At 40.5% G+C, this 137923-nt stretch overlaps 8 protein-coding genes and 5 non-coding genes across 17 annotated transcripts; 3 read left to right on the forward strand and 10 right to left on the reverse strand.

Annotated features, from left to right (window-relative positions):
* Nucleotides 1-23658: 23658 nt before the first annotated feature.
* rpl13a (ribosomal protein L13a) lies at nucleotides 23659-27636 on the reverse strand. The gene is made up of 8 exons (XM_049596935.1): nucleotides 27620-27636; nucleotides 27089-27185; nucleotides 26317-26389; nucleotides 25965-26030; nucleotides 25645-25746; nucleotides 24541-24626; nucleotides 24293-24352; nucleotides 23659-23913 (listed from the first exon to the last, which is right to left on the reverse strand). Exons 1-8 carry the CDS (start codon nucleotides 27634-27636, stop codon nucleotides 23704-23706), a joined length of 711 nt encoding a protein of 236 aa, XP_049452892.1. The 3' UTR covers nucleotides 23659-23703.
* LOC125901492 (small nucleolar RNA SNORD50) lies at nucleotides 24065-24140 on the reverse strand. Its single transcript, XR_007450986.1, has one exon. It is a non-coding gene; the product is annotated as a small nucleolar RNA SNORD50 (small nucleolar RNA).
* LOC125901490 (small nucleolar RNA SNORD34) lies at nucleotides 24416-24494 on the reverse strand. Its single transcript, XR_007450984.1, has one exon. It is a non-coding gene; the product is annotated as a small nucleolar RNA SNORD34 (small nucleolar RNA).
* Nucleotides 24841-24916, reverse strand: LOC125901491 (small nucleolar RNA SNORD50). Its single transcript, XR_007450985.1, has one exon. It is a non-coding gene; the product is annotated as a small nucleolar RNA SNORD50 (small nucleolar RNA).
* Nucleotides 25839-25918, reverse strand: LOC125901488 (small nucleolar RNA Z195/SNORD33/SNORD32 family). The gene has a single exon (XR_007450982.1). It is a non-coding gene; the product is annotated as a small nucleolar RNA Z195/SNORD33/SNORD32 family (small nucleolar RNA).
* LOC125901487 (small nucleolar RNA Z195/SNORD33/SNORD32 family) lies at nucleotides 26100-26183 on the reverse strand. Its single transcript, XR_007450981.1, has one exon. It is a non-coding gene; the product is annotated as a small nucleolar RNA Z195/SNORD33/SNORD32 family (small nucleolar RNA).
* A 1323-nt stretch (nucleotides 27637-28959) lies between the features above and the next one.
* Nucleotides 28960-30423, reverse strand: atp5if1b (ATP synthase inhibitory factor subunit 1b). Its single transcript, XM_049595444.1, has 3 exons — nucleotides 30270-30423; nucleotides 29611-29723; nucleotides 28960-29474 (listed from the first exon to the last, which is right to left on the reverse strand). Exons 1-3 carry the CDS (start codon nucleotides 30336-30338, stop codon nucleotides 29333-29335), a joined length of 324 nt encoding a protein of 107 aa, XP_049451401.1. The 5' UTR covers nucleotides 30339-30423; the 3' UTR covers nucleotides 28960-29332.
* A 1386-nt stretch (nucleotides 30424-31809) lies between these two features.
* zmpste24 (zinc metallopeptidase, STE24 homolog) lies at nucleotides 31810-39612 on the reverse strand. Its single transcript, XM_049595421.1, has 9 exons — nucleotides 39166-39612; nucleotides 37476-37622; nucleotides 37171-37374; nucleotides 36526-36678; nucleotides 35722-35863; nucleotides 35349-35524; nucleotides 33510-33614; nucleotides 33235-33378; nucleotides 31810-33145 (listed from the first exon to the last, which is right to left on the reverse strand). Exons 1-9 carry the CDS (start codon nucleotides 39271-39273, stop codon nucleotides 32921-32923), a joined length of 1404 nt encoding a protein of 467 aa, XP_049451378.1. The 5' UTR covers nucleotides 39274-39612; the 3' UTR covers nucleotides 31810-32920.
* Nucleotides 39613-41705: 2093 nt separating this feature from the next.
* rlf (RLF zinc finger) lies at nucleotides 41706-59967 on the reverse strand. The gene is made up of 9 exons (XM_049596936.1): nucleotides 59935-59967; nucleotides 59585-59809; nucleotides 57527-57681; nucleotides 55640-55721; nucleotides 52614-52749; nucleotides 52274-52476; nucleotides 47875-48011; nucleotides 47530-47671; nucleotides 41706-46804 (listed from the first exon to the last, which is right to left on the reverse strand). The coding sequence occupies exons 1-9, from the start codon at nucleotides 59965-59967 to the stop codon at nucleotides 42194-42196; spliced, it is 5724 nt and encodes a 1907-aa protein (XP_049452893.1). The 3' UTR covers nucleotides 41706-42193.
* A 1587-nt stretch (nucleotides 59968-61554) lies between these two features.
* znf593 (zinc finger protein 593) lies at nucleotides 61555-65437 on the forward strand. The gene is made up of 4 exons (XM_049595443.1): nucleotides 61555-61605; nucleotides 61945-62152; nucleotides 64871-64933; nucleotides 65030-65437. The coding sequence occupies exons 2-4, from the start codon at nucleotides 61953-61955 to the stop codon at nucleotides 65154-65156; spliced, it is 390 nt and encodes a 129-aa protein (XP_049451400.1). The 5' UTR covers nucleotides 61555-61605; nucleotides 61945-61952; the 3' UTR covers nucleotides 65157-65437.
* A 1809-nt stretch (nucleotides 65438-67246) lies between these two features.
* On the forward strand, nucleotides 67247-76597 carry selenon (selenoprotein N). Its single transcript, XM_049595623.1, has 12 exons — nucleotides 67247-67698; nucleotides 68419-68536; nucleotides 68638-68768; nucleotides 69140-69352; nucleotides 69443-69567; nucleotides 70177-70314; nucleotides 70401-70482; nucleotides 70867-71055; nucleotides 71149-71254; nucleotides 72312-72424; nucleotides 72530-72631; nucleotides 73946-76597. The coding sequence occupies exons 1-12, from the start codon at nucleotides 67510-67512 to the stop codon at nucleotides 74111-74113; spliced, it is 1674 nt and encodes a 557-aa protein (XP_049451580.1). The 5' UTR covers nucleotides 67247-67509; the 3' UTR covers nucleotides 74114-76597.
* A 585-nt stretch (nucleotides 76598-77182) lies between these two features.
* si:ch211-15d5.11 (nuclear receptor coactivator 7) lies at nucleotides 77183-100993 on the reverse strand. 4 transcript variants are annotated; one of them, XM_049595620.1, is made up of 16 exons: nucleotides 100882-100993; nucleotides 99972-100193; nucleotides 94904-95100; nucleotides 94585-94664; nucleotides 90627-90767; nucleotides 89984-90154; nucleotides 86009-86140; nucleotides 85738-85922; nucleotides 85272-85651; nucleotides 85032-85191; nucleotides 82087-82285; nucleotides 81755-81871; nucleotides 80936-81088; nucleotides 80737-80832; nucleotides 79968-80041; nucleotides 77183-77500 (listed from the first exon to the last, which is right to left on the reverse strand). In XM_049595620.1, the coding sequence occupies exons 2-16, from the start codon at nucleotides 100070-100072 to the stop codon at nucleotides 77365-77367; spliced, it is 2322 nt and encodes a 773-aa protein (XP_049451577.1). In that variant the 5' UTR covers nucleotides 100073-100193; nucleotides 100882-100993; the 3' UTR covers nucleotides 77183-77364. The 4 variants fall into 4 exon arrangements, with proteins under 4 accessions (XP_049451577.1, XP_049451576.1, XP_049451578.1 ...); XM_049595619.1 differs by having other exon boundaries at nucleotides 89984-90157; XM_049595621.1 differs by lacking the exon at nucleotides 99972-100193 and having other exon boundaries at nucleotides 89984-90157; nucleotides 100882-100987.
* A 2222-nt stretch (nucleotides 100994-103215) lies between these two features.
* mtfr1l (mitochondrial fission regulator 1-like) lies at nucleotides 103216-110886 on the forward strand. Of its 2 annotated transcripts, none has more exons than XM_049596509.1 (8): nucleotides 103216-103362; nucleotides 104443-104599; nucleotides 104754-104861; nucleotides 104974-105083; nucleotides 105547-105758; nucleotides 107501-107885; nucleotides 108590-108751; nucleotides 108924-110886. In XM_049596509.1, the coding sequence occupies exons 2-7, from the start codon at nucleotides 104585-104587 to the stop codon at nucleotides 108705-108707; spliced, it is 948 nt and encodes a 315-aa protein (XP_049452466.1). In that variant the 5' UTR covers nucleotides 103216-103362; nucleotides 104443-104584; the 3' UTR covers nucleotides 108708-108751; nucleotides 108924-110886. The 2 variants fall into 2 exon arrangements, with proteins under 2 accessions (XP_049452466.1, XP_049452467.1); XM_049596510.1 differs by having other exon boundaries at nucleotides 104775-104861.
* The last annotated feature ends 27037 nt before the right edge of the window (nucleotides 110887-137923 follow it).

Below are 137923 nucleotides of genomic sequence, written 5' to 3' on the forward strand. Positions count from 1 at the left end.
CTTTAGATAAGAAGTTCAGTACCACTCTCACATCTGTACGGTAGCTAAATATGAATCTGGAGCCAGCAACTAGTTAGCTTAGCTTACCATAAAGACTGGAAATGGCTCTTAAATTACACAAAATACAAAGTGTACAAACTACAGTTCAATTTTTTATGGGGATAAATGCTGGACTATTTCTTGACCAGGATGCAAGCAACCAGCAGAGACTCCAAGAAATATTCTGGCATATAAACCCCTGTAAAACACAGAATCATTGTTTTTTTCTATTTCAGTGCAGGAGTTTTGCTTTAAATGGAGTATCTACATCTGAACGTTTCCTCCACCTCTGTCAGGAATGCCCCCTTTCATGTGATACTCAGAATAAAACAGCCTGTGTGTCTTATCCCAGGCTACTATTTGTTCTTTTTCTTTCACCAGAATGCTCTACATCAAGAATATATGTCCATTACTCAAAGAGAAGTTAATCATCATCTACCTGCTAATGCACCACTGAGCAAACGCATTGTGCTCTTGAGTTTGATAACTAATTCCACCTCCGAGGGCAATGAGTTCCCTCATTTTCTCTCTGCTGCCCTTTCTCTCTTTTTCTCTGTGAGCTCGTCCTACTCTGAGGGAAAACTCTGGAGAAATGAAGGGGGACAGGGGCCAGAGGAGAAAGGTTTCTGGGAAAGAAGTGATTTATTCCCAGGCATTTCCAGGGGAGCATCATGAATAAATTCAGAGTTAGGTAAGCACTCACACATGTCTCTCTGATTGTTTCATCTTGTCCCTGTGGTAAAAAAAGGGGAGGGTGCCACTATTCACTGTATGTGCATGATTTTCTATTGGAGCTTCTCAGGGAGATAATTCAGCTTGTATTTTACAGTATATCTGTCACAAAATGCACATCATATACTGATCATTACAGGTTTATTTTTGATCATTTTAGCGAGGTTGATGCAGGGGCATTGCACCATCGTTGCACCATTGTTCAAAATCTGTCCTACATTTATGTATCAAAGAGGTAAGAGGTAAATTAACAATGAGATCAAAGGATCAAGGGACCTCTACGTAGGGCTGCACAATTAATCGAATTATGATCGATATTGCAATATGGCCAAGTGCTATATCAAAATGACAAAAGCTGCAAATAAGCATACCATCATAAATGAACCATATAGAGAGTCCTCAGCCTACAAATCATATTCCAGAATTAGGGGAACATATGTGTTCCAATCAAAAAACACATCATAATCATGTTAATCAGCGTAGGTACAATCAGGAAGACTTTCTTTATGCTATATCCATTCACAGTTCTCTCTCTATTCCACTCCCACCAATCAGCTGACCATGGGTGTTCCCCTTCCTGATTAGCCAATCAAACTTTGCCACGATCTCCTTCAGCTATTCATGTTGTTGCTGCCAAACTTTAAATCTCTTCTCCTCTCTGCTCATGTCAGCTGTTGTTTTAGGTGGAATTGTCGCACCCTCCTCCATCCCATTCACACAGTCACCACAAGCTCATCAAAAGCCAGATCCTCAGCTCCCTCTTCATCACATCTCATCTCATCTCATCACCACCATTACCACCACCACCATCTGGTCTCCATAGAGGGGTATCCCCAATCTACTACATCTTTTCCACCCTCCTGGGGTAGATTACATCACAATGGGGTCTTATCGCCAAAGACTTTTTACATGTACGTATGTGTACATATAAATAAATATTCTTTCCTCTCAGAATGAGTCTCTCCTGATTGAAATACTGTGATTGCAATATCTGTCAAGTAAGACTCTCCTGCCAGGAAATTCTGAAGATGGTGTCATATAAACGGCTGGGTTGACTGAATATAATTCGAAGATCAAAACTGAATGTATGGTACAAGAGAAAGTCGTCTGCATACAGTGATACCTCCAACAATTACTTCCCTCAAGTTAAACCTTCAAATGCACAGCTCTGTCACAAAGAAATAGCACGTGGTTCAATAACCAGCTCAAATTGTAAAGGGGAAAGATGGCAGTTCTGTCTTGGCCTTCTCTGAAAGGGGGGAATATCTGAATTGTACAATGCATCTCAAATATATGAAAAGAATCTGTATAAAATGCGTTAAACACATTTTAAGCAAACAAACTCAAGAGTTTTAAAAAGGATGGAAGGATACTGAAGGTCGGTGTAAATGTGTGTTATGTTAAAAAGTTTCAGCGTAGTTTAGAACAAGTGCCTTCCTTGAACAGATTCAATTTGATCAGAGGATAGAAGGCCTGGTCATACTATTTCTACAGTTTGCTGTTTTTTGTTATCTTTGTCTTTTTAAAATCAGGTAGGAGACATTTTCTCCTTTTTGTGTCATAAATTATCCTGTTTCTTGAACTGCTGCGCAGAATGTGTTGCATTGTGACACCTTTCAAAGGCAAGTCGGGAAATGTGAAAATGAGGATGCATTTTGGGTGTGAAAATCATTAGCATACATTTGTTCACTAAAAGGTTTAGCTCATAAAAACACAAACATTCAAGCATTTAGCACTGTGATAAAGGGACAGACGACTTTTAATTTAAGTAAACACACAGGATGAACACCACAGAAAAAAGACCACAGAAAAGATGTCCAGTTTCGAGGCATTTCATAATGGAGATGATTCAAACAAAAGCATGGCCAACAGATGCCAGCAACAGGTGGACTTTTTAACCCTCGACCATCACCATTACAGCCTGAGTTCATACTTAAGTTCAAACTGACCTTCACTGACCTTGACTCAAAGTAATATTCAGGTCTTTATTAATGCATTGGGCAAACTACATTTGTCAAACAAGAATATAGGAAAAACAATGTGCTCGCGCCATTCACAGAACATGGGGTTACCAGAGGTCATTGCAATAATGGAAAGAGTTTTTTTTTTCTTTTGATTTTAACATTATTATTTAAAGTCTCTTAAGCTGTCAGTAGAACATAAGCTTGTATATTGTGGTAAAGGTAAAAGAGGACATCAGAATCTCCGACTTTGAGGTGTGTCTTCCTCAATCTCAGGTCCTCTACCAGAGGCCTGGGAGTTTGAGGGTTCTGTGCAGTATCTTAGCTGTTCCTAGGGCTGCACTCTTCTGGACTGAGACCTCAGATGTTGTACCTGGAATCTGCTGGACCAATAGCCTTGAGTGCTGTAATTACCACTGACACCACTGTTGCCTTTACTCCCCACATCTTTTCTATCTCCTCTTTCAGCCCTTGGTATTTTTCTCGTCTCATCTTCTCGTGTTCCTTCTTCCTGATGTCGCTCGAGATTGCTACATCCATCACCACTGCCTTCCTCCCTTGTTTGACAATCAACACGATGTCCGTTGGTTAGCCATCACCAGCCAGTCTGGATCTGGAGGTCCCACAGGATCTTAGCTTTGTCATTCCCTGATGTTCCTGTACATTACGCCAGTCACTTAGTTATGGCGTCCCATGTTCACTGTTCCTGTCTGCATCTTACACCCTGCAATTATGTGCTGAACTGTCTCAGGATCATCTTTGCACAGCTTGCACCTGGGGTCCTGTCTGGTGTGGTAGACCCCTGATTCTACTGATCTTGTACTAATTGCCTGTTCCTGTGCTGCCACGATTAGTGTTCCTGTGCTGTCTTTCATTCCAACCTTTTCCAGCCACTGGTTGGATTTCTTGATGTTGGCCACTTCTGCAATCTTTTGGTGGTACATGCCAAGCAGGGGCTTGTCCTTCCATGATTGTTCATCCTCCTCCTCTGCATTCTTGAATTTCTGCTGCCTGAGGTATTCACTTAGCAGCTCATCTTTGGGTGCCATCTTCTTGATGGATTCTTGCATTTTGGTTGTTTGGTCACAGACAGTGCCTCTGACACTCACCAATCCTCGCCCCTCCTCGCTACATGTAGTACAGTCTCAGGGTGCTGGACTTGGGATGAAATCCTCCATGCATTTTGAGAAGCTTCCTTGCCTTGATATCAGTGGCCTCTATCTCCTCCTTTGGCCAGCTTATTATACCAGCAGGGTATCTGATCCATGGCAGGGTGTACGTGTTGATGGCTCAGACCTTGTTCTTTCCATTCAGCAGACTTTTCAGGATCTGCCTTACTCTGTGTAGGTATTTGGCTGTGGCTGACATCCTTGTGGCCTCCTCATGGTTCTCACTTGCCTGCAGGACCCCAAGGTATTTTTAGCTGTCCTGAACATCTGCAATGCTGCCTTTTGGTAGTAGTGATCAGATCATTTTCCCTCCCTTTGACACCATCCGACCACACTTATCTAGTCCAAATGACATTCCATCTGATGCCATTGCTTATACCCCCCCACCCCCACACACACACACACACACACATATATATATATATATATATATATATATATATATATCCACTGAACATTTCCCTCTTGATGGTAAAAGTGAAAGTCAGTATTTCCACTCAGAGAAAAGGCAAACACCGTTAAACGATTTGATGTGGGGAGGTAATTGGCTCCTTCAATAATTCACTCACTCTCTCACTCACACAGTAGTCCCAATTGCTTTGGGATGAAAATTTAAAATATCTCTTTGTCTTTCTTTTGTGCTCATATTCTCTGTTTCTGTACAAAAAAAGGGCAAAGACAGAGCAATGTTGCTCCTCCGCAAATATATAATACTGGGGTTTTAACGAGGTTTGAAGCAAGGAGGAGAACAATTTAATCATCATCATCATCAAACAATAAAGGAGAGAGAAAAGAAGTAAGAAACAAAACTGAGAGGAACCATATTAGGTTTACTGTTTTTTTTTTCTGCTCGCTGAATCGGCTTGTTCCCTGTCAGAGATTATGGGTGGTCAAAGCAGCATCTGCTGCACCACTTTCCTATGCCATGGCACGTTATTAAAGCCGACAGAAAGTTTTGAAATAAGTTTCAAAATGACGGTTTCCTTTTTACAAGCGTACCTCCTAGCTGCACTCACTGGCCTCCACATATCAAGCACACACTGGTTTAGAGAGCGCTGGATGGCCAGCAGTGCAGCTTCCCTCGGGCTGTTTAGGGTTCAGCGTCTCACTTCAGAGCATTTCAGCTGTGAAGTGAGACGATACCACCCACAGAGTAGACCTTAATGTCAGTGACAGAATCCTGCAGTTTTTACTTCTATTTCAAATTGGTGTCAAACAAAAACAACAGAATGATCATTAAAAATTGGGATAGTGTTTCTAAGTTTTGGGAAAAGACTTTGGCTTCATAAAGGCCAGTGCATAACAGGGTAAGTAATGCTGCTGAGAGCAACCTGGCTACCCAAATGCTGTTCTTATTTTTAAGCGCTAACAACTCCACCAATGTTGAAATGAAACCATTTGTATAACCTACATGTATAAACCTCATAGAAAGGGCTTTATTCAGAAATCAAACTAAATTTACCTCCCATTCCTTTTTAAACCTACTAAATTATCAAAAAAACATGTGCTTAATTGTACTACAGTATGATATGTATTTATGCATTAGCCAGAGGATCATTCATTAAAGAGCAGCCTTTAGTGCTCTTCGTGTTAATCCACCAGTACAAATGAATACAAGGACAACTTCAGTCCATACTGAATCATCCTCAGGTCAGTATAAGTGGCCACACTGTCCTTGCTTTAACAGTGAATGATCAAAACAGTTATACAGATCCACTGCAACATTGTGAGCTCTGCCTGTGCTTTTTCTAGCCCAGTGTCAGAGGGTGCACTTTTTTCTCAAAGTTTAATCATTAAAAAGAAGTTAAAGTGAGGAAAAGAACATCGGAAATGACTATGAAAACAGAAATATAGGATAAAAGGTGCAAAGAGAACTGAAGCGAGGGGGAAAGTAGCAGGTCTTGAAGGCTGTTGCAAGACAAGCCACGCTCTTATTAGAGAATTGATTAATGGAGGTCTAGCCAGAGCATAGAAACAGCAGAGGGTCCCCTGTGACTGTACTGCAGTACACACCAGTGATCGAGACACTATTCGCTCGGACAACCATAACCCTCAAGGAGTGGCGTAAATATTACTGGATACGACTCTGTACATCGAGTTACAGGAGAGAAAATCAATAGTGAATGTACAACGCAGTGAGTGCCATTACTGATTATCATGATCAATCTATGGCTCCCGCAGCGCTCCTTTGCTCCTCCTTATCTGTGCTCATGGATATCATGTTCCCATTTGTTCTAAACGAGGAAAAATAAACTGGAAAACGCACTTTGAAAATGATTTTTGCCAGCTTGCAGGAGGATATGTGGGAGTACAGCGTCTTGCTCCTCGCACAAGGATACACCGCTTCTCTCGAACACAGCCTCATTAGAGATGTTCATCACAGTGTGGGTTTCTGTATGCAAACGTCTCTCTCTGCCTCTGTATGTGTCATCTAAGAATCCCTGACAAGTTTTATCCAGTGAACAGAAATAAAAACCCAGTTTGTCTGCAGCTTGAAGTCAGTTAAACTCTTCTCATTAAACTGCAAAAGCCCTGCGAAAGCTCTCGCTGCTATATTTGGTTTGTTAATGAAATGTGCCTCTTCTCCTTTGGTGCCTCAGCATCTAATCTAATTAAAACCCCATACAGGTTTTGGATACAGATACAGTTCACTGTCTACTGGGATTTTTAATGCCTTGAAGTCGCAGTTAAACAGCAGTTAGAACATCTTTAGCTTTGGTAATGTGACGTTTTGGAAACGGAAAAGAGAAGTTATGACGTCACGTCCTCTGGCTTCAACTCAGTGCAATCTTTCATTCAGCATTTCCTTTTATCGGACCGTCTAAATAAATTAGCTGTGTTCCTGGTGTTTACTTTCCATATTCGAAGATAAATCAGCATCCACTACAGCACATGGTATTAGAAATTGAAACCATTGTGGTTTTAACAAAGTTAAACAACTGTAACCCTACTTGTTTGTTCTGTAGTGTTCTCCTGTCCTTCTGGCTTGTGGGTAATAAGCAAGCTACAATTTCTCTTATTACACCTCCTTTAATTCACACCAACATACAAGACAGCGAGACAGCGTACATTCAGCTTCACTTGAACTGAGCTGCAGCACATGTTAACCAGCGTTTGTAACACTAACACCTGTCCCGAGAAAAACAACGTCAGGTAGGAACTATAGTTACTCTTTCTCTCACTTGAGGCTAAGGCAGCGGTCCTCAAATGGTGTGATGCAGCACGCTGGTGTGCCGTGATGCCAATCCATGGGATTTTGTGATAACCAAACATTGTTATGGCATCATTCAACTGGGCCTATAGAAAAAGTTATGGATGGATTTTAATTGACTGTATCAGTATGTTGTGTGCACTCTAATAGAAAGGCAAACTTGAGCTAAAAAATTTACTTTAATTTAATTTAAAAAAAAAAAAAAACCTTCACAAGGAACTATTTGTGCGTTGGAATTGTAAGTGTGTGACACATCAAAAGCCCTGATTTGCAGCCAGTGTGAGGGATGATAACATTTAAAACTGAGTGCAGCAATGAATCACTTTATTGTACGTAGCAAATTATAACAAAGCACCAGTGATGAAGATGACCTACCACTGAAAGAAAAGAGAAAAAAAAACTGGTAGTAGACAGTATCATGAAAGCTACCTGTCTGCTTTTTCCCTATTTTATTGTCTTACGTCGTGATAAGAGTGATAACACACGTTAAAGAAGCTATTGTGCATAGATTTACAGGTGTGTCTTGAGATTTTGGCTTGCCCTTTGGTGTGCCTTGGGCACAAAAAGTTTGAAAACCACTGATCTAAGGGGACATAAAATAGCAACTTAAGGTACACATGAAAATATATAAATATATATGATATGAAATATAAAAAAAAAATGTTGCCATTAAGGATAAAGGAATAATTTCTGCATGTAGTAATACAATTCATTCTCTGAGTCCAAAATGAAAATGTGGAATTATTCCTGTCAAACATTCATCTTTCCACAATATTCTGTGACAAAATAAATTTGTATGGTGACTTAGTATATAAAATAACCCAAAATTATAATGTGTACAGTAACTATGGTTATACAATGATTATGTTGTAAAAGCATAAATATCTACAGGAAAAACTACAAAAAGTGATAGCACGAGTACTAGCTACTTGTAATTTTTCCATGTTTTTACTTGTAATCTCTGTTGTTTAAAAACTTTTACAACATTCAGTCAGTCCTCTCTGTCTAAGTGACCCCTCAACTTGATCATAGACTCGTCTCAACGGAGCCTTGACCTATAGCCCATGAAGGTCTCAGACTGGGAAAGTGTATTTGTTAAAGGCTTCTTAAACATATGAACTAATCAGCAGTATCAGTAGAGCTGCAACGATTAGTTAAATAATTAATTTGTCAGTTGACAGAGAATTAATTGGCAACTATTTTGGTGAATGCATAATTGCTTTGGTATTTTTTTTTAAACAATTTGCCGCTAAACATTTGCTGGTTTCATATTTCTTAAAAGTGAGAATTTGATGCTTTTCTTTTTCATACATAATAATAAGCATACCATTTGAAGACGTCATCTTTGGCTCTGGCAAATTACATAGGGCATATTCTGTCCCCCCTGTCAATTTCGTTGACAAAAACTATGATGAAAGTTTACGTCAACAACCTTTTTCCATGATGAAAACAAGATGATGACAAACTAAAATAGATCTTGATAATAAAAAACTAAGACGAAATGTATGTTTCATTTTCACTGGCGAGACGTGACGAAAATACTGTGGTAGACTATCATTGAAAGCCGAGAACGGCCATGCTAGTCATTATCTTCAAATGCCGCATGAGAGACAGGCTGGAACACAAACACTCACAGCGGAGCAGCGTCAGCCACAGGTGAAAGTTGTGATCTATAATTCGGCAGTAATTAAGCAGTTGTGTGTCTCTGACTGTGGATGGTGGAGCTGCTGAACAAATTTGTGGAGTTCATTAGTTGCAGCCGCGGCTGTTAGCAGTTAGCTTCACCTGTTAGCCGCTGAATGGCAGCAGAGCAAGCAGCCACTGGCCACCAGACTTCACAGCTGATCCCCACTGTTTAAATAAATTTTGCAGTGTTCAGTCAGTCCTTTCTATCTGAGTGACCCCTCAACCTGATCATGGACTCGTCTCGTCTGTTGAGCGGTGACATTTAGCCCAGGAAGGTCTGATGGGAAAGCGGTAAGGACGGGGGCACGGACAATCATGTATAGATGGCCACAACACAGGACTGTTAAATCCTCTACCTGCAGAGGGGGCAGGAGGGGAATGGACGGGGGCATGGACAATTGTGAATTCTAAGTCATAACACAGGACTATTAAATCCTCTACCTGCACTTTACAAATCTTTATACAGATATGTTTTTATTACTTATTTATTTATTTATTTATGGTGCTTGTTTTTTATTGTGTCTGTATGAATGTTTTTGTGAGTGAATGTATATATAGCGGACTCCCTGAATTTGGAATTTAATGGATTTTAATTTATAAATATAAATATAATTTAGCTTCAGTCTGCTGAGACTGAACTTCTTTCAACCCCAGCTTTCAAAAGAAGTCTCATCTGAAGAACATCTGAAGCCCCCATTCATCCAGTGGACACAGATATGAGCAGCTCGAGCAGAAAACAGATGGCTGGAAGTTATGAAGAAGATCATTATGTTTTCCGTGGCTTATTATGACCTCAGTGAACAGGGAGTGTATTAAAAGAGCTGGTGCAGGATTCGTCTGCACTCCAGCGCACTCAGATAACCAGCACACTCTGGGGGGTTTCTCACATTGGCAGATTTCTTGAGCGCAATTTCATATCTTGCTCATATTCCCAAGTGTGTGCATGTATGTTGAGTAGCTGGAGAGTAGGAAGTGATGAATGCATATTTGTGCTTGTTGTTTATCCTATAAATCTCTCAAGACTGTTTGTATGTGGCGCGCACACAGTATGTATCACCTGAAAATACTGTATGTGCAGAAATCTTACTTGTGTTTTCACTTTCCTCACTTTGCAACTCTGTACAAAATTTCCCCTGAACAGTGATGGTTTTTCGGTGAGTTAAGGACAAACTGGTGTGAAATTTGTCCTCACTCAACATCTGTTGAGCAAACAAACAGCCTCCTCAAAGCTGCAACAACAGAGCAAAATATTTATTATTGTACAGTTCACATTGCAGGGCTCAGATTGATTCATTAGAGATGGGATTTGTTCTGGATGAGCTCCATCAGTCTGGGTGGTTCATGTGTGTGTGTGCTGGGAGGTGGATGGCTGCATCTGAAGCCTTAATGTCTTACGTGCTGTGTTGCTGAGGGGTCTGCTGTGCGGCAGGACAGACACATACCTAAGCACTTGTACAAATGCCAGTTTGAAAGCCTCGTTCGTGCTGATAGAGACTGAAATAGGCAGCAGGAAAGCCTTCCACATTCCTCTGGAATAAGGCATTAACTCCACGTGAAATACATTTGTTTCACATAGCTCCGGGGTAAATGCCTTCTCATTTTAAGATCACCATTCAAGGCGCTGTTTCACAGCATATAGCGGAATATTTATTTAGGGAAACCCATTCAATGTGTCTTCTTTTAGATGCAAGATCACCTATATTGCCTCAGTGATTGCAGCTATATACAAATGCCCAGCCACGAATCAATACACAGCAATTGTTTATTGTTCTGCAGAGACTAATATTGAAAATAGCTTCTGTCCGTCAACTCTGATAATGCTGCACAGTTACTGCTCTTTACCCTCCTGTGGAAAATCAGGCTGCATAATCAGTGGAGCTGCAGAGCAACTTGTGAAAAATCAATGATGCCAAATGATGAGGGAATAATGCAGAAACAATTCAGCCCTCTCTCTCCTTTTGTAACTTGTAATGATAGTGCAGAACTGACAAAGGCATGCCTTCATCCTATTGTATTCTCATTTATTTTGCTCTCATTAATGATCTTATCTCGTCTCTCTTCTCCCGTCCTCACCATGCTCTCACAATCCAAAAATTGAGCTGTATTAGTTGAGAGTTGTTTTGGTTCTTGCCTCTGAATCAATCTTGATATGATGTTGGCTGAAAATTGGGATCATTCAGCAGCCATTTTATAGTGGATTTATTTCCACTGTTCTTTGCCACATATGTAAGACACATTGTTTTGCATATCTGCCTGTTGCAGCTCTTTAATTTGTGATAGAGAAGGTTAGAGCAGCCCTCAAGGCTTCTTGTGATATATATTCTTTCCGAGGTTGTAACCCCCATTGCTTATGAATAGAAGGTTAAGAAATAGATCTATTCAAGAGGATAATGTGTGAATTATTAATCATGTTCCTAAAAGGTCAAATCCTTGGTTCAAACTGCAAGAAATATGTAATGAACGTCTGCAAAGCTCCAATTCTAATATTTTTGTTCTAACTTGAATTTGATGATTAAATGTCTGTTACAATTACAATGTTTTTCAAAAATGATAGCTGAAAATAAAATCTCAGTTACTAAAAAAAAAAGCTGACATATAGCAAATATTGCAACTTAACAGAGGCTTTCATCACAAAAAAAGGTGTGTAAAAAAGCTACAACCAACAAGGCAGTTACACAAGTTCAGCATCAGATAGCAACATGTCTGACAGTCACTGTATTTGCAGTATGAGACACCCCGAGGCTATATAGTCAGCCCTCAAATTGGGGTTGCAACACTGACAAAGCTGCTGAATTGCCTTGAAAAAAGACTAGATTTAATGATGAGGAAGGAACTTGCATCAAGTAGGTGAAAGCTCACAATACACAACGCGACAGTGGATAAATAGCACTAAAGACGTCAGAGATTACCAACAAACTGAATCAATATATCCGTGAAAAACACTGCACATTGTAAACTTCACAAAGCCGCTATTTGTGTGAGGTGTACATTCTCACAACCTAAGAATAAGCAGAAACCTTGAGCCTTGAGCAATGGAAAAAAGTAATATAGTGAATTAACTCATATTTCCACAATCATTATGGGTTTACATTCAAAGAATGCCCTCGAGCTGTTGGAGGAAACAATCACGCAGGAGTCATTCAGTGCGATCACGCCAGTGTTCAGACTACGAGGCTATTTTACAGGACAAGGTGCACTCAGATATTATGCAAACACCGTTTCTCTTGTGATGTTCCCATATTCCAAGATGATAATGTGCTTCACATTTCAGAGATGTTTCATGCCCAGCGGGATGAAGTCAAGAGTCAATCACCACATCTAAACAAACCAAAATTAGCTTGTATGTGCAGGTTTTTTTAACATGGAAAAACCTGATAAATAGACGAGCATGCCTTTATTTTTTTTTCTTGTGTGCCAAGTTTAACGGAACAAACACACTGGAAAACAGGGTTAAGCTGGCGATATATTTGATTTTAACTACGTGTTTGTGTGCACATTACGGCTGCCTCAAGTATCTTGCCTCTGTTTGGAACATTGGTTCTGCACATCCTCAGAAATTAATGCTATGCATCCACAAAATGCAATACAGTCATGTACGGTGGGGGCAGTGTAGGATTTTGCCCACATGACTGTACTCTCTGCACAATGACAAATCTATGATCTACGATGGTGCCACTGTCGCTTTTTCTGCTGTGATCTCAGAATTAATAATTTAATAACCTCCTTGGGTGACAGAGTGTTTTTACGTCATGCAAATCCAGAAGTTCGAAACAGTCTGAGTTTTCTGATGTGCCCTCCAGAATCAGAAGTATATCTCCAACCTAAGGAACAGTAGAAATTGTTTCAGTGGTTATTTTAAAAAATATTTGTTACTTATTCAGTGTTCCTTTTCAACACGTGCAAACTATTTGGAACAATGTTTGACGCTCTGCTTGGACAAAGACAGACAAATTATGTGGCTGAGATGACAAAGAGTAGCAGAAGTTACCAACAGAGGCACCAGAAAAGGGGCAAAAAGTAACGTGTCCACCCAGGTGTAATGTTTGCATCACTGCAGATCAGAGCTGGAGCCGATTAATATGTGATTTTTTCTGAGTGATTTGTCCCAGGAATAAAAGCTGATTGTAACCTCTCACGTTAAAGACAAAGCCAGATGTTAGTGGGAGTTAGAGGGTTTTTGTCTCGTAGTAAAGAAACCTTTATAGAAGAAATAGTGTGGTGTAATGTAATCAGTTTGTCATTTTAACTGTGATTATGCCACAAAGCAGGCTCAGTTTGGTTCCGGGTTACAAGCTTGAGAGTTAGCCAGGAGATGACTAAGAGTCATACATTGTATGTGTTTGTTGTCTGCTAGTTGCTTGAATAAATGTTCTGAATGCTAAACTCAAAGTGGTCATTACTGTCTGAGAAAGAACCCAACACAACATGGTATCAGAAGCAGAGCTGCTTTGAGTGACAGACCACAAGGAAGTTGGCACTAGGCAGTATTTTCCTTCACAGAGAATTGGAGACTATTTCACTTTACACAATCCGAAATTTATAAGCTCCTCTGATGCACCTTGATCACTACCAAATATTATTTTTATATTCTATGGCAACTAAAAAGATTAGATCGTAGACTGTAAAACTAATGGACATAGCTACCGTGACATTACCCATTGCTTTGTGGACTTTGAAGCCTTGAGTTTGGCATTATGACTAGAGTTGTACCAATACCGATACCAGTATCGGAAATGCCTCTGATACTGCCTAAAATGCGTTATCAGGTATCGGCGAGTACAGCCTATGACCAATCTGATACCACGTAATTCCTCACGTCATTACACATACGCACGATTCAGGCAAACGAAATGGAAAAGGAGCAGAGTTTAAAAAGCATTCTACTGTAGCCTTTAAAATGTCTTTTTTATCAAATTGTGTGGCTGCACTTCAACCTGTGTCTTGATCTGTGTCAACACTGGATAATAATAATAAAAAAAGGTTTATGGCATTCATTTTACTATTATGTATTTATTTAATAATATTTTACATAGAGTTTTAGGAGTGGAGACATACAACAATTCATATCCCATCGGATCGGTACTCGGTATCGGCAGATACCTGAGGTTCAGGGATCAGAATCGGTATCGGGAAGGAAAAAGTGGTATCGGTACATCTCTAATTATGACTATCGCCATCTTGGGTTTTTTTGGAGCCGGAAGTGACCATAATTTAGGCAAGATGCTGGAGCTGGGGAGGAGCAAGGGGTTGATCTGACTGAGAAGCTTAGCACACTATCTGCAGATAGCGTGTCACTCAAAGCAGCCCGCCCTAAATTAATAACTTCAAGCTTTAATAAAATGTAAACAGGTGAATTATATGAAAATTCACAACCCATACAAATGTCATGAAGGGGGAAATTAGCTAAACAGACCAAAACCGTTTTTTGCACAAGGCTGTAAACATGTTTATTTCTGCTGTAACACTGGGCATTGTAACATGGGGGTCTATGGGAATTGACTAGCTTCTGCAGCCAGCCTCATTTTTCAGCATCAGAGGGTGCCACTTTGATTAAATAGACAAAGTCACGTGCAATTGTCTTATATCATCAATAAAACTAAACTTACGTTTAAATAAAAGAAACAGTGAACATTTTAAGGGTACCAAATCATGGATATGAGATTCAGGAATACAAAACATGATCAGTTAATTGAGATTGAAAACATATTTTTGACCTTAGAAGCAACTGTTGTTTTCAAGGTCCAGAGAAGACTTTCAGTCTCTTAAACTTGTAGCCTTCTTCACGCAGTCTTCTGTCACCATCACCTGTAATGCTCACCAGAGACACTCCATCTGCCCTCCAGATCATACTCCATCCACATGTGCTTTTCCATGCAGAATTCACTGAATGTGTATAAATAATTTAAGCACATTGCAAACAATATATGAGGCCACATCCCCCCAACAGTGTCGGGCTGTTGACACTGGTACATCTAGTCATCACTGTAAGGACTCACTGCTTCATGCTCAAGGCAGCATCATGTTAATTTACATGCAGCACAGAGGAAGTGATAGCGTCGCGCACACAGTGCAGTTAGAGAATTGTTTTCTTCATGCTGTCTCATGAGACACTTGTGAATGTCTGTTTAACCAGGAGAAGTGCTGGTTTCGACCATCTGCAGCTGCATGAGGGTTTAATTTTGCTCAAGGACATTTTGTTGTGCGCACACATTGGCTGCCACCTTTCACAAAGTCTCCCTTGACTCTGTGTTATGGGCTTGTGTGAACATTTGTATTGTGTGTGCATGCGTCAGAGGTGCTTCATTACAATGAACTTGATAAAGGTTTCTGTGATTGGTCGTTCTCTCTGAATCCAATTTGTGACTCTGTGGGTCCAATAGCAATCTCTCACTGCTGCACTGTCGCTCTTGTCTTTATTTTACAGCTGCTCTTGTCTGTAAATGGACATAATGACTTCAACATGACTGAATGACTCAAGTTGCACTACTGTCAATCTAAATCATTTCAATTACGCACAGAGGTCAGCGAATAAAAACATGCCCTACGCCATCTCATGTTTATTAAAATGCATCACAGCGCTGCACACCGAGTGCATGCATCACGTAAAAAGGTTTTCTGAGAGGTACTGATGACCCGCCATCAGCCTCTCTGTGTGGGCTGAAAAATGTGTGTTTGTCTGTATCGCGCTGATAAGCAAGCTCCGACATGGGTGCAGATCTGATGACAAGTCTGGGGGGGACACAATCAGTTGTGATTTTTTTTTAATTGCACGCATGCAAATCATGCCCACAGAGCGCTTGAGATGGCCAGCATATTTCACGATTTCATAGAGGCTCATCACCATCACCAAGTCATTCAAAAAGCACTACAAAGAGAATCATATGCTTACCTTTACTGTTTATTTCTCTTAAACAGCCAGTAGTACATGGAACCAGCCATCACCTTCCTTTTCACTGCTTCGCTGTTAGTTAATGCTACTTCTAGTTTCAGGGTCTCAGGCATGTTATGTCCACTCACGTTCTCATCTCTCGCCTCTCACGGATTCCCATTTCTCCTCATCATCTTCCCTTTCTCCCAGTATATAGGACTACTGTATACATTTGTTCAATTTCAATCATTTAAGCTATTTAGAATTGGGGGGGGCAATTTGTGTTTTTCAGAATTTGGGGGGGACATGTCCCCCCCGTCCCCCCGGGATCTGCACCCATGATATGTATGTGCATATGTTTGTGTGTGCATTATTCAACAGCGATTCCCAGCAAGGGAACACTTCTAGAGGCCCTTAGGTTAAACATGTCGACTCTTTTGCTCCCCACAACACCACAACATATCTCTGCACATAGGCTGCTAAGCCAAGCCTTGCCACTACAGTTCACTCAATTCATACTTCATCACATCTGTCATATAACACAAACATCTTATGTCACACTTCAAAATTCCAGCACAACTGCAAGCACTACCACCAACACAACAGACCATACCTGCACTGGAGGCACGAATGCTCCAGCATAATAATGCCATAATACGTTGCATTAATATTAAACACTGACTTACCCTCAGAAGTGTCTACGCCTGGTTTCCTTGGCAGCATAATTCCTGATTAATGAAGTCCAGTACCCAAAGAATGTCACTTTCAATGGACATTAGTGGCTCAGTCTCTCCTGGTGGTGTCTCCTGGCGCTCCGACAGCTTCTCTGGTTTGACAAGTCCCCGGGCCTACTCCTGTCGGCAAGTACAAACACTGTCATCTGTGAAATCTCTTCATTTACCATGGTCAGTGCTGTATGGATCGTCTGGTCTGGTGCTGACAGCAGCTGCGGTGCATTAACATTACCCTCAGTGTCATCTCTGGCAGTCTCTCCACTTTGCAAGTGTGGGGTCAGAGGCTGCCTGTTTGGTGTCTTCAGCAGCCGTGACCTTGCTGTAAATGTATTCGTCAGTTGTTTTGTTCTAGTTTTGTACTTTGGTGATTGTACATCATTGTTAGCTGTTTTCCAAAGGGCCCTAGTTAAGCTAACGTTAACTTCTGTAGCTTAGCTTCATTAACTTATCTGTAATCGCAGAGATAACAAAGGTTGGCAAACGTTATGCTGAATGATTGAGTGTAAATACTGTAGCACCAAACTAACAGAGAGACACTCTTGGTAAAGATGGTAAAAAGGCCATTATCTTTTTCTCTTATTCTGAGCCAAAAACCTGAACTTCAGTTAACTTGTTGTCTTTGATGGCGACGGCAACTAGATGCGGTTCACAAGCGTACACTGTGACCTGTACATTTTTTCTTGTAATTTAAGCTTTTCATCGACCTTCTCAACAATAAAATGATGAATATTTCTCCAATACGTAGTTTAGGCCCTTTTGGTTACTTCTCAATGACATCTGATCATTATGTCCCCAAAAATCATCAATTGCCTCCTGCAAAATGCCGTGTACTGTGACACCACCAGGTCACTAAATGTTGATAGTTTGGGGGGCGTGGCTTAGCCATAGGTCAATTCCCAATGGCTGGCCTGGGTAGTAGAAGGCTGCAAATAAACCTGATAAAACCAAACTAAACGGGGACAGTGCAACTGTATGAAAAAATGTATTACCTAACTGTAAACTTACACATACAGAGCCCTGGTGTACGCTGGTTAGCGGTTATAAGGCACACCACTGGACCTACAAAAACGCCAAAGGAATCTAATTTAGGGAGCTTTGCTACTTTTTCCAGTTCATTTCTCTTGTCCTTTCTTACTGCCACTTTACTGTTTAAAAGACGTGACTGCTCACTGGGGTTGTAGATGTGCTCAGCTTGTCAGTCTTGACAGATTTTGTGCCTAAACTAGCTACCGAATTGTATCGTCATGTCACATGATCAAATAGAAACTTGACATTAGGTGACGTCAACACCCGTTACCCAACAATCATCATTGCATACCTGTATATGACAAAAATATCAATAAAAAAAAAATATTGAATACTTTTCTCAATAGTTTATTCATAGTTTTTATAGTTTACGTAGAATAAGCCTATCATTTGTTATAGATTGCAACTGACTATTTTAATCAGAAAAGAAAAGAAAATCATAACAGAGATGGGTATATATTTTTGGGGACAATTGCCTGTAACACATGGCACCATTTTTAATTTAATATGAGCTCTTTTTTCAAATACAAGTGCGATTCCGAGGTGGCAATCTGAATCATTCACAAGGGCCCCACACACACCCACAGGTTTGTAGTCTGTAAGCAGAAGGAAGATTATTTCTCTAGGGTGATGTGTTATTTGTGAAGAGTTTAGGTCAGTGCAACATTACAAGAAGGAAATATAATAGACACAGAAGACATCATGTTTCATCAGCATCACATCAGGGCTAAAGATGAGAAAATGACTAAGGATCGTACCTCAGTGACCCGTGAAGGCAGTTCTCTGTCTCTGCCCTGTGTGGTACAGCAGAACAGGGCACTCATGGTGCATCAGTAGCATGGACAAATTGTATAGATTTTCAGAACACAGCTCTGAGGAGAAGGGTGAAAACTCTTAATCTAAGTGTAGCGGCAGGTCCATCTGTGGACAAATAACAGGACTTAAATTTGATTCTTGTGGCAGTTGGGTTGTGTTAAAGCTGCTGATTTATGGATGCCTGCATTTTACCTCTCATTCAGGTTTTTCTGATTTCTCTCTGAGATATACATTTGTCCAAACTCCAACTCCATCTTTTACTCTGGCTCTTTATCTTTTCCTTACTTTCTCAAAGCCAGCCTGTGAGACTTAGAATAAATTTATTCCCATTCAAGGGTGACACCAGCAGAGATGGAAAAACTTTAACTATTCAAAGAGGGAGTCAGCTCGTCTGTGGCACTTCTGTACAGACCCACACACCAAAATTTAGTGTTTTCATCAGGAATAAATTAGACATGTTATTCAGCCTGTGCACCCTGACATGCTCCTCTTTGCTAATCTGATTTTAAAGCTATCTTTGGTTCAATAATGACTCAACAGCATAAGCTTGAGACAGACTCAGTAGAAATGAGACATTACTGAAACATCAAATAAAGGCTTAAAAAACTAATCAGCTCATGCAGGCATGTAAGAAAGCCTTTTTATCGTTCTCATTACTCACACGCTGTGTGTTTTGAATGCGCTGTGGTAAAACATCGGCTGCATCATGACTGTGGTGTAATCTTTCAGGTGTGTCACTGCAGCCACATGAAGGTTAAAGCTTTGAAGTCAAACTGGAGTTGCTGGGAAACCAGTATATATTTTTGGTGTTGTGGTGTGTAGGCTAATAATGATTACCAAAAAGAACAAATTTCAGTTTAATTGACCTTTCTGCTCGCCCATATGAGGCTTTGACTCCGCACATTAGTCACTTCACGTCGTGATTCGAATCACAGAGCAGCATCCATTCACAAGACTCCATGTTACATCTCCCACACACATGAGCGCTCCCATTCTGAAACTGAACACCAAACACTAGTCAGTGGAAGGAGGAGGAGGATGTCTATAATTGCTGGAGCCCATAATGGGCTGGGCCTGCAGGAGCCGTTTCAGACAATCATGGGCTTTTCAATCTGTCTCAGATTGTGTGATTAAAGAGCGATCTACCGCAGGCAACATCATCCAAAAATCTCATTTTTGGAGCCGTCACAGTGATTTCACCATCTGCTTGCTGTACACACGACGTCCCTCCTTAACGCAGGTAGACAGGCGTTGGATTGGCCTCCCACCTGATCCTCGGCGGTCCTGCTTATAGGGAGGCCATGTGTGTTTATAGTATATGTACATCTATGAGACAGAGAGAGATGAGGCAAACATAGAAAGGATGGGATGTCTTGCCAGGTAATACAAGAAACCAGCGTTCGCCTCAGTCGGAGTCACTCAACATGAGAAATGCCATATGACACAAATACAATGCCCACACACGCGCAACTAATCACTTTAAGACATTGCAAGATGCTGGGAGCCAGTGCCGAGGCAGGCGCATGGCCTTCAAGCATTCGTCTCAGCGTCAGAATCCAGCCTCAGCAAATAGACTGGATCAACGTGGCGGCTCTAAGGCTGTCATGTTCTGGTATATTTTTTAAAAAAAATCTCCACCACACATGTTCCATTATGCTAAAATGAGATTAAGAGGGAAGAGTGAAAAGGGAAAGTGAGGAGGCGATCTCAGAATACAGATTATCAACTTAAAAAGAAGTCAGAGCTAATTGGGACAACTTATTGTGAGAGGGGTTTATAAGACTCAGCAGATATGGAGATTAACAGTCAACAGTCAAATTATCTCAGAAAGTTTTTTTTTTTTTTTTTTTTTTAACACATCAGGACAACAAGAGATTAAGTTCTTTGAGCTGTATTTTCATCCTGTGCCACTAATCATGTTCTGACCCTTTGGAGAGGTCTCGATGCTCAGGTTGGGAACCACTGTCAAAGACACTTAAACATAAAATGAAACATCAGGTAACACTCCTATTGGACCTTTCAAATGATAAAATACTGGAATAGTTTACTTCTTAAAGGGACAGTTCACCCTAAAATCAAAAATACATATATTGTCTCTTATCTGTAGTGCTATTTATCCATCTAGATTGTTTTGGTGTGAGTTGCTGTGTGTTGGAGATATCGGCCGTAGAGATGTCTGCCTTCTCTTGGATATAATGGAACTAGATGGCACTCGGCTTGTGGTGCTCAAAGGGTAAAAAAAAAAACATTTGAAAAACTCAACAGCAATGTCTCTTTCCAGAAATCATGACCTGGTTACTCAAGATAATCCACAGACCTTGTTGCAGGCAGTTTCATGTAGGAACTATTTTCTTTCAACCAAACTACACCTACCAACCATATCACTGCGCAGACAAAAGCATGCATCTAGCACCACCGTGCTAGCTAACATTACAGCTCTGCTGAGGAGGATGCCCATACATTTATAATCATAACTAGATACCGAACTCCAAGATGGCGCCCATTCAGTCCTATGGAACTGCTCTCCTGGCACATATGCTAAAAAGTTTCTGGCTTCCAGGTTTACTTCTGCAGGATGGCCAAGTTTTTCCTGCTCATGGACTTTCCATTGTTCCATTAAAGATTTTCTTTTTGGCTTTTTGCCTCTATTAGAAAGGACAGTCTAAGTGTGAGGGGGGATAGAGGGAGGGATGGCATGCAGCAAGGGCCTGTAGGCTGGAATCAAACCTGCAGCCACTACGGCAAAGTCCTTGCCTTTGTGTATCGGATGCCCGCTCTACCCACTAAGCCACCCAGCACCCCAATGTCACAAATTTTTAAATCCGTTTTCTTGGCTCGAGAAACATTTTATAATCTCCTCCATGGATAAAAAATTCATAATAGAAAGAAATGTAATCAACTTTTTTTGTAGTCCAAAGTGTCCTGTCAACAGCTTTAGAGGTGTCTCTTTCACAAAGGTGGTCTATGGGAAAAGCTTTTTGGGTGGCAGGGCTTCTTGCCACTGCAACACTGTGAGAAATTGAAAGCAAGGACACTCATGCTATCATAAGCAAGAGCCTCTCATCCATGAGTAGATGCACACTTCCTTCTGCACTGTAAAATGGTTGGTGGGTATAGTTCAGTAGGAAGAAAGTGCTCACAACAAGGTCTGTGGATTATCTTGAATAACCGGGTCATGATTTCTGGAAAGAGACCTTGCTGTTGAGCAAATGTATATTATTTGGTGCTTTGAGCACCACAAGCTGAGTGCCTTATGGTTTCATTATATTCAAGAGAAGGCAGACATCTCTACTGCCGATATATCCAACACTCAGCAACACACACCAAAACAATCTGGATTGATAAACAGCCCTGCAGATAAGAGGACAAATATGTGTTTTTGATTTGGGGATAAACAGTTCCTTTACAATCTAAATGTCCTTCAGATTAAAAAGTGAGAAAAAGAAAAATCACTTGGCTTACAAGGCAGAAAGGTTGTGAATCTGTGCCCTTCACAATTCATGAAAACCTGCTGCTACTGTAGTTACTGTAGGGTTAGTGGGTCGTCAGAGTCAAAACAGTAAACATATGTTCAGTAAATGCTGTCATCATGTGAAAGCACACAGGTCAGTGCTGATGTGATTAAGTAGATCCATATGACTGATGCTCAATAACATTCATTATCTACTTATTGTGTCAGTCATCTCTTACTGCAGCTCCGTTTGGAGCACCAGTAAAAACAGGGAATGACCTCGGAGTGTGTCCTATTTTAAGTGGAGGAGGTACGGATATCTGGGCAATTCCCATTCCTTCCCAGGAGATTCAGTTGTTCCACTGGACGAAAAAAAGCAGCTAAATTGCTTTGGTTATTTTGGGCTACCAATTGTTCTTGAAGAAATCCAATAACCTTTACAGTGAGTGGGATTACCTCCTAAGGAGAATTAGCTGGAATCAACTGTATTTTCTGGAGGGTAATCCTTTAAAACCATATTACTGTACATGTAGTTTAACATCTATGATGTCCATTTCATCAGGACTGTGTTTTTATTATTTTACCCATATTCATTTTAAGCAGGTTCTCAAAGGATTGCTTCATATGTTATGTATTAAGAAAGTACACACTATTGCCTGAACTCCTTGGTGCAGGAGAACAGCGGTAATACCTGTATTATTTTCTTTGATTTCGCTCTTTCGTAATCAAACTCTAAAATCCCTGATTCACTCAAGACTTAGTTCAATTTCATCTTTTATTTATTTCATTTATTTATTTTTAAGGAATACTTTGCAGTGTTTGGTATTTCTACAACCGATCCCACGTGAATTTTAGTAAAACACTGCCATCTGCTGGTAAAAAGGCCCAACTGCAGTGGAAACAACACTGCATTACATTTTGCCAAAACTCTAGTTCCCCTGAAAAGATTAGACTGTGACATAAGAGAAATTAGTGAACATAACATTGGTGTCAGTATAACACTGTCCACTGTCTTTACATGTCTTCTCGTCTGTGATTTGTAAAATAAAACAGGTAGTAAAACACATTTCTCATAATCTTATTCTCAGGTTTCACTACAGCTGTAGCAGATGGTGAAACAAATGGGAAGCTGAATGACCCGGATGGTAAAATGTTGAGATAAAAAAGGTAATAATGCTCTCTAACCTCTCTGTCTTCAGTTATTTCAAGATACTACTTGATGAATAAAATTTCACCTCATACTTTCTTACTATTTCAAATCAGACAATTACATCCATTAGTGTTAATCCTTTCAGAGACCTTTGAGTCGGTCATGACGTGTAATATTTCTAAAATGGCAGCTTTCAGTTTAGAATTATTAGTTCCTTATAAATATAGGTATTTGCAGACATCCAAATTCATCATAATCTGGTATTCTTTAATTGTCTGATGCATTAAAGTCATATTTTTCACACTAATTTTCTCCTTCCACACTATTCATGTTCTATTTCAGCAAGTGAGAGAAATGCCCCTGGCTTATACAATATAAACCAATTCTCTAGTTTGCCCAGAGAGCAGGAATTTAACATTTTGTTCAGCAGTTTTTCTGTAAGAGGCTGTATGCAGTTTTTCCAATTACATGCAAGATAGGTTATAGAACAGTGGCTGAGGTGCTGCAGGGTCTCAAAGTAATGATGTACATTACCGACACTGTCAAAAACCTGTCATGGGATTATTATATGCTGTACATATTGATTGCATGACAACTTCCCAACTATAATGCAAGCATATCTAAACTGTCTGCAACCACAATGTGAAAACTAGGCCCAGGTCGCATGCGAATTGCAGCTGCTTATACTGTAGTGTCCCCATTCTTAGATCTGATTTATATCCAACATTACAGCTAGTATCATATTAGTACAATAATTCACTTTATTTCCAATTAAGTGCAATTTCCAGTCTTGAGGAATGAAAAAGTCAATACACTTTCTATAAACATGTATTTATCTTTATTGGCTAGAGACAACCAGCTCAGACAAGGACTCCATATTGTTTCAGAACGTCTGTGTATTTTGCAATTTTGCCCTCGACGTTCTTCTCTGCCTGCTTGGTAAGCTTGACCAGTGTCTTTTTCTTGCCGTAGCGGAGCTTAGCCTTCTCTTTTCTCTTCTCCTCCAGGGTGGCTGTGATTGCCTGGTACTTCCAGCCGACCTCGTGTGCCAGACGCCCGAGGAGGGCGAACTGAGCGGGAAAGAAAAGTCCAAGTCAGTACGTTTCACAGTGTATCAGACATCATTCTTAAAAATTGAGAAAAGTGGGCACCCCTGTAGCTTTAAACAAAGTGCAAGTTTCCATGTTTTAAGCTTCAATTTGAGGTACAACTCTTCAACTCAACTCAGTAATCAGATCCGAAAAGTTTGACTCATCAAGAGATGATCAGCTTCGGGATAAATTTCTCATCACCGTCAAGTTAGAACTGTTGTTGCAGGTAAACTGAAGCACTTCAATTTGATTTTGTCCATGTTTGTAAATTTCAAAGCCAACTAAGTTCTACAATGTAAGTCAGAAATGTGACACTGAAATCTAATTTCGTCAGCTCTTAATCAAATTTGAGGCTCACCTTGCGAGTGGGCTTCAGACGCACAATCTTGAGAGCAGCTGGAACAACCATGCGCTTCCTCTGTGGAACAAAAGCCAAAATCAGACAAAGACGACCACAGTAAATCTGAACACTGATAGAAAAGCATGTCTCAGACAGATTTTTTTTTTCAGAGTCACTACTCAAACAAGGTAGGTAAGGGATTAATGACATCACAGACAGCAGAGGTAAAGCCACATGTTTGGGCCACGTTAACTGAGATTCATCACCTTGTCATAGGGCGGGGGGATACCGTCGAACACCTTCAGCCTCTCCAGAGCAGCCTGTCCTCTCTTGGTTTTGTGGGGCAGCATGCCTGGATAGCAGAGAATACTAGTAAGTAAAAATGGCTCTTCTTGTTATTTGTTGAACTGTGTATTGTTTTGTACAGTCAATGTAATGTCCATATCACTTGTCAGTATGAGTTGATTTGACCTATTTGAGCTAAACCATTATACGGTTTCATTAACAATTGAAGCTGTATCCAAAGATATTTTTGTCCAAGCACAAATAAATATACATCCCTACTCAACTCAGCAATCAGATCCGAAAAGTTGGGCTCATCAAGAGATGATCAGCTTCGGGATAAAGTGCTCATCATGGTCAAGTAAGGAACAACTTGTGCCTGGTCAAATTAAGGTTAAGGTCACGCTTCACAAGATTCAACTCACAGGACTCAGAATTATATTTCAGTCTAACAGTGGATCTTCAAAGGGTTCTTATGAATCATAGTTTAAAGCTCCAGTTGGTAACTTCTATGAAAATAAATATAATATTTGCTAAAACTTTCACTGTATTCTGAAAGTACATGTGACAGATAATCTGAAAAAGCATCATGTCCTTCCTCCTCTTCTGACTACCTCTACTGGCATTAGGTAGAATCGACTGCAGCGCACCAAAAAACTTTCAGTCCTGGAATCTCTAGTGCAACAATAATCATATCAATCAAATGTTTAATATGGCGGACGAGTCACAAGCTCGTTTTACTGCTTAACAGTACGCTAAATGTGTATGAAAACATTCAAGGCAAGAAATGGGAAATACAGTCACAAAATCTTGCTTCATACTTGATCAGCACTGCCAAGGTTTGACCCAAGAGCAGTGAGACAGTTTTATTAGAGACTCCTCTGCTCTGACTGTTTTCGTTTCAATGCGGCAGTGCCCAGTCTACCAACTTAAGTGATAATAAACTCCTCAATTACATATCAATTTCTTACAGTAAATGCTGTGATATTCTTGCTACATCCTCAGTGCAAGTATCTTTCATCAGCACTGAACTAATTTCATATTCTGGTGAGGAAGTTTCTGTGTACTGAGTAGTGTTGCGTTCTCACCTCTAACAGTCCTCCAGAAGATCCTGCTTGGAGCTCTAAAGTGGTACGGTCCACGAGAGGGGTTGGTGTTCATCCTCTTACGTAGGAAAGCCAGGTACTTCACTATAGAGGGGTATACAATACAGACATCATTCGGACTGTGTTTCAAACAGTTCAAGGTACTAAGCAGTTGCATTACTTTAGTATGTAACGCTGATGTCTCAGATGGTAGTGCATGTAAGTGATCTCATGGTCATTGAAACTCGAATAATATGGGTAAAACATCATAGACAACAAGCATATCAAAGAAGTTCAACTGAGCAGAGATGTATCCTACTTACGCTTGTTACGGTAGAAGTTGCCGGAGATGTTGATGCCTTCGCATCTCACCACCACTACTTTGTGTCCTGAAAAGAAACAGGCAAGAGTTTAAAATTTGGACATTTAAGAAAAAAAAAATGTAGTTAACAATCCGTCTTGTCTCAGATGGTAGTGCATGTGAGTTTTCTCATGGTCGTTAAACTCAAGCAAATGAGGTAAAGGTCATCATCATTGACAGGCTGAAGCAATACAGCAGCTTCTCATTCAAAGGGCTGCTCAAATTTTGAATGTAGTGTTTGTGTGCTTCTACATATGGCTTTAGCACAAACAGTTCTCACATTTTACACAAAAATGTATTTCAGAAACACTTACCTAGCAGAACCTGTTTAGCCACAAGGGCAGCAAGGCGGCCGAGTAGATGGCCCCTGCCATCAAGCAGCAGAACCTGCAGGATTCAAAAAGACAGAGACAAGGTATTTAAAGTTACACCTAAAAATCAGACCAGCGTTGGCTCTCATCAACTAGCATGGTAATGTAAAGCAGATGGATGCTTCACTTTAACGTTAATACCGGCCTGATGCTGTTTACATTTTATATTATAGTTAGTATAGTAGAAGCTGCAAGTATTGAACATGTAAAACAATCATCGCTAATTAAAAACGTTTAAGAACTCTGAGAACCATTTTCGCCTCATTGAGCCTTGTAATAACCTGCCACATGTAACTTGCCGACTGCCTTTAGCTTAGCATTAACGTCAAAGCATGACATCTTAACTAACGTTGTAATTTAGCCTCAGCTAACATGGATGACCATAAATGTTGACACCCTAGTGTAATAATCTATTAAGTTACTAAATTTCCGCGTACGTTACCCAAACTTGCACATAATCATGACACTGGTTTAAGCTAGCAAGCTAACGGCGTTGACTCGTCAGGGAAGCTGCCATGATGAAGGCATGTCCACTCAGCTACCGCTCACTGCCTCAAACATGTTTTAAAAACAAGTCTTAACAGTAACACCTGACAAAACAACGACAACACCAAGGAGTCCCATACATATCGCCTTCATGTTAACTATAAAATACCGGAATTAACTTCCACTAAACAGCAAAAAAAGACATTATAATTCCGCAGCGGTTGCCCACCTTATTGAACCGGTCCGCCATGATGAGCGAAAAGAAAGACGCACGGGGCTGCTCGTGGTAAAAGGCAGGGGCAGGCGGAAGTGACGTTTTTATATTTCTTTCTCGTGGGAAGTGTGTTCAAATGTTCCAGCGACGCTGTTGCATGGAGGGAGAAATTTAGTTCATTGTTGCTAAAACTACAACAGATTTTTTAATTATTATTTCTAATAAATTAATACTTTTTTTAAATACTTTTTTTACTTTCCTCCTCTGAAAGTTGTGTTGTCAGATTTAAATCTAAATCTTTAATTAAAGCTCAGTCTTCTGCTTGCTATTATTGGAGAATATTAATACATATGTTCACCTAACTGCAACATCTTGCTGTTTTATGCTTTCAAGGGACAGCACTCTACTGATAAGGGGTGCAACTTTGTATTATGTTTGTTTTTTGCATCTCGACCCTCCTTGAAGCTACAAATATTTTTCCTGGAGCCTTCCTGGGTGACCTGTGGAAAATGCATGACCCTCCCTCCACAATAAATAGGCCCTAACCCTTTGATGGCCGACATATAAAAACTGAAAGCAAATTCCTAGGATTGAAATGAATAAGTTTTTCATTATTTACATGCATGCAAGAGCACAGAATTTTTTTTATTATTTTTCTTTAACAGGGTCAGTGCAAACTTTTTATTTTTGGCAAATTGTAAAGGAGATGTAGAATGAAGTGATTCTGATTAAAGCGACACTTACCTTTATGGAAATTTTATGCTTTTCTTTGTTTAGGTTAAAATGCAATAAATAAGCTGATGGCACACTAAAATGTGAGTGAATTCCACCAGAGATAAAAACTCATAACTGTACCATTTTCATATGGTTCTAAGAAAACTCTGACCGATCATTGCATTCAGCCCGAGCCGAAGAGTTGCAGGAGGAGGGGGATGGGACTTTGGAGAGAGGTGGGAGTTGTGGATGTTCAAATTTTTTCTAAATGCTGTGTGAAATGCAAGAAAGGTAAGAGTTGCTTTAAATAACATGATTTTAAGCTTAGATTTGGTTGTGTTTCCTGCTATTGGCTGAGCATGATGTGTTCAAGAAGCATCAGAAATTCTAAAAGCCAGAGATAATTTCTGTTTTTACAGTTTCTGACTATGAGAAATGCTGTGATATGGGCTTTTTCAAATGGGGCTGAGGTGGTATTTAAAATAATTAATAATTTATAATAATAATAAAATAAATAATAATCTAAAATAAAAACTAAATTCCCTACCAAGTGCTTTAAAAAAACATTTAACATGCCTCCAATTATGCACCACCATTCCTTCTCATAAGTAACGAACAGTCCCTAATCACCTAGTCATTTTTAAGCAATTTTAACTCTTATGTTGAATTGAGGGAAAGCTATGTTGGTGTGTACAATGTCACTCTGTGCTCATGTATTTAGAGGTAACGCCCACTAGAGTTGTCTGATTTGTTTTAGTTTGGAAATCCACTTGTTTGGGGATATGCACCACGAAAACACATCAACTGAACTGATGAGGGCCTTAAAGAGCAACTTGACACACAATCACAAAATATATTTAAACCCAGTGCTGTGTCAAAATTTGGTGCATATTCCTCATATTTCTAATGTCAATGCTTTCTTTTTTTTTTTTTTACAATAATTCGAATCACATTGATGATGGAAGTGCTTTCTCAGGTAATATTTTTACTTTTTCATATCAAAGATGCTTGCTTTCTCTGACAAACAGTCCAAAAATATAAAGGTATGAAATGTGCCTTAACATGAAACTGTAAAAAGCAGCAAATCCTCACATGTGAGAAGCTGACATTTGAGAATGTTTGGTAGGTTTCCATAATAAATTACTAAAAAGACTAAAAGATAGAGCTACTGGTGCCATTTACAAAACAAATTTATTTAAACATCACACAGGAAGAAAAATAGGTGGTGTTACGTGAAGCAGCGTTAAAGATATCTAGGTTTCTCCACTTTGGCCGTTTGCCTGCACATAGAGCACAGTGACTGACTACAAAAAAGGGGAGAGGGTTGAAAAAAGTTGTACAACTTGTGTCACAGCATGCCATGGAAACAATCATCATTTTCAAAGCTTTAAGTTTTAATAACCTTTGTGCATTTACAGAACAATCACGCACACATTCAAGACTGGCCTGCTGACACAGTGCATGCAGCAATCTGAGTGATTAGTGAAGCTGTCGGGCTGGGATGGTGAGAAAACTGGAACTTTTTTATTTATTGGAAAGTTTGGCTCAGTCGTCGTGCTTCAGCTTCCTGATCTTTCCCTTGTGGCGGTCGATCTCGCGCTGCAGACGCTCAATCTCCTTTTTGTGATGTTCGATTTCCTCTTGGTGATGCTGCCTCAGTGCAGCCAGCTGCTCCTGCTCCTTACGCCTTGTGTGCAGATGGACAGATAAGGTGGTGGGTGAACAAACAGAAAGAAATTAGGACTGTATGGCAGCATCATTGTGAAAGACATAGTACAGCTAACTGTCCACATGTGGTTGCTGTAAAGGGAAAAAATGCACACCTGAAGTACAGCTCCTCCTCAGCAGCCTGCCTCTTCCCCAGTGCACCACCTGCCTCTCTGATGGACCCTCCACCGCCACCACCTTTTCCTGCACCTTTACCCAGCTCGCCCAGCTAAGGTAGGGTATGGAGATAAATGATTAGTGCAAACATTCAAAGACAAATACAAGCATTGTTATTGCTTTGTGTGCAGACATTCCTTTAAGAGACAGTGGCTTCAAATTACAGTTTCAAAGTTAATTCCTCCCTTGGGTTTCACTATCAAGTCTTATCTGTGTGGTGTTAAGCACCCTGTGAAATTCACCCTATTCTGAAGGTCAGGTGTTTCAGGAAGGAGTGCAACAGAACTCCTTGTTTGCAGTGTTACAATCGTGTTTTGGGGAAAAGACCAGAAACTGTTTGTGCAACAAATTATTTAGAGGCTTGATATGATTTAAGTGAAACATAAAGTGCTGCATTGCTGTTAATATGTCCCTAAAATGGATTTGGTGCAAAGTTCCTCTGACCTGTAATCATGTGGCCAACAACCGTTGACCTACTAATTGTCAGACAAGCTTTCAGTTAGCCAAAATTATTAAGCTAATTAATTTACACACAGCGGTGTAACAATCACAAAAACAGTGTGTTAATGGAGTAACGTGTTTCCAGGACGCATTTTACCTGGTCGGATGACATTCGCAGCTGTGAGGTGACAAAAGTCCTGATGCTAGGCCTCAGCAATCTCGCCATAGTTGATTCTCACATGTGAAAACAACACTGACAGCAATACGTGCCCTTGTCCTCAAAATACGCCACTGGACGGCGCCATTATTGGCCAGACAGGGGGTGAATAATGTCGCCACGTCACGTTAGTTTAATGAGGAACACATAGAAATAACAACTCATTTATTAATATACAGTACGATAGCTATTGTGTTTTTAATACACGACACAAGTGATTAAATATAGCGTGTAGGAAAAAAAAATACCGTCTGCCATTTTAGAAATGGTTTGGTCTCGAATGTGGCCAGCGTGATATCACCGCACGTTCACTACGTGACTGCTGATATTATGATGACATCTGATATGTTTGATTTTTTGATTTATTACCGACGAGATTTTGTATATTTAAGTTTTCTTAAAAGAATTCAAGGTAAATGTTAAATCTATTTAATCGTGTTAAAAAAAATAAGTCTATAACACTCAATTCGTTCATTTTAATTTAAATAATTTGCTCCTTGTTCCTTATTTTATACCTAATATTTATAATTGTGATTTTTGTTTAGTCATTTTATTAGCTTTTATTGTATATTACAGAATTGTTCGATTTCATTATCTATGGATATATTGCTGCTTGTTTTTTCAAGGTGTCCTTGAGTTGTGAATGGTGCCTATAAATAAAATGCGTTATTATAATTATTATTATTATTAAACTTATCTTTGTCTACTATACCCCCTTGCTGCTGCTCCTTTTTTCTACATTATTTAAATAGCTATCATGGACTATTTACTTTTATTTTTTTATTTTGTTTGTCCTTTACATATATATTTTTTAAATTTATAATTTTATTTTTTTATTCATTTTTAAAATAACATATAAACATATAAAGTTAAAATAATAATTTAAATCATTTGTCAGTATAGTATGTTGAAAAAAGTCATAGTATAGTATGTCGATAAAGGTGCTAAAAATGTCATAGTATACATTCATTTTAAATAATTAAATTTTCAAATAAAGTTAAAAAGTAATTTAAAAAAAAGTTAGAGAAACCTTTCCAGATTAAAAAAAATTCTTTAGCTTAAATTGCAAAAAATTAAACATGAAAAAGCTACAATGGATTAATTGAAAATTTAAATGTATAGTTGTAAGATAGTCCTCAGGAAACTCTTACAACATGTATACACAAAAATGAGTTATCAAATACAAAAAGAAAGAACTAAGACTAACCATGACATATTACTGAAAGCTGTTAAGATCTAAGTAATGATTTTCGGGGAGTTTTTCCTTATCCGCTGCGAGGGTCCAAAGGACAGAGGGATGTCGTATGCTGTAAAGCCCTGTGAGGCAAATTGTGATTTGTGATTTTGGGCTTTATAAATAAAATTGATTGATTGATTGATGGAATAAAAGATGCAACTATACTTTGTCAAACACAATCTTACTTTTTACTCGTCATTTTTTATCTTTATTTAACTAAACAAAACCATGAAACATATGGAATGCTTTGAAGGATTTTATTCAATGCAGCAAAAAGAAAGTACACAGTCCCCTCGCTGAACAAACCAAACACTGGCTTATGTGGTGAAAGAGACCTTGTAGACCCCCTTCCCCAAGTCCCCCTATAAATACTCTGCTTGCCAGGCAACTCTGGGCTCACTCCGTCCCAAAACCAAGAGAAGAAACTAAGAAACACAGCATCAACTTAAAATTTCAAACCACATTCAACATTTTTTTTCACAATTCACATCATACGCCATTACTCTACTCATTAAAGTTACATATGTACAGGTATGGTTGGAACCTCGTCGACAAGCAAGTGCTTTAGAAAAAAATAAAACAAGACCCCCCCCAGTACGTGTAAAAAAAAAAAAAAAATCGAACCTAATTTTAAATGAAATTTTCTGCACTGGTTTGTTCATAATGTGTCCATTATGGGAACAAAACCAGAGATAATTAGAGGCACTCACACTTTGTCACTGCGATAAAGCATCTACATAGCTCCTCTTGCAAAAAACTGAGAATTTGAGCTGATGACTAGATTGTTTTCACTCTTGAGCTGGCCTGGAGATCATTTCTAAAGAAGCAAAAGTTGCACTTGAGAGACAAATCTAATTCTGGCCTGTGTATCTGCAAAAAGCACTGTAAAGCCGGTAATCAGGTTTCAAAATCACACGGTTTTAATACTTTTGTTCTTTATAGTCAAAAAGGAAAATAATCCGATTGTACAGAAATAAAATAAGTTCAAAACTATACCTCGAGGTCAATCTGTAAATGTGATCTGTGCTCTGACAACAGCTTTTGCTAAACACACATTGCCCAGATGTATTGCTCTCTACAAGTGCATATTAGGTGTCTCTAGAGAAACAGCGGAGACTTCAGTTCAGGCTTTTTTAGGCTGGCTTGTGCTGATATGTTTTGGTTCTGTTTAAAACAAAGTTTCAAAGGGAAAAAATAGAAAGTATGTCAAGGAGAGGAATGACTAAAAGAAAATAAAACAAGATGAAAGGGGGGCGGACAGGTAGAAAAAGGCCAGGGTGCATCACAGGGCCAGGAGCGGTTTGCGGAGGCCCTTCGGAGGAGGCAGCGGTCGCGCCTCCCCCCTCCAGCCCCGTCAGTCCTGCTTGATGCTGCCCAGTGCTCTGAGGCGCTCCAGGAGGGGAGGGTGGGAATAGTGCCACATGGAGAACAACCAGTCAGCCACGGGGAAGCCCAGGTTGTCCTTGTTGAGCTTGATGAGGGCGGAGTAGAGCTCAGAGGCTTTGCCCATGCCGCGTGCAAAAGCATCTGCTTGGAACTCAAACCTGCGACTCAGGACCGTCAGACAGAAGGACAGCAGCTGCGAAGACAAAATATATATCAGTTGGAATTGTGGGAACGCCTGGAGCAAAATAACAAACAATAAATAACAACCGATCACATACTCACCTCATTGTACGGGGAGAAGATGAACTGGAAGATAATCATCAAGCCTATTAATGTGGGCTGGCTGTCATTGAAGCCAAAAGCTACAAACAGCTCCTTGCGTCCAATCAGAACAGCAAACAGGGAGAAGCACAGGAAGGAGTTCATCTGCAGAGAGAACAGATGTTATTTGCATATCAACTTGCATCTGAACATTTGCATCTGACTATGTGTGATCAGGCCAACTTTGTTCTGGTGTTTTGAACATTGAGTGAAGACTCGAGGAGAGACTGTATCACCTGACTGATGACGATATTCTTGACAGTGTGGCCAAGCTTCCAGTGGCCAAGCTCATGACCCAGGACTGCAAGGATCTCTGGGTTGTTACATCCTTGTTTCTTGTTCTGTAAGAGAGAACAACATCGTTGAATTTCACAAAGAGACAATACAAAAACAATCGTATAACAGCCAGGTCACAGGGATCACCACAACAGCCAGAACATTAACCGTTGTGTGTGCTGTTGACTCTCAAGCCTTCCCTGCTCACTCACTACAAGTTTGATAGAAATATTGCTCGATGATCAATAATGTCCTCCTGGGCTAGAGCTTCTGGCCCTTGAGGTGAACAGATTATATGAGTGCTAATTCTATTTATGAATTTATCACTATTGCATTTCCAGGTTCTGACATGTGAAAGTTCCTCTCCTAGCATTGATTAAACCCCTAAAAATCATCTCTGTATTTCAAAGTTTTTTTCCCATAAAAAAATCTCTCCATGCCAAAAATGGCTTAAATGTAACTCTACATGTTTGCCTCATTTAGCATGCATGAATCGATGAATAGCCCGAGTCTCTTGCCTGCAGTTTGAGAATACCTGCTGACCTTCCACTCTGCTCATTGCTTTCTACAACTTTAGAAAGTTGTAAGAAACGTTAAGCTTGGCTAAGTTATTGTTAACTTTGTTTGCAATACTAATATGCAGCTACACATGGCTACTCCTCTGATACCCTTCACTTCCTCTCATAGCGTTATGCTGACGATATAGAAAGCCCCTCCCTGCTAGCTGACAGGATTGGTTTCTTATGTTTGTGTGAGGTTTAAAAACCCTAGAAGTCAGAATCCATGTTTTTGAGTCTGTCAGTGGTACGCTGCAGATCCAAGGCAGAAATGCTCAGCCATGGCACTGACTGCTTATTTCGCTCATGTCTTGTAGCAAATGAAAAACACCATATGGACAAGTTAACAAAGTTTAAAAACTTGATTTTCATTGGAAGGGATCTTTAAATTACTTTAAATTCAAGGAATTATGATGAGGCTAAAATGTGTGAAATCTGGTGAAAAATGTGGTCAATACTATTGGAGGTTACAGAGGGCACTTTCACTTAAAATACAGTCAAGTCAGTGATGATTTTTGGATGGAGAAGTCCAAAGACATGATGCATGTTGATTCATTTGAGCGCTGTTTTGCAAAGTCAACTACTGTCAAGGAAAACCTGCGATGCATTTAAGTCAAAGAGCCACACAAACCTTTTCAAGGCCAGTAAGGGGTCGAACATAATGCTGTGTTTGTTGCGCCCTCAAATCCATTGATTTCGATGTAGACGCACAGCATGCACGCTCAAACACCAGAGCAAAGTGCACAATCCCAAGCGCCTATTTTTCAAAGTGCAGCGGCTGCACTCGGAGATAAAGTGAGTTAAACTTTTGGAACGCAGCAGTGCACACCATGTCATGTGACAGGGAATAACCAATCACAGCTGACAGATACCTCTCCCTCCTTCCATAAATATCAGTCTGTGATAAATATGGAGAAATCGTTGATCATTTTAGTGCAGAGCTATCAGAGCTTTACATCTGTCACACGGACAATATTTTAGGCCTACACACTTAAAAAGATCAGCTCCGCACTCAGGATTTCATGTAAGAAGGCTATGATGCGGTGCTTGTTATGTTTGCCTGGCAACTTCAGACCCAGTGTTTCTCTGCGCTCTTGAAAGTTGGCACAGAAAAAGCACACTGCGTCCAAACTCCTATTTTCCAGGTGGTTAGAGACATGGCATGTGTACAGCCCCTACGGAGCCCTGGGTAGTAATGAGTGCAATCAAGACTTTTCTGAATAAAGTTTATGGCTTTGTGACCTTTGGCTTGGCTTTTGATTCACCGGCTGTGTCATCGCTCTCTGGCTGCTCGGGCTGCGGCTCTCCAGACTTGTTCAGGGGAGAGTAGTCCTCCAGCAGAGTGTCGAACAGCACGATGCGTTTGTTCTTGAAGAACCCATAGAAGTAGGCGTTGCTGTGTGACGAACGCTTGGAGCCTGTAAGTATGGAGAACATTCAAGACAGTTTAAGAGCAGTGAATCTACAACCAACATGTAGAAATATTCAACATATCTCTAAAACTTAGATACATAATATGACAATGACAAGATGCCAAACAAGAACATGAAACTGATGATTTAGCAGGCATATGGCTCCAGTTGTGAGCACTCTGGATTAAGTAGTATAAGCTTACCTTCAACAACATAAACCTTGGTGAGGGGGAAGCTTATACTCTTAGCCATGGCCTCAATGTCCGACTTCAGCTCTCCTTCAGGCAACGGGGTGAACTTGTCAAACAGGGGAGCAATGTAGTCAGCATAGATCGTTACCAGTACCTGAAAACACAGGAGGAGAGGAGATGAATTATGATGAATAAACAACCAGTCGAAGTGTAACTACAGAGAATAGACTGTATATAAAGATGGACAACCCTCTTCCACTTCCTTCCACAGTATAGTAGCGAGTTCCCGCCCATACACCGGTCCAACCAATTGCGAGCAGAACCACTGATCGGCACATGAGCACAGTGATGGACACACACAGCTGTCAATCATGAAGTAAACCTCCTTCTTATAGCATCAAATAACTAGTTATAGCCAAACTTATTAGAATAAGGAACACTTGGATATACAGCGGTGTTATAAGAACTACCTAAAATGACAAAAACTGTCATAGGGAAAATTTACTTGACGTGTACTTATTTTTTAGCTCAGCCTGTGGCTCATTTGCTAACATGGAGGGAGTGGGGTTTAAAACCTATACTGCAGCCATCCACCAGGGGGCGATCAAGATGTTCTGGCTTCACTTTTGAGAAGCTGTCATGTCATCCATCTTTATATACAGTCCTACAGAGTGACTACGTGCTGCTTTTGAGTTACCTCCTATTTACCAGACTAACTACACATCCCTTTATTATGCAAAGAGGCCTTTTCTCTACTTTTCTTCTTCTTCTTCTTCTTCACTTATTAACAGCTGACAGGGTGAATGCAGCACTGACCAGAGAAACAGCCAGGGTGAAGAGCCAGGCGTAGATGAAAAAGTAGTCTCCACCAATCTTGATGATGTACAGGAGCAGCGAGGTGACAGGCAGGAGGATACACTGGGTCACGATAAATTTCTTCACGGCATCCTTAAGGAAGAACCCCAACGTCTGAGAGGAAGACAGGACATTAATAAGACAATGGTGGATGACAGAAAAAAAATGTGTGGAAGTGGCTTGGGTCTTAAACTGGTGCTCTTTTAAATATCAAATAATCACACTAGACTTCGGATGTGGCCGTAGAAAGTTTGTAGTTCAGTTTACAGATAAAGCTGCTGTGGTCTGCTTGAATTCATATCAGCTGCAACAGATTCTAATGGTGACAAATATTCACAGTGAAAAATGATAACGCCCCATAGTATAATTTAATCTTTGTCCATCTGCATGCTTTTTATGTTCGTAATAGTTGCAAAATACAGCTAAATACAGAACTTCCACTGCAGCTTCTGAGCTTATAAGAGGGTGATAGTTTGAAAAGTCATTGTAACAGTCATGAAATCAAGCTGATCATAGCTGCTGCTCTTCCTGAGGAAGGAAACTACTAACATTTAAAACGGCTACATTTCAGGTCTGCAGAGTTTGAGTGCTGTTCAGTCAGTGTACCTGCTGGTTAAATCCATGCTTCTCCTCAATGACAAATGTGTTGTACACACTCCAGGGAAGTCCAGTGAAGGCGCTGAACAGCGTCGCAAGCATCAGAAACGCAAGCGACTGGGTGATCTCGTACTCTGAATCAAATCCGAAGCGAGCTGTCACAGAACCAGCGACGCCCCACAGGAATGGGATTCCACCCAGGAGCAGGATCAACTGAAAAGTTGTGAACATAACACAAACATCCTCAGTAACTAGACTGATTGTAAACACACAAGTCTAGCAATCTATGGCTTTTCATTTACTAGTTGTCTTACCGTCCCTTCAGTCTCAGAATAGAGTCCAGACCAAAAGCTAAAGTTGCTTTTATCCAGCTGATAAAGACGAGACTTCTCAAATGTTTCAGAATCCATGATCTTCCCAAGTTCCTGTGGCACATGTGTTGTTGTTCTGTATATCCTCCTCTGTGGAGGGGAAGTTCATTATAATGTTAGCACATGCTACAAATTAATATCAGATTTTATTTTTAATCTTTTGTGTTTTTTTGTCCAGATGTATGCTCCAGAAAGCACACATTTAATCTATTTGTGTATACATTTCCAAGATCTAGCTCCCACTTACCAACACTAACAGGTAAGTTAGTAAGTTGGTAAGTTACTAACTTACCAACACATACAATTATGTTTTGAATTGCTTACTTTCTTTGATGGTTTGTTTGTTTTAGGGTTTACAGCAATCAGCTACAACATTAAAACCACCAACAAGTGAATAATGCTGATCATGTTGTTACAATGCAGTGTTTTGCTGAGAAACCTTGGGTCTTGGCATTCATGTGGATGCCACTTGACACGCACCATCCACCCTAGATTGAGTATACCCCCTCATGGCAGGTACTCCCCTTCAGCAGGAAAATGCACCATGGCAAAAACTGCTCAGGAATGGCCCGAGGAACGTGACAAGGATCTTAAGGAGTCAACCTGGCCTTCAAAATTCCAAGGCACCGATCCCAGTGAGAATCAGTGTGGCATCAGGGGATGGGGTGGTATAGAGTAGTGCTGTTGCCATGAGGAGGTGTACTTTGTCTGCAGCTGTGTTTTGGTAGGTGGTGTGTGTCAGGTGGCATTCATATGAATACCAAGAGAACCAGAGGTTTCCAAGCAGAACATTGCATTGTAACAAGGAGATTAAATGACTTCTCCTGTCAGTGGTTTTAATGTTGTAGCTGATAAATGTATTTCCCTCTAAAATGACTTATCAACACAGTAGCAACTTTTAAAACACACTCAATTAAGCATAATACAAATATATAATAATGCCTTTTTCACTTTATCAAACTGTACTCGTTCTGCTTCTCTGTTTATGCTGTCAAATGAAACTACATTGTTAACACACTCATTTACATTCTTGATCAGCCTGAATCACGTTTTTGCCACAATATCCTGTTTTAAGGGGAAGTACAACAACTCAGCAAACTGCTCCATCAGATGCCATTTCACTGAGACTTTATATATGTGCTTAGATGTTACACTAATCACAAAGTATGGGGCTTTATGCTTGTTTTAATAGTTATTGTATTATAAGCATAGATGTCTGCCAGCATCTTTCAACTGACTCCCAACACAAATTTGATATAAAGTGAGGTGAAAAATAGCCAAACTTGTTTTTTTTTTAAGAACTTCGTGAAGATGAAGTGTTATTCGGGTTTCATAGTTCCACTAAGTGAAAGCATCGAACAGTAAATACATCAATAACAGCCTGAAAATGTACACATTTAGCTTGTATACACAGTGTGTACATTTGTACAGGTTCATGAGTACATGTAAATAATGTCACACCTGGAGGGTATAAAACTAATACATTGACTCTTCAGTTTGCAAGAAAATAAAACAAAAATTTACATTATTTCAGTCACCACACGTTACTAGCTTCGTTAATGACTCAAGTCGATTTTCCCTCATTAAACATATTTAGCAACAAAGCAGGAACTTTGACAAAAGCTGAACTTACCTGTCTGTAAGAAAGATATGCCTCCCATAGATATACCGTCCACGAAAACCCCAACACAGCATAAAATATCTGCTTCTCCACCGGGAGGTCAAATATACTTTCAACCATCTTTGCTCTGTTTTGGTCTATGTTGTCGGAGCAGTGCTCACTAGCTCGCAGGCTAGCGGTAATGTTAACGTTACCTAGCCTGACTGGTAGTTTTAGGCTAGCGGCTCCTTAGCTTCCACTCAACACACAAACAGACAACACTTTAAAGTTGAATAAAAGGAACAACGTCCCCACGTTAAATCTACGGATACCGACTAAAAAATGTCAACTCGAAAGGCTCTGAGTCCAGTTTCCATTCCTACGTCCAGGCTTTTACAGCTAATATCTTTCCATTCATGCGAGATGCGATTCCAACGGCTGGGTGTTGCAACAAATTCTGCCCCCGTCGAAACAACGGCTGCGGTAACTTCAGTTCCGCGGCTGATTTATTTCAGTTGGGAGGAACTTCTTGAAGTCAACGACTAATTTGTAAGTTAAACACGTCTTAATACACACTCCTACGAGCATATACCACAAATATGATTTAGTTTGAAGCATGGCATGGCTTTTACTCTCCGTTTGTCTTAATCCAAACGTTATCAGTCGCTAAATGGTCGAAAATTAAATGGAGTCTGGTTGAGTGAGTAAGAGCAGTGTTTAAGATCATGCCATGTCAGTGTACTTTAAAGTGGCAGTCCCTGTATTTCTCCAATGCTTCTTTAAAGTTTATCATTCCCAGAAAATAGTATTTGCAAAAGACAGATGCTGCTACTCAGGGAAAAATTCACCCTGTGAGGGGCGCTAGGGTCCTCACACCTCTGGAGAAGCTGTGCCACACCCAGTGTATGTACAATACCTGTGAAAAAATGTACAGTGAAGTGATGTGCAAAAGGTTACCTAGTGTACATCTCTAAAAGGAGAGCCACTTTAAACATATGTGATAGACACAGACATTAACATCTTTCACCTGGTGTTAAACAATGCAGATTAGAGCTGCACAGTGATTTACACTATTATCAAAATCGCAATGGGGCTAAGTGCAGTATCCAAATTGCAGGAGATGCACAAAATGCCATTATAAATTAAGTACTGAGGCTCCACAGGGATGCCCTGACCTACAAGTCATATTCCAGATGTCAGGGAATGTGTTCCTCAGATACAGAGCCCAGCAAAAATCACATAATCATTTTTAGATTTCTTCTTTTTTTAAATGAAAATCACAGTATCTGTCAAAACAATCCCAACATGATTTTTGTCTGCATATTTTGCAGCTGTACTGCAGATGATGTGAAATCAATCTGACCACAATCATGACCAGCTGAAGATGTCTGGAGGCCCCAGGGGGAAAAAAGCAGCTGGTTCTTCCCACTCTTAGCACAGTGTCTGCAGTATTCTTATGCTGTAATATTGCATGGCTCCAGGTTTTATGTCATTTTAACTCATCACAGTTGTTGGAGAATGTGCACCACAGTCATGTCAAATAATTAAGGTATTAAAAGCTAGATCGTGAAGGCTGCTACCATTCCAGTTTTATGTTCTTTTAGTTGCAGATATTCCTAAAGAAAGTTGAGATTGAAACTTTGCCAGTTTTGTTCAGTTAATAATGCAGCCTTGGCTTAAAAAAAAAAAGCGAATTCCCACAAGAGTAAAATGCCTGCTTTTGGGATAAAAGACTGCAATCGGAGACAATAAAATATAACCAAGGAATACTTGAATAACAGAAAGGATTGTCACTTGAAGAGATGTTTTTAAAGTCATGAGGAAACCAGGGAGTCTACAGGTTTCACACACTTGAATTCAATGCCTCTTAACACATTTTAAATCTAGTTATTTTAAACCAAATTTAAGACATAATACTGGACAAATCATCTTCTTTTTAATTCAAGCATTGCAGGTAAGTATAAAGGTAAGTAGTATATATGTGGTCCCGTGCAAAGGTAGGTTTTAAACAGGAATACAATTACTGGAGTGAGTTTAATTAATCCACTACAGAGTAAGAAGACAGTATTAAGTACAGTGGTAGTTCTAAAAAAAAATATAAGAAATGTGAACTCACTTTGACAAAATAATAATAAATTCAAAGATGGATCAATAAAATTAGATAAAATGCAGCAATTAAGACCAATTCAATTGCAATTCAAGACTATGACTTTTAAGGCCTGATGTTTACATGATTTAATTTATAATTTATATTTTAAGAACTTTTAAGGACCTTCAGACACCCTGGAAAACTGCATTTTTGAGAATAGTGCCCCATTATGCACCATTAATCTTAAATACTATACTCTATGTAGTGTAATTACATGGATACAACTCATGATTTTAAATTAGTAAATAGGTGTATTTTCAATTTAGCAAACAGCTGCTGAGATGAGATTTCACTCTGACTTTGTATAAAAAGAAAAAGAATTCACTTACACAATTCAGAAAGTAAAGGGCTTTATATTCGTTTCCACATTTATTTCTTTAGAAAGTGTTACATACATGTCTGCCAACATCTGTCCACTGCATCCCAACACTGATTTATTATAAACTGAGGTGAAAAATAACCAAACATATTCCTCAAGAACTTTGTAGTGGGGAAATGTTGTTGTTGTTTTTTTTTTTTTTCAGTCACATTTTCACACAACTGCGAAGGCCTTGCAATACGCTACTGACCATTTCTAACAATCTGAAAATCTGTACATTTATCTTGGAGAACTACAGTATATACACTTGACATGTGATCATGAGTTAACATAACAGGTGTTATCTGAATGCTTTTATAATAAATGTCTAAAAAACAACCCCTTTGAGTCTGATGTGCACTGCTTAAGCTTGTTTTTATCTTAACGCTAATTTCATTTCTACAATTCTTCATTTTGGCAACTTCAAAAACAAACGATGAAAAAAAAAAACATAATACTATAATTTTGGGAGAAAGAAAAAAAAAAATACTGGTATAGCTTGTGAAAATACAAAGTAATTTGCCAAAGCTATGCTAAAAAGGTGCTCAGTTAAACTAACTTCCAAGAAGCAGTTTGCTGTTGTTGGTGTCTGTTGGGAAGAGGTCAGGCAGCGTGGTGGTGCACACCGGTCTCCCCAGGACCACCACAGGTCTGAGGTACTGAAGCTGCTTAATAGCCAGGTCCCCACACCCAGCCAGGGCTTTGTCCAAGATGGACTTCAAGTTTTGGACTGATGTGAAGTCTCCAGTCATAGCATGGGGCTTCAGCAGTGGGGAATGAGTGCGTCTGCTGCGGGTGTGCGAGATTCCCAGCTGGTTGTTCTCCTTAACCGAACAACTGCGTTTGAAAGAATCTCGCCGTTTCACCGGGACCTCGTTTTTGTCTTTCGGTGTCGTCTCTTGTATGAACCTCAGGAATGAGGATTCAAAGCCCATGGGCTTATAGGTAGCGAAGTCAAAAGGGCGAGGAGAAGGGCTGCGAGGCTGAGTGTCTTTCAAGTTTGAAGGCGGTTCAGACAATTCGTTTTTCCGTTTTAGCGGCTGGCGGACAGGAGGAGCGGGCAACGGCGCTGACCCATTCAACAATTTAACACTGTCCTTGGTGCCTGACACATCCTGAAAGCCCTGTTCGGAAGTAAAGCGCAGTGAGCATGGTGGCGAGAGGTCAACAGTGAGGGGGCGAAGAAGAGGTCTGATTTGATCCAAGCTTAATCTCTCCTCCTGTTTCTGACTGTTTTGTGTTGCTGCAGCCGAGTCTTCAGTGTGCCCGCCGGTGCTCGGCTCACCATACAGCACCTCATCTGCGCCAACGAGGACGCCATTTCTCTCAACAGGTGGTGGCTCCTCCTCTTCCTCCTCTGGGAATACCAGTGGATCATGATTATCGTCCTCCTGCACCTCTGCCTTGATGGAGTGTAAGCTCATGGGTGCAGGCTGCCCCCCTGTGTTTTCAGGCTCTGTTTGATACTCCATTTTGCGAACCCCATTGGGGGAACACGCTCCTGTGACTGTTGGCCTGGCCGACCTCTGAATCAGTTCCTCCAGCTGCTCGGCAGTATAAACCAGCTTATCTTCATTCTTAACAAAATCTTTCTGACGCATGCGGTGAACCCTCAGGTAGTGACGGTGCAAGCTCTGCATGTACGTGACGACAGAATCACAGTCCTGGACCATGCATGGGTAGGCCACGCGCAGGCAGCGGTCTTGGCACATCTGTAGTGCTTCTTCGTGAGACCTGAAGACGTAACGGCTGAAAGAATTTCTCTTATCCCTCTTTTGTTCTGACTCTTTTGTTTCCACAGCAGCCTCCTCCCCAGTGTCCTCTGACTGGTCCTCGGTAACTTCAGGGTTTGGACTCGAGCTCTCAGCCTCTGTGGTGGGGGCTGAACCAGGTTCTTCCTTCTGAGGATCCTGTTGTGCGACAATAAGCTTCTTTTGGCATCCAGTAATTGACTTTTTGTGAGTGCTCTGCAGACGTACCACCAGTGAATCGTAGTATTCACAGTGACTGTAAAGTGTATGTTTTTTAAGGGCATCATCGTGGCTGAACACCCGCGTGCAGCCTTCAAACTTGCACCTTATTAGCTCTGGTGGTTGTGAGTGGACATCACGAGTGTGACGCACTAGGCTGCTTTTAAGGTGGTAGGAAGCCTGACAGTTGGCAAAGTGACACTTGTATTGGGGCTGGGGTTCATCCGAGTTTGGGAGAGGCCTTTTCTTAGCGGGCTCTTTTCTGACTTCTGGACTGTGATGAGCATCAAAGTCTTTTTCCAACAGCAGCTGAGAGCGATTGTAATGATGTATCAACTGCAGGTGGCGCACAAGGCCTCCCTGGGTGGAGAAAGCGGCATCACAGTTTTTTGCTACACAATGAAAAGGTTTACTGAATTTATCCAAGATATAGCAGAGATTACTTTTGGCTACCAGACGTCTTGTAGTTCTGACCTGTTGAGTGGTCCTCACCTCACTTTCTCCCTTCTGCTTGTTCTCTTCCTCTCTGCTCTTTGCTCCATCCTCTCCTTCCTCTTCAAATGGAGAATGATTGTCAAACTTTCTTCCATTTTCACTTACTGCTGTTGAGTTTTTTTTCTCTGGTTGGCGTTGCACTTTGGGGATGTCCTTCCACACTTTGAGACCATGGTGCTGAGGTGTACGCTTTGAGCCGTCTTTGTTTCCCTCAAGTCGTACCGATGCGCAGCTTATTTTCTCCACCAGATTCTGACTCAGGTTATGGACGTGAATATAGTGGGCCTTCAGTACATGTTTTTCTCTGTGACTCTTTGAACAAAGCTGGCACACGTAAGGCTTAAACGATGTAGTTTTCAGAGAAGTCAACCTTTTCGCCTGTTCAATAGTGCGACCATGTTTGGTGTTATAGTGTCGCAGTAAGCTGTAACTCTGAGCAGTCCTAAAGCCACAACCTTTCACCTGACAGACGTATGGCTTAGCAGCGGCTAATGATTCGGCACCGCTTTCTTCATCAGCTGCTGATTCAGTTTTGAGTTTTAGCTTTTCCTCAGGCTTATTCTGGAGCAACAAAACAGGAGGCTTTGCGACGATTGCCTGATGAAGAGCTATTTCTGATGCATTAGGCTCTGTGTTGGACTGAGGGGGCTCGCCTGCCTCACTGTGAGGCGAAGAAGAATTCAGGTCCAGTTTACTGAGCCTGGAAAGTATTTCACTCAGAGCATCATTTTTTAAATGAGAGCTTGAAGAGCTTGTTTCAGTGTTTTTGGGAAGAGTGGCTACTTTTCTTTCTTTGCCGGACTCTGTGGGTTGAAATGAAGTTGAGACCTCATTTGTTCCCTTTTCCTCAGTGTCAAGCTCAGTTTCAGTCTTTATCCCTTTGGACTTTGAGCCCCGTTCTTTGTCATGTTTGTGTTCTTTGTTCTCCAGTTTAAGGTGTTCTGGGTGGGCACATTTCAGATGCCTCTGGACATCTCTGGCTCTGGAGAAAGTCATGCCACACTTCTCAAAGCCACAGGTGAACTTACTTCCATCAAAACACACAGCCACCAAGGTCATTGTTGCTTTGGGCTCCTTGCTTTCAGACTCTTGCAATGAGGAGGCACAAGAGTTCAGGACATCTCCATTTACAGTCACTTGTGTAGTTACTGGCTTACTAAGGCGGGGGGACACTTCAGTGACCGTCTTAAAAAGTCTCCGCTTTGCCTTCCTCTGAGCCTCAAAGTCTTCTTCAGAGAAGGTGATGTTGTGCGTGGATAAATGCTTTATGAATTCTTTTTTGGATAAATAGTATTTCTTACATTCGCCGCTGGAGCAGGTAAATGCTGCATCTCTGAAATGCTGCGCTTCGTGGTGATAGATTTGTCCCAAGTCGGAGTACGTGACGTAGCAGCCTTTGAGCTCACACTGGTAGTTGAGGTGATAGCCATGGGTCTGCTTGTGCGTGACAAGTTCATTGGAAGTGCTAAACTTAGCGCCACAACCCATAACCACACACGCGTAAGGCTGATCACCATAGTGAACTCTCCGGTGTCTGCGGTGATGGTGTGCGGAGACAAAATGGCGTCTACAGAAAACACACTTCTCCCGCTTGTCTCTCATCTGATGAAAATGTTTCACATTGTCATCACCTTTATGTTCCGACTTTAAATGGACATATAAGTACTTGGAATGTTTAAAAATCCGAGTGCACCCAGTTCCTGGACATGGATACTCATCCCGGTTCTGCAAACTGAAATGCTGGTCAATGTATTCGAATGTTACGTGCTCGTCATCATCCACATTCTTCTCCTTCACGGTTTTGGCTTGTTGCACGATGTGGTGCAGCACGTCTGGATCGTGTGTGGATTTGTAATACAGCATTAAAGATGGGTCAATGGTGATCTCCCCTGGTTCAATGTCATCGTCCTCATCCACCGGTTTCTGCCCGTCTTCTGTCTTTACATTGTTTTTACAGAGACCTGTTGTACTCTGCACGTGTTCCTTCAGGTGAGGAACGAGCTCCTTTCTGCTCTTAAACTTTTCCAAGCACACAGGGCAGGGGTGGTCATCGTCCTCGCCATGTCTTTTGGAGTGGTGAATGATTTGGGTGTCAGTGACCGTCCTCTTACAGATCTGACAGCAGAACTTGTGTTTCTTTGCCTCTGGTTCTCCTTGGGTTTCTGTTAAGTTAGAAGACTGCTTTTTATCCTGCTGCTCATGACCATCAAGACTTCCATTTACCCGCTTTTCATGCTCAGATTCTACTTTCACAGTGATTCCCTGTGGCTCCTGTTGTCTACCCTTCTCTCCTTTGTCTGCCGCCTCCTCCTCTTCCCCCTCTGACTCCGGCATCAACCCTAGAAGGGAGACGCAGTGATACTTGAGAGTTTTCCAGTCCCAGAATTCAGGGTCAAAAGGCCAGTATGCTTTCAGAGCTAGCAGCAACTCGCAGCGTAGTGAGTTGGGAATGACCTCATCTTCCTGGTCATACTTTTGGTCTGGGCGCAAGTAAAGTTCCTCAAGGGACGCAAAGACCTCCTGGCTGGGGCCAAGGAGGAACTCTGTGAGTAGGCAGGCACGCAACACTTCAAGGTCCCCTGGAAGAAGGCAGGACACTGTCTTACAGACAGAGATCCTCATTTCTGAGTCGTCCTGCTTTGGAAGTTGAAGGGCTTTCACACACAGTTCTACTGAAGCAGGTACGCCAACTTCCTCCGTCTGAAAATAAAGGGATATATTATTATTAGCATTATTTCTTTCCCATCGTTTTTTCCAATCACACACTGTTTTGGATTTATCAAGTTCTGAAACTGTAGGTAAAATGTCACTGCAACTAAAAATTTAAGGTTAGTAAATACATTAAAAAAGGGGGAAATATTTCTTGTGATGTTTGACATTAAAAACTAATTTGTGCAGTTTCACATTTCCCAATTAGTATAGAAAGTAGACTGTCTTATTTTGAAGACCATCTGCTTTTACTCTCCCGTTCCACCTCGTTATTTCTCCATTATCATTATCCCCAAATAACATTCAAACATCACACACTTTGTTGTTGTTTCTCTGTGCCGAAATGTCGTATAATGGCATTGTTTTTTTGTTTTGTTTTTTTTTTTCAAATTAGTTTCAACCAGCAGCTCTTTGGGTCGGTCCACAAAAATTTTAACTCCCTTTGTCGGTTTTTGCCCTAGGATGTTGAAATTTGGCATCGAGGTCTGGTGTCTGTGTGTGAAGGTGACTCAAAGGTGCAATATGTGGATGCACACTCAAATGTGGTCACAGCTGTTGTGAATTTGCACTTGTTCTAATTTGCCTGACTTTGAAGCTGTGCTGGAAATGCAAACAGGAAGCTCTCAGTTCTTTAGTTTAGTTTCTGTAGCTCCTTATAAACTAGAGCTTACAACTAAAATCCAGTACAAAAATGGCTGTATGGCTGTTGGGCTAACCTCTGTCTGAATGACCTGGACCAGGTAAAGCAAATGGTGGATGGTTTTGGCAATGGCACCGAGCTGAAGGCATCGCTCCAGAAGAGACATCAACGAGGGGTCTATCCTCCTCTGAAGTTTACTCCACAAACGTGTCAAGTCCCTTTGGATAAAAAAAGACCAAAAAATTACACAACATTCAAACTTCCTCTTTCCCTAAAACACACTCACACTTGACTGACTCTCTGATGACATCACATATTTGATCAGAGATCTTCCACTTTCAATGTGACTGCGGTCATAAATACATTATGTACAATACATGCAGTCCATATAACCTCTTGGCCCCAGACAGGAACTACTCACCAGGAGCAGTAAGTGCTCTGCTGCTGGAGCTGCTGTGTCAGGAAAGTTGTGCACAAGATGAAGGCAGTGTTCTCTTCCCCCTCAGTCTCCAGATTACATGTGATCTCCAGCACATCCTTACAGTCGAGTCTGGATATCTGTTCAGGGAGTAAAACGTGTTACTGCTAAGAAAACAACATGACAGCACTCCGTCATTTGAAATTTGGGTATCAAAAGTGTAATGCCAGTAGTGTTTCTCCTCTGTTCCCAGTAAGCAATTATACTTAAGTTAATATGTCAATTAGGGATGCACCAATATGATATGCCGGATCGTTACTTGTGCCTGTGCTGGGCAACAACCTTATTAAGTGAACTGGGTGTAGATCATGATGTGATCCTCATTAAATGCAGTTTCTTCAGTGCAGTATTTCTGCTATCAGTTACATTCATTCAGGCAAAGTTTTGCTGCCACAGCAGTCCACCAAGTAACATAAGTCCAATTAGTTCCACACAGTGAGGTATACAAACTTTAAACTTGGGAAAAGAGAGAGCACTTGTATCAGATCGGTATGGAGAGAGAGAAAGTTTGATTGGTGCATCCCAATAGTCAACACACCCCATTTCAAACTGCACCAAAAGACAATTAAGGATTTTAAAAATGGCATCAACACAGGCCAATGACACACCAGTTACTCACAGTCTAACGCCAAGCCTCACAGGAAACACAAAATTGCTAGAGAAAGAATCTTAAACCTCTAAAATCATTTGTGTGAATATAATAAACATAAATCAAAAGTTCTGCATATAGAAATGACACAGTAATTACACAGTGCAGATGACAATGGCCCAATTAACATTATTTAAGATCCTTCAGAATGCCAAGAGAAAAAGGACTCAATGCGCATTCTAATAATTCCCCAAATAATTAAAATACTGTTCAAAGTGTTGGAAGGGGCTTGAGAAGATCAGATCATTGGTGATTTGTGGGTTCTACCAGTCGAGCTCGGCACAGTGAATCAGCACAAAAAATAACGTGTTGAAACAGAAAAATAGACAAAATACAAATGAAAATTTAACAGAGATTACTGTCAGGGTGTCGGTGGCTTAGTGGTAGAGCAGGCGCCCCATGTACAAGACTGTTGCCGCAGTGGCCCGGGTTCGAGTCCAACCTGTGGCCCTTTACTGCACGTCATCCCCTCTCTCTCGCTCCCCCCTTCACACTTAACTGTCCTGTCCATTAAAGGCAAAAAAAATGCCCAAAAAAATCTTAAAAAAACAAACAAAAAAAGATTATTTAACTGTTGTCCATTATATGCATCGCTAAGTACTCTAGCTTGAGTCTGCAGCATGCATGAGATCCCACCCCCCTTCTTCTGCACCTGCATCACCTTGACTTCCTGAATTTTGTCTATCCCTCTTCCACCCCCTGGACTTAACAAAAAAACAAACAGGATGTGTGAGCGAGGCAGAGGAGAATGAGCAAGGTTACTAAACAGAAAGATCCTAGGGGGTTCCTGCAGGGGAGAATTGGTCTGCACAATCAGCACACACAAGATGTGAGCACTGATATGGATTTAGCTATTTTTACCAGTAAATAATGGAAGCTCAATGAAAACACCAGCGCAATAACTACATGTAAACTATTGAGAATTTGAAGAGGTTAGAAATTGTGTTTACCTACAGTTGAGTGAAAGTGTGGTAACTTTAAACAGGACATGGAAGGTTTTAGGCTGACTGACGGCATACCAATAAAAGGCAGGGGAGTGGAGTCAGACGGCACTACAGAGGCAGGACCAAACAATGAGAGAACATGCCAGTGAAAATTAGGAGGACTTCAGAATGCACTCACGCTAAACAAGTATCTGCAGTTCAACAAAGATAAAAAGCACAGATCACTGCCTGAGTCACTGACACTTCCCTGCCCTTATTAGAAAAGCCAGAGATGAAAAGACATAACAGAGACCACAACTTCTTGGTGCCTCACTCTAAAGACCTCTAAAGCCTTTTTAAACTGTTGAAGGTTTTCCGAGTCCTTAAACTGAATGCCAGAAAGCTCAATTTGCATGTGAATTTGGGACTCTATTTTTGGAGACGCTGCAGATAAACTTTATAAATAGACACCTCTTTTTAACTTATTATAAAAAGGCTTGACTTGCAAATATGTCCACATTATTATTCATTGCTTCAATAATATAAATTTTATATTAAAAGGAGGCAAAGAATCGCTGCACTGGTGTGTGTGTTTGAGTCAGTTTGTGTGTGACTGAATGCTGACAACGAATGCTGTTTTATCTGGACTCTGAGCGCTGCTGTGACCCTTCAACACTTCCTGCCATAACCATGTGTCTCTTCATATAGCAAGAGCGTGTTGAGCAGAAGCTCGACATCTCAAATGTTTATCCAGTACTTTAAGCTTTTTATCCGAAATGTTTAAATCAATTAATTCAGCCATCCATTTCGACCATTTCGCCATTACTTTCAGCTGACTATTTGGACCTCTCTGCTATCAAGATTGCATGAAAATTACTTATCTATCAAGCAATGTGTAGTTTGCATGATATCAGACAGAATCATCAACTCATTACACTTCAGGCTCAGCGATATGGACAAAAATTCATATCTTGGTATTTTCAGGCTGACTGGCTATATATGATATATATCTCGGTATTTTCTACAAAATGAGCTTCATGTTTTCAGCTGCAAGTCAAAGCCACATTTGAGAAGTCACAAGCACTTATATAAAAACAGACTGTGATCAAAAATAAAATGCAAAGACAGGGATTTTATCCCCTGTTTGAACATGGAAATTAAAAGTTATATAAAATATATAGCAGGGCTGTACAGTAATGTTTTTGCACATAGCACTGGAGCTACAGAGGTTTAAAGGTTTGCAGCACAGGACACAAAACTATGACATCAGTATAGAAGTAGGAAGTAGGCCTAAATCCATTGTAGTTTGGAACAATTAAAAGTCTTTGGGGGGAGGGGGGGGGGGGTAAAAAGTCATTTTCCATGGGCTTTCAAATGTATCTAGTGTTTACAATGATATTTAGGCTAGTAATCTTATTTATGCACAGAGCATCAACAGAGAGGCCTAGGGAGGGAAGGTGACACTTGTTCGCCTGCATCCAGGAATGTCTCAGTGTCACATAACAGACTACAACTACCAAGAAGAACGCAGACAAGCTATGATCCATCTCACACACAAACTGGCAGTGCAGCTCTGGATTGCACATGTGCTCATTTATCTCACAGACTGATTTAGCATAGCAGATGCAACATATAGACTGATGCCGTACTGTAGACTAATTAACAGACAGATTAAACAGAGGAGCCGCTCTGTGTCTCTCTGAGTGTTGCTGGAGAACTTGTGAGTGAGTGAGTGAGCGGAGCTGTGCAGAGTGTGTGAGAAGAGAGACGCACACTGGTATGCCTTATGTAACACAACTTGATGCTATATTGATATAAACAGTGTTGTCTAAATTTATATCTTGCTTGAAAATATATCGATATATCATACATAGTTGTTATATCATCCAGCCTTAGGTATGCTTGACAACAGTGTTAGTCCCACCCATGGGGCTGATTGGATCAATTGCTTTTTTAACTGAGGAACTACTGTTTCATGTCATGATGCCAGACAAATCAGTAAACTCAGTAGAGTGGGCGGATTCAAAGGTCAGGACTCAGGCAAATGTGTCATAGGATTTACAGCTAACTCATTATGTTGATTTTTTTTTTTTTTTTTTTTTAAATCAAATAGCAACTCTACTATTGAGTACCCCCTGGCAACTCCAAAAGCACAAGTACCCCTGGTTGGAAGGCACTTTTAAAAAGTATTTATAGTCATCCATTTCTGTGGCAGAATCCATGACAATCATAATGTGACACTGAGGAAATATCACGGACATCATCATGAACATTCTGTATTAATCACGCACTCTGATATTCTTACACAAACTACCTCAGATCTGACACACTACCAACATATTTAGAAGCTACCAAACTTTATTTATCACTTTATCATTTTTGTCATACTTTGCACCCTACTGTTACCTAATTATATTTGCTATATATTGCTTTTTCTACTTTGTTATTTTAGTCCTTGTATATTTCACGCTTTGTATCTGCACTCCTATAACTTTGTACTGCAACTGCTGTACAGCAATTTCCCCTGAAATCAGTTCTATCTTATCTCATGTTATCTTTATCATCTCAGTGACTGAGAGACACAGAATTTAGTGCTTTGTATTTTACAGGCTCGTTTGGCAACCTGTCACTTACACTCTTTGTCACACTGTTGTTGTTGCTACCTCTGTAAGTACCTGTGAGAACCATCGCTGTTGTGAAAGAGTGTCATGCCAGCAACCAGAAGTCTAGTGCAAGTATTCCTCCCCCTGTTCACAAAGTGCTGTAATACCTCCATGATGGCCTCTTCGTTGGGCAGAAGGTGACAAAGCAGGGAGACGTAGGTCTGACGAAATGTAGCTTGGTTGGAGATGGAGCTGCATTCAGTGCAAGCTTTGGCCAGCACCACCGCCTTGGCCACTTCGCCCATCTTCTCCAGGTGCTTCACCCGCATCTCCATGAAGCCCTCGCCTTCCAAGCTGATGTATGCATCAACTAGGGACAGGAGGCAGAAAGGATATCATTAACAAACTACCATGACAGGGACCGAGTTATAATAAGCGCTAGGTAAGGTAGAACGTGTGCTGGCATGTCCCAATGAAACAACCTAGATAATTTAACTAGATTCTGACCTTCTTCTGTGTTGGTGGGCTGGCCGGTGAGGAGAGATGTAAGGACAGGGTTGCTCCAGGCTCCTCCCTCTCCTGTGATCTGGAGTAAAGCTTGAAGGTCTGTGCTCCCATACTGTAACAAGGTATCATGGGCAATCTGGAATAAACACACACAAAAAAGTTATATATAAATACATTTTACAATAACTTTGCTCAGCTGCATCTTAAAAATTAGACAATATTTTCTTCTGACAATGGTGCTCCTCCACTACTGTCACACAATAATGTCGTGATAATGAGTTTTATAAATGGGCCACTGTACTTAAAAGACCATTAGTCCCCATTAATACACAGAATATCCTAACGTACCTCTCCAGGAATGTTTTAAAGTATGTACCTCAACTAATACTTGTTTTGTTTAACGTGGTTTTTCCGCATAAAAGGAGCTAAAAGAAGATCTAGATCTGCTTCTTGCGCTTTGTTGACTGGTGAAAGCGCAGTGTGCATCAAGATGGCTGGCATTAGCGTAAGAGGAAACATCAGAGAGATTTGATCCTACAGGTTTGAGCCTCAATTACACCCAGACTCAGATGAGGAGTCTGTTGTGCCCCAAAATCGATGACTAGCAGACGAATCAGAATAATTAAGCGTAGTTAGCATCTTTCATTCACACTGACTGTTAGCTTGTTAGGTTGTAGGCTAACTGGCAGTGGCAACATATAATATCTGCTACGATGGGGCTTTTGGCAGATAATGAAAAGAAGGTCCAGGGTCCGGTTTACATCCACGAGATGCACAGTCCACCCTATTTGCTGTCAAAACTTTCACTTTGCTGATGCAATCTCTCGCTCTCTGACAAGTCCCCTTTGCGCCAGATGATTCAGGTTTATTTGCCGCTGTTGGGTCAAAGTCTGTTCCCGTCGATATGTGTTTCCCATAGTTAGACAGAGATTGTCTTTCATATTAGTGATGTTCCTAATCTAGCTTGCCCAGCGTACATCTGAATCTCAGATTTCAGAGAAGTGCATAGATCCCGCCCCCTTCAGTAGAGGAATGTGAACACACCTGTCTCGGGACAAACTTTGCACAGATACAAGTCAGTACAGTAATGATCATTCATTTTGGAGGAAATAACCAAGAATGTATTTTTTGAGTGCAGGGGACCTTTAATTTGTAGGCTGAATGTATTTTCTCTACACAAAGCAAAACCTTTTCTTTAGTCTTTAAAAAACCACTGTCCAGGTCTGGAAATCAAACTTCACAGCTCAGCTCAAACCGACCAGTTTTTATAATTGACTTTTCCTTTGTTGTCCACTCTGCTGACAAAAATTTAACATTATCATATTTGAAATGAAATCAAACTAGGCTTGGGCAGTATATGGGTACTACAGTATACCAGAGTACTAGGAATCCCAAAGTATTATGATCAATACTGTCAAAAATACCTACACTCCTCTTTCTATTAAACTGATACTGAGATGCTGTACTGAGGTGATGTAGAGCACACTCAACCAAAGGTCAGTCTCTACTGGTGGAACGAGCAGCTGAGTTGGGAAAGATGGCGACTGCAAGTGGTGGGGATAGTGTTCCAAGACTAGTAAAAAGAGAAATGCTGCTGCCCTTTTTTGGGAGTATTACCACATATATGTTTATTTTGAGGTAAGTGCTTCTGACTGTAAATCAATTTATTTGCAACATGATTTCCAAGGCCCAGACAAACTAAACCATCTCCAAAGAACTAGTAGAGGCAAAAGCCCCCTGCTAAATCGCCTTGCATCACCTGTGTCTCGGCCAAAAAGTTGCACATGAACATGCTGCAGTGACTCCAACCAACTGCCAACCATCCCGTACATTCTGCACTTGCATGAAAGGAAATCGCTGCACCAGCAGACGGCTGCGGTCTGTAATCATCATTCAAAACGGGAAACCAGAAAACCGTCTTGGTGCTAGTTAGCACATTAAGTACATAATCCAATGTCAAAAGAACAGAGTATATTTACAGTGCACCAGTGAACAATGAAACAAACCATCATAAACCATGTTTGCTGAAGAGCTCAGTGGCTAAAGAAAAATAATCTTACCTTACATAACAAGTTTGTTTTGGGCTCACTCCCTCTCAACTTTAGCTATTTGTTTACTTTCCTCACTTTAATTTCTCTTCTCATGCGCTGAGCTGAACTGCCAATCATAGTGATGTGATTCACCAACAGGCTCCACAGATACCGATACCGATTCAACATGCTGAATCAGCAGAAGAAAAGCCGACAGGCACTGGCAAGGGTCAACAATGCAGGAGACACCACAGAAACAAGGGCAACAGGCGCTCATCGACGGCCCAACATCGACCAACAGCTGATCTTCTGCTTGGCGTGCCAGGGTCCTCACACATCATCTGGCTACAGATGTGCCAGTATCCACCACGGCAAAAAGTGTGATCGAATCTTCCAGCAAGAGGGATACTTATTTCATATCCATTCTTTATTCAATGAGCCATTAAAACTTCTCTCAGTACAGTGACATCTATCATCAGTGGCTCCCCTTTTACTTGTTTTTTTTCTTTGTTTGTTTTAAAACAAAAATACCATCATATGCCAGACACCAAGGTGAAATGTCAGGTACGAAAAAATAAATACCGCCCATGCCTATATCAAAAATGTAATTCCTTTATTTGATTAAAACTGTTAAGCCAGAGACAATCTAATAGCAAAGAAACTAATAGTACATTTTTAAACCTATATTAGTTGGACTGTATGTCAGTGTGGTAACTGGTTCTCACAACAATTTCATTCAGCAAGCATTTATTCATGTGTAACTATCTCCCAATGATAAGTTAAAGGTCATAAACACTGGTGGTTTAGACTCAACAATGCAGACAGAAACAAAACATCTACACCAGCTTGGAGCCTTCTTTCTCTTCTAGCCTCCTATCAGAGGGCTTTGGATAACGCCTGCTGAGGCACGAACAAACAGAATGGCCTTTTCTTTTCACCATTTCATTTTCCTCTGCAACCTCTCAGCAACAAATGTTTTGAAATAAGGTCCTCTACCTGAACAGAGTGGTGGAACTGAACCCAGGCGTCAAAGGGGATTTCATTCTCAGGCACTGACAGCAACAGTTCAAAACAGCTCCTACAAGAGACGAAAAACAAGATTAGACTGATTTCTGTTCATTATGATATTTCTGGACAGTTCTATTCTTAACCAAAAAGAGAAAAACCCAGAAAACAGAGGCTCTGCAAGTGTGAAGTCTGGACATATTAATTTCAACGACAGTCTGTGAAACGACCTAAATTAGAGAAAGTACTCTCCAGCTCTGTGTTAATGTTTTAAAAGAGTCAGCTTTACATATTCATACATTAAACCTGTCAAAAAGCTTGTTTGAAAATGAAATGAACGGCAGTGACACGTTTTTGAGGTTGTATCGCAATCGCTTTTTACATCTGCCCAACAGTTAAATTTAACAATTACAAGCAAACTATTAAAAGATCCTTCATGGAAGCCTTTGTGTTGAGCTGAAAACACTCAAACAACCTCCACTCTTCACATAAGGACATTTGCAGATGGAAGGAGTGTGATCGGAGCCGCAGTGTGTGGGCTTGGCAATTAACCAAAAGACATAATGAATCTCTAGCTAGTCGACCTAATTTAAGTCATGTCAGTGACTGTTCGGTAAATTCTTTCAGACAGGCTGTCTTCTCAAGCATGAACCCTTTAATGCATCTGTAAAGGGTAACTTCAGTATTTTTCAACTTGGCCCCTATTTTGTCTTGTTTTTATGTCTAAGTGACTAATGGGAACAAAACTTTTTAAATTGGGTGTGACGGCTCCTGCCAGCAGCGGCAAAACAAGCTGCAATGTCACCATTTGAGGAAAGGTTCGCACCGTTACTTTGCATCCATTCAAGTGCTTGTTTTTGCCACTGACAGGCTCACACTGTTTTTTTAAGTGTCTGACAACATTGTGGAAAGGATTCCTACAGAGATAGACCTTTTGTTAAAGAAACATCCTTTTTGTTGAACAAGGAACAGCCCCAAAATGTCTTTCGCCAAACTCACAGGGGTCTGTTTAAATTAGGAGTAATTTTATCATTGTAAGATACACTTCACTGAAAGGTGACACACACAGAATAAAACTTGCAAAAAACATCTTGGTTTGTCTTTCCACTGTGTCAACAATCACTAATTCTGATTTGGTCGAAATAATAGATGTGTAAATATGCTGGCTCTACAGACACTAAAATTTCTGTTTTGTTTTTTTTAAAAGGAGTCTGGTGGGTTAGCGACAGCGATTTTGGGCTGTTTCTGGTTAAACAAAAAGGATCTTACTCTTTAACAAAAAGGTCTGTCTCTGTCAGACACTCAGAATAACAATCTGAGCCTGTCAGGGGGGAAAACAAGCACCTTTAGTGGGCGTACATTTACAATGCCAACATGTCCTGAGTGGTTACATTGTAGGCTGATTTGTGGCTGGACCTATTTCAAAAACTGGTCGCTCTCATTAGTCGCTTAGACACAGAAATATGGGACAATAGTGTCCATGTTGAAGAGAGGCTTACATCTAACCCAAAGTAAAAACCCATCACTGTCGGTCAGTGCGTGCTCATGTCCTTTATGTCAGTTCATTGTATCGTGAGTTAGCTGGATTAGACTTACTACCGCTATCAAAATGTTAACGTTACGGCTTTGAGAGGAGACACAAGCAGCTTCTTTTTATAACTTGTAACACACCCATCTTATATATAACTAGTGCTTAGAAATGAAAAAAGCAAGGACAGAAAATAACACATTTGACTTTATTGTTTATTCAGAAACTTGGTGAAATTTGGTGGATAGGCTTTTCACCTTTAATCTATATTAGAGTGAACAATTAAAGTGCTCGGCAACACAAACCAAGTGTGCACGTAACATGTATGGGCCATTTTTGTCAGTACTCACAAAGCTAGTCTTTTTAAAACAAGGGCCACTCTGTCGGACTCTGCAGTGAGGTGGGATCGGGCTGCAGCAAAACAGTTTATGGACAGACAGTAGACCTCCAGAAGAGGAAGACCATGCTCCATGGAGTTCCTGCTCCCAGCATAGTGCATCAGTGCCTAGAAACACACAAAAATGTCGCATGAAGAATAACAGTTATGGGAAAAGTATTCAAAAACAGTGCTAAGAAGAGCGAAACATTTGTCGAGATGAACAAGGGGTTTTCCACCTGGGGGAGATACCAGTCTTTACCTGATTGATCCCAGCTGACACCGTCTGGTGTGAGATGCTCCTGATTGGGCCTGAGGGGAGTTGACTGTATAGCTTATGACATCCCTGAGCCGACATGCACTAAAGAAAACCGACTCAAGGAGGGACACATGTGCCCTTGCATCTTGTCACCTTTTTTTTTAGACATTTACTTTAATATTTCAAGGCTACCCTGATGCAAACTTACTTTCCTTTACTGATTCAAAAAATTCATACATAAAAATGTATTTCTCTGAATTATACTGCTATGAAATGAAAAAATGTTACACATAAAGTACAGAAAACAGTTCTGCTCTCTTATTGAGTCTTTACCTTTAACAGGGAGCGCAATTTTGTTTGTAGTACATATCATCCTAACTGTCAACTGTCCCCAGGCAAAGAGGAGTCAACATTCGGCATCAAAACCAGTGTGTCACCTGTATGTAGCCCGCTGCTACACACATTGAATCATCATCACTATCAACATCCCAGGAGTCCCATTTGCTTGACAGCGGGATCCTCGCTGGTTGCTGCTTGGGTCTACAGAGGCACTAAATTAATTCCCTTCAGTCTAAATTTATGGTGCCTTCTCAAAGGGAGCCAAGAATAAGGTCCCAACCCCGGGGACCCGTATCAGTGTACTAATTACATCCAGACTACTTCCGATTTCAACAGACGATGAATACAACACAAACTTTCTGTTTATTATCAACCAGAAAAACATTAAATGAACACAGAGTGGAAATTAAAAGAAAGACTGGGTCACTCTTGTATCTTCTAGAGTTATACTTTTTAAATTAATATTTCTCTTTTGTCTTAGTTCAGCAACAAGACACTGCCCAGGAAATCACAAAGCAGGATCTCCATACAGATCAATATCTCTTTCAGTACATCTGGGCATGCCACCATCACTTCAGGCAAACTATCAAGAGTGAGCTGGCTAATGAATTACTCTCTATAATCAGCTTTGGCTGTCAGCCAAGTTTTACTGGTGAATACGTGCTTGCCTTGAGCATAGAAAGTGAAAGTGATAGCTTTTATTTTCTTAAATCAGCCCCCATCCCATGCAAATACTAACATTTGTTCAAACTTGTGCTTAAAATTAAGTGATGGTGAGGATGTGGGTTATTCAAATAAGAGTGCATGTCCATTGTTGATAAGAGGACGATTACAACATGGCAGATGCACAACATTGCCAGTCCGGCAACAGAAGTGCTTTGCTGCGATGTGAGGTGACACTATAACCACAGCTAGAGAATAAAAAATGTGATTGCAACTTCTGAAAATGACCAAAATACCATATCGCAGTAGCTGTGCGCCACAACTACCATTTGGATAAACATACCGCGACACCGCCCCGCCCCGCACACATGCGATCATGCATGATGTGCAAAATGACATTGTCATGTGCATACAAACATCTGTTAGGTTTCCTGTATTGCCAGTGTGTTCTGAATTACAATACAGCTAAACGAGCTATACCACTTAGCTTACTGTAACGGAAACATGTCACTCTTATACCGATGTAACGTCACATTATCATTAGCGTAATGATATTAAGTTAAATAGTTTTAGCATGAAATGATATGCATGTGTGAGCAGGAATAAAAACACACAGTGTGCACTAGCTCCCAGGTTAGGGACCAACCCTAAACTTGACTAGCGGGCCAGCTGCCGTCGCAGATAAGCTAGCTTGCAGGCTGCGAGAAAAACAACCCTGGTTTAAGCTAACGTTAAGCTAACAGTAGCTTCGATGTTGCATGTACACATTACCTGACAGAAGTTGTCGCAGTACTCCGTGGAAGATGCCGTGGATATTTCCTGTTGCCTGAGTACATCTTCGAAGGCTCTCAGCGTGGCCAGCAAGGTTTCCATTGCAACTAGAGTCTCCTCGGCCGTGTCCAGGCTCCATTCGTGCTCTGGTTCGACATTATTCTCCGCCATCTTCGCTCTCCGCCACGGCGCGTATGCAGTGCAGTCTGACGCCGCCTTCAAGTGCTGTCGGAATATTTTAATATGTCACATAAACTTCACCTGCATGACCCGAAAATAAAAAAGGGTGGCGTCTTGTAGAGAAGTGATGTTAGGGTTTATTAGTATTATAACTTGTAGATTGTTGTTACCAACTGCTGTGTTAGCAAACATATCTTTTTCATTTAACGCAACACCTGTTCCGTACATGTGTGTGCACAACAATGTAATCAACTAGCCTTGAGAAGGCTAATTTATTTATATTTCCACCCTTCTTCCTTTCCTGCTGTTTCATAATGGCGCGTATATATACAGCGTATAAAACGACAACTATGAATAAACTTCTAATACAGGTTTCATTTTGTTATATCCATATAATCTATTATTATTTCTGCTCAATACATTAATGACATTGGAAAGTTACGAAGAGTACAGGAAGGTAACATGTCAAGTAGCTTACCTGACAACTCCACTTACCTGCAGGGAGCAGAAATATAGTAGTTGCCCTCTTTGCGCTTTTATCGTTCACTTCTACAATAAATTAAAATACTTTTTGGCTTTTCTTTGTAGTAATCTTATATGTGTTTTATGTTGCGTGTTTTAGAGCCATATATTTTTAGTCTGTGACTTATATTGCTGCCTGTCTTGGCCAGGACAATCTTGAAAAAGACATTTCCAATCTCAAGAGGTTTTTCTGGTTAATTTAAAGTTAAATAAATAAATAATATAGTACAGGTATGAACTCCAGAATAAGGGCTTTGTCTCAGGACAACATGGTTTCTATTTCTGCATCAGTATTTTGATGGAGTAATATTGTTAGGGATGTTGACTGGAAGAGAGTTTGGACCTTTACCACAAAAGTTCCTGCTAATAAATGAGGTAGAAGAAGTTTAATTTAAATTGATCTAGAAGTTATATCCAGTGAAACATTTCTTTAAAAAAATGAAAGATGTAAATGTGAATTGTACAATGTGAATTACATCCTGAAACTCGCTCCTGTTTATTTTGGTTTTGTATTTTTTGTATATATGCTGTGAAAAAAATATTTCTAAATTTCTAGCTGACAACATTCTCTCAGATTTTTCTAGAGATATTGTATTTGTTTATCATTTTATAATTTTTATGCATTTTTCCTTATTAATCTAATATTACCTCTTGGCAAATTTCACATTCACAAATATAAATGTACAAAAAAACCTCAATACTTTGTATTTATGAAGGAAATGGACCAAAAAAGAAATCTAAACGATAAATGTCTTCAATATTTAAAATCTTTAAGTAAACTTTTTGCCACAAATCACTTTTTTTCCCTTCAATCTTGCTTTTGTTGTCCTTTTCTGTTTGGTACTTTTTTCAGTTTCTCAATAATTCATTTGTATGTGTATGATTCTGTTCACAGCCTGTTTCTGCTCAAATTGTATGGTAAAACTTTGAAATAAAGCTTAAAAAAAGAGAGCATAAAAATAACATTTCACTTAAACTTGTGCAATCCATTCTGAGCAAACGATTGTGAAATCATTTAAGAATCTAATACTTTTCCCCCTTAATATGTAATATGTGCTTAATCATGTATGGATGAGAGTTTAGTTCAGTAGATACATAAAAACTACAGACTTATACATATGTTTCTTTTAATCATTGCTGCTGTTTACAATTTATATTATCATGATTTTAATCTACAGCATGACATTATTTTTCTTTTCCATTTTAATTTCTCTTTCGCTAAATAGTGGTGTTTGTCGCCCTCTACAGGTGAGTACATATATCTTTAACTTTTCTTGACCCGGAAGTAAAACTCGTCCTTCTCAGCCACACGTGTAAAGGTAAGCAAAGCTAAAAGTTGTTATGCGCAGGGTTTTTTAGACTACTGATTGTCTTAAGCTTTGGATAGATACAAATATTACTCCACAGGATGCGACTCTGTGTCGCTACGTAGCTGATTCGGTTTTAAAACTCAAACGCTGGCTGGCATCTGGATTTTCTGCTAACTCGACAGTCAAGTGAGAAAGTGTTCAGCAGATTTTAGCCGTATACATCGCCAAATTTTGGTGTCATTTAACCAGACAGCTTAGTTTTCTCCTGACATTCCTGTACTAATTATTTATTTTCTGTGTTGTCTCTTTGCTGTGTGTCCTGTCCCTGTTCCTGATCCCGTCCTGCAGGATCCAGCATGGGGAAGTCCAAACAAACAGGAAACCACAAGAGTGATAAGAAGAAGAACATCGCAAAGACTTGGAAGACAAAGCGCAGGACTAAAGACCTGGACCAGATCCACTCGGACATGAAGCCTGACACAGCAGCCAAGCTTCTTCATCAGGAGGTGGACTATGATGTGACAGGATGTGCACAACACTACTGCTTACACTGCGCGTAAGTTCACCCCTGTGTGTCTGCATAGAGGGGTTGAATAGGGCTGCTTTCTTACTGACATGTTGCTTTTTTAATTCGTTAATCCAACAGTTGAACTGATTGTTTTCTGTGAGAGGGGAAACAACAAATGATGAGGAGGGTATGTCCTGCTAGTGGACATTTATAATCGTCATTACACATTATAGATGAGCTGAACTGGTCAGATATTTTACTTAAAGGGGAACTATGACCATTGTCAAACCTCATATATGTTATTCCTTTGGTATAAGACAGTCCACACCTTTAACTAGACATCAGCAACTGTCTCCCAAATCCAAAAGGTAGAGTGCTAAATCTTGAATTTTTGATGTCATAGGCCAGGTAGGTCCAAAGTCCAGCCTGGGGAGCCAGTTGTTTTAAACTATTTGCGCCTTGTTTTCTAAAATACATGATGTGTGGCCCAACATATAATATTTATATATCAAGCAAGATCATTTTGCATTTTTGTTCATTCTCCTTATGATGACAGGACTATCATACAGTTTGTTGACATGCCCCAAGTAGAAACTACACAGGCAGAGCTAATGTGTTTTGTGGTTCAAATGGCGACAGCAAAGAAGCGTTAATTCGACTGCGAGGGCTGCTGCTTTCAGAAGCGGCGGAAAGTTAAATAACTTGTCACTGAAAGTTGTCTCACCTGTGTATGATTTTTTTTTAACCTATATGATGCGAGAAGCAGGTGGCCCCCCCAGGTGTTGTCACAGTAACTAATCTGACCCCCATTCAAAAAAGTTTGTACACTCCTTTCATAGGGTGTAAAGTCTGGAGCTGCTCCATAGACAGTTATGTGGGACAGATGTTCTAGGTGGCACCCAGGGGAATGTTCTGAGTATATACGGGTACATTTTCTGTTTCACAACACAGAACATGACAGCAGAATACATTTATTTGTATAGCACTTATCTAAACAGGGTTACAAAGTGCATGAAAACAAGACAACTATAACAGTACAAAAAAACGTTGAGCTGAGAAAAATAGTGTGTACAGAGGCGAAAATGGAACAAAGGGAAATAAAACACAAAAATTACAAATCAGAAGTAAAAGTCAGGCATCACAAGGAAAATCTTTCCTTTGAAAATATGTTTCAAGTAATGATTTAAGAACAGGTAATGTGCTGGTCAGTCTGATCTCCTCGGGGCCTTGATGGCAAAAGCCTGGTCACCTTTAGTTACCAACCTCAATTGAAGGAGGAGTAGCAGCAAGGGTAGTAGGCTTTGAAGATCTCAGGTTCATGACTTGGAGCATACGTAGTCAGAAGCTCAGCTATATAACTGGGGCTACACCATTAAAAGTTATTAAAAGATTTGGTACCATAAACAAAGTGTAGGTCCACAAGATCAGGCTCCCATCCATTGTCTGTGGAGCAGCTCCAGACTTTATACCCTATGACATCACACATTTGAGACTTACTCCTCTGGTGCCTGGCTTTGAGAGATTAACTCATGTTCACAAATATTGACTGAACTTTTGGCAATACCATAGTCTAAGTTTACTCTGTTACAAGTAAAAGGGCTGCATTCAAACTCATTGGTAATAGTACATGAGTATTAGCATCAAAATATAGTGAGAGTACCAAAAGTAAAGGTGCTCTTTATACAGAATGTCCCATTTCAGAGTATTATCATTATATTACTGGATTTTTATTAGTGATGCAGTAGCGTGAAAGCATTGCTGTTGTTGCAGATGGTAAAGGTGGGACTGAAGGGGTGCTGGTGGCTTAGTGGTAGAGCAGGCGCCCCATATACAAGTCTGTTGCCGCAGCGGCCCGGGTTCAAGTCCAGCCTGTGGCCCTTCGCTGCATGTCATCCTCCTCTCTCTCCCCCTTTCATACTTAGCTGTCCATTAAAGGCTAAAAATGCCCAAAAACATATTAAAAAAAAAAGGTGGGACTGAAATAATCCATACTAATACATTATAAATGATGCAGTGGTTAGCATTGTGGCCTCCCACAGTCCAAAGACATGCAGGTTAATTGGTGACTCTAAATTGTTTGTAGGTGTGAATGTGAGTGTGAATGGTTGTCTGTCTTTATGTGTCAGCCCTGTGATAGTCTGGCGACCTGGCCAGGGTGTACCCTGCCTCTCGCCCAATTTCAGCTGGGATAGGCTCCAGTCTCCCCACGACCCCTGAAATGAATGAATGAATAAATGAATAATGTGAATCTGCCCGGTAACAAGTATCACAAGTTGTCAAATAAATGTAGTACAGCAAGACATGCAATATTTCCATCTGAAATGTAGTAGAGTAGAAGTATGAAATAGCACGAAGTGGAAATACCTCAAAATTGTACTCCAAGTGCATTAATTGAGTAAATGTATTTAGTTACATTCCACCTCTGTAACTGGCTGTGTAGTCGTGTGGAGTGTTCACCACTGTGCTTTTAGCGGAAAATGATTTAATAGTAAGCAGCAGAGATATGGGACACACACTGGAATGTAGAAAATGTCTCATTCCACTGCATGAACTTTAACTTTTAATTTTGGACCTTTTTCAAAATGTGTGATTGTTTCTGTGTGGCTGGCTGTTTTGTTGTGTGTCTTTATCTCTGGTCTTATTTCTTCTGCTGTGCTCGAGTCTCTCTTGTAAAAGAGATCTTGAGATTACCTGATTAAATAAAGGTTACAATAAAACGAGATGTTGCAGTTAGCCTTTAACGCTGTGGCACTTCATGTCTTGCAGGAGATATTTCGTGGATATGAAAGCCTTGAAGGAGCACTTCAAAAGCAAAGTGCACAAAAAACGGTAAGGCATCACACCCAATTTCAGTCCTTTATAAATGTACAGTGGTTCAGTATTCCTGCAAGCTTCGGAGCTCACCTCTTTTCTTTCAACATCCAGGTTGAAACAGCTCAGAGAAGAGCCCTACACCCAGGCAGAAGCAGAGAGAGCAGCAGGTATGGGCTCCTACATCCCCCCAAAAATAGTTGAAGTGAAGACACAGCCTGTGGAAGAGGACATGAACTGAGAGCCGCCCACACTAACCCATGGACTGATGCATTTACAAACTGGATAATGCTTCTATTATCCTTTACTGTCACAAATGTTGAGCACATTGTGAAACGCTTTTTTTTTTTGTGGCACACTTCATTTGTCTGACCCTTGACAGCTGGTAGACGTCCGGCTATCAGCAGAAAAAGGGAAGCCTTACCTTTACTGGGTAATGTGATGCAACATGTACCTATGTAAATATTGAGTATGTGCAGAGCTGAGTGGATTGTTAATAAACTTTAACATATTGTTGCTTTAGATTGCAGATTGCTGTCATTTGGGGCTACACAGTGTGCTTAAAGCAGCGTTTCCCAGCATGGGGGTTGTGGTGTTGTTTTTATTTTTTTAAATGAAATAATCTAAGAAAGAAGAAACACCTTTTGGTTGAACTGCACACATAGTCATAACTTGAAATGATGGGTTACACATAAATTTAAATTTCCATGGGTCACAGCAATCCAAAAAGGTTGGGACCGACAGGGTTAAAGAGACTGCTTTAGTTGGATACCCTGGATCCATGTTCCCAATGTAAGAAACATCCAATTTATGCAGATATTGATTCAGAGGTTTGTCTGGCATTAGTCTAACACCATACCAGATCAGCAGGGAAGCTTCACTGCACATCAGCTCCCTTTGTTTCTTCCCATATCTCCTCTCTATGCAGAATAAAATCATCTAAAAAAAAGTATGTATGAAATGAATTTATTGTTACTATAAGATTATAACATGGCCCCATGTTGAAACACATAAATTCTAAAGGGTGGTCCAGAACAAACAAAGACCTTCATTTCCTCTGGAGGACATGAAGCTACAAAAATGTAATAACAGTGAGCTTTGGCAGAGAAACCTGTAATTGAAGCTTGTTAGCAGACATTCCTGGGGAGAACAAGGCAGCACTGCCCCTTTAAGTGTGGCTACTGTGCCAACGCAGAACTTCCGCAAAGTTAGAGAGGCTGTAAATTAAACTTCCGGTTATCACTTTCAAAATAAAGCACTCGGCGATATAGTCATCTGTAGTCCATGAGTGGGTTAGAGAGTATACCCAGAAAAAGGGGAATGTCAAGTTATTTTTGCCTCTTAGCGGATTATCTACAAAGGTATCTCCGTGACCACGCAAATGTCTTCTGTATGTCTGGGTAGATGTGGAATAACTTTCGGTCTAACTTTTTGCCTGGGCCGAAAATAAATCCAATATTTCTACAAAGCAGACTAAGGGACTGTTCATTACTTATGAGGGGGAGGCATGTCAAATAATTTGTAAGCATTGGGGAGAGACTTGGTTTTTTTTATTTTGGCTTACAAGGTGGCATACAACTCCAAATGGTTTTATTTTGTATATATTTCAAATACCTTCTAAACCCTAAATCCCACTAGCCAGTTTGAAATGAATCTTTTCTTTAGAAATTATTAATTATTATTATTAATTTAGAAATTCTTTAGAAATTGCCGAAATCACACCATTTACCACAGCTAGAAACTGAAAAATTTCTCAACAATCTCTGTTCTGACTCCCTGCTTTTTGCTAATTGTGTCAATTGTGTTGGCTCCAATACTGCCTACATTTAGACTGAATATAAAAAAATATAGTTATTTATGGTGGAGGGAGGCTAAAGGAAAAATATTTGTAATTTTGGGAGGTTCAACACAAAAAATGTAATTATTTAATTAAGTTGCACTGTAGCAACCCCCTTCCTCTGACAAGTAAAGTACAGTCCCTTCATGTGGGTTCCTGCGAAGAAGAACTGAGGCAGAGCGGAGGGACACAACTGTGTGGAAACTTTGATTTTGACTGTTAATGTCGCCCCGGACAAACGTTTTTTCCTTCCGCAAAGAAAGTAGACACAGGTGAAATCACACAAAATATATTTAAATATATAATAACCGGTGTATAACGGGTAAGACATTAAATTTTGACTATTTCCCTATGATTTGTGCTGGAACCGTTAACGGACGGAGTGCTGAATCCGCACACGGCTAGCTAACGTTAAATGACGAGTGCTTTTACTTTGAGCCCCCAAACGCCCAATATCCGGTTTCAGTCTGGCTATTACTCGCTCACTTGACGCATTTTAACCACATCCATATGGTTCTCGATTAGGTGTGGGAAATAAGAAATCTGTGCTGCTAGCTAAAACGTCTCACAGCTGTTGCCAGCGATCGTAACGGCCGGGAAAGACGCGCGGTCCCCGGCTACAGGAGAACCGAACCGTCGCTAGATTCTGAGCACTTTAAGGAGAAAGTTTACACTGAACGATTCCTGCTGGTTACCTTTTTCTGGACGCTATCGGACGAACATGTCCTAGTGTAAATAGCTGTGGTGGAGGTCGAGGATGGCCGCAGACGTGGATAAAACAACCCCCGAGGATAGGAGCGTAATTTCGCAGCAGAATGGGCACCAGCGTCCGAGCCGTGGATCCTGGATCTCCAGGGCGGTGTGGACTCTGCTTATAGTCGGTGCTGTCCCTCTTCTCGCCTTCGGGATCAAGTATTACCAAGATGCACAGCTCCTCAAACGTCATGTGAGATCCACATCTGTTTTAACCTTACTCATATTTCATAATTAAGCGGTGATCTTAACTTAGAGGTGATTTTAACTTGGGAACAACATGTGTTAGGTCAGAAAATGCCATTTACTTTTTTTTTTATCTGTGTTACTAGAAAGTTTGCATTGGCCTTCTGCTTCATTTTATGACCTATGATTACTGTAGGCGCACTGTATTGTCATATTTCAACACTGTTCTCTCCACAAAGGCTGCTCAGAGTCATTGTCAGACGCCACACAACACCACATCTGCAGTTTTTCCACCCCATGGTGTTTTATTAGTGGGGCTGGATCTGTGTCACAGCTGGTAAAACTCAGCCTCCTGTGTAAATCCACTCATGTTTGGCAACAGAGGGTCTCCAAGTTGTTCTTGTACTTCCCTCCCCCCGTCTCCCTCCATTGTACAGGCGCTAGTGGGCACGTCTGAGAGACACATGGTAGGAATCTGTGGGCTGATCTTTATCCAGACAGGACTGCAGAGGTTGAATGAATGCTGTGACACCAACAGAGATGAAATACTAATAGGCATATGAATGCATTTTATTGTAAGATGCATCTGCAGTATTAATTTAAGTCATTTTCCAGAGTGTTATGTGATGAGGGGGCTCACTGTCCTAGTTTTGATGCTGCATTCAAAACCCCTGAAGCATGTGAAATGACAATAAGGCTCAGTCTAACGCATGCGCCTGTCCAATAGGAGGAGAGTGTCCGAACCCTGGGTGCCGAGGGGCTTTTTCTCTTCTCCTCCTTAGATGTCGACCATGACCTTTATCTCAGTCCGGAGGAGTTTAAACCAATTGTTGAGAAGCTCACAGGTACATCTTGTTATCTTTCTTGCTGAATGTGGCATTTCCTCCCTGGTCACACACACACCCTCACCTCACATCTGACTGTGACCCCTACGGCTTCCCTACAGGGATTACACCCCCTGTGGATTACGAGGAGGAGGTGGCTCATGACCCCAATGGCGAGGCTTTGACCTTGGAGGCCAAAATGCAGCCCCTGCAGCTCGACTCCATGACAAAAAGCAAGGATGGTTTCCTCGGGGTAAGGAAAGAGACCGAACTACTATTGATAGTAACCGCAGAAGAGCTTGTGTAAAGGGTTTAAAATATATGCAAACATTCACTGTGATTTCTAAAAGATTTAAGTCATTACCTATATAAATATTCATTGCAGCAAGATGCTTGAGATAATTTGAATTCATGCTTGATTATTCACAAACTCTGCATTGAGCTGACTCAGACATTTCTTCCGTCTGAGTCAGTGCAGTTCATTCAGAATGTGTAAACAACCAATAATTGATTCAACAATGATTTAGCAGAGGATTGACTTGGTTCAGGCATTTTTAAAAGAAGCACATCCTCTCATTATGAAGACTATACTACAAGAAAGCTGATTTAATCTCTGGGTACCAGGTGTCTCACAGCTCTCTGAGTGGGCTACGCTCATGGAAGAGCCCAGCAGTGCCTTCTTCCTCCTTCTCTGCCAGCCAGTTCAGAGCCTTTTTGCCTCCCAAGAACAAAGTGGAAGTTGGAGACACATGGTGGGTGATTCCTAGCGAGCTCAACATCTTCACTGGGTACCTGCCCAACAATCGTTACCACCCTCCGGCGCCAAAGGGCAAAGAGGTACGCTAGAAAAAAACTCATCAGTGATGCGTGTTAAGAGGCTTGTGATTATCAGACTGTTCACTGATTTCTGTTTTTATCCTGCTGCAGGTTCTCATCCACTCCTTGCTGAGCATGTTCCACCCGCGGCCCTTCATCAAATCACGTTTCGCTCCTCAGGGAGCTGTCGCCTGCATTCGTGCCAGCAATGACTTTTATTATGACATTGTGTTCAGGTGAGGAGCTGATCAGACAGAGACATTAAAGGAAGGCCACAGTGGTGCTCCTTCTTCTTCTTTTAGTCCATTAACCGCAGAGTTATGTATGCTTTACATTAGTGCTGCCTAATATCCAGAACATACTGTAAATTGTAATGCCCTCTCTGGCAGGCGGCCACTGGTTTCAATTTAAAATTCAGCATTCAGAGCCCGAGTCCACTTCACTTTGTTGTCAGTGTTACATTATTATTGCAGGCTAATGCAGTTTCAAGTGCTTTAATACCTGTTTTAAACACTATCCGTCATCGGAGTGGAAACACAAATTTAGGATTTCAGAGATGAGTTTGGAGATGTTTTCAAACAGTCCTCAATCACAGCTGCATTTCTATGTAACGGTAATGTAACATAAGCAAAGAGAAGGCTGTCTAAAGGCCTGTAAGTGCCTGGAGGAGTTAGAATAAATTGCTTTGAAAAATGGTCAGCAGTAATGTAAGGTATACAACATTTTTGATAAAGAGGCTTGTTTTTAAAAGGCTACACCAAACATTCCTGTCACTTATTGACAGAAGACATTTTTTACACGTCTTACGGTACAAACTCAACTCCTTGTGCTTTTCACCTCTGCAGGATTCACGCAGAATTCCAGCTCAACGATGTCCCAGACTTTCCCTTCTGGTTCACTCCGGGGAAGTTCATCGGCAACATCATCATCTCTAAAGACGCATCTCATGTCCGACACTTTCACCTCTACGTCCCCAATGACAGGTAGATCCTTTAAACACACCATCACCGTTGTGCTCCAATCACTATGTTGTAGTTCTAGTGTGATTATATGTCCTGTTGTGTGTCAGGTCTCTGAATGTGGACATGGAGTGGCTGTACGGGGCCAGTGAGAGCAGCAACATGGAGGTGGACATCGGATACCTGCCACAGGTACAGCTGTGACACTTCAGGAGGGACCAGTGTCTCTATTTCTTTACTTATTTATATATTTCAGCAGTTCCTGATTTAGTTTGAGGTCATTAAAGCAGTTTAGGAAAAGTGGGTGTTATATGGGTGTCTTATTTCAGGATGTCTGTCTTTCTAAATGCTTCCTGTCACTGTTTTTGACTTACTGTTCTCACCACAGTGTGTCCTAAAGTTGGAGTGCTAGTAACAGTATTAATTTCATATCCTTTTTCTTTTTGTTTTCAGTTATGAAACCTGTTAGGGAGCATCTATTGTAACTGCCATTTTCAATTTCTCTGTGTGTATTTCTGCTTGAAACTGATCAAGTGAGGTATTTCCTTGTATAAAAAGCTGTTAATGTGTCCACAGTTAGAGCTGCAGTCCAAGGGTCCGTCCACTCCCTCCATCATCATGGATGTGGAGGGCAACGTCATCGACAGCCGAGATGGCGACGGCGAGCCGATCCATTTCGTCTTTGAGGAAATCCACTGGACGTCAGAGATCAGCGAGCAAGAAGCCGCCCGACGCCTGGAGGTCACCCTCTACCCCTTCAAGAAGGTAACCATCCATGAAGCACTTTTTCATCACACTTTTGGCTCGAATGAAGTGGTTTCACAGCTGTTACATTGTTCTCATCGTTCTCTCTCCCAGGTGTCCTATCTGCCTTTTTCAGAAGCCTTTGAGCGAGCTGAAGCAGAGAACAAACTGGTGCATTCCATTCTGCTTTGGGGGGCGTTAGACGACCAGTCCTGCTGAGGTGAGATCATTAACATGTTGCTGGTTTCAGAGCAGTGTACACTGTCATTGAGATTCTGGAGAAACATTGTTGTTATTTGAACTCAGCCTCCAAACAAATACACCCCTACTTGTCACTCCCTCTGCCCTTCTCCTTACACATCCATGGCCTTTCCCCTGTCCTGTGCACAAGCACAGCATGATAGTGTTGTGTAGCTTGGTCTGAGCCACTTTGTTGCCCATTCACAGAGCCAGGGCTGTGTATGAACACCATTTATTTTTCAGTGCACACAAAGAATGGACAGCTCGTGAACCCTGGAAAGATATTTGTTGAATCAGACTAAATGAAAGGCTAAATATGGGTTACATCCAAACAACATTGAAACAAATAGATTGCACACCATCCTCCCATTACAAGGATTATAATGCTCTGTAACCTTTCAAGCAAATGGCTCTTCCTTGGACTTCTAATAAATGACAGACAGAGAGAATTACATCCAAACAATGACATAAAAACAGGTTTATGAAAGAGTCTCAGGCTGAGCTTTCCCCATCTTGGAGCCTTTTGGGGAAAAACAGAGTTACTTTAGTCTTCAGTTAACAGAAAAAAAAAAACATCTTAATATTACTTCTAAGCATCTCAAATCAATTCCATATCAGTTTTGTACGGGTGACGATGAGCTAAATCCTGGCTTATTATGTTTAGATTTGTGCAAAGACTTCAGAAGTGAGCAAAGATGCCTTAAAGCAAGACTATAAAACTTTTAAAAGAACATTCTGCCTTTTTCAAATAAAAAGATGAATTGATAAGCAATAAAACACACTTGTTTAGTTCAATACCCTCAGCAGCTTCGCGGCTGCAGCCTTATTAGGTCTGGTATGACCCGTAGCCTGTGGTGGCTCATGTCAGAGGACTTCCAGTAAATATAGATTGCTGTATAGCGCGCATTACTGACCCACTCTGCTGGCATTATGACTCCTCTCCACTTGTGCTGCTGTTACATTAGTTCAGAGTTTTAGCAAAAATGTATGTTTCTGAACTTGATCAATATCTCTGTCTCCCCTTCATGCTTCTGTAGGTTCGGGGCGAACTCTCCGGGAGACAGTCCTGGAAAGTTCGCCCGTCCTGGCTCTGCTCAACCAGAGCTTCATCAGCAGCTGGTCTCTGGTCAGAGAGCTGGAGAACATGCAGGTGAGCAGTCAGGGCAGTGCTACACCCCAAGAAACTCAATCAGTAATCATAAAAATTGTGCTTTATGCTCCATGTACATTTTTAAATCATCTTCTTCTTAAACAGGCTGATGAGCAGAACCCTGTGTTGAGTGAAAAGGCCCGATTACACCTGGAGAAGTACAGCTTCCCTGTGGAGATGATGGTGGCACTGCCCAATGGAACTATTGTAAATATTCAACTCTTTCATCAGCCTGCACTTTATGGAATATTCAGGACTCAAGTTATAAACACATAATGACTCCTGTTGATATCACTGTTAAAGGGGCAGTTTACCCCCAAATCAAAGATACATATTTGTGTTGGAGATCATTTTTTAGAGATGTCTGTCTTCTCTAGAATACAATGAAGCTAGATTGCACTCTGCTTGTGGTGCTCAACGCATCTAAAAATACATTTTTAAAACTTAACAGTGTTGTCTCTTTTCAGAAATACCAAACCGGTTACTCAAGAAATTCCAGATATCATGTTGTGAGCAGTTTCGTGTGGGAACCATTTGCTTTCTACCAGTCTACACCCACCAACTGTATCACCACACAGAAGGAAGCATGCATCTACTCATGGATGAGAGGCTCATGACAGCACATGATGTAAACCTTAACATCTGCTGAGCTCAAATATTAGCAAGCTCAGTGGTGCTAGGTGAGCTAGCAGCAGACGCACGCTTCCTTCTGCGCAGTGATACAGTTGGCAGGTGTAGTTCGGTAGAAAGAAATAGTTCCTACATGAAACTGCTCACAACAAGGTCTGTGGATTATCCTGAGTAACTGGGTCATTATTTCTGGAAAGAGACATTGCTGTTGAGTTTTTCAAATGCCTTTTTTTGGGCACTTAAAGCACAAAGTGTCTCTTTATAAAACAGCGTGTAGGTTCCATACTAAAAATGTGCGTAAGGACAAAAGCCAAAATGCCTTTTGCCAAAAAATATTCAACAATTTCTACAATCGGGCTTCCACCTCACCATCTGTGTTGCCAATTTCCTTGTCTCCAAGATGTTTGTAAGTGTGGGACAAAGTTTCTCCCATCAAATTTGTTTTAATAGCTCACAACTTCTCCATGGGAGGTGGCGAACACCTCTTTCAGGCCTTGTTTTGTGTGTACGCAAAGTTCATAAATGAGACCCTAAGTCAGGTGTCAGCTAGTTCCATTTTATTTGAGAGAAGGCAGACTCTCTATGGCTGATATCTCCAACACTTTGCAGCTCACACCAAAACAATCTAGATTGATAAATAGTACTACAGGTAAGAGGAAAAATGTATTTTTGATTTTGGGGTGAACTGGCCCTTTAAGTCCATTCATTTATTTACTTGCAGTATTTCATAAAGTTGTGGTACCACTCTCATAGCATGATATTTATTGGTGTTAATAGTCTTTCACTAAAAAGAAGGAATGGCTTTCTGTTGATAGTTACATTTCCAAATCAACATCGGTATGGAAAAATTTCAGACTAAAAGCCTCATCTCCCTCATGTGTATGGCTTTAGGTCCACCACATCAACGCCAACTTCTTCCTGGACCAGACGTCCATGAAACCAGAGGAGGAAGGAGCGACGTTCAGCTTCTCCAGTGGGTTCGAGGACCCCTCCACATCCACTTACATCAACTTCCTCAAGGAGGGGTTGGAGAAAGCCAAGGAGTACCTAGCACAGTAATTAGTGTGTTTGTGCGATAGAGCCTGAGAGACTAAACACGAGGAAGTGATCATCATTCCTCTGGGTAATGATCCAAGATAAGGAAAAAAAACCCTCCAGCAATTATGTAGAGAAGATTCCTCATCAGTGTTGGCAGCTGAAAAACTTCTTTTTCCCTCTTTCTTACTATTTATTTGGGCATCTCTCCTGGTTAGAAAGTTTTATATACAGTATTTGTATTGTGACAAACAGTACAGGGAAATATTGCTTCTCAAACCTAATGTTACTGTTATATAGCATATTTTAACGAGATGCAAAGCGGTAACAGATATGTAAACACATTAGGATCTGCTCTCTCTCTGCTTGTCGCTGCTGTCAAAACACAACGACCATACAACAGCCTATACTTCTTTTATATTGTGGTGTCGCATGTGCAATATTAAATGACTGAGTGTGTTTTCCTGCTGCTGAGCGTACCCAGAGACAGGGCCCGTGCAGCTGTTGCCTTCAGCTGTGTTTCAGCAGTTTGTGAAGTCGTCGCCTGAAAGCTCTCTCCGGGCTGGGCAGCGCCTGATGTTATTGCTGAGGCTGCTGGAGGGAACACCCGTCTCTGACTCAGGGGACAAAGGCAGCAGGAAAAATCAAACTGGGCTGTGGCACATAAAATATTAATACAGCTGTTTTCTTGTACTTCTGAGTTTGCAACCAAATGTTGAATATTTTGCAGATGCTTGTTTTTTTTGTTTCTGAGGAAGATGTGACCACACCAAAGAACATTGTTTTTAAAGCATACAGGAGCTGGTTTGCAGCTAGAGGAGCTGTTGATGTTCATATTTATGTAACTCAATGGAACCAAATGGTCATATGCTTGATTCTTGAACTGAGCGGCACATGATACCATGTCCTGTTGTTTTCCTCTTTTAGGCTCCAGGCTAAAGAATGTATTTGTTTGTGTCTTGAGGGGAAATCCTTGATATTTTAAGAGAAAAATGACAATCTGGACCTACTATTAGCTTATTTTCTTCAATATCTTCTAAAATCCTTGTCTAGTATGTTTTTACTGTAAAACAGAAGAACACAGGGATCAAGAAAACTAATGTCAAGCATTAACAGTGTAATCTGACAAATGAGAATAACATTAAAGGAGCTGTATACGACAGTCAGAGAATCTGTATTTAAGAGTCTCAGTCAGGTTGTCTGCACACCTCTCGTAACATGGAGGTGGCTGAGCTGGCTAGCAGCTAACGGTGCTAAAAGCGCGAGCAGTGCTAACAATGGCAACAGTGCTGACAGAGCTAACATTGAGGCGAAAATGTATTTCCTAGGATAGAGAAAGCATAACCCGTCCTACTCTGCTTTAAAGCATGGATTTTCATTTGAGAAATTTGCACAGAAATGTATAAAAACTGATTTTGAGGGTTCTTATGAACGCTTGCACACCCTTGCGTAACATTTGTGCGGAGTAAAAATATTCGAACGGCCCTGGATTTCAGCCGATTTCGGAGGAAATACATGTTTGACCAATGAAAACCTTAGTTCCAACTGATGTCACACCTCCAGGTTGTAGCTAACTTGCTCACTTTGGCTTCTGCTTCAGCTGTGATACGACGAAGATGCTAACGTAGCTGATATACATTTGCTAACGTTATACGTTGGTCACGGTCTCAAACAGAAGAACATGGCTAATTATTATGAAGAGTAATTTCATCGGACTAACTTACCAGGTGCTGGTCTGCCAGTCTTATCAAACAATCCTTCACACCTGGTTGCCGTTACGTAGCATTCCATGCAGCAGTGATATTACGATGGTATTGAGGGCTTAATCGTGTAGGAAGAACAAGCTACTTATGTTTAGATCGGAGGGCTGATGTTTGGAGCAGCCAAATGGTGTAGTTGCAGGCCATTAATCTTTGTAACTGTAGGGAGGGTGTATTTTTCAGAGAAACTGGATTTTGGAGCAATGGTTGTTTGCTTTTGGGGTAACATTCTCTGTCTGGGTGGGTTTTTGTTGTGTGGAGTGCACACAGGCACTATTTAGGATTAAAGTCATTTTTCTTTTCTTGAGGAAAATGGTATACGGCAATGCATTGTTTGCTGCTGTATTAATGCTCTGAATGTCGCATACAGCTCTTTTAAATGTGAAGGTCATACAGGGTCCACTCCCTAAGAAACATCCGGCTGATTTGAGCCTTTAAGGGAAAACACTGTAACCTATATGTGCCATTTTTTTTCACAAACATGAAACAATAAAACCTTTTTTTGTACAATCCGACTGTGTCCTTTCTGCCAACATCTATCACACACAATCAATCATACAAACGTTTTTAGAGTTTAAATATTGTGCTGAATTTTATTAACTAACCTACGATACCGTACAACGTAAGCAAAGTAGATCTGGCTTTTAGAGTGAGAGCATGTTATTACGGATACAGTTGAATTGAGACAAAACTGCATGAATTCAAAGCTTTTTTCTGTCCCGTTCAGAAACCACAGTGGCGTATGACTCAGCACTCAAAGTGAAAGGAGATGAGAATAGTCATGAATGAGAGTCTAAGATCCATTGCAAGTACAGATGTTCTTCATTTGAGAAGCTTTTCTCAAAAGTGTTCACACATGATTAGTTCCTGTAGTCATTTAACGCTGTCGATGACACTGGCGATGATGACGATGAGGTGATGGGTGTCTGATGACCGGAGCTTGTATTTGTGGGACTTGAGGCTGTGTGTGTGTGCGCAGTTTGGTTTTCAACAGAGACATCTATTCATAGTAAGACTAATGTGTGTTTCAGACTTCCAGCTTTGACTGTTATATGAGGGCAGGGACATGCATACCTATACAGACAGGTGTACCATCGTGTTCACATGATAAATAATGAGATATCATGAAGTTACTGATTCACATTAAGAGCAAAGTGCAGTTTCTGAGACTTGTAACCAACTCCTTCAAAAACGAGGACTCAAAGAATCCAGTTCAGCTCGACTCAGTTCACAGTTTGGCCACCAAACCCACAGGAATGACTCAACCATGAATCAGTCCACCATGAAACCCTCGCTCCGGGACATCGAACTGTTCAAGATCAGCCTTGTTGAGTGCAGTTCAGTTCAGCACTTAATCACACGGATAAATCCAGCAGTTTGTGGTAGTTTTTTTTTTAAACATGGAAGTTACCGATGAGTGGTCGTATTTGTCTTTGAATGCTCAGTGATAAATGCTGTCTTGATAAAGCTGATCAGCAGGGACGAGGTGAGTCAAAGAGAAACTCGGCGAACTCTTCAGCCGAATGTCCACACTTCCAGCTCCATCACCCGGAAGTCGTCCGTTTCCGAGAGGCAACAGTTGTTGAAAGTGTAGCAGGGGCTGCTGCGACCCAAGTACAGATTCTCGTCCACCCACAGACCGAAGTGACCGCTGCAGGAAAAGAGACAAACGGTAGGGAAGAAAGAGAAATTAGACATCTTGGACTGCCTCCAAGATGTGAAGTCCTGGATGGCATAAACTCTCTTCAATTAAATGATAGTGAGACAGAAGTGGCCTTATTTGGTCCTTTTATTTCCATCAGGGATGAGGTAAACCACCTTGGGGCCAAACCTTAGTGCCAATGCCAGAAATCTTGGCGTCATCTTCGAGAAGAACGCTGTTGCTAGACATCTAACAGGTACCCAGGAAACAGGCCACATCACACCTGTACAGGCGTCTCTGCACTGGGTACCGGTCAGGTATAGGTCTGAGTTTAAGGTCCTACTGTTTGTTTTTAAAGCCTTACATGGCTGGGAAGCCCAGTGCATCTCTAAGCTCCTCTGCCTCCTTTCCAATGCAAGAACTCTCAGATCCTCTGACCAGCTGCTCCTGGCTGTCTGCGATCGAGCGACTAAAGAGGAAGGGCAGTGGTACTCTTTGATCATACTCCTCTTTTCTTGCCTGAAAAATCTATTAACCAACTCCAGACTGAACAGAATTCAGCTGCCAAGAGATGTGATCACATTACTCTAGTTTCAGCCTCTTCACTCTGGCTCCCAGTATGTTTTACAACAGATTCTAAGATTTTACTGATTACGTCTAAGGCTCTTCATGGTCTCTCTGCCAGTTATATCTCCAACCTCTTATTGCCGTACACACCAGGATGCACTTTGAGGTCCTTGGGCAGAGGTTTTTTGTGTTCCAGAGGCCCTGCTGACAACTAAAGGGGGCAGAGCGTTTGCTGTCAGGGCCCCAAGGCTCTGAAACGGTCTGCCCGAGGAAATCAGGTCACCCGAGTCAGTGATCTTTTTTAAGTCCCTTCTTAAAATATACTTTTATCGGAGAGCCCTCACTGATTTTACTTGAGTTTTAATTTATTTTAAACTGTATATACCAAAGTGTCTTAATCAGTTTCTTTAAAAGTTGTTGTTTTCATGTCTTGTCTGTTTTAATTACTGACATGTAAAGCACTTTGTAACTCTGTTTACTCTGATTACTATTATTATTAGGGTCCGGGCAGCTAAGCTGCCAGGACACTATTGTAATCCTAGGTATTCTTCTTCTTTCTTCTTCTGAAGAAATCATACTTCCCATGGGTGAAAACCCACCAAACTCTGCACAAAGGTCCAGTCTCATGCCAGATATCCTCAGCTGTAAACTCAAGCCAATAGTCCTGATGATGGCGCTACAGCAAGCGTCTAAAGTTCAAAACTTTGAAAATTCATAACAAATCAACCATGCGTGCTACAACTTCACAACTTTCATCAAACTGTAGCCCCAATACTGAAGAAATGAACATTTAAACCTATTAAAAATTATGAAGTTCATCACTCTGGTTTTTTTTTTTTTTAAAAAAAGTGTAAAACTTCTTAAACCTATCTCCTCCCACAATTTTTGCTCAATTGACACCAAACTTGCTACAGAGCATCTTCAGACTGTCCTACAAAAACTACGTTTCTCAGATTTTTGATTTATCACAAATTGAGCCTACAGTGCATCAAAATATTTGACTGTAAACAGTACTGTAAACATATACATGCAAATTCTTGCTAAATAAATCTTCAATGTTCATGAAAAAAAGACAAAATTCTAGAGTCATGGTAGATGATGTGTGGCAAATTTCAGAGTTTTATCTCAAAAACTGAATTTTTGACAGCATTTTGAATTTTGCTCTAATGAGAACAACTGGAGTCAATGTAAAAATGGCAATTTTAAACATCAGTTTTTCAATTATGAAGCAAATCAATCATTGTTACAAACACATTACCAACATCTCCATGCTGTCTAGATGCAATATGTGTATTTTCAGATTTTTGTTTCGATAACTGAATTTTTTACAGTGGTTTGAAATCTGTTTTTCCATGCATGGACGGCTGCTAAACCTGCACGTCTGGCTTAGTCAGTTTGTGAAGCTACACATGAATTGTCACTGACTAATTAGCTCAGTGAGATAGAAATTGATTCTTAGTCTCAGGTTGTGAGTTCAAGCCTCAGCTGATGCAAAAGGCAGATTGTGTTGCTAAATTTCTAAATGTCTTCCAATTCTTCTGCTTGTTGCTCAGAATTTCCTAAAAATGCCCGGACCCGACCCATCGCTGCGCAGCAGCTATAATTACTTTCGCATTCCCCCTCTGTAGACACATTTATAGCCTAGCTGAAGACCCACATGTTTTTGAAGGCCTTTGATTGTCCTTAAGGTTTCCTCTTTTATATTTTATTTTCAGATGTTATTGTTCCGTGCTTTATTTTCTTTCATGCTCACTTATTTGTGCAGGCTTATTATGTCATGTTTCTCTGGTTTTTATACATGCTTTATAATTAAACTTGATTTTATTTGAAATATGCATCCATTTCCTTCTCATATGCTGAATAGATTCCGGATCAAATAGAGAGGAAGTGATAAAAATGCATTCATTACCTGCCTCCACCAATGGCAAAGGAGTCCAAGTCTCCTTTAATAAAGAAGGAGTTCTCTCCAGTCCACCTGAAGCACTGCGGAGAGAAGACAGAGTCAGTCACCACAACACTGTTTCTGTGACAAGTCTTAAAACTTTTTTTTAGCACTAATGAGAAAGTGAATTGTGAAACATTAAAAAATTTGTCTTGTGCAGCCATCAATACCCTGGTGATTTAATCAGATGTGATTTTATCAAGGGGATTTCTTCATGACTTTCTGAGGGATGGATCTGATGCTGTGCTCACACTACAAGCGACACAGCGTCCGCATGACCAGCAGCATTATCGCTGAGTCACCGTTGAAGTGTTGTTCAAGTGCTCGTTACCATAGTTATGTCATCACGGGCTTGTGTGTGTCTGTTGCTTGCCACAAAGCCCCTTTTGATCACAGTCTGAGTCCCGTTTTAACACCACATTACTCTGCCCCACATTACGCTATGTAAAAATTCACCACCTGTACAGTTGTCATGAATGGTGAAGTTAGTTTATGAGACCAAAACTGTTGTTTGTAGCAGACTGTTAACATGTTTATTTCTGCTGTTAAGTTGGGCATTTTAAAATTGGTGTCTCGCCTTTGGAGCCAGCTCCAAGTGGCCATTCAAGGTACTGCAGTTTTTGGCACTTTACCCCAGAGGTTGGCACTTAATTTTGATATTTAGCAGCTATTTTACAAATTGGCTTAACAAAGGGAACTACAACACTCTGTAGGGACGGCTGTTAGGTGGCTTTACCTTGAAGCGAGGATGCAACATGAAGAGGAAAGTTTCTCCTGTGCCATAGAACGTCTCACTGGGCCTCAGAGGGTGAGAGAGGAACGCTCCAAATACCTGATGAAAAAACAAAGAAAAGCAACAAAACATAGTTGAAAAGAATTAAAAGACATCACAATATCTATTATTGATATTAGAGAGAACGTACTGCGAATTTTACCTCATCAAGTGCGTCCTTGATGACGATAAGCACAGGCGAGTCTGTGGCACTGAGCTTTCTGTACAGGGACTTGAGGCTGGCGCCGTGGCGAGACGTGCTGTAAGTCAGCTGCCAGCTGTGGCCAACTGTCCTCGGGGGGAGTTCCTTACATAGCTGAGAGAAGATTAAAGGAGGGGAGGAAAAGTTTAATTACCAAAGGTTAGGCAGGCAGGAGCATAAATATGAACAGAGCCAGATGCTGACATCTCAGTTTTTGCAGTAATCAGTGTACTTCTCTACTCTGGCTCTGAAGCAGGCTGCACCAGCTCTTTTGAATTTAAAGGAATACTTCAATACTTCATATAGGAAATCACAATTTTCAAAAATAATGTAACAAACAAATAATGTTTGTTAATTTGTATGAGACACTTACTTAATATCCTAAAATGTCTTTATTTCTCTGTTTATGCATAGATGATTAAATAAAAAAGTCAAATCTATATTTAACAAACTATTAGTAGTTAAGTTTAACACGTTGCAGTGACTCCCTGTTTACATATTTGTTTTACTTCTGATTGAAAGGCACTGTGGATGTTTCCTAGCAACCGATTCATACATTACTAAAGTCTCAAAGTCCAGCTGAAGTCACAATTACTCATTTCCTTTGCAGCCACAAATTCCTGTCAGTGTGATTGTTCAATTAACATTTTTTCATTGTTGAAAGTAAGAAAGAACTAGAAATCACTATTTTGAAATGAGCTGGTGAGACACAGACTTTTAGTGATGCATTAACAAAGAACTGGTGCATGAGTGTGTGAAGAGTGTGTGTGTGTCACCCACCTCTCTGACATGTGGAGCCTGTAAAATGTGGCTGCTCTCCACGATGTTGTTGAGTCCATCAGGATCCCTGTCGATGACCAGGGTCGGCTTGTCTACACTCTCTTCCATCAACACCATCTGCAAGAGCAACACTGATAAGTTCAAAACAAAACAGGCCGGTTTGTTCAAGAACATCAAGAGGAATTCCTGCTCTCATGACATGTCACTCGGTCGTGACGCTCACCTTGAGGCGAGTGTGTTCACAAACAAACACACCTGTTCTTTCCCATTATTTGCACCAATGTCCAGTGAGATAAATCTCTCCTCTGAAAGTGAAACGCACACACACTCACCTCCCAGTCGTCCCCTGTGCTGCGGTGTCTCTGAAACACCTCCTCCTCCTCTTCCTCCTCCTCTTCCTCTTCTTCCTCTTTGTCCTCAATGAGTACAAACTCCTCTTCGTCACGGCCTGCCTCGCCCTCTTCCTCCCCTCCCTCAAGTATGCACAAGTCGGGTCGGCAGTGTGTAAGGTAGGCGTACAGCTCATCAGAGCTGCAGGGGGAAAAACAAAAGCAGCCAGTCAGACAAATAACCCCGACAGCTGCGTCAACATGGTGAAAGAGACATGACAAGGAGGAGCTTCAGGATGTGACACGTGCTTTTATTTGCACTTGACCTTTACGTCCATGTGCTATCATATAGAAGTGAAAATATGAGGCATCAAATTGGGTTCTGTTTGTAGAGACAAAGGCACCCATTTAATCTCATTCTAGCCAACATGCAACCACCCATATGTCTAACCAGATACTTCTTCATATGCCTGTTTGGAGATTCTCTTCACACACACAACTGCACCTCCATCTACACCTCCAACTCCATTATTAAATTCGTGGACAACACCGCAATAGCTGGCCTGATTTTAGAAGACGATGAAGCTGCCTGCAGGCTGCAGGTGGATCATCTGACTGAGTAATAACAACAGGCCTTAATACTTTGAAAACAAAAGAGACGATCATAAACTTAAGAAGGACTAAGGGCAGACAAAACCTCCCCCTCCACAAACATGGAGAGGTCACAGAAAGTGTATAAAGCCTTAAGTTCCTTGGAGGCACCTTGTTAAAACAGCTGACATGAACCACCAAAACCTCACTGCTGGTTAAAAACAAGTCCCAACAAAGACCCCTCTTCCTCAGGATGCTGAAACAGGCCACAATCCAACAGAAGCGGTTGCTAAACTTCTCCAGGAGCACAGTTAAAACCACCCTGACAAACTGCGCCACAGTGTTGTATCTCAGAGAAAAGCCCTGCACTGCGTGGTGAAGATGGCCCAGTGCATTGTCTGGATAGAGCTCCCATACCTGGACACCATCGACGCCACCGGGCTCGAAAAGAAGGCAAACAGCGCAATCATGAACAACACACACCTCGGCCACTCCCTGTTTGAACCGCTGCCATCAACAGCTTTTACCCCAGGGCTGCGGCCCCCATCAATCATACCCCCCTCAACACACACTAAGGGCTGTAACACACAAAACACACACAAACAAGACCAACAGTGTCCACACAAACACAAAGTTGTGTTCTCAGTAGATGTAAAAGTACCAGTGTCGCAACTCAAATAGAAGTAGGGGGAAAACAATCACACGATGAAAATACTCCATTAAAAGAAGAGGTCCTCCAGCTAATTTTAACACTGTTGAGTGGTTTAATTCATAAACATGCAACAATTTTTGTAAACTGATTACATGTTTTGGAGATAAGATATTAATCGACAAAGTAAATAGTAACTGTAGCTGTGAGGTAAAACTAGGGGTGAGGGGAAAAAATCGATACGGCACAGTATCGCAATATTTTTGTGTGGCAATACTGTATCGTCATAGTGCCAAGTATCGATTTTTTAATTATATAAATTCTTAATATTACAATACAAACTTTAGGTACCCTACTAGAATAATATAATCGGTTGCTCTTTCAGTCCTATAGATACATACTGCGGCTGCAAAAGTTGACTGAAGTGAGATGAACAGACTGAAAACTTTATTTTATTAGATAAAACGGATGTTGACAAAGTTTTCCTTTGGGAACATAATTTACAGTTGAAAAATGACAATTAATTGCGATATATTGCAATATATTTTACTGCAATACTCAGCATATCGCAGCATATTTAAAATCGTGATAGTATCATATCGTGGATCCTCGGGGTGATTCCCATCCCTAGTTAAAACTACAATATTTCCCTCTGAAATTTGGCTGAGTATAAGTATAAAGTAGCATGAAATATGAATGCTAAATACTTGAGTATTAAGTACGTATATATTATAACTAAAGGACGGCACTTAAGTAATCATATTTAGTTAACTCCCAACGCTGTTTTGATGCCATACTCAGCCTTTCACAGTGATCATATGTAACTAACTGTTGACAGACTTGTTTCCAAAAGAGCTACCTTTGTACTCTTACTGTAATGTTCACTGGGTGACGAGAGATTTGTTAACAGAGGACGTAAATATACAACTTAAGTGACCAGTCTGAGCATCACACGTAAATGGAGTTTGTTAATATCAGACGCCATAGCGATACCGGTATTAGGTTGAAGCCTAAGAATAGATTCAAATATATCACAACAAATTGTTTACAATTATTTAAAGTTAAGCTCAAGAAAAATGTAAAAGACGGAACGATCATGACGACAGTGACAGCATTCAAGGAGCCAAACTTTGGTGTCACAACTATTGGAGTCAATGGGGAAGGCACTGCAGATCACACTTGAACCCATCATATCAGATGAGGAAGAGCTACAACCCTTAATAAACACTAATGGTCAAAGTAGCTGATGTGGGAAATACTCTGCAACACAACCATCAGCTGGCTGGCTTGGCTCCTAGACAGTCTGACGCTGTGTGAAAGTAGCCTCAGCTCACTACACTTCAAGGAAAACTTCACCCCAAAAAATAATAATTTCATTCAATTCATGTATCAATTTCTTGTGTTGTTGACTTTTGGAAGAAAACATGTTTTTTCCTGCATGCCTCCAGAGCAGTGGTGACACGGAGGGTATCTACAGGTATACAGGGTGTACCCTGGTGGATTATACTGCACAAGGTGTGTGAGAGTTTGTAAACGGGTGTTTTGATATAGTTTTGACGCCAATTCATCAAGAATTTTCTCAGTTTTTGGATTCTTCGGTAACAACAGAGGCATGCATGAAGAAACGTTAACTTGATTAATTCAACAAAACCTGGGGTGGGTAATTTGGGGGATGACGTGTCCATATCTTTGCCATTAGTCACTGTACCTCTCTTGTGAAAGGGCGAGCCAGGCGTCCCTTCTGGGTAAGGTTTTGGCAGACCCCAGCTGAAGGCCTCCTGCACCCTTTTTCTTCCCTGCAGACGGCTGAACCCGCAGCCGCACAAACATCAGACTCCCAGGACTCCCTGCTGATGACCTCCGAGGCACTGAAAGTTAACAGAGAGCAAGGGCTGACTCATGGTAAAGAAAATTAAAACCAGAAACCATCATTTAGACAGATTCATACCTGCAGTCAGACTCTTCACAGACGACTTCCCTGCTTCATCCATCTGCAGCAGCTCCTTCTTCACTTTACTCGCCGCCTCTTGACCTCCACAGCAGAAGGTGGCAGCGCTGCTCAGGACGGCCACGCCCAGGCCACCAACAGATGCCTCTGACAGCACCTCCAGCGGGCTGCTATCAAGCTCCCCCTCAGCCTCCGCCATGTCTCTGCTCTCTGCCTCCTCCTCCACAGAAACCTCTCTGGTCAGGCCCAGAGCCAGACTGGACAAATCTGACGGAGCCACAGACACCAGAGCTGGCACCGACTCCCCCTTTGGGTTTGGGAAGCCGCCTGCTCGGCTTTTGGCACCCCTCAACTTCTGGAAAATTTTCTTTCCTTTTCTCCTTAATAAGAGATGAACAAAAGAATGAGTGCATTGACTTTTCTTGTATTCTGAGTGTGTGTTTCGGAACAGTGAATCGTTGCTGACCTCTGCTGGGACGTGTTGAAGTGAACACGTGAGATGTCAGAGAAGAAGGACACAGATGCCAGATTGTCAACGGAGCACGACAGCAGGTATTCCTCACAGCCGTGTTCCTTCACCAGAGCGTGCGTCTTACACGGGTCAAAGAAGATCTTGTTAGATGTCACCAGCAGGATGCCTGAAACCACACCCTGACAGACAGAGATACACAGTGTTGATGTTATCCTATAGATGTCTCACTGATGACTCTACTGACAGTAGCGCCGATCACACCCACCTTACGGTCTGTGATGTAGCGGCAGAACAGTTTGAGGTACGGCATGGCCTCCGGTCCCTCGCCCTGACAGCACTCCGGTGGCAGAGCCAGTAAGCAGAGCTGTCCATCAGGCATTGGCACCGCCTCCACATCCTGTCAGGATCACATATGGTATCAGCTTTATGATAAATAGTAAACTTTATTTATATAGCACCTTTAAAAACACAGTTACAGAAAGCTGTACAATGAAACCAAACACATTTAAACGCCAGGAGTATAAAATACAAAACAAATAATATGTCATAAAATGTCAAGGTTAAAACTAAAATCAAGATAATAAATGGGAAATACTGTAACATCAATAACATAGCAATAAAATAGACAGACAGCTCAGATAAAGTCCGGATGTGTATTCTGATAGAAGTATGTTTTTAGGAGAGAATTAAATGAAGTCAGTGACTCAGACAGCCTTATAAATAAGAGGTGGAATGATTCGTTGACGACAATTTTGGTAATTAATAAACCACTAAAGTCATTTTAAATGCAAATAAATAAATTTAAAAATACTGGTTCTAGTTTTGCCATTTGTAAATATTTGTTGATTTTCTTAATTTTTTTATTGTAAGAAACCAAAAATATTTGAATTTTAGACTATTAGTCAGACAAAATAAGCAATTTGAATAAGTTAATGTTGGAAATTGGGTACTTTTTTCTGACATTTTATATACCAAACGATTCAAATATTATTTTAAAAAATAATTAAAAAAAAGCCAGTAAGCAGAGCTGTCCATCAGGCATTGGCACCACCTCTGCATCTGGTCAGAATCACATATTGTATCAGGATTATGATAAAATAAGACCTGGATTGACTAGTCAATGACAGGTTTAATTTATAAACCACTTAAGTAATTTTAAATGCAAATAAAAACTAAAAAAAAAAAATCTGGTTTTGGCCTCAGAAATATCAATATATGTTGATTTTCTTTGTTTTTTTTATTGTAAGAAACCAAAAATATTTGAGTTTTAGACTGGTAGTCAGATAAAATAAGCTTTTTTTTTTTTTTTTTTTTTACTTTTTTGTGACATTTTATATATGAAATGATTAAAATGTTAAAAAATAAAAATGACAAATACATCAACAGTAAAAATACTAGTTTTTTGCATCCCTAAATAAAACTGCAATATACCATTTATATATTAAATTTCAAGTCAAAATATTAAGTTATTGCTCATATGTATATAAGTTTGCATGTCCTCTGCTCATATTCATGTGTTGTTTGTTTTGTTCCTCACTTGGTGCAAGGTCTGACGAGTAAGAGGTGTTGTGGGAGGCTGCACTGGATGGGAGGTATAAGGGGAGAGCTGCAGGAGGGACGTGTTGGTAAGGTGGAGAAACAGTGTTGTGGGGTTAAGGGGACCCAGGACGCGGGTGGTTGGGTAAATAAACAATGCCTGATGATAAAAGTTTATTATTTTTCTGTTTGTACACAAAATGAATAAAGAGATTTAACCTGGAGTAAACAAACTGCAACATATCAATCAAGCTGGTAATCCCACTGTAGTCCTCAAAAAACCTCCTTATTTCTATGACATGTGTGTCTCTATAATTTTCTCTGTGATGACAACACTTTTTGTCTCCATTTATAAAGAGGTCCATAATTTCACACAGAAAAGACGTGACACCAAAGATGAACTCAGCATCATTATATTTTATGCAAATTCAGTCCCTAATATACAATTTTCAAATGTCACAGTTTGATTCTGCTTCTACATAATTTTGGAAACAAAAAGATTTCTGAGTCCGCATTGCAATGTTTTAATGGCTGTGTTTGTAGTGTTGCTGGTTTCCAAGGTTACAAGTTTTGTTCATTTGATGCAATATAAAAGCTCATTTTTCTTCACCACATTTAACAACTGACTAATAAGATGAACAGAGCGATACTAATGTGAACAGTCTGTTTAACTACAAAGACATCTCTGTTGCCATTAAGAGTGTTTTCCCTCCCTTTTGATGACTTCACCTGTGTCTGATTGTCGGTCCCGCCCTGATTAGCCTCACCTGTGTCTCGTTATCCTTCCCCTCACCACAATATTGAGAGGCCGTTTACACGTTGCCGGCTATTTTCATAAACGGACATTTCACCCGTGTATATATACACAAGAGCACGCCAAACCTGTAGGTGGCAGTTTAACGAGAAGCTCAAGCCTTCCATGTATCCATTGTCACCATAGCAACATAGGTCACACTTTTGACACAGGCTCAAGTTACGGCGCATACTGTGACGTCGGCTGCCTATAAATCCGTTTATCTCCGTTTATCTCAGTTTACATGCAAACGCGCAACCGGAGTTTTCCAAAATCTCCACTCTGGCCGGAGTTTTTAGAAAGACTCGTTTTCAGAGGAGAAATCTCCGTTTGCGTGTAAACGAAGGGCACAAACGTCCTTTTCTTGTTTTTTGGATTTAGCCTGTTGATTGACTCTGCCTCTGCCTCATCCCTGTTGGATATGTTTGCCTCTACTGATTGACCCTCTGTGTACCAAAACTACATTCCTACCAATGAAGACTGAATTATTTTACCAGAACTGTCTCCACGCTATCCTTGAGTCCACTCTCACCTTTTGTTAGACTATGCAGATGTGTTATAGAATATGCATTTAAAATATGCATATTACATCATATTATATATAAATAAATTATATATACTGATTATATAATCATACTATTTGACTATATATATATATATATATATATATATACAAATTTATATTGGTCTATATACATATTCCTATACAAATCCTTTATATTTATATTTATACTGCACTGTCTACTATCCTGTGCAATTTCTTATTTGTGCAATGATATTTATATATTTCTATTTTTTCCAATACAAGGCTACACACAATGTGTGTGTTAACAGTTATTCTGTGCAATTCTCCGTAATGAACATACAATATCTCTATAAGTGAAAGGTGCATAGAGTGTTTATAGCTTTAATAATATTCTATTTTTATTTTATCTTACATGTATTTTGGTTGTGTTTCTATGTGGTTTCATTTCAATTCATTACTCAATTACTTTCTTCCTTTTTCCTTTGCTTTTAACTATCAAGCTGCTGTGCATGTGAATTTCCCTGGTGTGTGATTAATAAAGTTTACGTTGTATTGCGCTGCGCTGTGTTGCGCTGCGTTACCTTACATTACCTTAGTTTAAGTTACGTTACCTTACGTTGCGTTACCTTACATTATGTTACGTTACGTTACTTTACGATACCTTACGTCATGTTATGCTACGTTACCTTATGATACCTTACATTATGCTACCTTAAGTTACCTTAGGCTACGTTACCTTACATTATGTTACCTTACGATACCTTACGTTATGTTACCTTATGTTACCTTGGGCTACATTACCTTAGGGTTATCTTACGTTACTTTATGTTACATTACGTTACTTTGCGTTACCTTACCTTTACGTTTCCTTACGTTACGTTACCTTATGCTACATTACATTACATTATGTAACCTTACCTTACATCACATTACCTTACACCACATTGCTTTACCTTACCTTACCTTACCTTACATTACCTTAACTCATCTTATCAACGTGTATGCACCATTTTCTTCCTGTAGTCAGTCTTAGCCAGTTTGAGAGTTTAGTTTAACTTGTTCCTAAACTAGGGGTTGAGCCCCTCCAAAGAGTTGCAGGGTGATATGAGAGGTCATCAGATAATTTATGGGGTATAATAATTTGTCTTCATTTTTTGGCTTTTCTCTAATCTTAAATCTTGTTGTGAAATCATGGATTAATTTGACTTCTTCAAAGAGTTATTTAAATGAAACCATCTGAGAAGTTTAGAGGGGAAATCACTCCAGCTCATAGATATTTTTAATGTGCTCTTCACTTCAGTTACACAAATATGTTTTTCAAATAATGCAAAACCAGTGCTTTTTAAATTTCATAACATGCAGTAAAGGAAGATGTCTTTTCTTACCAGTAGTTTGTCATATTCAGCCTCTGGTGAGGGCGGCTGAGGTTGAGCAGCGAGAGTTTTCGAAGAGTCCGGATCAGCCTCGGCCTCTTGCTTCAATTTAGGATCAGAGTCCAGTTCTGGCTGAGACGATTCTCGACCAGCAGGAGTGTTTTTTCCCTTCGGTACGACCAGCTGCTTTAAAATGGAAGCCATGATAAGAATAGCTCTGACATTGAAATAGATACAACCCGCTGTCTGCTGTGACTACTTCCTCTTTCTACAGGCCTGTATTTCCCCTCTTCTATTTGTTTGTATTCACATCTTTGCTCCACACGTCATGTCACACATGAGGGTTGTGGATGAGGGGCTGGAGGAATGTTTTTACAACTACAATATTTCAATGCATGACATTAAAATGACTGAGGAGTACACACACACACACACTGAGGTTGCCTGAATGGGTTTAGATGGAGCAACACACTTCCTGCCTGAAGCTGAATACTTGCAGCTGAAGTCATGAGACACACAGGGGGAAAGTTTTGTTTTACAAATCAAGTGAACAACAGCAGGCAAAAACATGTAAATTCCTTCCTTTCACACATGTAAGAAACCCACTTAAAGAGTGCGTAGTCAGGTGCATTATGTGCTTACAGTTGACTCTTACCTCTCTGGGGATGAGGGTAGCAGACGAGGAGGGTAAAGTTGAAATGGAGGGGCGGTGTCCCAGTTTGCCCTCTTCTGCTGAGGATGTACCATTACTACTGAACTGAGAGGAGACGCTGAACACCGTGTCCCCGGGGAGACCCTGAAACACAAACACAATCTGATCACACACCAGATCTCAAGAAGATTTTCCTTGTTAATGCATAAAATAGTTTTGCATTCATCTGGATGCATCCAGCAGCTGATACTGTCACTCTGGGAATATTTAAGGAACCTTGCTTGCTACTTAACAGCTCAGTTTAGAGGAGAGGTTTCTGGAGGAAGCTTTAATAACTGAAAAAGGGTTCCTGGATGTCTAGAGTGTAGAATTTAGTGGCATCTAGTGGGGAGGTTGCAGAATGCAATCAGTTGAAACTTATCCGTTGTGCTAAGCGTGTAGGAGAGCTGCGGTGGCTGACACATAAACACGAAAATGCAAATGGCCCTGTCTAGAGCCAGTGCTTGGTTTGTCTGTTCTGAGCTACTGTAGAAAAAACAAGGCAGATTCCACTGAAGAGGACCTGCTCTGTATAAATGGCTCCTTCTAAGGTAATGAAAACACAATGATTATGAAAACATGTTTATGAATGTTATACCATTTCTTTAAGAGGCTAGAGAAAGCCATCCTTCTGTGACAACAGCTTTTAATCATTGTTTCTCAAAACCATTCAGACATACAGTCAAAGATAAATTAACGCTCATAAATCTTGACAAAATGAAATAATTTGATCCTTATTCCTAATTAAAACTGATGTGAAATTACCTAAAAAATAACCCTTCATTTAAAAAGGATTGTAGGCTATTATTGTGGGGACAAATCTCTAGTCTGCTCGGCTAAGAACCCAGCGCGTGGCTAAGCTATAAGCCACAAAGCTAATGTTATGCTAGCAAGCCTCAATGTCAGTGATGTTGCTTACAGCTGACAAACAGTATAAAGTCTGACTGTATGTTTTAACAACAAGACAGTCTACTTAACCATCTAACTGTCCCCAAATTACTACTACAACATTTCACAAACAAAGGGTTGTATGTGTAGCAGGCTCCAAGGACAGCAGCTCGGCCTTGGCCCCAATTTTTCCCGGTGGCCACTTGCGGTTTTGCAGCAAAAAAATGCCCTGCAGCCCAATTGACCATCATAGCAAAAGAGACATCTGTAAAACTGTTGAAAGGACATCTCAAACTGCAAACAAGCTCAACTATGACTCTTTCTATGATAACATTTTTGATTGATGGAGGTTTTATATTTGTAAAACTTTCCTCAAGCTGAGAACATTGATTTAAATATCTGTGATGCCATCATCACATTGTAAAGTCTATGAGAAGTCGCGAGTGGGGCCAACAGGAGAAACATTTCTGTGCATATTCAGGGGGCCGTACACTGCGGAAGTAAACCTGGAAGCTACAAACTTTTTCTGCTGTATTTTTGCGTTCAATCGTACTGAATAGGCGGCATCTTGGGGTCCAGTATCTAGTTAGTATTATACATCTATGATGTTCACACCGTAGCCAGAAATAGTCTTATGAGTTGAACTCTGATACGATATAATGTAATCTTTAAGTTGTGCAGGAGCAAATAATATTGAGGAGCTCTGCTAACTGCTACTTGAATATAATCACAGACCCAAAGACCCACTGCCATTTATTGTGCAGAACTCACTGCGTGTTTCCGCTGTAAATCAGTTCAAACAGAGTGGATCTGAACCTGTGAATATGATATATAATACAAAATTATAGTTTGCGAGTTGCAGAGTTGAAACAGTGAGAGTGAATCATCAGTTCCACAACTGTCATCCACTGACAGATGGATCCATTGACCTAAATTAGATTACTGGTGCCTGACAGATTATGTGACCACAGGAAAACTGTGTGCTTTGGTGTTGGTGTGAGCATGTGGATGTGTCTGGAGCTGTGTGTGTGTGTGTGTGTGTGTGTGTGTGTGTGTGTGTGTGTGTGTGTACTTGTCTCTGCATGAACTATGTGTGTGGTGGTTTATGTGTTTGTACATATACTATATATATATATATATTTTTTTTTTTTTTTTAAATCATGCACTCCTGAGAGTACAAACACAACACAAGCTGCTCAGCAGTTTTAAAAAGAAGGATATATGAAGTCAGTGTGACAGTTATTCAAACTAACGTTCGCCTCCTCCTTAACTGCCTGTAGGAAAATTTTTCTTCAATGGAAACACCCCCCGCCACCCTCGTGTAAAGCGTGGCTGCATGACACTCTGTCTATCCTGAACTAGGAAAGGTTTTACTTCCTTTGAGGCCGCTGATCAGTTATATTGATCAGCTTACCCCTGGTGAAGTGTCACTGAAGTGGTTAGCCTTGTGCCTGTCAACATCGGATGCATGCATCGCTGCCTGAACATAATGTGTATGCAAAATTAGTTTTAATTATTACTGCACAAATAGGAAATCGCACAGGATGGTGTGCGTGTGTGTGTGTGTGTGTGTAACTGTATGCAAACTGTGACTATACTGGCTTTAACACCGCAGGCCTTCAATAGTCTGGTGTTGCAGCCTGGATTTCAGCAACTACTAACTCTTCTTGTTCATTATTATGTGTATTTATATGTATCATTACTCATATTACTTTTATTAATATTCTTTCTGTGATTATTTAATTTAATTTCATGTCATTTACCAATTCTTACAGCGCATTTCTACTCTTCCATTATCCTTCTGGCTACTCTTTGCTCATTAACCCTTTGAACCCTGAGCAAATTAGCTCAATTTTTTTTTTAAAACACGGGAAGAAGGCAATTAGCAACAAAAGAAGAAACAACCCCCCAAAAATTGTGAGAAATTAGTAAAAAGAGAAAATTGAAAAACAAGATAAATAGAGAAAGAAAGTTAAAAACAAGGAAATGAGCTGGAAAGAGTGCTTAAAAATATAATAATTCTGTAACATATCATAAAAATGTAATAATAATAATAATAATAATAATAATAGTAGAGTTTTTCCTTTTCTTTTTTACCCATATTTTTGGAAGAAATCCAACCAATTTACTTGGGGTTCAGAGCTTTAAATACTTGTAAAAGACATCTGAAAGCAGCACAAGAAAAGTGATGTCGTTCCAGGTTTCAAAAGGTTAAAGGGATCTGTGGAATGGTATTGAGGAAAATAAGAACGAGCTGTAAACTCTTAGTAAAAAAAATGAAAATACCAACTGTGTTCTGTGTTCTATGTATCAATAATGCTTGTTACAATAAAGGATGTGCCGCTAAAATCTCTACTTTCAATCTCAACATCCAGTCATCACAAAAGACTTTAAGTTGAATCAACACCTCTGTGAAACAGTTTCAACGGACCTGAGTATTATAGCTGTTGCATTAGAGTGCATTAGCTTGAGCTCAGTGTACCTAATAAACTGGCAGGTGAATATACTGTATGTGCTTCCTCTTCTGCTCAACAATGTGAAATATATGTTACAATAAAAATCCATAAATCTTAAAATAGGACTTCAGGAAGACACGGAGGTCAACACAATCACCAGAGCGCTCAGTAATAAGCAGTAACGCCCTTTCCAGATTCAAGATAATAGAAAAATCAACACTTTCTTTCATATTTAACAACTCAGCAGCAAAATTTAAAAACCCAGCTGATAAATACCTTTGAATAAACGTCTGCATATACATTCCTCCGGCTGTATTTGTTGTAGAGGCTCTGAAACAGACTCTGTTTTCCCATGGCGCTCTTGAACGGCTCTGACACTCACCTCTGAACCTTGGACGCACTTTATCAACTCTATCATGACCATAAATTCTGAAACCAGCCACAAAATGCTTGCTCTAGCATACCTCATCAGATGATACACACAGCAATAAATCCATTATCTGTCCGTCGCCTCCCAACTTCCTAAATTTTCTTTAACTTGTTCCCAAGTTGTTTCAAAACAAAAACATGTGACTCACCCTGCTGCTTGTGCTGTCATCTGACGGGCCACTCATATGTTCCTGCTTCACCGCAGTATTGTTCAGATCCCATGAAGTCCCTGTGAGAGAAAAAGAGTCATGAGAAAACATCCTGAGCACAGCACAGCGCCTCTTCCTAACAGGATTAATGCACCACGGCTCATGTGCCTGCCGCTCCTGCCCATATGAAAATAACTTTATGCAAAGACTGCCGACAGGCTCAGTGTGAGAATTACAAAATGTAAATTCAAGCTCGAGTTCATCCCACAATTTGCCTCTACTTAATGCACCCAGGGGACATCGAACACTGCAGGCGCACCTTGCAGGTAGTACTGCCGCAGTTTGGGGTTTCTGATGTGGGGGGTGTGGTTGAGAGGCCGGCCCACGGCGGCTTGGTGCAGACGCTGGCTGCTGGCTGTGGGCTCCTGCATCACTCGGGCCTGAGGTTGAGTCTCCCAGGGCCGCTTAGCGAACTGTGGAGGCTGAGAGACGCCAGGAGGAAGCTTGGAACCCAGCCTGAGAGAGAAGTAGAAGAAACAGATGAAATTACGCTATATTTAAAGGGACAATTCAACCCAAAATAAAAAAAATCATATTTCCCCCCTATCTGTAGAGCTATTCATAAAACTAGATTGTGTTAGTGTGAGTTGCTGTGTGTTGGAGATATCGGCTGTAGAGATGTCTGCCTTCTCTTTAATATAATGAAGCTAGATGGCACTTGGCTTTTGGTGCCAACAGCAATATTTCTCTCCAGAAATCATGACCCGGTTACTCAAGATAATCCACAGACCTTGTTGTGAGCAGTTTCATTCAATCATTCATTCATTTTCCGTAACCCCTTGGGCTGCAGCCTATCCCAGCTGACACTGGGTGAGACTATCACAGGGCTGACACACAGAGACAGACAACCATCCACACTCACATTCACACCTACAGTCAATTCAGAGTCACCAATTAACCTGCATGTCTTTGGACTGTGGGAGGAAGCCGGAGTACCTAGAGAAACCCACGCTGACACGGGAAGAACATACAAACCCTGGAATTCGAATGCCCCCCACCCTGTGAGGTGACAATGTTAACCACTCTACCACCATTTTACTGAACTACACCTGCCACCTCTATCACCAGGCAGAAGGAGGTATGCATCTACTCATGGACTAGAGGCTTGTGACGAGACGTAAACATTAATGGCGTCCTCCCCGGCTGAGCTGTAACGTTAGCTAGCTCAGCGATGCTGGGTGAGGTAGCAGTAGATGCACGCTTCCTTCTGTGCGGTGGTAAAGATGTAGTTTGGTAGAAAGAAAATAGTTCCTACATGAAACTGCTGTGGATTATCCTGAGTAACCCTGTCCTGATTTCTGGAAAGAGACATTGCTGTTGAGTTTTTTTAATGCATTTTTTGGCACTCTGAGATCCACAAGCTGAGTGCCATCTAGTTCCATTATATTCAAGAGAAGGCAGACATCTCTACGGCCAATATCTCTAACAATTGGCAACTCACACTAGAACGATCTAGACTGATTGACAGCACTACAGGTAAGAGGAAAAATACGTACGTTTGACTTTTTAGGATGAACTGTCCCTTTAAGGTAAAAGTTCACCCTCAAACAGAAATTATATTTGGGTTACAACTACTGATTAGTTCCTTTATGAATTAGTCGTAGTTACTGATCATCGACCAATCAAGGGTTTGGTCTACAAAAGGTAATTTAATAATAAAAGTGCCCAGAACCCAAAGTGATGTCTCTAATAGTATATATAGAAAAGTAGTCCGTCTGGACAATTAAAAAATTTGAAACATCAAATATTTGGCACTTTTTTGATTAAATTACTGTAACTTATAACTGATTATCAAAGTAGTTGCATTTGAATTTATGTCAGCTGACTAACCATTGAAGCAGTCATTTAGATTCTGTTGTTACGCTATAATGATGCCTCAGAAAATGAAGACCCACTGCACTGATATACATAGGTACACTTTATCAGATATCTAATCATATATCTTTTCAACCCCCCCAAAATATAACAAACTGTCTTTACATGACTGCCTACATGCTATTAAAATTTAGATGGTTGCTAATTTTCTTCAGCTCAGCGCTGATGAAACAGAGGTTCTTATTTGCGCCTTGTTTCCTTCTCCTCATCTGGAGAAATGTGGGTGTCACATCTGAGCAGGCGCGATCTGTTGAACAGCATGTGAAGTGTTTGTTCCCGCTGAGCTGTGAATAACATTGTTAAACTCACTGCATCTTACTGCGTTGTTAGCAAGACATCCCTGGATGTACTTATTTTATAACATCCCTATATTATGTTACTGTACCACTCTGTGTGCCTTTGCATATTGACCCCAAAGACGTTTACAAGAGGTCCAATACGCAGCTGCAAAGCTCTTAACTGCTGATCTTCGCAAACGTCTCATGTGACTCCAATCTTGATTTCTTTACACTGGTGATAAACAAATAACTTGCAACCTGCCAAAAATCAGATCACTCTGTGCACAGCTGAGGTGTGTTTTATTACCACTGTATATTGAAACTGAAAGATGTAGCTGAGGATGAAAGAATGTGTGAATATTGTGAGCTGAATGAGGTGAAAAATGAAATCCAGTCTATACTGTCCATCATTTCATGCTTTATGACAACTATTGTTTAAAATGGTCAAATTCCTCATTTAGATTTGATCGTTACAGAGGATTGAGCGTTAACTGAAAACCTTTTGATAGTGTTTGTGCATCCTCTTAGTTTCTTTTTAGGAGGAGGAAAGTAACATGTGACGGATCCCTCTGACTCTGTTTTGTTTGCACTGCGGACTGTCGGTCTGTGAACAGGATCGAACAGTGTTTGGCACTGATTCAGGAAGGTGTACATTTTGTCCTGTTTGGATTTATGTGTTGTATCTTGTGCCCCGAGGCTGTGCTTCTGCTTTGTTTTTCTTTTTGTCTTGGATATCTCTCTGTGCATTGTGTGTGGGAGGTTTATGTCTTTTGTGTCCGGATGATATTTATGTATTGTGTTGTTGGATGATGGTGAGTTTGTTTGGTTTGTTATTGGTTAATGTGTCTGAATAATCTCATGAGGGTCAATGATCATTCAATGACCTAATTAATTAATTCTTGTTTGAGAACATGTTAAATTTCACCATAGTGCAAAGCTGTAAATTTCCATATGTCTTCTTAAATCACTGCATGATTTAAAATGACTCACATGGCAGTAGTATCGTAGGATTTATGCCTTTATTCACCGTCTATAAAACAGCTACTAGATGTTTTTATTGATGACATGGTCTCCACAGTCTCTGCTACAGCTTCAAACTCACCCGTGGATACTTGTTTTCTCAAGTCATCAATGACTTGTTGGTCTATAAAATAAAATGGTCGCAAAATATCAGAGGTGAGACCAAGTCATTGTTTTGCAAGTCACAAGTAAGTCTCAAGTCACTGCTGAAACGTCCCAAGTCAAGTCACAAATCCTTAACATTGAGTTTCGAGTCCTTGACAAGTCACATTGCACCAAATGTGTTGCATTTCAACAACAAATTAATACATAAAATCTACAAAAATCACAAATGCATTTTAAAATGTTTACCTATTTTTTAAAAACTGAATGTGTAGGAAGTTATTGTGGTTCGATCCCCGGCCCTTCCAGTCCACACATGGAAATTAGCCTTTAGCTAAATCTGGTGCAAACATCTTTTTGTTTTGTAAACAACTAATGTACGTGCACGCTGTCCTTTTTATAAACTAAATAAACTAAACTAAACATGTCAAAGTATACTTGGGCAAGATGCTGAACCCCAAATTGCTTTCGTTGGCTGTTCCAGGTGTGTGAGTGAGTGTTGATGCTCAGAGTAGCAGGTGGCACCATGTATAGTAGCTTCAGCCACCAGTGTGTGAATGTGTGTGTGAATGGGTGAATGTGACGTAGTGTAAAACTGCTTTGAGTGGTGCAGCCCATTTACCATGCTGCAACTCGTTTCTTGTTGTCCGCCTCATAGTTTTCGTGCAAGAATGAAATTAATTTTGGTGTAATTTTGTGTCAGTGACATAATGTTAGTTCTTCATGGCTCTCTCCTGCAGTCTGATTGGATGCTGTCTGATTAGTTCAAATAAAGTAGATCTGGGGAATTAAGTGTCGACTTGCTGTGAATGACTAGTGTTCACATTAGTTGGTTCAGAAAATGAAGTGATTCACAGGACAGTTTTTAATTTCTTTACTTTTAAATCTTTGGGCTTGGCGGAAGGTGTCAAGTCTTTTCAAATTAAAAGGCTCAGGCCCAGTGAAGTCACAAGTCATTGGTGTTAAAGCTCAAGTGGAGCTGCAAGTCCTTTTTGTTTTTGTCGTGTTGAGTCTGAAGTCATCAAATTCATGACTCTAGTCTGACTCGAGTCAAAGCCACGTGACTTGCATCCACACCTCTGCAAATTAGTGATGAAATGGCCTTCAACATATCATAGAAACCCATATATTCAGGTTACTATCACATAAGACAAAGAGTTTGCGTGTTCTCCCCATGTCAGCGTGGGTTTTCTCAATGTACTCCGGCTTCCTCCCCCAGTCCAAAGACATGCAGGTTAATTGGTGACTCTAAATTGCCTGTAGGTGTGAATGTGAGTGTGAATGGTTGTCTGTCTCTATGTGTCAGCCCTGTGATAGTCTGGTGACCTGTCCAGGGTGTACCATGCCTCTCGGCCAATGTCAGCTGGGGTAGGCTCCAGCACACCTGCGACCCCCAACAGGATAAGCGGTAATGGAAGATGAATGAATGAATCAGAAAGAGTAAAGGTGCAAAAGGCAGCAGAATAATCTCAGCTCAAAGGTCCGCTTACCAGTGTTTATAGCTTTCAACCGCATCTCAAGATCTTCATTCAGACTCAGTTCATTAGGCTGAGATTACTTCTCTACATACAACTCTTTAAGGTCAAGAGTGAATGTACACGCTAATATGTGTTAGGGTGTCTAGCATTGATTCATGGATTCATGGTTTAGCATATCTGAAGTGTGAATAACTGTATGGAGCAGCGTCACAGTCCGATCAGAGTTATTTATAGGGGGAGTGGGAGTTGTCTGCGTGATGGATAGTTCCTCTTGTAGCTCTCACCCACATGATGCTCTGTGATGGAGCATGGAATCCTTCTGTGACAGCCGATGAATCCAGCTGATGAAAATACGCATTTTGTGCTAAAAAAAAAACCTATTTGTGTTGTAGCCATGCATGACACATGATTAGTGTTAATCTGGACATGTCACCCTTCTTATGAGAATAATGAAAGACCGAATTGTGGCGTGCTTAAATCTGAAAGGCAAATGCCAGCCAAACTCGTCACAAGTCTGCCCAGAGCTTTCCCCTTTTGTTTTCTCTCCAGTAATCCATGTATTTACAGGCCTGACCTGGTCTTGACGTTGCCAAAGTAGCTGGTCCTGGTCTTGTCCCTCTGGGGCTCATGGTCCATGGCTCCTAGAGTCTCCGGCCTCCTCACGGACTGAGCCATTTTCTGTCTTTTTCTTTAGTCTAACGCTGGTGTCGGGGGCAGTTGCAGAGGGATCAGGGGCTCAGCTGGCATCCTTCCTCCTCCTTTTATTCCCCATGCCTACCTTTTGCCCCAGTTACACCTACACAAAACAGGAAGTCATAAGATGTGGGCTGATTTTAGGGATGGTAAATCTGTAGCCACATGACCCCATAAGGAAGTGAGCGAGACATGTAGCAGAGTAATGGAGCCAGGTTGTCAGGCAATCAATATAATTAGTGTGTGTGCTTGCAATTAACGTGCCTGAGCTTGTAGTCTAAGGTTGCTGACCAGGTTCAGCTCTCAGTGGCTTAATATTGCCGTAATAATGTGAATTAAATGGATCACAGAGCTCTTGGCAGTGCACAGCTTTATTTAGACATGACCTAATACTATGATCATATCAGGGCTCAGGAATGCATCTGGCTACATCCTGGAAAACCCTAATTTCAGCAACTCATACGGCATTACAGCCTCACACACCCCTCCTGGGTGGCGATTTGCCTGTCATCTCTGAATTAACAGCACCAGCAGGGTTAGCCTAACGTTGTCCTGCACCCTTTAAAGTGCAGTCCCTCCTCATATGCCATTATGATTGAAAGAATGATCACAATTTGCTTCCTGTAAATGCTAGAGGATGCAACAATCACCATGGAGGAAGTAAGCATTTTAGGCGACATTACAGAATGATCGAGACTGCTGCTATTGCAGAAAGAAAATGACATCGGCAGCTCCGCAGAGATGAAGCGCTCACGGGAGCATCAGGTAAACTGAGCAGGATCTTTACTGACCTGTGTCTCGCCCAGGGATGGAGACGGGTGGCGGTCATATGAGCGCGTCCTCATATTGCAGTGTTATGATATCACTGCAGACAACACTTACAAGTTCAATATTCAAGCTCCGCCCACTGCTTAAAGGGCCGCGCGCCGCAAGTCAAGATAGTTCCCCCACACACCGGCCGGCCGGCTGACGGCCGCGAATCCGGAAGTAGATGGTAGGGAACCATTTCGTGTTGTCAGACATCTTGTCTCATGAAGAACTGATATACTCCAGTGCACCCTTTCTCTTTTATTCATTTATTCTCCAGTTATTTATTATATACTGCGTACTTACGTCATTCATACACCTTTATGTTTATGGTTAAATGTTTTTACAGTTAAAGAATAAGAAAAGGTGCTTCTTCTGCATATAGAGCTCCAAAAAAAAGACAGGAAATTTAAGGCTTGCTAAGCACAGAGAAATAATTACCGCAAAACTTCAATTAATAGCCCAGGCTATTATTGGTTACATTACTGAAATCAACAGGCCTGCGTTTGGGACAGGCCTTTAGTTCTTTTCACACGAAACAATTGCTCAGGAAAGACGAGAAATACAATCAAATTGCTTATTTAAACCAGTATGAACATTACTTGTTTAAAAATTAGGCTTCAGATGATATATCAATTATAAATCATTCATCTGATGTAGCTCCAACAGAAAAATGCATCAGAGTGATTGTGAGGTACGGCACCTGGCATACCGACACAACACCACTTTATCCTGTTATAAGTTTACTCACAACTTGCATTAATTTTTATGAAAACCCTTTTGATTCTTTTGATCTGAGGACCCTTACAGACTAAGGGTATATGAAGGATATAACAAAAATAAATAAATGAACTGCTTGGTAACCAGACCAGGCCTCTTATTGAGACAGGCCTTTATTTGTCAAAATGTGTAGCCACACTGGGCTAGTAAAAGAGACTAGGCTTTTAACTGAAGTTTTACGGTATTTTTTCAGGAGAATTTCATTAGGGTTAGGGAATCCCCAGAGGCCCCACAATATGCAATATTATCATGATACTTATGTCATGATACAATCTTGTCATTTGAACATCTTGTGATATGCTGAGTATTGCAATAACATATATTGCCATAAAGTTTTTCAGTGGCAAATCATATGTCCTAAAGGAAAACTATCAGTCTTTTCATCTCACTTCAATCATTTTTATTGCAGCAAAATGTATGTTGGATTGAAATTAATTGTATTACTCTACTAGGCTACCAAAAATTTAATTTGTATTTGCAATATAAATCATTTATATAATAGAAATATAGATACTTGGCATCCATCTATAGGTAAAATACTGTCATGGAAAATTTTGCAATGCTGCAAGCTATCGAGTTTTCCCCCAACCCTAGGCCTACATGTTGCTGAAGGGTCAAATGAATATTTATTTTGCTTTGATTAAAAGTTAACGGGGAAACTTAGTAGCAGAAATATCTTTTTCTGCACGTCAGATTTATTTTTAAGCTTAAATGCTTTGAATTATCACAATGTAAGGCAGAGGTACCACTGTATTTCTAAACCAACTGCAAGTAAAATGATTGTATTTAATGTTTGTCATGTTTCTTTTCTTTATTAGTACCCAAGGGCAATTTTTTTGTACCGATGGGACATCACAGCCATGCAGATTTAGAGGATATTACAACATTAAATGTCCAGTGTGTAGGATTTAATGATGTCTTTAAATCTTTGTTTAGTATTAGCCTCTATAACAGAGAGAAGCAGCCCGTCTGCACACTTGATTAACTGGGGGAAAAAAAAGAAAAAAATGTAGAAACAACATGGTGGACTCTGAGGAAGAGGACGTGTCATTCTTATTTTTAGGTGATAATAAACTAATAAAAACATAACTTTTGCTAGTTGGCTCTAAATCCTACACACTGGACTTTTAATCATCATAGTGTCAAAAATAGTGTCCTGACATAATAAGTAAGAAGGTTATGACAAAGTGCACACACACACACACACACACACTGACTAACTGGAAACAGTCATATGTCTTATCAGTTTTTTTGTTGGTACATTTAGCTATGGATAACATTTATTGTTTGTAATAACTGATAAGCTCAGAAAAGTTAGGTTCCATGCTTGTAAAATTGAATTTGTGGATATAAATTTGGTCAAAATGACAAAAAATAATTCCTGTCGTACTGAGTGAATCCAAATCATACATTTTTCCAAAGGGAAGTCAATCAGTTGTTGGATATTCTCGATGTAGTATCCTGTATTCACCGGTACTCACTTCCGCCTCTGGGGGGCGCTCCTGTACAGGTTCTGATAGAGGAAGCTCGTGAGGCTTCCAGCCAATCAAATCACCGGAAAGGGAGGAACAGGTTTCCGGCCTAATGAGAGAAAACACAACTGAAGTCCAAAAGACGAAGAGGAGAAGCTGCTTCTCGTAAATAATTTAACGGCTCAGCTTTCTCCAACACGTCCATAATTTACCGTAAGTTGAAGTCTTGCATCGTTGGTTGCATTTTGTGAAGGGAAACGAGACACAGCTAATACTAGGGGGGTTAGTGTACCGGTGAGGGTCAACCGGGGGGCCGTTGTTAGAGCTGCTAAAGCTAACTGACGGTCACTGTGTGTTTGATACTCTTAGCTACCGACTGATGATGAACTGAGAGCGATTAACAAATCACTCCACCAAATCTTTCTTTCTGTCGTTCATTATATCCCATAACCGGGAACGTTAGTCAAAGCAGCCTGTAGCGCCACCGTTAGCATAGTCAACCAAAGCTAGCTGTTTTACATTCAAGACGTTAGTTAGCTAGCCACGGTAGCACTGAGTATTGTTACCCTGCTCCTCCATATGTTGTTATAGTCACGGTGATAAAGTAGCACCAACATTAGCTAGCTACAGCCTTTCATTATCAATTAACTAGTTATTAATTTGTTGTAACTGTTTGGCTTTTTTAAATGTGAAAATTATGAGTGCAAGGTTTGCACATTTACTGCAATATGTGATCTGTATTTAACGCTGTATGTATTGTCTTATGTGTGATAAGCTGTGTTTGTTGTGTAGTCTACTCATTTCTTCTCCAGGCCTCTCTCTTGGAAAAACAAGATCCAGATGTCACTGACATTAGCTTTTAGAACATTTTTTATTGGGGATAGGTGCAAAGGAGAAACATTAGCATTAAACACCATATATTTTACCCCTTTTTCATCCCTCTTACACATCTAATAAACCCTCCCATCCTTGATCTTTTCCCCCAAACAAACAGTGACATTACCTAATAAATAAAGGCTATATTATATGTTTTGCAGTGCCAAAAGCTCTAATATTTGTAGTTTGTAATGATACAAATTTAGTGAAAACTAATCAGATTTTACCAGATCAAAAGCTGTATTCATCTCATGCATTTTATTTGAGCAATAACTATGCAACAGTTACTTGCCTAGTTCATCAGTCATCTAAATTCTAATTAGGTTTGTGCTACTTGGCTTTAATTTCTAAACCATTTCTGTTATGTTGGTGAGTGAAATAATGCAGTGTTCTCCCCCTGTTTGTGTCCCTCAACAGATGCTCTAACTAACCACTAATTCATATCCAAGAGTTGGCAGTGACATGGCATCTGTCCACTAAACTGCTCCGTCCTCAGCCACTGCTAGCACCAAGCATTGGTGTGCAACTTCCCAGCGGATGAGACTGACCCACCATCACCATGGAAACAGACACAGTAAGTTTGCTTCCTTTGCTGTTAATAACACTGTTTTACTTAACACTGCCTTTCTCCCACATCACTGTGCAGGAATGCAAATCATTGACTAAGCGCTGACATTAAAGTGTTGTGCTTTGTGTAGAGACTGTGTTTTTTAATATATGCTTTACAGGAAGTTATTCCTATCTGGCAGAATAAGCCTCATGGATCCACCCGTAGTGTTGTGAGAAGAATAGGTTCCACTCTTCCACTCAGACCTCCACAAAGGGCATGTTTTCAGGTAAATATCAGATCCTATAAGTCCTGCATGTCATCTTTTCCCATTATATTCTCCTGTTTCTGCAGTAGAAATACTTGTGTACACAACATAAACTTGTGTCCTTGTGTGCTAGGAACTCCCGGGTCTGCCCTCTCTTCGGCCCATGGATGGCCCTATGGTTCCTACCTTGGCAGACATAGCATGGATTGTTGCAGATGAAGAAGAGACATATGCCAGAGTGCGGTAAATATCCAGTCAAGCCCCAAGACACAACCACTAAGGTTATGGAGTAGTGCCAAGTCCCTCATCTGTAACTGCATTATCCTGGACTCTCTGAGCTTCTATCTTAATAGGTGCACATGTGCAGCCTAAAGAAATGCAGTACAGTGATATAATGGACTGCTTTTGGTAATGCTGCGTCAGAGAGGTGTTGATTCAGCTCTGTGCTTATTTTTGCAGCTGTAGGGAGTGGTGAAAACAGAACATTGTAATTTTAACAAAAATAGGACATATTGTAGTGCTGTTGCATTGGGCTGTACCTGTAATAAACTGCTGGTGAAGTATTAATCAGTAGTAGGCATTTTCTTAAGCAGAAGTAAAGGGAAGGAGAGACTTCAGATGACATGCCGTGTACTTCAAAAGCTGGACTTTGATATGATAAAGATTACTTTGCAGTAACACTGATTGCCCAATCATTTCTTTTCAGGAGTGACACCCGTCCTCTGAAACACGAGTGGAGGCCCACACCTCTCCTGGTGCTCCACAGGAACTCATCTGTACCCAACTTCCGCCGTGAGGGCAAAAGGGTGGAGGGGCTTAGGAAGCCTGGAGTGACGGCACTGAACCGCACTACTGCCCTGCAGGACGAGCTCAGCAGACTCCGCGCACAAATCGCCAAGATTGTTGCAAGTGATACTGGTGGGTAACCAAAGCAAAATCTAAAGTGCACATAATATAATAATAATAACCTTGATTTATAGAGCATTTTCCATTTAAGGGATGCAGCTCAAAGGGCTTTACAACAGAGATGCAACACAAAATCAAAAGGACAACAAGAGTAGACAGTGAAAAGACAGTTGAGAATAAACTAAATATAAAAGTGAAGGTAAAAAGTATAGAGACCAGTAAAAATAGTAATAATTAGAGAATTAATACAAAATAATAATACTAATAATAATAAGAATTACATTGATTAAAAGCCAGACTTAATAGATAGGTTTTTAGCTTTTGTTTAAGTATGTTCACCGAGCCTGCATCTCTTACAGCTTTTGGAAGGGTACTCCATAATTGTGAAGCACAGTTGACAAAGCTGGGCTGCTTATTTTCTTGTGCATATAATTATGTGTATTTAAAAACCCAGCAGAAGAAGATCTGAGAACTAGTGACGGATTATAAACAACAGAGACTCTGTAGCATGGGCTGGTCCCAAACCATTAAGAGCTATAAAACAACCTTAAACTCTATTCTTAGAGATACTGAGAGCAAGTGGAGGGTAGCTAAAGCTGGGGAAACATGCTGCCCCCTCTTGATTTGGTTAAATGACTATCAGTACAATTGGATACGTTGATTTTTTTCAGTTGTCTGTGTTGGAAGGCTGGTAAAAAGAGCATTCAGTATTCAAATCATGAATATGTTTTTCAGCATCTTTTTAGAAATGGTAGTACCTTGTGATGTTTCCTGAGTAATAAAAACCTTTTTTCCTCACCCTTTTCATTGTGAAATAAATGTAGATCTGAATCTTATCAATATAAACTTGTCCACTGTATCACTTGAACTTATAGTTTGAATAGTGATAAAAACACAGGGACATGAGAACTTGAAACTCTTTATTGACCCTTCAGTCTATGATTCATAAAGCTGCTCAGAGCAGAGTCGACTTAAAATTGCTTTATTGAGCCATGGTTATACCACCGAGTTAGTGTCTTCATGTGATACCTTTGTTGCCAAGTCGGCTGCCCTGGTTCTCCTAAATCTCTTTGGTACTAAGATGTCTTGGCATCAGTTTGTAGGTCAGTGGCAAAAGATAATCTCTGTGGTTCAGCGGCGGTTGTGTGTCACTCGTTGAAAATGTCAACAGGGACCTCATGAGAAAGTGAAGTCACGTGTGTTATATTCCTACTGATTTTAAACATGATTCATGATGTTGTCTAAAAGAGCCACACAAGGAACTTCAACTATTAGATTATAACTGAAATGCTAAGCGAGCCTGCTTCCTAGATTCTGTTGATTTTGTGCCATGAGATGGTTGGTGAACTGGGCAAGGAAGGACCTCTTTTAGTCGAGCCCTTACGCCCATTGAATGTGTCATGATGTTTTTCAATACAATCATAAAGTTAAACTGTGAAGTAAGTAACTTGATCCTAAAAGCATTTGGGCTTTTAGTGGAACACTAACTGCTTGTCTCATGGAAATATCATATACTGCTAAGAGAAAATGTGATTGACTGGAGTGTAGACTCTCCTATAGCACTCCATTAAAGGTTTGATAGTGCATGGAGGGAGAGCTACTGAAACCGCAAGAGCAAACCTATTAAACTTGTAATTCACATTTGAACGCCATATTTAGAGTTGTTTGTTTGTTTATCTCAACACTGTCCAACTTAAACCTCATTAAACAAACACAGACTTGCTTCTCTTCTCTGTTCCTCTTCTTTCTTTCAGGCTCCAACCCTCTGACCCCTGACCTGCTCTCCCCTGACGACACAAGTATGAGCTTCTCCATGGCGCCTTTTGAAACAGCGCCCTACCAGCCGGCTGCCACGGCTGCCGCTTCCTTTGTCATCAGTGATGTCACAGAGGAGGAAGAAGAGGAGGAGGAGGAGGAGGAGGAAGGAGAGGAAGACGTGGTCTCTGTGGTGTCAGAGCTTGTCCCTGACCCTCTGCCGCCTGTTTCCATGACGGCGTCAGCGACCTTTGACCTGGACAGACCCAGCATGGACTTCCGGGAGGCAGAGGAGGATACAGTATCGCTATCAAAGTCCACCAGCTTTGCTGATGTTATGGACATCCTGAAGGACATGAACCGCATGAAGATGAGCAAAGACAGGTAAGAGATGTCAGCGGGCTGAACACTACAAAGCTCATTATGAGTTTGCTTATTTGTCTTTGACCTATAAAGTCATATTTGCTGAACAGACACAAGAGTGGTATCAATCTTCTCATCTACATCTTGGCAAGAAACCAAATGAGCGAATCTACCAAAATGTTGAACTATTCCTTGAAAGAAAATCCCAGTGAAGGAAAGTTAAAATGCCAAAAATGTGTCATTTCCAGATTTTCAAATGTGAGGATTTGATGCTTTACTTGGTCGTACATTAGAGTAAATTTAATGTTGGTTGTACAAATCAAGACATTTGATGAAGTGACTTTATGCTCTGGAATGCTGTAACAAAGTGGTTCCGTACTGGTCCAGCCGGGTCCCGATTTCTCCTCAGTCATTAGTTCAAGGTCTACACATACTTGCGTTTAGCCAATGCTGTTCAGCTAGTTTGCTGTCCCTGTCAAGTAGCTGTCTGTTAGTCACTCAAGCTACAGCGAGAAACAGCACTTCAAAATAAAAGCTCTATGCCAGAAATCCACTATACCTCAAAATAAACTGTGTTTTTTTACAAACTTGACATGTTTGGGAGTTACTTGCGGCCCAATTAATCAATTAAACGAGAAAATATTCTACAGATGAATAGGTGATGAACATAACTGACAGCTGCAGCCCTCCCATACATTGTCTGTATTTTCTGGGTGTCCCTGCAGGTACAACAGAGGCTGCACATCCCTCAGAGAGGAGGACTCGGCCTCTCTGATCTCAGAAGCTCTGAGGAAAAAGTTTGTCCTGAAGGAGGAAGATACTGCCGCTGTGAAACGGAAGTAGCCCGATCATGTGTTTATCATCAATACCCGATCCTGCTGCTCCATGTAAGTCAGGACAGGATTGTAGGGAGTGCTTTGTTTTTTAAAATATTTTGTATAATGAGCTCTTGAAGGCATGTGGTAGGTTAACATTTGTATTCAGTGGCAGAAATGTTTTGGCTCACTCGTGGGTTCTTAGTTGTTGTTGTGTTTTTTTTCTCTCCCTCATTATTTTTAGGCCTTTGCCTGTGGAATATTTACCCATGGATCCACAACCTCTCTCCTCAGACCCAAGGCAATAGCTGTCTGCCAGAGCTAGAACAAAGAAAACACTTTGTCCCCAGACACTCAGAACCAAATGTGAAGCTCGCAGTGCTGGTGCAGTGTCAGAGGGGACAGATAACTCTTGATAACAGTAATACTTTTTTAAGCACTGCATCGCATATTGCATCCAGTTTATTTCTCTCTGAAAACAAACAAGCTTTTATGTTTAAATTTATTTTGAAAAAGGACTCAACAGGCTGTTGTCTGGAAACTGTGTCTGCAAATTTATTTGATCATGTGGAGAGACTGATATCCAAGCAATTATAAGAACGTTCTTGGACTTAAATAGAGGAATGTCCCTTTAAAAAGCCTTTAAAGAGTCCTTTGTTCCTTTTGATTTTCCACACAAGAGATGCAAACAAACATTTCCTTTTTCAGTTGAAGTAAAAGCTCCTCTAACATACTTGAAAATATTTTATGTACAAATGAAACGGATCTAGTGTACATGCAGAGATGTAATGTATCTTATCACAGCGTGTGTGTGTATGTGTGTGGGAAATATCATTTCAGATCTTTGCTGTTAATATTTGCATCACAGGTCTGAGTTTGCAAATGTGCACAGCATCAAGTAGAGTATCTCGCTTGCTCCACTGCACCTCCTATGCCTGTCCTCTTGTTTGTGATTAACATATAGATTGATAGTCACTGACTGAACCACAGGACACTGATTTTTGAAACCTAAACTGAAAAGAGCGAGAATATGCTGATGATATTTGAAGAGTGTGGTGTAAAAAAAACAAAGAAAGCGTGTGAGTGAAATGTGTATGTTTCTGGTAAAGGCAACGACAGATACAAGCTTGTACAGGTCTTTAAGACGCACCTCTCCTCCCCTGTGTAGACTGTTTTACTTACTAGTTGAAACCACCTTTAATGAGGTTTCTGAATGACAGGACGTTAAAGAGGTGATCTCAATTTGGGCAGAGACAACTGAGCTATGTGTAAGAGTGCAGAGTTCTGACAAAGCTTTGGGTGAAATGCTTGTGTGAGTCACGATCACAGAAATAGAACGAGAGTAGAATGGACATTCCGATGCAGATTAACATAGCAGGATGGTCAGAGTGGCGGCCATTTTATGCATACTGCTGCCATTGCAACTGTTGTAGCTGGCTAATATCTGTGTAGACGAACCTGGTAACAAAGGTAAGGTTTTGCACGAGACTATATGAGCAGTAGAGTAGTAACGTTCTGTATTCAAATAAGAAGTGCACTACTTTTTAATTGTTAGCGTTACTGTTACTTCCCTGTTTCTGTTGCCATTTATTTCATGTTTGTTGAAACCTGATGCACCATAGCTGCCTCCGATAAACAAGAGACAGCTGCTGCTTAGTTGATAGCCGAGAGGCAGAGGCTGCGAGGATTAACGGCATGCAGATCAGTGTGTTTTCACATCTAACTTGGTGAATTAAGGGTTTATCTCAAAGAAGAAGGCTAACTAAGACAGTTTGGATGAGGGCTTTTTTATTGTTTCTGTCAAGTTTGAATTAAGTTAACAAGGCAGTTAATCTTAGTTTGTGAAAGACAGAAACTTGGATTGGTGCACGGTTGTATTTCTCTGTTTGTTAAGGAAAGTAGGTGTAAAAATAGGCCAAAACGGCACTCTCAAACCACTGACGTCGCCATTTTTTTAACTATTCAAATGACTACAGCAAACTGTTTAATGTCCATTCTACTTTGCTTGTATTTCTATGGTCGCGATGAATATTCTGGTTGACGCCTTACCACATATCTATTGCCTGTTCCAAAGCCTGATTTTATTCCCATATTAGTTAAAGTGCCATGGGTTTGTTTTACCCCTTCCTGGATGTGCCCTCCACTCTTATCTTTGTTTTCCCATGTTTTCATCTCACAAATACCAGTTGTGTGTGTGCGTGTGTGTGAAAATTCTGAATGGTTGTTAAAAAATACCCCCTCACAAGAAAAAACATGGTGTTTATGTCACTTGTACATCCCCACACGTCACTCCTCCTCTGTTTTCCATCCGTGACATTTATGCCTACGTGACTGGAAGTTCTTTAGTGTAGTTTTGCAGTGTGACAAGTTATTGGTAAGTTATCTGTTTGGATTGAAACACGATTGTGCCCGTGTGTGTGTTACTGTATGCAGTGGAGTGAAACTGTGTTATGGCTTGCTAGAATTGGCCCTCGGCTTGTCTTTGGTGATCTTCTCAGTAGTTACTTTCCTGATTGGACAGAGTGATGGGGCTGAGAAAATATGCAAGTTTGAATATATTCATTGTGTGTCTGCACTTGAGATGTTGAACCTTACACAGCGTACTCTGCCAACGGCATCACTATTCCTGACGATAAGTTTAAGGAAGAATTTAGTTGGGGTTTTTTCCATAGAGAAGTTATTGATTTTGTTTCTCTTGTCAAGTTTCTCACCGTTGTACCTCTGTATAGGGTCGAGCCTACCACCACCTGTACGTGTATTTTTTTTTTGTCATGTTAGGACTTGTAAATAAAGATTGGCTGATGTTTTGAACCTGACTTTGTTTTTGTCTGTGGGAACAGTTCATTTGTTTTTGCAGTGCCAAGTATCACCACATGGGGGCAGTGCAGGTGAACAAAATTTATAGCAGTAAAGTGCTGGGCAACTTCTACTCTAAACCTTTGACATTTATCACACTAATTTCACACAAACTGCTTTACAGATACATCTGGTTTCATGAAAGCAAAAGTGGTGTATACTGTCACTGTCTTGCATGATTCAGAGCCTCAGAGAAAGTGGGATAGGGATATAGGCTTCTACATTCAATCTGATATCCAGCAGTGGTAGAAAAAGTATCAAGATATCTCACTTAGTAAAAGTAGCTGTACCACAGCGTAAAAGAACTCCTTTACATGATAAAGTCAACACTTTATTTAAGTATTATCCATAAAATGAGCTTTTGAAGTATCACAAGTAAAGGTACCCTTGTAGAATGACATCTTTTAGATCAGGGGTTTCAAACATATGACCCACAGGCCAGAACTAGCACACCAAATGGTCCAGTCTGTCCCGCTGGATGACTTTACTCACCTAATATTGAAGCACTTGTTAAGGCAAAGAGGTGCCAGGGTTTAGGAGCAAGGTGAAGAGTGAGTGGCTGACTTCATCTAAAATGTTGCTTCAGAGGCTTTTCCACCACGACCAATATAGTTCTCTGAAAAAACAATGAATACCTATTGTGGTCATATTTAAAGATACTGAGTGTCAAACTCATTTTAGTTCATGGGCCACATACAGCCCAAATAGATCTCAGATGGGCCGGACCAATAAGACCATTGCGCAACAAACTAACAGTACCATCAGCTCCAGTGTTTTCCCTTTTGTTGTGGAAAGAATTACAAGTACATTCTGTAGATGTTCGTCCTTTTACGCAACAGATCAACAGCCTGAGATGTCTCAAGAAAAATAAGTGCAATTTCAACAGTGTTTCTCTGTTTTTCCACATTCAGTCAGTCCACTTCTCACTGTCATTACATGTGCATTTATCCTTACATTTCCGGATGCAGCTTCTTAGTCTAGTCATCTAGTGGGCCAGCTAAGGCACTGCCACAACTTTTGATTTGTAAATGGTTTGTAAAGCAGGGGATAACTTAACCTGCCCACTTAATAGCCGTCACTTAAGTTTGGAGTTGTTCTGCCAGCAATACTACACAGGAGTGGAAATGTATGAAAAAACACATATGTAATGACAGAGAGTAGTCGACTGACTGAATGTGTGAAAACTGAGACATATTGTTGAAATTGTACTCATTTTTCTTATGACATGTCAGGCTGTTTATATTCTGCTTTGTAAATATATGAAGGTTTGTTTTTTTTTTTTACTTCTGTGCACTAAAAGAAAGGGAAAATTTGATAGTATGGAATCGTCTAATTGGTGCGGCCCACTTGAGACCAAAATGAGTTTGACACTCCTGATTTTAACATTAGTAAATGGAGTAAAAAATACAGTATTATACTCAGAAATATAGTGGAAAGAGGGTGTAGCATAAAAACTACAATACTAAAAGTGATGCAAAATAGTACTTAAAGGTCCAGTGTGTAGGATTTAGGTGGATATATCAGGCAGAAATTGAATGTAACATAAATAAACTATATTTTCATCAGTGTATTGTCGAGTTTCTGTTGGGTTTCAGCCTCAATGCCTGCCTGAACTCGACCCGCCATAGACAACAACAGATAACTCTGGACAACTCCACTATGTTCTTCATTTATTGAGATGATTATCAGTCTGAACATTAGGTTAATAACCTCAGTGAGACAAACATAAATCATGTTAGTTAATTCAACCAATAAATCCATGCTGTGAATAACAGAAATCACTTAATTTCAATTTTTAATTACAGTTATTAATGAGTAAATCAAAACATCATATTTTCATGTCGAAAACTATCGTTAAAACAATCAATCTCATGCTATGCTAAATATTTATCAAATATATTTTTGAGGACTTGACTCAGGAACCGAAGAGTCGCAGGTTCCAGCCCCAAGATGGACCAAGTATGGAGTGTAGAGTGGTGTCAAGTTGCCCCCTGGGCACTGCTGAGGTGCTCTTGAGCAAAGCACTGAACTCCCAAACTGCTCCAGGTGCACCGTATTATGGCTGACCCTGAGCTACCCCTCTGCCGTAACTGCATGAGTGTGTTGTGTGTAATAAGAGGGATATGCGAAGGTCACATTGTAACTGCCATCTGCTTTGTGTGGATTGACAAATAAAGAAATTAGAATTAAATGAAAATGTTTCTACAGTAGCTCAGAATGTACAAGTCAAACATCAGCTCTAGATAGGGCCATGAGTGTTTTCATATTTTCACATTTTTAGGTTTACGTGCCACCATGGTTCTTCGTAGATTTCACTTGGTTGCAATCTACAACCTCACCACTAGATGCCACTAAATCCTACACACTAGACCTTTAAGTACAGAACTTGGGTAAAGGTAGAGCCAACAGTGAAACAAACATTAAAACTCTGATCATTTGAGTCTAGCCCTTACATAGCTGTTACTAGATAAGGTTTGTCCCTGGAACATGAAATCACATTACTTTTTCAGCTGTGTGAAACCTGACACAGTCACAACATGTAGCACCTCTTCACTTGATCGCACCACGGGGGGCCTGCACTCGTCCGCCTGTAATTTCCAGGATTATTGTCAACCCACATTCTTTCCCATTTCCTGTTCTTTCCCAAGATGATGCGGCCCCTCAGTGAGTCACAGTCTATTTTCTGTGAGAGTCCTTGGCCTACTTTGTCTCTCTTTACCTTCCACGATGGACTCCCTACCTATTTTAGATACAGGGAGATGTCTGTGGAGAGCTCAATTAATAGGGCTCAGTGTCAAAATGAGGCTCTGTTAAACCTATAAATACAGGCCTTTAGTTCAAAGTGACATTGGCACATTTTCATCACTACGAGACTTGTGCAAAGAATTTCAAAGCAGGTTAATACACGTGTGAATGTAGTTTCTGGAGGTTTCCTGGAGCTGTTGAAAGGTTTCTCAAAACAAGGTGCTGGTATAGGTTTCTTTGAAATATGTGTAATAAAAAAAAAAGTACAATGAAACTCTTCATAGTGGCAAAGCAGTGTGCTGTTCAGAGCGAATGTGAATCCGACTGGATTCATGAATCTGATGGGTTAAACTAAAACCAGACCTAAAGATTAAAAATCATTGTATTATCTGCCATTAAATATACTTTTCATCAAACAGCCAAGCGAGAAACTTTCTTGGTGACCCACAACAGATTGTAACATGCAATTTTTTTTCACTGAAACCACAAAAAAGCCACAAAAATAACACATATATTGTATACCAAAGCCCATTTCAGCCAGTATACTGAAAGAAAAAAATATCCTGAAAGTCCTTATGATAAGAAACTTAAAAGACTTTGAAGCTTTACTTATAATGAGAAGCTTATGTTGACAAACTTTCTCAAAATTATAACTTAGTATCTCAAAAATAAGACTTCTCAAATTATTTTCTCAGAAACTCAAAATAATGAGGAAAAAAACTCATTTAAGTTGCTGGATCCTTATTTTGAGATACTAAGTCATTATTTTCAAAAGGTTTCTCATTATAGTGACTTACAGGGTCTCTTTTTGTCATCACACTGGCAGAAATAGGCTTCATATTCCTAGGTACATGATATAAATCAATTTAATAAAAATTTGGTGAAGGGCACATAGTGTCAGGTTATTATTATTATTATTATTATTATTATTATTATTATTATTAATGCCCGCTGATGGAGGTGATTGTTCTGTGTTAGTATTTCTGGACCTCAGTTCTGCATTCGACACAGTGGACCATCAAATCCTCATTAACAGGTTGCGTGACTGCATTGGCATATCAGGCAAAGTATTAGACTGGTTGTCGTCATACCTCTCTGACGGGCGTTTTTTTGTCTCTGTAGGTAACTTCATATCTGATTCCTCTCCACTGTCCTGTGGTGTCCCGCAGGGCTCGGTTTTCGGGCCTCTGCTATTTTCTCTAAATTTACCATCATTAGGACAAATAATAAACAGATATAACATTGCGTATAATTTCTATGCAGATGATACACAGCTCTGCTTCTTGTTCAAACCTAGTGAGCCTTTCAGACATCTAGACTCCTTGGCTGCCTTCATGAGATTAGGGTCTGGACTGCTGAAATTTTTTTACAGCTCAATGCTGATAAGATGGAGGTTCTGGTTGTTGCTCCTGTTGCACTCGCCTTAACACATGTAGTGATTGAGCTTTTGCGGCTGTAGCACTTACATTTTGGAATGCTTTGCCTGCTCCCTTACAATCTGCTGTGGTTTGTTTCAAAAGCCAACTTAAGGCAGGCGTTTGGGTAACTTGTGTGTACCAGAGCTGTACTTTTTCAAATTTTGTGTATTATTGTTGTGTACTGTGATTTCATCTTTTTGTCTTGCATGTGTGCTAATAGTTTTGATAGCTGTGCACTTTTCACCACATGGCTCACGTACTTGCTTTGTCTTTATGATTTTGTTCTTGTTGTAAAATGCCCTTTTGAAGCACTTTGTGACCTATGTCTGTGAAAAGTGCTATATAAATAGATTTTACTTACTTACTTACTTACTTACTTACTTACTTTGTGACTTGCAAGATGATGACTTTGTCCCACCAGGAGTTTGGCCAACTCCACACCCACCACATGAGGCAGTCGCTCCATGCCAAGTTCCCGCGTTGTGAAAAGTGGCATTGTAGCAGAAAACATGCCAACAGGTAGAGTATCTGTCATAGTGACTGCTCAGCATGGCTCCTCCATCTCCCTGAGCCTCAGAGCTTTCTATCAGTGTCTCCTTATATTGCTGGAGGCTCTTCATAAAGAGACCTGTCAGTGGAAACAAAAAGCTCCCTCCAATGTCCTCGAGGTGTGGCGCTCAGAGGCTGCCAGGTTTCAAGCCCATTTGTTTCTTTCAGGAACAATATGATCAAAAGAATTGTTTTTTTGGTTTCCCCTCATAGCAGGAGAATTGTCTTGTGTCTTGAAGGAAACATTTTCAGGGTTTTTTGCTTTTGATTAATCTGCCTGACAAATGTGTCGAGCACCGCTACAGCTGAGCTGAAGTGAAACCGGGGGAGCACAGATCACTCCAACATCTATCACGCTCACGGAGCAGGTGTTACAGAGAACGTGTCACAGTAGGTTTAGCGCCCTTCTGGGAGTGACAGGAAATGCCTTCATTCACGGGTGACATCTAAAAATGCTGCATTCACACTCCCAATTCAAAATAATGGTTGAAAGTGCAGGGAAATTGTTTCATCATCAAATAGAGGACACCGGCAAAGTGTTATCTTGACAATACAAATGTGTTTTTCCAAGATAAGTTGTAGCTTTCTAGATAACAAATACAAATACTGTCAGGCAAGAGCTTTAAATCTACACTGACGCCTGGCATTAAAAATGCATTGGACACACTCGTTATCTTTAATGCTTTAACACCAGATTTTTAGTCATAACTGACAATGAATAAATACTGATTCACACATTATTCAAAAGGGTGTCTGGGATTGAATTTGAGCTGATGTACTGAATCAATTTAACGCTAATTAAATGTAAAGAATCCATATATTTTCATAAAATCATGTGTTTTTATTCACCCAAAAAATGTAGGACTACTACTACTACAACTACAACTAAATTCAAAGCAAAACTGAGTAAAGAGTGTGGATTGGTAAAACATTACCATGTGAGGCTCTGACCACCACACCGTTACACAATAGATTTATATTTCAACATTTAAACTGTGACAAGTGCGCTGAAGAAAAATATCAGTGCAACACTTTCCTTTTTGCTCTTGTATTTCATGAGTAGACATCCCACAATATGATGCCACATGTTGCAAGTTTTCAGGGAGCATACCGTTGCCATTCTGACTGCAGGAGCATCCACCAGAGCTGTTGCCCGCGAACTGAATGTTCATTTCACTGCCATAAGCTGTCTCTGATGTTGTTTCCAAGAATTTGGTAGTAAATCCAGCCAGTCGCACAACTGCAGACCACATGTAACCACACTAGCTCCACATCTGGCATCCTCACCTGCAAGTTGTCTGAGACCAGCCACCAAGATCACTGAGGAGACTGCACAAACTGTCAGAAACAGTCCGAGGAAGCTCATCTGCATGCTTGTCGTCCTCAGCGGAGTCATGACCTGACTGCAGTTTGTCATTGTAACTCAACTGAGTGGGCATTGGCTCACCTTTGATGGTGATGATCTATTCACAGATGAATCACGGTTTACACTGTACCAGGCAGATGGCGTGTATAGTGTCATGTGGGTGTGTGTACATTTTATTGGGAGTATTTTGAATGCACAGATACTGTGACGAGATCACTGTCATGTCAATCATCTGCCGCCATGACCTCATGTTGCAGCATAACAATGCACAACCCCCATGTTGCAAGGATCTGTACACAATTCCTAGAAGCTGAAAACATCCCAGTTCTTACCTGGCTTGCGTACTCACCATGTGTCACCCACTGAGCATGTTTGGGATGTGCTGGATTGGTGTGTACGACAGCATGTTCCAATTCCTGCCAATATCCAACAACTTAACACAGCCACTGAAGAGGAGTGGGCCGACATTCCACAGGCCACAGTAGACCTTTTTCACGGCAGACATTTTGACATGCCATAGTATGAAAAGCACTGGTGAATAAAATAACAGTAATGATATTGAGGGCAGGTCCTGGTTCTGTGTGCGCTCGCTCACTGGAATACTGGCCCACTTAATGGAACTGAGCCCCTTTTGGGTATCTGTGACCAAAAAATGCGTTTCTGTAGAGCTAGTCAGGTGAAATCTATATTACTGTCTTTTTTATTTTTCAAGCTAAACCTGCGCATTTTTCAGCTGCCTTTTCTTGTGAGGAACTGCAGTCAGGTCATGACCCTGCTGAGGACGACCAGCATGCAGATGAGCTTCCCTGAGACTGACAAACCAAATGTTGTATCAGCTGTCCGAGTTGCTAGTCTCAGACGATCTTGCAGGTGAAGAGCTTGTGTGGTTGCATGTGATGTGTGGTTGTCAGGCTGGTTGGATGTACTGTCAAGTTCTTGGAAAGACATTGGAGACAATCTATGGTGGTGAAATGAACATTCATTGTACAGGAAACAGCTCTGGTGGGCATTTTAGAGTGGCCGTTTATTGTGACCAGTCCAAGGCACACCTGTGTAGTAATAATGCTGTTTAACACACCTGTCAGATGGATTATCTTGGCAAAGGTGCTCATTAATACAGATTTTACAATATTTCAGAACAAAATCTGAGCAAAAATATAAGTGTTTTGTTCAGTGTACATTTAACACAAGTTTATAAAGTAGTTCCCTCAGTGTGGTTATAAAGTTGTACCTTTTTTGCACAAAAATTATAGTTTTCTAGACTGAATGGCCTTCAACTTTAGAAATACCAGAGGAAATACCAGAGGTGGAGTGCACAGAGCTTCATGATGATCAAAACAGCTCCCAAACTGTCCTGTCCTCCTCATTATCCATTATCCACGGGAGGAAGTAAATCTGAGATCCAAGAGCTCCCAAATACTGTCAAATACTCATCATCCTCTTCATGTGACATACAAAGGCCATCGTAATATACATATCAGACGTGATTTATGTTAACCGCTGCAGCAATGTGTTAAGTGATCACAGCTAAATGATCCTGGTTTGGCTCCACACCAACTTCATGTAGGCAAAGTTCAGTTGTTACTGAGAGGTGGGAAAAAAAAACCAGAATGTGTAAAAACGTAACAGCTTTTTTGTGTGTTTGTCTGCGTGTTTAGTTTGAGAGTTTCAGTGCCATCTCCCATGTTGTATCATAGCAACAACCAGCTGAATGAAGCCGAGACTGAGTGGATGACAAGGGTCTGGGGGAACACAAGCGATGCATCTGCTGCTCCCGCCCGCCCACCCAACCCTCCCCCAGTGTCACCCACGCATCCGCCCGCGTCATCAAGACACAAAACTAACACTTATGACTCACAACAGGAACAGCGCCACAAGAGCGGCTGCAGCTCCATTGAAATCACTCTGTTGTTGCTATTTTTGGGCCTTTGTAGTGTTTCTGTCTTATTAGTGGGTCTGCCCTCTAAGCATGATTGCTTTGTGATGCAGAGTAAATTGCGTCCATAAGTGGAGCTGTTGATGGCACTTAAGTGAGGCATTGCGCTGCAACTCGCTGTCGCACTGTGGTAAACCTGTTGCTGCTTTTTTTAGTGTTGTGTTTAGATCGACATGTTTCCTGTTAAGCAGTTTAAAATATCTGTAATTTTATAAAACGTCAGACATTAGAGGGATTGCTGAGATTTTTTGAAGTGGTGTTGTGTGGGGTACTGTTCCATATAGACAGTATAGTAGATGTTTGGAGAAGCAGGCTAGAGTCTGACATGTAAGCTAAGCTCTGCTTTGGAGGGTTCAGCAACTAAATGTATTTTAGCCACCTAAAAAAATAACAAAATCCACCAACCAGCACCTCTGAAGTTCCCTAATTATCATTAGCTTATCATCTTTAGAAACTACAATGTAAAAATGACATATTTTGTTTTTTAGGGACCAATGACTTCCTGGCTGCGTCTCCCTGTTTTTGTTTATGCTAATCAGAGATAATTGGCTTTGTCTTTATATATCTAACAGATAAACACAAGAGAGGTATCATAATCTAAGGCAAGATGGCAAGGATGATAGTTTTCCAAATGTTAAAATATTATTTTGAGGCCTCCAACTTGTGGAAGTAGGATAGGCAAAGTGATAAGTGGAAAAGTGAAGCAAAAGCGAATGATGTAACGATGAGGGATTAGAGATGAGGCTGATGAGATCTGTATCAGGACACCATAGCACCCAGATATCTGGGGTGTGTTCATATCCATCATTTTACTCCGTTAATTGGAGCAAGTCATCATCATGGCCTTGTTTCAGACTGCCAGCTCCTCATGGGTGACAACTGGCATTCATCAACTACCTTAGTAGGAAAATATCTCAAAAGCATCTACAGGAAACGGTCACTGTGTAGAGTAAGACCCTGAATAGCTTCTTTAAAAGAATATTAGCTTAATTGAGGAAAGAAAAATGATCCCCGTTTCCCAAGCAGAGGGAGACACAGAAAATATTCCAATTTTCCTCTCATCCGCTCGCTCTTATCCCTCAGCTCAGAGTCACGTTTTGATAAGAAATTGATAAGAACCAGTTTGTGAGTCCCAGATGGTACCCCAGTATCATGGTCTATGTGGCAGCCATTCATATTTGATGCAGTTTCTCAAACAAAAGATGACAGAAGCCAATATGCACTCCAAGTACTGTACACAGATTTGTGATACACTACAGTACTAGTGGTTGAATTACAAGTGGACTTCAAAAATACTGTTTATCTTTCACTGCCACTGGTGATTGAGTAAACAATTACAGGACCTGTGCTACTAAATTATGCTTATTTGTGATGATTTTTAAGCTGATAAGATTTCTCTTTATAGTAAAATCTTGAAACATCTTTACCTGTCCCATTTTTTGTGCATAGTAATGCAACCGAATAATGGGATCAGCGAGCGATGAGCCCGTCCAATCACAAAGTGAATTTAGTGAGGCTAAAGCCCCCTGCTCCCAACAGGATGCCAATAAACCTTAAATCCTGTCGCCAACTCCTGCCTTCGAGGTCAAAACATTTATCCTTTAGTCGCTTCAGTTCTTTTGTTTTTGACTGGTCAGAGTTCTCCAGCTGCTGGATGCTTCTAAGTGTGTCTGTGAGGCTGTACGCCTTGTCAGTTTGCTCCGCCACCACCTGTGCGTGGTTCTGGTGAAGTCTTGAAAACTTGTTGCTGTCTCTGAGTGCATAGCCTCAATGTCTTGCCTCAACACCATACAAAGGGCATGGGAGAGCTCAACTGTGAGCTGGCCTCCTTTCGTCATCTTGTGTCACTCGCTAGTCTACCTAGCTAGCCGACTAGCCGACCCTCACTCTGTTGATTGTTTCTTTTTTTTCCCTTCTCTATGCCAGAGGAAGGTTGGTGAGAGGAAGTCCCTACCTGTCCCAATTTGACCAATTTAAGCAGCAACCTTGGGGTCTGAAAAATGAAGCCAATGCGGAAGTGCCAAAAACTGCAGTTCCTCTAATGGCCACTTGAGGCTGACTCCAAATGTTAGTTAATCTCCATAGACACCCATGTTAAAATGCCCAGCTTTACAGTAGAAATAAACATGTTTATAGCCTGGTACAGAAATAGTTTTGGTCTCTATAGATAATTTCCCCATTCATGACAAGGTCATTAAACAAAGGCTGGGACACATTTTCATATTGCATAATTTCAGTGAGCTGCAGTTCATTCGCAGTAAATTGTCTGCACTTATCAACAGCTGGAGCACAATCATAAAACATGGAGATGATTGATTGGTTTCACTGAGGGGTCCACTGTCAGACTATATTTTATACAAAAAATAAAGATATGGTTAAGAATCACAATGCTGTAATTACTGAAAAGATATTTAATAAACCACCATAAACAAATGCTTTCTGTTAAAAAAAAATCTATTGTGTATCAGCCTCCATTCATTCAATTATACCCAAGAAATTCTGTCAGGACAAGGGCACTCAAGGAGGCTAAAGACAGCCTATCAAAGTTCACCTGAGCAGACCTTGTCCCTTTATTTCTAGTGCTGTCTGCTGTAAGCCTCTAACACTGCAGCTCTAGTTACATTGTGTGTGCATGTGTCATTCTCTTATAGCTCCCATGGGGTCAAAGAGCGTGTCCCAGCCTTCTTTGAATAGCTTTGATTCATGACAAATGTACGGGAGATGAATTTTTTTATAAATCACCCATCTAAATTTATCCAAATATGGTCATTTCTGGCTCCAAGAAACAAGATGAACAGCCTAAATGCTGAATGCAATGCTTCAAAACAGGAGTTCACAAACTAATGGGTGGCTACCTCCATTATTTTTAAACAGTCTGTGCAACTTCTCCAAATATGATCAACAAACTATGGACCTGTGAGCAGTCTGTATTATCTCCAAGACTGGATTAACTTGGAGGGCCCTGGGGAAGAAATTAGCTCTCATTATTAAGCTGCACCCACCACCCACCACATACAACCTTTAATTTTTTTTTATCGTGCTTTAGCATTGAATATTACCAATAAAACACATTATTCAAATAACCACAATTTGCTTTGAAGGTCTTAACACAAATAAGCCATTTTAAAATTTGAGTTTTGTTGTATTTGTGGTTTAACACAAGATACATCACATTCCAACATTATAGGTAAATCTGGATTGTGGTGCTTGAATAGCTGCAACCAGAGAGGAAACAAATACATAACTAAAACTGCCACAATATAGAGCATGATGTCATCATGCCTATTTCATTCGAAAAATTGTGGTTATGAGTATTGCATCCCTATTGCATCTGACTAGCAGCGCCGAAGAGCTCATAAATACAGTAAGGAATGTCCCCAGGCGTATGGTAAGTGTCTCCAGAATACTGTAAATATACTATATATATCAAAGACAGCAAACACACAGACTGCTAACTAGCTCCCTTGTTACCACAGTAATTGGCATAGCAACCAGTACAGCCTAGTTAGCCATGTTTTATGGGGATTAACAGAACGGTTGGATCCTGTCTTTAATAAATCAGATTGCTTGGCTGAACCGACCCATGGTGTAAATAAAACATCTCCCTTCAGGCAAATTGTATAAAGAAAAGACGGGGGGTTCTACATGATGTTTGACAAAGTGTGCAGCCAGTTTAATTTTTTAGTATTTATTTAACCATATTTTTATTTTAACGAGTAAAGACTTAAAAATTTCTTTTTCAAGAGTGACCTGGTCAAGACAGGCAGCAGCACATGGTTGCAGACATAAACATATCACAACTGAAATGAAAACAAGAACAATTTGAAGAATTAAAAGATACCAAAAACCATAAAGCATCGACAGGCAGATGTGCCTGCTTTCAAATCATTCGTATTCACTTCTAATGCGTCCGGTGAGACCAGCTCCTGACCACTCAGGAAATTTTGCAACTGATTCCAAGCCAAGAGAGCAGCATACTTTAACAGACTTTTCCCCAATTTGGTGCAGACTTCAGGGAAAGTTAGTATGAATAAGTCCAAGGGGGGAATACAATAACTTAATCTGAATCATACTTTTCTGCAGGTAACAAGGAAGCAACCCATGACCAGCCTCAGCAATAAGAATATGCTGATGGTTAAGTCTACAGATGGACAAGACAGACAAGTGATCATATCTGGGTTAAAATGCAACAGACAGATGATTCTTTATGTATAGTAACCCACACACTCCTCTTTGTAACTGTTTGTAGACCTTTGTAGACCTCCATTGTTGTCCAAAAACTTAAAGACACATCAGTGAGCCACACCTTTGATCCATGTGACATCTTTCTTCACTACAGAGAACACAGACACTGCAGTGTAGTTTGAGTCAGTCTCAGTGTAATACATTCTCCTCTATGTGAGGGGTGTCACACTCATTTTAATTCATGGGTCACATACAGCTCAAGTTAAAGTGGGATGGACCAGTAACACCATTGTATAATAACACCTCCGACTTTTTGGCATTTCTATTCAGTTTTTTGTAGATTTTTTTTTTGGCTTTTCGATGCCTTTATTAGATAGGGCAAACTAAGCGTGAAGGGGGGAGAGATAGGATATGACATGCAGCAAGGAGCTGCAGGCTGGAATCAAACCCACAGCCAGTGCAGCAAGGATAGCGCCTTTGTACATCGGGTACCTGCTCTACCCACTGACCTACTGGGCAACCCTCAAGTTTTTTTTTATATGCACTTTGACCTTCTATAACATGTGCGGTGAGTCGGATTGGACCATTAAGTGGGCTGGTTCTGGCACGTGGGCCATTTGTTTGACACCCCTGCTCTTTATGAACTATAAATCTTATTTTTAGAGTAGACGTGTGACGATTGAGGAGAGTGAAGAAGTTGAACTACAGAAAATAGAGAAGCGTCACAGCTTTGAAGCTGATGTGAAGGAGGATATGAGTCCTCCATAAATGTATTTGCTACTGTTTGTATTGTGCCGCTGAGAACTACAGTGTCCAGCTGTTTTAGTAGATTAATTAGTTTGTTTTTCTTTTTTATAAATAGATTTGTAGGCTGTTATTAAAGATTTATGTCCCCAGTAGGAACCAATGGGCTTGGGGCTGAGAACCACAGATGGGGAACTGAAGTCAGAAAATACTAAAAGATTGACTGACGCATTGTTGGTTGATACTTTTATGGCATTTGTTAACAATAAGATGAAATAAAAAGCCGTAGTATTATATCAGCCCTATCATTAAATTGTAATGATGTATTTTAATGTTAATAAGCATAATAATTGCAATGTTAAAAAACAGAAATAGGCCTATTAAAATTTTCAGTTTTGTCCAGTGCCTCTGGTCATGTTTTTCTACATGAATTTTTTGATTGATTGACTGATTGATTAACAGACTGTTGTGTTTTAAAACTAAGGGTATATTTTAAAGTAAGAATGTAAGAGTTACAAAAGACTACGAGATTACAAAGCAGTTTTTACGAACTTAGACACAAACAATTGCCAATCATCCAAAGATACGATTATTGTGAAAAATAAAATGTGCAGTGCAGCATGTTCCAGAAGAAAACTAATAAAAGGGCAACCTCTGTAGCTGTGACACTGGGTCAACCTGCCTGAGATGTGGTGCTCTCAGCGAGGCAGAGGATCAGCTGCTGTTCTGTGCTGTTTTTAGCCTCTGCTGTCTCATTTGCTGTGACCGGCACATCGAGACATAGAAATGACCAGCTGGAGACCAGTTACATGGTTGTAGGGGGGTCAGGAGTGCGTCACTGGAGCAAATACAGTGGTGAGAGAAGGATGCTCCAATCTGAACAGCAGCACTCTCACTTCAGTCAGTTTCCAGTGAGAGAAAGGGACAGAGTGTTCAGCAGCTCAGTTTGAAGTGTTGAAAGTACATGGATCAACGGAGACATGCTGAGACAAAGTCACAGGGTTTTAAACCTTTGGAGTGTTAATATCAACTTGCCATGTACACACACATTATGATGATTGTGATTAAATTAATAGTTCAGCATTTTAGGAAGTACATGTGTCCACATTTTAGTTTAATGCTAAGATCAATAGCGCTCTCATAAGACAACAAGTCTCCAGGAGATCGTTTAAGCTCAGCTAACTTGCTATTGTAACTAATGAGCTTAAGAGGTAAATATATGGAAACATCATCTCACCACTACTAGTCATATTTTGATGCTTGGGCAGAATAACATCAGGCGCAGCCTTTTGTATCTTGATGCGAGGGGTTTGGCGATATACAGGGATGACCCCAAAATGGCAAGACTGCTTCTGTCCAAGGTAAAAAAAATGCACCTATGTCAGCCTGGTCTACTCCCAAAGTGTCAAAATATGTTGCTTAGGCACCCTTTAGTGTCTGTATAAGACACACTAGGCTTTTAATAAATTCCAATGTAGCTCTGTGTCATTACTAGATGTTCAGTGTAACGGATGTAGTGTAAAGAGTGCAAAAGTCCACTGAAGTGGAGGGGGCAAACAAGAACAGGACTTTAACCCAGGAGACTAGTGTTTGTGTCCTGCGTGAAACTAAAAGTCAACATTCCTTATTTTGTTATGAGAGTCCCATGGACAAACAAGTAACTAATGACTCACATAACAACTGTTTCACTTTTACAACCTGTTTAGACCTGGTGTTAACGTGCATTTCAGCGATCCAAACACACCTGGACAGCCAAGATGCATCGCCGTTCATACCTGTGCCTTTCATGCGTCTCCAGCTGACCACTCCACTGTTCAGATTTTGTCACTGCCCCACACAGTTATTACGTCCACACTTTTGCTAGCGGCTCTGTTGCATGTTTGCTAGTCACGTAACTGTGCATTCACACCAAAAGCGTCATGAGCGCCAGCAGTCGCTCAGGTCGCTGGCATCGTGCTGCCTGGCAGCTCTGGCAGGGCTTGCAGAAGGCTGCCAAGGGGCGGGGCTTTCAAGCTGCGCTGCAGATGTGTTCAGCTCCATTCTAACTAACCTACCTGTTTATGTGCTTTGTATTTGTTTAAATGGATCGACATGAGCCTTTACATACCAGACAACCCAACAATTTCAGATACCCTTTTCCAGACATCTGACTTCTTCTGGATGTCTCTGTAAATAAACAGAGACACATCATATAGCTCCGGGAAACCGGAGACCGCCACAATCAACTTCTCCTCCATTTTCGTCTTCTCTTTCTTTTTCTTTCACTGTCTCGCCTAGAATATTCACGGTCTGCAATTGGCTACTGCTCGCTGCTGCTTCGGCGGCAGCACTGCTCATTTGCGTAAAGTTGAGCTACTCTCAACTTCACAGTGACACTCCGGTTGTTGGCATCGCACTGCTCGCTGCCGCCGACGCTCCAGACGCCCTTCATAGTAAGCGTACTTTGAAAATGAATGGCTGCCGGCCGCTTATGACGCTCATGACGCTTTTGGTGTGAATGCACAGTAAGCAGCTGTGTCAGCACGGCTCAAGATATCGCTGTCTGCAGAATTCAATGTCTCCTACTATAGGTTAAAACAAGGGATGGATACACGACACTTCGTCCAACTCGACATAAAATGGGTGAGTTATAGAGCTTTTAGCGCATTGTCACCAAAACAACCACCATGTCCTGCTCTGGTAATATAGTCCTTGTTGAGGACACATCAGGATACGTTAGCTCTTATACTGTAAAAGATATGTGGTGAAATGCATCCCAGACCACTACGAGTGGTTTGAGTGATCACAATGCACTATTTGGCGCTGTCCACTTGAGATTGGATTAGTGTTGTCACGGTACCAAAATTGGGACCCACGGTACGATACCAGTGAAAGTATCACAGTTCTGAGTAGTATCACGATACCACAGCAAAAATGAGGCAGATGTGCCTTTTGTCATTTATAAAAAGATAAATCACTTTTCTATAATACGTCAATGAAATTTCAATGGAATAAATTACTTATTGATTTATTCATATTTCAAAAACAGCATCAATAAGTGATTAACATAGGGGGGGATCAAAATAAAATAAATAAATGAAATAAAAATCAACCAGCCACCCTCCTCCCCTGACAAGTAAAGAACAGTCCCTTCACAAGTTAAGAACAGTCCCTAAAGTACGGTGAGGTTTGTGGACCGTTACCTGCCACAAAGAGAGAAATGTTAACGGCTCGTTTCTCTTCTGACATGCCACATACCTGTGTGCCGCCACGGCTCGGCTGTTCAGGTACTACTGGGCAGTCATGACACCAACAAAGAGGAAATTATTGGACCTGGAGCCGGACTTCTCCATCACTGGTAAGCCGTTATCTTGCGCCGCGGAGCACTATGGCCGCCGTATTTGACAGGAAAACGGTGGAGTCTCCGCCGGGCACAAACACTGGTCTCCTGGGTCAAAGTCCTTTGCTTATCGGACCCATCCACCAAAGCAGACTTTCACACTCTTCATACTATGTTTGTAACTCTGAACATCTAATGATGACATGGTTGGGTTTACATTGGGGTGTGCTGAAAGCCTGTTGTGTCTCATACAGACACTGAAGGATGTCCCCAGCATCAGTAATGATGCCAGGGACACTGCTCAAGCAGTGTACTTTGACACCCTGGGAGTGCAGGCTGACATAGGTGTATTTTTTTCAGACTCTGGACAGAAGCAGGCTGTTTCGAGGCTCCAGGTTCCTACATACCCAGGCTCCTATGTCTCTTGATATAACATTCAGAGATTGGTAAGATCCAGCTTTACAGTTCAAATTAAAAGAGCAAAGGTAATGCAGTTTGAATGGTTAAAATAAGTTCAACCACTGTGGTCCAAAGTCAAGAAAACTGTGTTGCCCACAAATCTGAGGACATAGGTTTCAAGGACTCTGATATCAGCTGGCTATAAGCTGCAGGTGGACGATTTCAACAGATTGACCCATGGAAGTATCAAACATTCAACCTACTGTGAGGAAAAACATTGCTGAGAACATAAAACCCTTAGAAATGTCTCTTTCATGAGACGTATTAAGAGGATATTGAGCTCTGCTCTTGCTGTTTTCCCATTTCCAGTCTTTATGATAAGCTAAGCACCTGCTGCTCTGGTTTATGGCATTTACAGGTACAGACACAAGACTGATAGATGGAACAGCTTTGGCTCTATGTAAAGGTAATAAAATCCGACTAGCAGCACCTCAAAATCTCTTTAATTGACTCATTCTGTCTCAGTTGTTTAATCTGCACAAGTTGTTGTTTTATGGGGTTTTATTTGTTTCCCCCTGTATGCAGTCTGTATGCTAACTGGCTGCTGGCTGTAGCCTTATAAACAGACACAGGAGTGGTATTGATTATTGTCTCTAACACTTGGTAAGAATCGAAGTGTGTTTCCCAAAATATTAAACTATTCCTATAAAAGTATAAAACCAAAGTGAAAAATGTCAATGATTCAGTAGGATTATTGAACTCATGCAACAACAGTGTAAATGGTTTAATTAAAGGATGTGGTGTCATTTTGAAGTACAAAAAAAGTCTGAGGCATGAGTAGTTTTACTTTTTAAAAACCTTTAAAGATTATTTTTTGACTGTTTTGCAAGGTGGTGACAGGAAACATGTCATATATAACATATCGAAAGGTCAAAGGTCACTGGGTATGTTGGGCCACTGGATACCCGATAATTTGACTTTTTAACCATAATTTATAATTGTCAATTCTTTAAACATTATACATTTATTAATTCTGACGGCTATATTTCTCTTAAGTGTCATCTTTCTCTCTCTGCAACACACACACACACACACACACACACACACACACACACACACACACACACACACACACTCCTATCCCTCATTACTTGTCATGTACCCTGCAGAGACTATTCCTAGGATGGCTCATAATAAGATGGGCTAATTAGCTTTGGTTCTTAGGGAATCCATTTGCCCATTACTGTAACACATGCTGGGACGTGTGTGTGTGTGTATAATGTCAGGCTGGGTCATTGATAACTGCTAACATTCTCAGTTTTGCTTTGAGCCGAGGACACAGGGAATATATTGATGATGTGCACTTTTAGACGACAGGCGTTAAAGGGCCATTTCAACCACTTAATATCATTTTATTCTCTGTATGCCTTCATTCACTTACAGTGAATACGATCCATTGAGAGCTTTCATTATCATGCCTCCCATATTTGCTGTTTTCTCTGAGATTATTTCATTCACAGACCTCTACAGAAATGTCTCAATGCCTTATGATCCATATAAATTATAGAACTGCTGCAGTGTTTAATTAGAAAGCATTCATGGCAAAGAAGCTGCACCGATACAATGATATTCATAACAACCTCCCAAAGTCACCTCTCCATCAATCTTCCATGGTGTTGTTACAAAGTCACTGTTGTGATACATCTAGAGAAGAGCAATAATGACAAAAATGGATGGGTCATTATTTATACCAGCCCTCTTACTTCCCCCATAAGTGTGAGAACGCTGATGACAGGACTCAGTGCTGATCATGTCCTCTTGGCACCAGAACCTGATGCGAACACCATGTGCGTGAGCAGGAAACTTCACTCCAAGAATAGCTGGCTGACATGTCGAGTCTCCCAGAGAAGCTGAGAACCAACCAGAAAGGAGCAGAATGTGGAGTTTGGCACATCCAAGTGTGACAAAGCTCGAGAGGGGGTTTCATAACCTCACGAGACACAATGAGCGGAAGTGGCATGGCTGAATCAGGCTGTGCAGTGTTTACAAGAAGCAGTAACCTCTCCTAACCTGCATGTTGAGATTTGTTTACAGGGATAAGTTGCCTGCAGAATTGAAAGACGAGTCATAGTTTAAGATAGTGAAAATATGGTTCAGAATTTCAGACAAACAGATTATAATTACGTCCTGTCTGTTTTTCCTAAAATATATGACAGCTTCATAGTCAAGGCTGCCACTGAGGTCTTGCCTTTGTATTTCGGGTGATGTACGAGTAGTATAATAAAATATTTTGCAGAGATAATGATAGTAAATGATTAAAGAAGTTACTACTAATTGTCTGACAACATTATAGAAAGGATCCCTCCAGAGTTTGGCCTTTTTTAAAAGAGTGAGATCCTTTTTGTTTAACCAGAAAGAGCTCTGAAATTGCCAAAGCCACCAGGCTCCATCTAAATAAACAATCATTTTATCCTTGTAAAACACACTTCATTCAAAGTCAGCAGAAACAATGTAAAACTCACAAAAAGCTTCTTGGTGGTTCCAACAGCAATCACCAGCTCTGGTTTGGTCTAAATAAACCCTTAATTCACCCTGTTTGTTGTAAAATATGCTGACTGTACAGTTTTACTCTACTTCTCCAATGTGCGACCTCCCTCCCTTTTATATTGAATTTGGTGACTTAAAAGTATATTTCAACCAAACCAGAGTTGATGATTGTTGGAAGCCTGGAGAGACAGACCAATTTTGTGAGTCTTATTTTGTTTCTGTCGACTTTTACTGAAGTGTGTTTAACAATTGTGATAAAATTACTGTTCTTTTTAATGGGGTCTGGTGGCTTTTGTGATGACAATTTCAGTGCGGTTTCTGGTTAAACAAAAAGGATCATACTCTTTAAAAAAAAGGTCGAGCACTGCAGGGATCCTTTTCATGATGCTGTCAGACAATCTCAGCCTGTTAATGGCAAAAAAACCCAAACACTTTTAGTAGGTGTGCATTGACGGTGCAAACAAGCCCAGAGTGGTTACATCGCGGCCTGTTCTGCAACTTCTGGCTGAAGTCCTCTCATTCAAAACAGGACCAGTTTCAAAAATGTGTGTATCTACCAAAAAAAAGGGAGAAATCAAAATGAATCCTAACAACTTCAGTGTCGTGATCCTGGGTTTTGTTTATGTTCTGGTATCTTGTGGACTTCATATTTGATCTGTTTCCTGTTTTATTTTGAGGAATTCTCTCCTCATGTGTCATGTCTGGTTTTACTTCCTGTCTTTGTGTGTTTTCCCGCCTGTTTTCTGTCACACCTGTCCGTTAGTCCCTCCCTGTTCCCAGAGTCTTCCCTTCACACCTGTTCTGTATTAGTCTTGTTTGTTCCATTCTGGTGTTCTCCACCACACCCTTGTTGTTAGCCAATCCCCATTTCCCTCCTTTTGCTTGTGTCCTCCTACTCCAGCTGTGTCTTGTTCTTGTGATTAGTTTCTGTGTATATTAACCTGTGTGTTTCCCTTTGTTCTTTGTCAGTTTGGCCCAATTCCAATCCGATCCCTTACAGACTCACTGACTTAGAGGCGTGTTCATGTGAAGTGCGTGAGTGTGTGAGGGCTGTCCCATTGTCAAATCGTCAAGTCAGTGAGTCAGTGAGTGAGCCCTTTATGCCCCCTTACCGTAGGTCAGCATCGATGCGGACTTACGGTAAGGAAATTACCCACAGTTCATAGCGTTGTAATGTCAAATACAGGGGTTGCCCTTGGAACACCGGAAGTAACACGGTCGACAGATATGCAAACGTTAACGTTCTGGAAGGAGAGCGAAAAAAACAGATAAACAATGAAACATTACATTAACAAGGATTTAAGATGGTACATAAACACACATGAAGTCAGAGGAATACCAGTGGTTATATTCCACACACAAAGAATCTCTCTCTCTCTCTCTCTCTCTCTCTCTCTCTCTCTCTCTATATATATGTGTGTGTGTGTATATAGATAGATAGATAGATAGATAGATAGTTATCAGTTATTGTCAGCATATAAACAATCACGCCCAGAGCCATCAGTGTCAACAACATTTTGTAGAGAGGGGGATAAGTGCTGTCCCATTCCTATTTGTAGCATCCGGAGCCCTTTCAGACTCTCACACTCAATCGCTTACAGCTGACGTCAGTTAAGTCAGTGAGGGTTCAAGGCTTGAGTCTTTAGGGGCCGGATTGGCATTGGGCCGTTGTCTGTCTTCATCCCAGTGTTCTTAATGTCATTTCCTGCTCTGTTTTTTTTTCTATTTCCTTAGCCTGTTTTGGATGTTTTTTTTTTTTATCAGCTTAATTAAAGCCCACATTTTGTTAAACATTCAGCCTGCCTGTTGCTCTGCATTTGAGTCCTTCCTGAACTGATTCATGACATGACATGACTTTTCTCTGGTGCCACCATCATGTCTAAATCTTAGTATACCCTATACTTTGGTTTATGATCAAATACCTCCAAAACAGCATTTTGCCCATCAGCCTTAACCTCGTGTTCAGGACTAATCAACTACTGTTTGCATGCTAAAACATTAATTGGTTCCTCATTATAACACTTAATCCATGAAATTGCTTGTATTTTTAGACCCTGCATGAGGTCATTAAGTCCTACAGCAACAACTCTCCTGGAGATCTTTCTAATCTTCAACAGGCAGAAGCTGGGGTGACATTTCCTTTTAACCAATGCATCACATTTACGTGTGAAATCATTACATATGCAGTGAGGTACTCAAACAACCAACCATTTACAACTCTGTGGAGGCAACCTGCAAACAGCTTGTGAAGCACAGTTACTGCACGGCATTATTCACACAAGGACATTTCAGCGCATCCTAAAATACACATCCTCATCAACGGGTCTGCAACACGTGGAAATCCAGGTGTGACACTGACGAAGTTATGGTTTATTGCACAAATAGACACTGTGGTTTAATTTTGTTTTTGTACAGCTCTGCAATAATATGAAACAAAAACAAGTTTCAGATGAATACATTTAATCTAAAGATACAATAGACAGCTTCTTCACAGCCTGCACTCAATTCCATTGAAGAAGTCCAGTCGTATCAACGTCTGTTTGGTGAGACTTTTCTGTCGCAATCAGACCTTAAAACAAACCTGCAGGTAATTAGGGTCCGGGCAGCTAAGCTGCCAGGACACTATTGTAATCCTAGGTATTCTTCTTCTTTCTTCTTTCTTCTTTCTTATTCTGTGGAAATCATTCTTCCCATGGGTGAAAACTCACCAAACTTTGCACAAAGGTCCAGTCTCATGCCAGATATCCTCAGCTGTAAACTCAAGCCAATAGTCCTGATGGTGGCGCTACAGCAAGCGTCTAAAGTTCAAAACTTTGAAAATTCATAACAAATCAACCATACGTGCTACAACTTCACAACTTTCGTCAAACTGTAGCCCCAATACTGAAGAAACTTTTGTACACTTAAACCTATAAAAAGTTATTAAGTTCATCACTCTGTTTTTTTTCAAACTGTAAAACTTATTAAACCTCTGTCCTCCCACAATTTTTGCTCAATTGACACCAAACTTGCTACAGAGCATCTTCAGACTGTCCTACAAAAACTACGTTTCTCAGATTTTTGATTTATCAAAAATTGAACCTACAGTGCATCAAAATGTTTGACTGTAAACAGTACTGTAAACATATAGATGCAAATTCTTGCTAAATAAATCTTCAGTGTTCATGAAAAAAGACAGAATCAAGTCATGGTAGATGATGTGTGGCAAATTTCAGAATTTATCTCAAAAACTGAATTTTTGACAGCATTTTGAATTTTGCTCTAATGTGAAGAATTGGAGTCAATGTAAAAATGGCAATTTTATACATCAGTTTTTCAATTATGGAGCAAATCAATCATTGTTACAAACAAATTACCAACATCTCCATGCTGTCTAGATGCAATATGTGTATTTTCAGATTTTTGTCTTAATAACTGAATTTTTTACAGTGGTTTGAAATCTGCCTTTCCATGCACGGATGGCTGCTTTCCTACACAACAGTGAATGGCTTACTCAATTTGTGAAGCCACTGTTGAGTTGCTACTTGCCAATTAGCTCAGAGCGGTAGATGACCATCTTAGGTTCCAGAGGTTGCGGGTTCAAGCCTCAACGGGTGCAGAATCCACATTGTAATGTAATCATCTTAGGTTCCAGAGGTTGCGGGTTCAAGCCTCAACGGGTGCAGAATCCACATTGTAATGTAATCATCTTCTTGTGCTCCAGCTTATTGCTTAAAATTGCCTGAGCGTGACTGATCACTGTGCAGCATCCTCAAGTCTTTTTTCTGCTAGAAAATCTGCCTTCTCATGCTTGAAAATAAACCAAACTTTGCACAAAGATCCAGTGTCAATACTTCAGCGTGAAACCATCTGAGGCTTCTCACTTTGCACATAGCTCACCTAGTTAAACATCAGTTTTTCACTTATGAAGCAAATCAATCATTGTTACAAACAAATTACCAACATCTCCACGCTGTCTAGATGCAATATGTGTATTTTCAGATGTTTGTTTCGATAACTGAATTTTTTACAGTGGTTTGAAATCTGCTTTTCCATGCATGGACGGCTGCTAAACCTGCACGTCTGGCTTAGTCAGTTTGTGAAGCTACACTGACTAATTAGCTCAGTGAGATAGAAATTGATTCTTAGTCTCAGAGATTGTGAGTTCAAGCCTCAGCTGATGCAAAAGGCAGATTGTGTTGCTAAATTCCTAAACGTCTTCCAATTCTTCTGCTTGTTGCTCAGAATTGCCTAAAAATGCCCGGACCCGACCCATCGCTGCGCAGCAGCTATAATTACATGTTGAGTCATCATATTCCCTGCATGAGGAAGTTAATGGATTTCTAAAAAATATGCATGAAAATGATCAGAGCAGGTTATAGAAACAAAACTGAAAACTGTTTCTGGAAAGTTTGACCACAATCCTCCAAACGGAAATGTCTGCTGGGATGGAATGTACTTTCTGATATGATCTGTTAAACAATTCAAATTTATATTTTACAGGCTTTCTCATCTGGTGGCAGGTAAACAAGAGGAAATACTTCAAGGTCAGTACAAGAGGAGGAGGTGGCGTCTTTAAAAACACACATAACAGATTCTGTTAAAGAGGAGAGCTCTTATATTGTTTGTAAACAGGATTAATAATCATAAGAAAGAAAACCCTTAAAAAGAACCAGCAACTGTGAGCCATGAAATTGCACAACTTCACAATGCCTCTCTGAAACCCCTCATTTGGAATAATTAACCCCCATTGCTCCGGTCCTTTGTCCTATCCTCCTCCTTCGCTCCGTCTTCCTCTCTCATCTTTTCACGCCCTCCTTCCACTGCGATGGTCCGGCAGCTGAGAGAGGAAATTATAATGTTCTCTCTCTGTCTCTCATTCCCTCTTTCACACTTACTGTAGCTTCTCTGGCTTCCTGGCACCACTGTCGTGCATTTGGCTTTTTCTGCTGACATGATTCACAGTAACCACACACACACACCACATGAACATACATGCACAAATGCAACACTGACTCATATTCTGGTTGTCTGGCTCTCTGACTAACTCGGGGGATTGTCTTGGGCACTCTCCTGGTGGTGAGCTATCGTGTGGAAGCGGACAACCTCGGCTCATATGGGGTCTCAAGTTTCTTCTTGATACCTCCTTAATACAACGAGACATTTCAGAAAGCACCCTGCTCAATTCCATTAGAGCTTGACAAACTCCAATTGCTCATAAAAACCGTGCATGGTTACGGTAAGACCTGTAAAAAAGTGGGATTATCCAATTTCACATTTTTATAAATTCATGTTGCACTTGTCTGAGATTAATTCTGAAATCAGAGATTCACTACACCAGTCTTTGGGGTCGCCCTGATGTACATTTTTTGGTTGTTCTTGTTCCCAAAAATTCTCACAATCCAGCTGATCCACAGCCTGTCGACTAGGCCTATTTCAGAAGTTTATCGGGTACAAGGACAGGAGGTATAAACGCTAAGTCCTATGTGACTGAACTGTCTCAGGATACATTTATATGCATAGATTTCTTTGGCAGTAATACCCAAACCTTTATACCTTCTAACCTATGGAAGCACAAGGTAAACAACCTGTATATCTATATATACACACCACAATCACCCTGACAGTTATCACATACATCTCTGCACTTCATTCATTCTGCGGCGCTTTCTCTGATGCATGGCTCTTTAACAATAAATGCATCATCAGCCCCTGAATACTCGTCATCCAGATGATGCTTTTTGATGATGCTGAAAATTGTAGAGAGCTTGTTTATCACAAGTTGCCAAAAGGCAGTGCTGTCAAAATAACACATTCACAGTTCTTTGGTAACCAGACAAAATTCTAACAGGCCTCACAAAACAAAAAGCTCAGCTGATTATTCTTGACATTACACCAGCTATAAGTCTAATTTCAGAGGATGTAGCTGAGTTTTGGGGGAGGGAATCCCTTCTGGTCTCTGGAAGAAACTGAGCTGGATGTGTAGACTCACTCACTCCCTGGGACTGTGTTGGTGTTTGCATTCCTGTCAGAGTGAGGAGGCTGCAGTCTGGCGCCTGCCTCCTTCGTCCTGCAATATAACTTCAAGGACATCACATCACTGGGGAGCCTGGAGGGAGGCAGCGTGATGTATCACTACAGCGGGCATCACACCTATCCCATCTGAGGTCGGTGAGATGCCTCATATTTCACTGGAAAAGCTTACGTGTCATAATGTTGTTTATTTCCTAAAGAATGGCTTATCAACGTGTTAATATATATGACCGTGTCTTTGTTTTCTTGGCTGACTCGTATGTATTCTCTTGGAAAAGTGAATTTCAACAGGTACATCCTCCAGTATATTTATCATTTAAATAATAGTTTGACATTTTGGAGAATAGGGTATGCATCTTTTGCTGATAGTTAGCTTGGTGAGAAGACTGATTACACTTTTAAGGTTGTTTGCTACCTTTCAGCCAGCAGGTTAGCTTAGCTTTACTGTACTTCTTACGAAAAGAGAAGAGAAACACAAAAGCTGAATAACAGAAAATGGAAAGTTCTAGCAGGAAACTAAAAGACAAGTCAACACTTGTGAAATAATAATATTACCTGCTGGCTGTCTTGTCAAAAGGTAACAAGATTGACACCAATATTTAGTCCAAATATGTCTACAGCCAGGAGACAGTTACCTTAGCATAAAGGGATAGTTTTAATTTTTTGAAGTGGGGTTGTATGATGCACTTATCTATAAACAATATTTTACATAAAGTAGATATCAGTCGGCAGACCTCTAGTTTGAAGAAACAGGTTGGAATCCAACATGGAGGTCAAGAAATCTACTGATGTGGAGGGGTCAGAAATAAAATGTATTTAAGCCAACTAAACAAAGCCACACCTGAAAAAAAAATCAACATCAGTTTAAGTGTACACTAGGTTAAGAATATTTTCATTGCTTTACCCTATTGTCAGAAGGTGATTTCCATTTGGCAAATGAAGTCGTTACATAGCTCTCTTTAAAGCCAGACTCCATTACAAAAAACTGTGATTTAATGTCGCAGGAGCTGTTGGTCTACCGCTGCATCTAACTGTTGTTTTGCTTGTGTTATTGTGTGACTGACATTTAAAAGGGTTTGTTCGGATTCACCAAAGTCACACAATAACACAAACAACAAATTAATTGAATAAGTGGTAGACCAGCAGCTCCTGTGTTCAATGAGCTAAA

This window comes from Epinephelus fuscoguttatus, linkage group LG14 (genome assembly GCF_011397635.1).
Source record: "Epinephelus fuscoguttatus linkage group LG14, E.fuscoguttatus.final_Chr_v1".
NCBI lineage: Eukaryota > Metazoa > Chordata > Actinopteri > Perciformes > Serranidae > Epinephelus > Epinephelus fuscoguttatus.

Coding starts and splice junctions, on each gene's coding strand:
- rlf (XM_049596936.1), bottom strand. CDS start 59,967: ATGAAAAAGATATGTTTGCTAACACAGCAGTTG. Junction 59,810..59,934: donor GTTTGCTAACACAGCAGTTG/GTAACAACAATC, acceptor ATATTCCGACAG/CACTTGAAGGCGGCGTCAGA. Junction 47,672..47,874: donor CAGAGCACTTACTGCTCCTG/GTGAGTAGTTCC, acceptor TTTTATCCAAAG/GGACTTGACACGTTTGTGGA.
- rpl13a (XM_049596935.1), bottom strand. Junction 26,031..26,316: donor GGCTAAACAGGTTCTGCTAG/GTAAGTGTTTCT, acceptor GTTTCTTTTCAG/GACACAAAGTAGTGGTGGTG. Junction 24,627..25,644: donor CTTCTGGAGGACTGTTAGAG/GTGAGAACGCAA, acceptor TCTGCTATCCAG/GCATGCTGCCCCACAAAACC.
- znf593 (XM_049595443.1), top strand. CDS start 61,953: ATGGGGAAGTCCAAACAAACAGGAAACCACAAGAGTGATAAGAAGAAG. Junction 62,153..64,870: donor CACTACTGCTTACACTGCGC/GTAAGTTCACCC, acceptor CATGTCTTGCAG/GAGATATTTCGTGGATATGA. Junction 64,934..65,029: donor AGCAAAGTGCACAAAAAACG/GTAAGGCATCAC, acceptor TTCAACATCCAG/GTTGAAACAGCTCAGAGAAG.
- si:ch211-15d5.11 (XM_049595619.1), bottom strand. CDS start 100,072: ATGGCTCAGTCCGTGAGGAGGCCGGAGACTCTAGGAGCCATGGACCAT. Junction 85,652..85,737: donor TTCAACACGTCCCAGCAGAG/GTCAGCAACGAT, acceptor TCTCTTATTAAG/GAGAAAAGGAAAGAAAATTT. Junction 85,192..85,271: donor TGTGAAGAGTCTGACTGCAG/GTATGAATCTGT, acceptor GTTAACTTTCAG/TGCCTCGGAGGTCATCAGCA.
- atp5if1b (XM_049595444.1), bottom strand. CDS start 30,338: ATGGCGAGATTGCTGAGGCCTAGCATCAGGACTTTTGTCACCTCACAG. Junction 29,724..30,269: donor TGCGAATGTCATCCGACCAG/GTAAAATGCGTC, acceptor ACCCTACCTTAG/CTGGGCGAGCTGGGTAAAGG. Junction 29,475..29,610: donor GAGGAGGAGCTGTACTTCAG/GTGTGCATTTTT, acceptor TCTGCACACAAG/GCGTAAGGAGCAGGAGCAGC.
- mtfr1l (XM_049596509.1), top strand. Junction 104,862..104,973: donor CACAAAGGGCATGTTTTCAG/GTAAATATCAGA, acceptor CTTGTGTGCTAG/GAACTCCCGGGTCTGCCCTC. Junction 105,759..107,500: donor GATTGTTGCAAGTGATACTG/GTGGGTAACCAA, acceptor TCTTTCTTTCAG/GCTCCAACCCTCTGACCCCT.
- zmpste24 (XM_049595421.1), bottom strand. CDS start 39,273: ATGGTTGAAAGTATATTTGACCTCCCGGTGGAGAAGCAGATATTTTAT. Junction 37,375..37,475: donor ATTCTGAGACTGAAGGGACG/GTAAGACAACTA, acceptor ACAACTTTTCAG/TTGATCCTGCTCCTGGGTGG. Junction 33,146..33,234: donor TCTTCTCCCCGTACAATGAG/GTGAGTATGTGA, acceptor TTGTCTTCGCAG/CTGCTGTCCTTCTGTCTGAC.